This window comes from Haliotis rubra, unplaced genomic scaffold, assembly GCF_003918875.1.
Source record: "Haliotis rubra isolate DU_JTF1 unplaced genomic scaffold, ASM391887v1 Scf55, whole genome shotgun sequence".
NCBI lineage: Eukaryota > Metazoa > Mollusca > Gastropoda > Lepetellida > Haliotidae > Haliotis > Haliotis rubra.
Genome location: NW_025767246.1, coordinates 2,008,036 through 2,139,714, shown reverse-complemented (window position 1 = coordinate 2,139,714; position 131,679 = coordinate 2,008,036). Strand labels below are relative to the sequence as shown.

The 131,679-nt window shown below is 41.9% G+C and overlaps 6 protein-coding genes and 1 long non-coding RNA gene across 9 annotated transcripts; 4 read left to right on the top strand and 3 right to left on the bottom strand.

Moving 5' to 3' along the window:
* Positions 1 to 15,338: 15,338 nt before the first annotated feature.
* LOC124253683 (DNA ligase 4-like) lies at positions 15,339 to 40,550 on the bottom strand. Its single transcript, XM_046687497.1, is given in 18 exon segments — positions 15,339 to 15,805; positions 18,169 to 18,321; positions 21,432 to 21,526; positions 22,247 to 22,382; positions 24,228 to 24,360; positions 25,497 to 25,614; positions 26,702 to 26,752; positions 26,755 to 26,844; positions 27,293 to 27,430; positions 29,178 to 29,345; positions 29,926 to 30,208; positions 33,943 to 34,153; positions 34,439 to 34,584; positions 34,737 to 34,843; positions 36,858 to 37,271; positions 39,006 to 39,107; positions 39,422 to 39,499; positions 40,199 to 40,550. Coding segments are annotated over 18 exon segments (2,769 nt in total). The 5' UTR covers positions 40,397 to 40,550; the 3' UTR covers positions 15,339 to 15,657.
* A 50-nt stretch (positions 40,551 to 40,600) lies between these two features.
* Positions 40,601 to 47,955, top strand: LOC124253684 (coiled-coil domain-containing protein 152-like). Its single transcript, XM_046687498.1, has 8 exons — positions 40,601 to 40,727; positions 41,187 to 41,292; positions 42,950 to 43,018; positions 44,219 to 44,283; positions 44,769 to 44,871; positions 45,335 to 45,462; positions 47,391 to 47,480; positions 47,624 to 47,955. Exons 1-8 carry the CDS (start codon positions 40,635 to 40,637, stop codon positions 47,798 to 47,800), a joined length of 831 nt encoding a protein of 276 aa, XP_046543454.1. The 5' UTR covers positions 40,601 to 40,634; the 3' UTR covers positions 47,801 to 47,955.
* Positions 47,956 to 49,454: 1,499 nt separating this feature from the next.
* On the bottom strand, positions 49,455 to 52,029 carry LOC124253682 (DNA polymerase epsilon subunit 4-like). The gene is made up of 4 exons (XM_046687496.1): positions 51,837 to 52,029; positions 51,018 to 51,102; positions 50,155 to 50,196; positions 49,455 to 49,695 (listed from the first exon to the last, which is right to left on the bottom strand). The coding sequence occupies exons 1-4, from the start codon at positions 52,017 to 52,019 to the stop codon at positions 49,679 to 49,681; spliced, it is 327 nt and encodes a 108-aa protein (XP_046543452.1). The 5' UTR covers positions 52,020 to 52,029; the 3' UTR covers positions 49,455 to 49,678.
* Positions 52,030 to 52,237: 208 nt separating this feature from the next.
* LOC124253713 (mitochondrial carnitine carrier-like) lies at positions 52,238 to 62,425 on the top strand. Its single transcript, XM_046687524.1, is given in 8 exon segments — positions 52,238 to 52,387; positions 54,076 to 54,229; positions 55,152 to 55,225; positions 55,583 to 55,646; positions 57,539 to 57,611; positions 59,486 to 59,533; positions 59,712 to 59,917; positions 61,740 to 62,425. Coding segments are annotated over 8 exon segments (852 nt in total). The 5' UTR covers positions 52,238 to 52,329; the 3' UTR covers positions 61,915 to 62,425.
* Positions 62,426 to 70,949: 8,524 nt separating this feature from the next.
* LOC124253708 (mediator of DNA damage checkpoint protein 1-like) lies at positions 70,950 to 116,876 on the bottom strand. Its single transcript, XM_046687518.1, is given in 35 exon segments — positions 70,950 to 71,899; positions 72,413 to 72,573; positions 72,895 to 72,920; positions 73,200 to 73,355; positions 73,964 to 74,063; positions 74,825 to 74,869; positions 75,227 to 75,403; positions 76,105 to 76,620; positions 76,721 to 77,555; positions 77,639 to 78,003; positions 78,197 to 78,337; positions 78,551 to 78,642; positions 81,529 to 81,598; positions 88,936 to 90,607; positions 90,610 to 91,115; positions 91,555 to 91,847; positions 93,052 to 93,135; positions 94,301 to 94,335; positions 96,173 to 96,320; positions 96,610 to 96,742; positions 97,479 to 97,556; positions 97,945 to 98,006; positions 99,228 to 99,287; positions 100,701 to 100,776; positions 101,890 to 102,045; positions 106,298 to 106,422; positions 106,747 to 106,882; positions 107,606 to 107,701; positions 113,046 to 113,117; positions 113,119 to 113,139; positions 113,838 to 113,930; positions 114,928 to 114,980; positions 116,144 to 116,207; positions 116,399 to 116,490; positions 116,818 to 116,876. Coding segments are annotated over 34 exon segments (6,831 nt in total). The 5' UTR covers positions 116,486 to 116,490; positions 116,818 to 116,876; the 3' UTR covers positions 70,950 to 71,802.
* LOC124253745 lies at positions 94,463 to 95,900 on the top strand. Of its 2 annotated transcripts, none has more exons than XR_006892277.1 (3): positions 94,463 to 94,840; positions 95,199 to 95,379; positions 95,791 to 95,900. It is a non-coding gene; the product is annotated as an uncharacterized LOC124253745 (long non-coding RNA). The 2 variants fall into 2 exon arrangements; XR_006892276.1 differs by having other exon boundaries at positions 94,467 to 94,840; positions 95,812 to 95,900.
* Positions 116,877 to 116,885: 9 nt separating the features above from the next.
* On the top strand, positions 116,886 to 127,794 carry LOC124253743. Of its 2 annotated transcripts, XR_006892275.1 has the most exons (7): positions 116,886 to 117,014; positions 119,027 to 119,074; positions 119,260 to 119,355; positions 122,595 to 122,617; positions 124,360 to 124,440; positions 125,210 to 125,708; positions 125,779 to 127,794. XR_006892275.1 is itself a non-coding variant. In XM_046687570.1 (6 exons), exons 1-6 carry the CDS (start codon positions 116,975 to 116,977, stop codon positions 125,501 to 125,503), a joined length of 582 nt encoding a protein of 193 aa, XP_046543526.1. In that variant the 5' UTR covers positions 116,886 to 116,974; the 3' UTR covers positions 125,504 to 127,794. The 2 variants fall into 2 exon arrangements, 1 of the variants encoding a protein (XP_046543526.1); XM_046687570.1 differs by having other exon boundaries at positions 125,210 to 127,794.
* Positions 127,795 to 131,679: the final 3,885 nt, after the last annotated feature.

Sequence of the window (131,679 nt, the reverse complement as noted above, 5' to 3'; positions counted from 1 at the left end):
GGAAGACCGTTACGGCTTACAGAGGCCTCAGAGCCACAGGCCCCAGAGCCCACCCCATACTAAGTCATACAGGGCCCCAGAGCCCGCCTTGACTTCAGCGTAGGGACCCCTGAGCCCATAGGCGGCGCCTCCGCGAAGGGCAACCCTGCCGGGTGAGCTCTTTGCATAAGGTATCCCAGGCGCCTCGAGGAAGGAGCTAGAGTCTGACCCTTTGCAAGAGGCCAGCGGAGAAGGAGTGCTTCGCCTATGCGCACCTTGTCATAATACGAAGAGGCGTTAGCAAAGCAAGCACTCATATGTCGGATCGGACACTGACTCCAGACATTGGCGCAAGGCAGCGAAGGCTAAGTGGTTCTACAGCGCCTAGAAGGCGTTCGCGCAGCCCTCAACGTTCGAGAAGCCCAGAGCGTCGGCGAAGCCATCACCGTTCTCGAAGCCCACAGTTTCCGCGAAGGATGTCTTCTCCAAGGTCTACATACACTAGCCAATCGTCAGTCCGTTCTCCTCAGTCCTCACATAGATCTTCTTACAGATCGAGGTCTCCGACATCACGACCATCGTCAGAGGAAGGCGATGGTATCATTAAGATCGACTCTAGACACCCGCTAAGGAAGTCCCAGGCCGCCTCCGCGAAGGAGCTACAGCCTCACCAGTTGAGAGGGACATCGCGGAGAAGGAGCGCTTCGCCGAGCCCACACCCTGTAGAACACAGAGGTCGTTCGCGAAGCAAGCGCTCATATATTGATCGGACTCTGACTCGATACTTTCGCGAAGGTCGCGAAGGCTAAGTGGCTCAAGTCTACTTCACCCAGAAGATCTAGAAGCGTTGCCGAGATCTTAGCGAAGAATCCAGCGTTAGCCGAGGAAGTCTCCTCAAGGTCTCCATATACTAGCCACTTTCGTCATATATAGCCACTTTCGTCAGTCCGTTCAAGACATCACATGAGTTGTTTATCAACTGTAAGCCATATGCGTCTACAAGCCTCGCGAAGACAATTGCACAGGCTATTTACAACACACAAGCGTCGCTGTATTAATTTATCAGCGGATGAAGAGCCTAATTAGGGATCTTCAAGCCGACTACCTACTACGATACGATTATCTACATGCGTGACCATTACGCGAGATCTGCAGACAATTCAAAGCGAAATTGAACAGCAGTCTTGTTACGGCGAGTAAAACTCATAATCGTCAAGCGATTTCCTCAGAAGTAATATGTACAACAAGTTCAGCTTTAACAGTCTACAAGCTGACAACTTGCAAGGTTATTGAACCTTATATAAGGAAGTCGGAATTATCTTCAAGACTGAAGTTACTTTCCACGACAGCCTGGAAAATAACTTATCCAGCATTAATATTACAGAGCGAGGTATTTGGGCGGAGGAGGTTTTTGTAGCGTTTACCATCAACCCTCGAAACCGTGGTCACTTTCGGGTAACCGGGGAAGTTACGGTGAAGACCGGCGATTGTTCTAATATCAGCGATTGGCACTATATTATACAAGGTTCCTTTCCTGATACACCGGTGGCGTCACAGCGGGTACTCTACAGAATCAAAATGCCTTGTTCTGATTGGACAGAGATGGACAGCGCCCTACGCAGAAGGTCGATCATAGTTCACAGTTCAACACATAGGTTGCAAGTGACAACAATATATCAGTGAGCGAGCAAGCCTCCTTACAGTCCAGCTAATCTAAACCTTCATGATTGGGCTGCCTTCTTGAGGTTAGAGACCTCCCCTGTCAAGTAAGGGCGAGGACCACGGCAGTCAGGCGATTTTTTACATAAGTTCAGCGATGGCAGTCACCCTGGTTATGCATCTACATCGTCAAGCGCCGCATGGCGAATTTACCTCGGCGGACGGGATACAAATGGATCCAAATCCATAGCGTCTCAGACTACACTTGAATTCATCATCAAGCTACTAACACAACTAGATGGTTAGTAAACCTACTTAAGTTGGACCTAGAACAGCAAGATCTGCTATTCTAGGTTTTTGATTTGTAGCGGCAGAATCTTATAATTGTACGGAGGACCATGGATCAAGATCAACAGTCATTTCCACAAGCCTTACTATCTCCGCTACCACTACGACAGTGACAGAGTCTGTTGGGGTTCGCACTTCAGCTCAGCTCAAGACATGACAGACAGAGGCAGACTACAATTACATCCGTTACAAGTCATCAACAATTAGCATCTAGGCGAATCTCTACCGTTCAATCATCGGTTCAGGTCAAACCTCATCTACTATGATGCACCAAGAGATCGAATGTTTGAATAAGTCTCGTTAATAGAGCTGGAATCGATAACACTTCTCTCGTAGATGTGTCACTATAAGGTTAGGGAGCCCATCTTGCCAACAGGGCGGCATCAGGGCTATGAGCAATCAAGAGAGCAATTACACATAAATCTGCTAGAGATGCAAGCAGTAATAAACGCCTTAATACACTGGAGCAACTTACTACAGTATACCCAGTGGATGATTCACACAGTCAATTCGACAGTGGCGTTTTATGTGAACAAACTAAGCTCAACCAGGTCCCGAACATATCGACTCTGTTTTCAATTGTTCGATTTAATCAACAATCTCAACATACATGTCAGAGCATATCACATTCCAGGAGCAAAGAATGTGATAGCAGACGCTCTCTCTCGGCCACACATACCATCGCCGACAGAATGAATGCTCCATACAGAGATATTCACTCAAATTATCAAGGAAATAGGAACTACACTAATAGACCTATTTACCATTCGATTCAACAAACAACTGACAACATTAAGTATCGCCAGTTCCAGACCCACTAGCATTGGCAACAGGCGCACTAAGCATATCGTGGGAAGGTCTCATGGCGTGCGCTTTTCGCCACCAGCGTTAATCTCACAAGTTTACTCTAAATCAGTCTAAAGCAGAGCCTCCATCTGATTTTGGTCACGGCCTACTGACCAGCGAGGAAGTGGTTTCCAACTCTTATTCAAGAAATCGGACAACCAATACTACACCTTACAGAGTGCTCGAATCTGTTAATACATCCGCACACCAAACAAAGCGCCGCGGAAAGCCAGATATATTCCAACTTCGCGTATGGATTGTATCAAGGCGTGTCTGAATAACAAGTTTTTCAGCCAGGCGGCAAAGCAGTCTAACTTGCCCTGCGTAACTCAACTGGCAACTTATCACGATGACAAATGGCACAGTGTTGTCAATTATGCTGCAAAGGAAGGATTTACAGCTAGATATGCTACTCATCCTCAAGTGGCGGACTACTTATGTTATCTCGTCAGACTAAGATTTTATAAGGCTCAACTTGTCCACCTATCTTGCAGCAATAGCTCTATCATAACTGAGAGCGCGCGTCAAGTTCTAACCCAGTTACTGCGCCTTGCTCACGAGCTTTCGATTGGAGGATTAAAGCGGAAGTTTCAGCTCCAACTTGGGATCTGAATATAGTGCTCCAACACCTCACAAGTGAGGTTTATGAACAACGCTTTGATGATATACTTGGACCCCATGATACGATGAATCTATCACGATGGCCAGTAAGAGCACTGAAAATATATCTCCACCGAGCCAAACAGGAGGGAAAAATGCAAGAGATTATTTCCTCTATCAAGCTCACATGAGCGGAAGTCTCGCGTACTATCTCCTTTTGGATCAGAACTGTCATACTACGTGCCTACAAGACTGCAGGATCGACCCTCCATGAGCTTCTAATCCTCATGATATTAGAGAGCTAACATATACAATGCTATTGAAATATGGAGGGTTATTTCTGGAGATCGATATGGTGTTTGCCAACCACTATCTGAGAGATATCACCACCGAGGACGTCTCAGGTAGCCACCAATTCGGTCCCATGGTCCTCGCACAACAGTTGACAGTTCCTCGGAGAAGATAAGTCAATCTTACAGATTTTTACTTATCTTATAACAGTACTAAATAGCTACATGCTATATATATTTTGCTTAAGTTCTTTTATTATCTTAAGCTCAGTACTATGGTTATTATATCATACAATATATAAGCTAACAACTCTACGGAGTTTGTTATTATATATTTAGCTTAAGTTAATCATATCTTAAGCTCAGTACTATGGTTACATTATAAATGTATTAGCTAACAAACTCTACAGAGTTTGTTTTTGCTATTATATATGTAGCTTAAGTTCATTATATCTTAAACACAGTACTATACTCATATCATAAAAATATATTAGCTAACAAACTCTACGGAGTTTTTTGCTATTATATATGTAGCTTAAGTTTCATCATATCTTAAGCATTATGGTTACATTATAACATGTATTAGCTAACAAACTCTCACGGAGTTTTGCTATTATATATGTAGCTTAAGTTTATTCATATCTTAAAGCTCAGTACGTGTTTATATCATATAAGTATATTAGCTAACAAACTCTAAAGAGTTTTTTACTATCATATACTTAGCTTAAGTTTCATCATATTTTAAGCATTATGGTTACATTATAAAATGTAATAGCTAACAAACTCTACGGAGTTGTTTTGGCTATTTAGGTTGCTTAAGTTAATTATATCTTAAGCACAGTTCTATAATCATACTATATATATGCCTACAACTCTTAGGAGTTCTACTATTATATATATGTTCAGCTTAAGTTTCAATCCTTAAGCTCAGTCATATGTTCATTTCATAACATGTATTAGTTAACAAACTCTCAGTAGTTGGTTACTATTATACAGCTTAAAGTATCATTATACCTTAAGCACAATTCTGTTATAACTTACATATATGCATATTGTAAGCTTACTACTTTGGTTCTATAAAAGTATTCATTATAAACTATCAACAGTTTATACTATCACATTAATAGCTTTAGCTTAATTAATGTTCTATATACTTTTATTATATTCAGTAAATTGTAATAACCCTTCTATGGCAACTGATAAGTTAACAGCAGGAATTCAGTTCAGTGCCTTCATGAAGTTCCCTTAGGGTTATTACAATTATCTCAGTTCAAATCACTAATTAGTAAAATCCAAAGTATATATAATCCCACCTCCTATTCCGTAGGATTCTACAAGCAAATAAACATGAGTCAGGATAAGGAAAAATATGAAATTTTTAGAGTAAAATTAATATTTTTATACTTATCCTGACTCATCCCGTCCTCCCCATAACACTTTCCCTCCGTCCTCCCCACTTAACACTTTGGATTTCCCTGGAAATTCAGGTGTCAGAGCTCAGTATATGAGGGAGAGTGAGGCACATGGGTTCAGGTGAAGCCCTGAAGAAGACAAGCAGCTTGTGGAAGGGAGGTAACTTCGTGGTCAGTACTAATGAGTGATTTTTTATTGAAGGGAACTTCAATTGGGAGATACAAGTGTTCCACTAGGTTAAGCCAGAAGAAGAAGACAAACAAATAAACATGAGTCAGGATAAGTATAAAAATATTAATTTTCATGACCCGGCAGTTTTGTTGCATCTGCAAGGTGCAGAAGTCTGCCAAGGACCCACACCCTGGTGCCCAGACTCAGCGACTGTTGCCTGTTCCATTGATCAGCTGTCACTTTTGTACTTCGCTGTCCGTCGCAGATTTCAAGGCCTACCTCAGCTAAGAAGAAACGCTTGTCACAACGGAAGAGGAAAATGTCTTCCCCTGTTTCTTCTGTGGACTCCCGGTCTTCTCCCCTCAAATGCGCCCGTCGGACGCTCTTCTCCTGTGATAGATCAGCCGTCCACCCCTGCGCCTCGTTTGCTGACGCTGAAGCAAAGCTTCGTCTGACGCCTTTGTTGACCTATCCCACCCGGACGCTTTGTGCATCCGGAGGTTCAGAAGTTGCCCGGACGCCTTTTGCCGGCAGCTGCGGAGCCTAAACTAGCACCGTTCCAGCGCCGTTGCCTAGCTTTGTCCCTGCGCCGACGCCTGTGGCACTTGATTCTCCAGTTGCTGACTTGTTGCTTCAACCAACGTCGATGCCTACGCCGACGCCCATGCGGACGCCGGCGCCTATGCCGACGCCGACGCCGACGCCCATGCTGACGCCGACGCCTGTACCGACGCCAGCGCCAACGCCAACTCCGACGCCTTTGGCAGACTACCGTATCCCCAGGAAGGCTACAGTGTCTAGAGAGGAGAACCTACAACGTCAGTTAATGGAAGAGCGTTCCCGACGTCAGGACGCCGAGCGTTCCCATCGTTCTCGACGATCTCGTTCCAGGTCTCCTCGGCAGCATCATCGGTCTAGGAGTCCTCGTCTTAGTTCGGATACTTCTCTTCGCCGTCGTCGGTCTGACTCAAGGTCTCGCTCTCCCGTACGTTCCAAGGATAGGGAGAGGCGCCACGGTCACCGATGCGTGGTAGGCGATACCGTCGGTCCGTTCAAGGTCACCTCCTGTTCGCCCATTTCGCCCGCTGGCGCCCACGTTCCCGACAGTTACTTTGAGTGCTGCTTCTCAGTTGTCATCGGTGCGCCCACGAAGCCTGCTGCTTCGGTCAACGATTTACTGCTCCTACCGTGTCCTGGGAGGACACTGAGGAGCTTATTTTTCTCCGATTATAATGAGGAAATGTTGCAAGAGGATGATGATGATGGGGGCACCTACCTCCCTCTCTCTGCTGTGTTCGACTGGATTGCCGACAGACTGCGGATTGTCCTTCTCCCTCTTCAGGTTCGGGCCGACCGAAGGCTATTCGGTCTTCTCGAGTTACTCCTCCCGCCTCACCCGATGGTGGCGATGCTGTGGCTTCTTTGGGCGCTGATTTTGCTACTTTGTCTCTCAATACCACGATAAAGGCTCCTAAGTCACGCCATAAAGGGGACTACAAGATTCATAGTTTGGATTTTGCCGATGGATGGCTGCTCATGACGAGTCCCTCAAAGCTTATCGGCTTCCCCACAGGCATCCTACCGAGTGCAGGACTCCAAGATGTTGGCCATTGATGCAGAACTCAAGCGGATGTTGAAGCCGGTATCAGCGTTGGCCTCGGCAACCGGCTGCTGCTTGGGATCTGGACGGAAGACAACACGTCAAGGTTAGAACATCTTACCACCCTGTTTCAATGGCAGGGCAAGGTGTTGCATGATTTGCTGGCGCACCTCCGGGCGGCTCTGGCCATGACAACGGTTGTTCGGGCGGATGGGTTTCCTGGAGCCCTGTTCTTGGCAGGAAGAGTTTAAAGGAAACTGTTAAGAGCCCCCTTTGCGCCTCGTTTCCTCTTTAATGACGGCATTCGGAGGTGTATAAGGAACACGCAGAGCTTACCAATACGGAGGTTTCTTTGTCTCGTTCGAAGCTTTGAGTTCGCCTTTCGTGGCAGATCATCTGCAAGGGGTAGGGAAGCGCCGTTACGCCCCGAAGAGACTCCGTCCGCGGCACGCCTCTGGCAGAAGGGCGTGGCGTGGCAGATCGAACCTGTTTTTCAGCCGTCCAGCAGGATCGTCCCGGGACCCCTTCGACGCCCGGCAGGTAGGGGTAGCCTTACCGCCGATTCGCTGAAGTTGCGACCCAACACGACTGGGACCTCCGCCCCAGTCAGTGCGGTTCGTCCTACTCCAGTAGGCGGAGACTGGGGATCTTCTGGCCCAATTGGACAATCCTGGAAGACCCGTTTATCACCAACATTCTCAGGACCGGTTACAAGCTGCCAATCGCCGCGGTCGCCGCCTCTGACTTCAACGCCCCAGTCACGCGTGTATGCTCCAGACCAACAGTTACTGCTAGCAGACAGCATCCACACTCTGTTACGCCAAACAAGCTATAGAGACAGTGCTAGACCCCGACAGTCCCCGGGTTCTACTCACCAATCTTCCTGGTTCCCAAGAAGGACTCAGGGAAACTACGCGATGATTCACAACATGGCAGTTTTCAACCACCTTTATCTTCTCGAACCGCCTCACTTCCGCATGGTGTCCCTGGAACAGCTAATTGAGCCAAGCTTGCGCCCAGGGTCTGGTTGGCCAGCCTCGACCTTCAGGATGCCTACCTGCATGTGCCCATTTACCACCGTCACAGAAAGTACCTGAGGTTCTTTTTCAACGGGTCCCACTACCAGTGGAAAGTGCTTCCATTTGGAATTTCCACGGCCCCGTGGCTTTTTACTCGGATTACCTCGCCGATCAACCGGTTCCTCCATCTCAGGGGCATCGACTTCGACCCTTATATAGACGACTGTCTCATGAACCACCTCGACCCTCAGTTGCCCAGCAAACAGATGCACTTTTGCCATTCATCTCTTGCAGCAACTGGGATGGATTATCAACATAGACAAATCCCACCTGGAGCCGCCCCAGGAACTGGCGTTTATAGGAGGCCTCTTCCTGACACATTGCGACTTTGTCAGGATTCCGCTAGATCGCTGGAGAAAGATTGTCAGTTTAAGCCAACCGAGGGTCTATCCCAGCCGCTTTCGTGCTCAGGGAGTGGCAGTCCCTCTTAGGTCTCCCCTCACCTCAGCCCAGGACTTGACGCTCAGAGGTCGCTTGATGCTTCGGCCGTTACAGCGCTTCCTGTTGCCTTACATCCAGGCGGACGACCTTCAGATGAGGTTCCTTTTGCCCCTGCATCTCCACGCTTACCTCCGCTGGTGGACTGTCGAAGTCGAACGCCTGCAGGGAGTCTCCTTGACAGAGTTTGTTCACGATCACGAACTGTTCGTAGATGCGTCTCTTCAAGGTTGGGGTGCTCACCTCAGCGACCAGACCACCTCGGGGCTGTGGTCAGGCACCGAGCTAGGATGGCACATCAACAACTTGGAGCTGCAAGCAGTCATTTTTAGCGGTTCGACACTGGGTGCCTCTGTTGCGGAACACCAGGCTCCTGATAGCGTCGGACAATTCCACGGTGGTGTGGTTGATTCACAATCAGGGAGCGACCAGGTCCAAACAGTTGTTGGAGCAGACGTTCCAGCTGGCCAGTCTCCTGGGCGACAATGGCATCAGCGCCAGAGCCCGACACATCCCAGGGTGCAAGAACGTTTTGGCAGACGGCTCTCTCAAGGCCGGGCAAACCGTCTCCAACAGAGTGGATGCTACATCCAGAAGCGTTCAAACTTCTTTGTCACAGTCACGGCCGCCCTCTGATCGACCTGTTTGCGACTTCGCTTCAACACACAGCTGCCGTTATGCGTGTCTCCGATTCCAGATCCAGCGGCATGGGCGGTCGACGCCATGTCCTTGTCGTGGGAGGGTCTGGGCGATGTGCGCCTTTCCACCACCAGTTCTGTTGCCAGCGGTAATAGCAAAGGTCAGCGGACAGAGACGATTCGTCTGCTTTTGGTCGCGCCTTGGTGGCCAGCCAGAACCTGGTTCCCAGATCTGCGCCGTCTCGCCGAAAGAAGTCCGCAACAGTTACCAGACTGGCCTCACCTGCTCAGGCATCCCCACAGTCGACAGTGGCATCCCGATCCGACTCGGTTTCATCTGTGCGGTTGGATCATCTGCAAAAGGCGCTGAAGGCCAAGGGCTTCTCCACGGGTGTCGCCAAGGTTATTGCTCGTGCTCATCGAGTCTCCACAAGATCACTCTATGATGATAAGTGGGTTTCTTTTGAGAAGTTTTGTGCACAGAAGTCCAAGGACCCGTTGAAGGCTTCTCCTCAGTTTATAGCAGAGTTCCTTCTCTTTCTTCGGAAGTCCCGGCGTCTCAAGGGCAACACTATAGGAACTTATTTATCGGCTCTTAACTCCGTTCTGGCGGTCAAGTGCGACAAAAAGATTTCCAAGGTGCCAGAACTCATCGCCGTCCTCAAAGCGTTTAAGCTGGAGGACCAGAAGGCAAAGCTCCGTCCTCCGGCTTGGGACCTTAACGTCGTTCTTCGTCATCTGAGAGGTCCCCCTTATGAGCCCTTGGACACGGCTTCTTTTGAGAACCTCTCCAGGAAGACAGCCTTTCTCTTGGCCCTGGCCACAGCAGCTAGGGTTAGTGAGATCCACGCATTGGATGTCACCAGGGTGCGTTTTGAGCAGTCACGGCATGGTCTTGTTCATCTCGGACTGCTTTGGGATTTCGTGGCCAAGAACCAGCTGCCGGGACAACGGATAGGATCTTCTCCATCCCTCCTTTGTCTTCCATTCTAGGACCTCACGCACGCCTAAGGAACAGCTGCTTTGTCCCGTGAGGGCACTTAAGATTTATATTGCCAAGTCATCTTCCAGGAGGCAGTCTAAGTAAGAGACTGTTCATCCCGTTGTCTTCTGTGGCCAAAGGTGAAGTTAATAAGAATACGCTTGCGCTCTGGCTCCGTACTACCATCCTGACCGCCCCACGATCGCAAGATCTGCCTCATCCTACAGCCAATAATCGCGCATGAGATTAGGGCTCTGGCATCCACCATGGCTCTCCACAGAAACTGCACCGTTCCAGCCATCATGGAGGGTTGTTTTGGAAGTCCTCTACTGTCTTCGCTAGTCATTACCTGCGGGATTTGGCCGTCGAGGACGTGGAAGGTCTTCAATCGTTTGGTCCACTGGTGGTTGCTCAGCAACTCACCCGTCCTACCGCCCATTAGGTAACTACTTCTTCTTACCTTCTGGTCTTCAGGTTAACTTACACTTTGGGTGTATTTGTTTTCCTAAGGGTTGCCTTTAGTTACTATCTGTCTCCTGTTCCAGGCGCCTCCTGCGACAGTCTGGCGATTCAGTAGTTTCTTCTGGTTTTCCCTTGGCATGTGGGTTTTTCGTGGGACGGTCCTCTGGAGCCCGACACCGCCGTCCTACTGTCGAATCCATATGCATAAGACCTATGGTAAGGTAAGTTAAAAATTTATTAAAATCTAAATATTTTAGATATTTAAATACTTACCTTACCATAGGGCGGTAACTCCCTCCCAACGCTGGATGCTCCTCCCCTCTCTGGGCTCTTCGGACCTGGTCAGTAAAAGTGATTTTGGATGGACCGCGCTTGCGCGCGAGGGGAGATCACGTCATTTCCGTTGCCTGTACACTCGTCGATACACGAGGTGGCCGTTCTATAGAATGGCGAATCAACGACTGTCTGATCTCTTTAAGCGGAGCTTGAGGTAATATGCATAAGACCTATGGTAAGGTAAGTATTTAAATATCTAAAATATTTAGATTTTAATAAATTTTACTCTAAAAATTTCATATTTGAAAACGAAAAACTGTGATGCAAAATTAAACGTCAGTAATTTGTACTTGATAGACTGTATTTGGTTTATGGCCCATCTTCTGACCGCCTCCTTGGTGTAGTGGTTAGAGCGTCCGCCCGAAGAGGGGAAGGTCACGGGTTCGATCCCCGACCGCGTCATACCAAAAGACGTTAAAATATGGTACTTGTTGGTCCCTGCCTGGCGCTCAGCATTAATGGGTACAACAAGGACTGGTCGGCTCGGAGCCAGTATAATGTGTCTGAGTGGGGTATTCATGCTTCACTGTGGCATGGTATCTCAGTGGGCTAGCACTATAAAACCAGCTTAAGTCTGGGCTAGTACAAGCAGCCGCACATACATATACGCACGCACGTCATCATATGAGCGAAATATTCTCAAGCACGACGTTAAACCCAATTTCACCTCACCTCACCTCCATCTTCTGATATGTGATAGTGCAGCTCTGATCACACACAGGAGGGAGACAGTCGTGATGTTTCCAAGATAAACTCACCTTGTCTACTCTGCTAAGAAATGGATCTATTGCTGGGGGCAGTAGGATAGCCTGGTGTTCGGTAGTTAGATCCAGGTTTATTTCCAACACATGGATGAAGCCATTTCTGGTGCCTCCCTGCCATGATATTACCACAATATTGCTAAAAGCTGCGTAAAACCCACTCACTCACTCTCCTGCTAGGGGTGGTGGGGTAGCCTAGTTGGTAAAGCGTTCGCTCGTCACACTAAAGGTCCAGGTTCCATTTCCTACATGGGCACAATGTGTGAAGCCTATTTCTGGTGTGCCCCGCCATGACATTCCCAGAATATTGATAAAAGCAGCGTAAAACCATATTCACTCACTCACTCTCCTGCTAGGTGCTGGTGTCCAAGGATGACAACCTGATGGGCAAGATGGTTGATGTTCAAATCGTGGAGACTGGTAAACACTTCCTCAAGGGGAGACAACTGAAGGGCAAGGATGCAGTACGCCCTGCAGTTCCTCCACCAAAGAAGAAGGGCGAGGTTTCAGGTGTTGAGGTGGCTGAGCAACAGGTAAACTGGTCTTGCCTTGTCAGTGCTTGTGTGTAGCAGTAGTGAAAGTCCCTATAATGGAGGCGGTGGGTAAGCCTAGTGGTTGAAGCGTTCGCTCGTCACGCCGAAGACCCGGGTTCGATTCCCCACATGGGTAAAATGTGTGAAGCCCATTTCAGGTGTCCCCCACCGTGATATTGCTGGAATATTGCTAAAAGTGGTGTAAAACTAAAATTCACTCACTCACCCTATACTGTGTATACTAGACAGCACACTGAGCTGATAGAGCATATGAGCTGGGAAAGCAAACGAGCTTGGATAGTGTAGTGGCTGGGATAGCATTGTAACTTGGTACTGTTCCACAAAGCCATCTAAGATCAAGGTACTACAAAAGTGTATGATAACGTTAGTGGTGTTCCAATTAATTGAAATAATCGAAGATTGGTTGCAGTGACCAAACGACCAAGCAATCGATCACATTTTCTCATAATCGAACATAAACGATTTTGGAACTACTGTTTTAGTCTTTGAAATACTTGACAATGGAACATATCTTAGAAGTTGTCAGGGCCTGGAAACATGTTTATTTCTTAGAAAACTCACTTCACTAACTGAAAAGTCATGACTGAATATTTCTCTAAGACTCCAGGAAGTTTATGTTCATGATATATAAGTCATCACTTTAAAGTAACAAGTTGCATCATGTTATACTTTTCTGCAGTAACAACGGTAGGAAAATCTGAAAAATGACGCTAACCAATTTTTTTTCGATGATTGATCGTTGGTAATGAAGCAATCATCGATTGTGAGATTTCAACCAATTCCCAACACTAGATAACGTATGGGAGTTTCAACCACCTTGACACCAAGATAGTTTCATGGTACAGGGCCCATGCTTTTGTTTCAATTAGTTCATACAACAAACATAATGTCTACTGATAAAGCTGTTTCGTTCAGTTTAGTAATTATGTAACATCAATAACATAATTGAACCTGCAGTATTTCTAGATCTCCGGGCTAGTTACTAAAGTGTTACCATCTGTCAGTTATGTTCCACTGATTTCACTTCCAGGGTTCCCACTCAGTGTTGATGTGGCTTGCTGTGGGTGCTATTGCCGTGGGTATGGCCTGGAGGTTGGGTAACATCCTTCTGACATGGGCTCAGCTACCTGACTAAGTGGGAGGTTCAGTGACCTGCTGACCAGTTTGGGAGGCTCAGTGACCTGCTGACCTGGCCAATAAGCTCAGTGACCTAAGAGGGGAGGCCCAGTGACCTGCTGACCTGGCCAGTAGGCTCAGTGACCTAAGAGGGGAGGCCCAGTGACCTGCTGACCTGGCCAGTAGGCTCAGTGACCTAAGAGGGGAGGCCTAGTGACCTGCTGACCTGGCCAGTAGGCTCAGTGACCTAAGAGGGGAGGCCTAGTGACCTGCTGACCTGGCCAGTAGGCTCAGTGACCTAAGAGGGGAGGCCCAGTGACCTGCTGACCAGTTTTAAAGGCCCATTGACCTGCTGACCTGGCCAATAAGCTCAGTGACCTCAGTAACAGGGGAGGGTCAGTGACATGCCGACCAGGATGGGAGGCTCATTGACCTGATTCGTTTGGAGGCTCGATGACTGATTCACTGGAATTCGCAGTGTCTGAGTCAGTGTGAGACACTTTTTGGCTGGTTTGTGGTACAATGTATAGACACTCCTAACTGGTACAGCAACATTATGTTGTTTTATTGTCATGTGAGAATGCTGTATGTGTGACCCATGGACTGCTGGAAGACTACCCTATTGTGTATATACAACAGAAAAAATAAACTGACACAGTATGTGTAAAATAAACATCTTTATGTCGTGTTTTTACCATATGCTACTTAATAAAACATGTCTATTGTAAACAAGAATTTAAGGACAGATTCTGAGTTTGAAATGATCGGATTTACATGCATATGAAAATATAAACAAATAAATAATAAACACTATGGATAATGAAAGAAATGGACGCTTCAGTCAGTAGTACAGAAACATAATCTGGCGAATATGACGCTAAAGTTCGTGTCCTACAACGGCAACACTCATAGATTCAAATTTGTGTTACCAAACATTTTCTAGATGAACAGCAGGGTAATAACATTGCTGCCTCGACCTGGTAATGATCACATCTGTGTGATACTGCTCACATGATTTACTGTGATGATTGTATCTTATCATCATTAACGTTATGGGTTGTTGATTGATGTCTATGAGAAAAACAAAGAAGATTATCATTTTCATTAGCATCTACTATGGAAACATTTGAAAATGAACACTTGATACTATCATGCCTACATAACATGATATAACTCAAATATAACAAATCACAATAAATCAAGTTGATCTTCTCACTTGAGAAGATACAGATTGCTAACAAGTGCTCAACTTTACCAGCTGCCGACATACCCCTGAGACAATATATCAGGCATCATCAATACTTCATGGTTTGTACACACTAGGCGTCTCCATTAACCATGAATGCATTAAGCTGTTGGTGCAGTTGTGATTTTTTAACCAATGACATCAAGACAGAGGAGGAGATGAAACCAGTGTGCTCAGACTATAAGTAAACTCATCCCAGCAGTATTTAACATGAAACATGTTCCATAACCTCACAGACTTTACACCTTGCTTTTCTCAAAAAGAGAGAAGGTTAGAATATAAGATATATAGAATTAATCTTCAGCAGCCCATGCTACTCGAAAGACAATATAGGAGCAGGTGGTCATGCTCACTAGCTTGGTTGACGGTTGTCATTGTATCAGAGTTAATTCGATAACAGCTGGAATATTGTTGAGCACAGCATGAAGAAATCAAAACAAATTGCTCAAATAAAACAAGAGGACAGTGGTAAGGTTCACAGACATGGGGCTCATTTAACTTCTGAGCAACACCCCACCTAAACTGATTAAGTAACTTAAATATACTATTCACACTTTGCTAAGGATCAAATCATTTATTCAACAGAAAACAATGATGTGGGGTCAAACTTGGTTTAAATATCTAAGCCTATTGTAGGCATGGATCCAAGCTTTCGGTATGTCACAGCATCGTTTGGAACCCACACCTGCTATTGACAGGTGTTGTGTACTGGTCAATGACCCGTGCCATGATTTGCAAAATGGTTGATTGGTGCCATGAAAACCATTTTTATGGTTACTCATGTATCAAGTGCATACGGTTTGCTTACAGTGGCTGTTTTCCTAAAGATGTGTTACCATATCATTATTTATCCAGTTTTAAATGGATGGAAGTTCATATTATATATCTACGTTTAAGTAAAGTTGTGAATTGTTGTGATCCTTAGCAAAGTATGAGTAGTATAGATGCACACCATCTGGACTGCAACACCACAGAGCAGGCATGTGTTTTCACAGGTGATATAAAAACAGTATGACCCGACCCTGAAGTAACGTTTTCATGTTAAAAACAAAATTATGCACTTGATACAGTTCGTCTCATCTTCATCTTGAGGTACGGGACAGTTCTAGGTTGGTGCCTTGTGTTGCTGAAGGCAGTATTCATGATGGGACTTTTGGCTCAAAGCTGCGTTCATTGACCAGGCTGCCTTCCTCCATGCATGCACGTACCCAGTCTGCTGTGACAATGTGGAACTTCCGAGTGCGGCGCTTCCTCACCTCTCGCAGCTGTGTGAGACGACTCAAATCTCTGTGAAATAAGACCATATGATAAATAAAATGTCAGCTAAGACAAATGTAACATACCTGTCATCACATACCAGTCTAGCTTACCCGTATTTATATACCTGTCTTCACATAACGGTCTAGTTTATATTATTAGTTACACAATGTTTTGAAAGGGTGTACGGGACTGTAAGACCCTTGACTCTAAAATTTCGAAGCGATCAGCCGTTTGGCAGCCACATTCCATGTTAGCTCAAGGTTATTTGTACAACCCATGTAGTGTGTCACATGACATATTTGACTAAGTGTACGGTTCTACACCCAGGCAAATCTACCTGCATGGTTTGGTATGCTTTGACTATTGACCAATCAGAATTCGACAAATCTATCTTAAGGGTAATAAATCTTCATACACCTGTCTAGCTTACCCGTATTTACATACCTGTCTTCACATACCAGTCTAGCTTACCCATATTTCCGGGCGAATTCAACAATACTCACTGTATTTGTCCCATTTAAAGTATGCACACATTTCAAGCCAATAGATTTACCTACAAAATGAGACATACAGCACAAAAATCGATGCAGTACTTTGGGAGCTAGGGTCTTCAGAAGCTTGAAAAATCGTGATTTCTCGATTCCGAGCCAAAATCCCTGCTCAGAATTTGTAACAGTAACTCACCCAGTTTCTTGTTTATTTCACAGTATACACAAATGACATGCACCAAAACATGTTGAACTGATGGCGCCTGTCATCGCGTTAGTCACCATTCTTTCGGAGACACTTACATCTCACTGTCATAATGAGTTTACGTACATTTATTCATCGCAAACAGAATTGTGTCGTGTCCGTTTGCCATTGACGACCTTGGCCTTAACCTGCCCCGCACTGAAAAGAGCCAGCGATTTGATGGGACATAATTTATTTTTAGCCAATGAGCTTCCTTTTATATAGTACTAAGACCCCGTCAGTGACAGTATATGCCTTGATTGCAGTTTTTTAGCGTTACAAGCCCCTGTGGTTTCATCATTCTCCTTTTAACATACCTGAACGTACTTGTTGTATCATTCTTGTCATAGCATGTTTGTTTCAGCATCTCGTATAACAATAGGGGCGGTGGGGTAGCCCAGTGGTTACAGCGTTCGCTCATCACGCCGAAGACCTGAGTTTGATTCCCCACATGGGTACAATGTGTGAAGCCCATTTCTGGTGTCACCCCGCCATGATATTGCTGGGATATTGCTAAAAGCAGCGTTATGCCATACTCACTCACTCACTCATGTAACAATATCTTCCATATCATTCTTGGCTTACCTGACTAAACATTAACTCAACTGTCTTATTATTCTTGTCATACCTTACATTTGTTATACATAATATATAAAATGTCAACCATGATATGTATTGAGAATTGTAAATTTGACAACAGTTACTTCCTGTTACAGAACAGTTTTTGATAATTTCAAAAAAGCTTACATTTGTAACATATGAACTAAAAATGTTAAGGTCATCAGGCCCCGATTTCTCTTTCTCGAAACAAACTTAAGTCTGAGTTTTCACTTAAGTTAGAATTTTTACTCAAATCTGAGAAAAACTCATTTCCCAGAATGAATTGAAATCAATATTAAACTCAAAAATAGTAGACAATTTGAGTTTGGAGAATAGAACACTTAAGTTGTTTGGGCTTTTTATTTTAAAAATACAGCTGAGTAAAACAAATTCAGCTGTTTCAATTTGTCAATTTAGATTGAAATTTGAGTAAAAACTTAAGTTTCTTTAGAGAAACAGGGGCCAGTATCACAGAAGTTAAGCATAATGTACGGACCAAAGTTTATGCATTAAAATACATAACAATGCTTGCAAGTGAAATGCATTTAATGCTGCTTTGAAACAGTTTATAAAATATTTGAATGTCTGGGTAACAAACTTTGACAGGATTAGATTCTGACACTTATCTATAAAGTACAACTTAGCACTCTGCTGAAAAATAAATGGTGGTTTCTTTTTCATGCACACCTCTTATGTAAAAAGGTATATTTCTGCAGATCAACACAACCGATAAAACTAAAGTAACATCCATAGAGCATTTCAGATTGCGAGTTCCACGGTTCCACCCCCCCCCCCCCAAGGCTTGTAAGTTTCAAGGCTGGCTAGCCCACCTTGTACCTGGCAAGCAATATTTTAAAACAAATTTCACAAATTGCTTTGACAAATATATCAGTTATAGCACAGCGTGTCAGTTTAATGTTGTATGAAATCTTGAAGGGATGCAAGTCCAAGTTTTCGAGATCCAAGAATCCTAAATAGGGCAAATCTATCCATGGCTTCGTTGCAATACAAACATGTTTTTATATGTTATGCACAGTAATAATCAAAAAGTGCCTCACTTCTTATCTACGATGACGTGAGAGACCTCTGGATCAAGCTTCGAGTCCAGGGTGGCTCCAAAGAATCGAGGTTCCAGAGCGAGGAGATCCAGGCTACAGTTGGGGATGAGGGTGGAGCTGTCTCCAAACACCAGGCAGTTGTCTAGGTACATCCTGCAACAGTCACTCACTAACATCATCGTAGTACAATAATCTCTCATGTCCAGCAAAAGTCCAAGTGAATTAATATTATTTATGCTACTATCAGTTATAGGTCCGTCTCCTATTCTCGCGGGTTTCCTATTCTCGCGGTAAACACATTTTCTGCCGAAATCACCGATGCGTGACACTTACCGGTTGTTTACATCACCGAGTGGTAACTAGGAAGTGGACCAAGTCTGTAAGTTATCAAAATCTTGCAGTGTCACGAATATTGGGGACTTTATACCAACTTGGACATATCATTACTTTTTCCCACCCTTTCCGGCAGGATTGCTCTTACATACACTTATTAACGTTAATTCCTGGTAATACCGCGAGAATGGGAGAAGCCTCGTTTCGTCAATGGCGGATCGTATTGTTTATCAACGGGCTCAAGAGTGGTAATTCACCTGATGGATCTGGCAGCTGATAAATGTAGATGACAGAGGAGAAGGCCCTTCATTTAAAAACAACAAGCATTCATACGATAAGAATTGTTTGTGTTATTTTTTCAGCCGATATCCGTAAGTACCGAGAGAATAGGAAACGCCTTCCTACCTTGCACCATGACAGTTCCTTGGGAGCCTAGTGGTTAAAGTGTCACACTAAAGACCCGGGTTCAGTTCCCCACATGGGTACAATGTGTTAAGTGTTTTAGGATTTCCCATGCCATGATATTGCTGGAATATTGGTAAAAGTGGTGCAAAACCATACTCACTCCTTGCAGCAATCTCACGTTTCAACAACACTCTTTGACTGACTGAATGAATATAATTTTGAGCAACAATATAACGGTAATGCTATTTTTGAGGGCATTATCATTTGCAGAAGCCCTAGGTCTTCCATTAACTGCCCGACGGAAGGATGGAATTTGTGTTGAAAAGAGAAAGGAAACAATGAAGGAATTTGACTGTAAGTTTACTCAAAACCAACTTCTGACAGGATGCAATTTCATCAAACAATTCAAGTGACGTCACAACAGAACATGACGATATTCAACCTTGGCCTTTGACAAGACCATAGCCTGCAAACTATGTCAGACTCGACGTCAGTTTTCCGTGTTTGGTTTTGGTCCAACAACAACGTTAATACTAATAGTGCAATTGTTAAGGTTAGCACCAGCAAGAAAGCCAATATTACCGCTATTTAAAGCGGGAATTCGGGTTGCTTTGACTTGTTTGCCCAAGAATATCTGCCAGTCCAAAGCCAATGTCGAATGAACCGTAAGCCCACGCACCCACTATGACGTCACTTGACAACAGAACTGATAGTGGCCCGTCGTTAAGGTTGAGCGGTCCAATATCATTTGCAACAGCCCGCAAATTTCTGATAATAGGAGGGCCGTTTCATGATAATTCCATGTATTTTAGCTATAATCCAGCTTTATTTGACAGCCTGTAAATAATCACATCTGGGAGGACAAACATCAGTTGACATTATGAACAACATCCCATGATGTTCTGGCCCCATCAACCAAGTCATTAAATCTAACACCCAATCCAACTGGGTCGACTCCTGTGACAGGTAGGTCATACTGGGGACCTACTCTAATCTTACCAAAGTCCCAATATGGTGCTTTGTTGTGAACAGACTTTCATATCACTTGTCCTCTAGTGTCCTCTAGTGTTGAAGCACTCCACATCACATAGATAATTAGTAGAAATAATAGTGGAAGTCGCGGTGGCTGAGCGGGTTAGGCGGCTGACTTTGCGTGCTGGCGATTAGGCGTTTCACTCTGAGGGTGTGGGTTCCAATCCCGGATGGGACTCAACCCAACAAAAGTACTAGAATCTGTACTTTACTAAGAAAGTGTAATCCCAAATATAACATGTTATAGAAATATCAATGTACAAAGCCAGTATGCAGCATGCTTCACGTGTAGCACCTATCTTCCTTTCTGGCATATTTCTGGAAACAATCACACTATCTAAGTCAGTATTCATATCATGTGAATGACAATATAAAACAAGTGTTTGCCACTGATATGGCAATGTCCCCCGCCGCTAAAGAATGGAATATCTATATTTACTACTTTTTATTTTGGGGTCACATACAAGATGCCTGAAATGACTGGTGTCTGCATAATCACCCAATGTAGGCTGTCAACATACTTGAAAACATTGGGTGCAATGTTTTATGAGATATCACGTTTAAATAAGTTTGAAAAGCGGTCAAAGTGCCGTGGCGACCTTGAAGATAAGGTGTCTGCATAATACCCCAATGTAGGCTGTCACCAAATTTGAAGACATTGGGTACAACAGTCCATGAGATATCGCGTTAACAAGAGTTAAAAGTGTGAAAAGTGTCGTGGTGACCTTGAAGATAAGGTCAAGGTCACCCAAATCAACTGGTGTCTGCGTAATATATGCTGTCACTAAATTTGAAGACATTGAGTACAACAGTCCATGAGATGTCACGTTAAGAAGAGTTTGAAAAGTGTTCAAAGTGTCATGGTGACCTTGAAGATAAGGTCAAGGTCACCCAAATAAACTGGTGTCTGTGTAATCCCCTAATGTAGGCTGTCACCAACTTTGAAGACATTGGGTACAACAGTCCATGAGATATCGCGTTAACAAGAGTTTGAAATGGGGGACAAAATGTCATGGTGACCTTGAAAATAAAGTCAAGGTCACCCAAATCAACTGGTGTCTGGGTAATCCCTCAATGTAGGCTGTCACCAAATTTGAAGACATTGGGTTCATGAGATATCGCGTACGGACGGACGTTTGGATGGACACCGCTGAATACATAGACAATAATCAAAGTATAAAACTACAACAATTTTAACTGTTTGATCAGCATTGTAGAAGTTGGTAGTCAAAAATGCAGCATGGGACTTTATGAATAACAATTCCTTTTCTATTGCATAGAGCGATGTTTTGTTGTAGAATTATTCTTACACTGTTATCAAGTTTTAAAGTTTTTAGCCGAAACATCACTCTGTGCAATAAACAAGAAGTTGTTATCCATGAAGTCCTATGCTTCATTATTTACAACAATTTAGACTGCTCTTCCAACAAGTGTGGGGCACCAAGGACCTATCACACACCAGAATCCCCCATAAGGGAAGACGGAACACCTACCGGCAAATCCTGAAGAGGCCATAGGGTGACTCATCAGGGAAGTACTTCTCCTCAAGTTCGGCTATCTCAGTGGCTCCGATGTGGCTGTCATTCGCCTAAACATCCATACAGTCATTCATCAGAAACTTTTCACAGTGTAGCCATCAGTTACATCTATTTTGAAACACCACACATTGTTTCTTGAGTGTCAGCATACCATGAAAATCCCTGTTAAGATCCCATAGTTAAAAGTGAAAGATTGAGAGGGTCCATAGATTCAAATACTTCAAAGAAAACCTAAAGGAACCCAGCGCCAACATTTAGTGTCAAACACTGCCCTATATTCCGTTTTAACAATAGAAATGACTATACACTGATCATGTTAATGAAAATGTTCATGTTGTAATCATCAATCATTATTTATTAATCCTTTTGACCTCCCCTTTAGGAAGATGCATTGATCACATATACTGTCTAAGAAAGACCACAAATGTGAAATGACATCAACAATCTTCTGCTATGACGTTTCTTGTGTGAAGTCTTTCTGTGATTATAGCTTGTGGCATGCAACAGTGAATTGCTGCAAGTTAGACAACTATCATGAGTGAGTGAGTGAGTGAGTGAGGTTTTGTGCTGGATTTAGCAATATTCCAGCAATATCATGGCGGGGGACATGACAAATGGGCTTCACACATTGTGCCCATGTGGGGAATCAAACCCGGGTCTTCAGCATGACAACCGAATGAACCCTTTAACCATTACTCTATGCCAGCGCCCCAAATACCTATGATAACAAGCATGTGCTTTAAGGGCAGGAGTGCCCAGCTGTATGCTACCTGTTCCATCTTGTCAAACACAGTGTTGAGTTGCTCCACGGTGGTGTCGGTCGTGTAGCTGTCCCCAAACTCATCATAGTCCAGCTGAAACTGCTTCTGTGTCCGCGGAGACGTGTGGATCATGTCGGCAGGGGTCCTACACAGAGAATGCACGGAAGTGAATATTATATAAACAGCAGTCAGCAATATTGCAGATTAATGTACATGAATCTGGACTGAACCAGTGACTGATATTATGAGCATCAATCCACAACACCGTGACTCAATGACATAGAGTTGGCCAAATCACAGAGTACAACACATCGCAATTGGCTCTGACTACAATCACTGCAAGAGTCTTCCCACAGGGTATAGAATTCAGGGAAGAAGCAATTTTATATGTTAAGAGGTCATTTGGATATCAGTAGATGAAATCTTTTATGTCATTTACGAAAGAGCCATTTAGCATAAACTATCACAAACAATTATCTAAATAACACAACTACTACAGTAATTTGATGGATGTATTTAGTTAAAACCCCTATTGTCTTATCCAAGATGCAAACACTCTTATTATTGTGATGCTATGAACAAAATCCAGATTTTACTTATCATCCTTTCACTGTGACAATATGGAATCATCTCTGAAGTTACTGACACCCTTTCCAATATCGACCCAACCAAGATTTTTCTAATAGCCCTTTTACCCTGACAACATTCACCATGGGAATCAATTGTGGTGACACCCTTGTGAGAACATGGACCCATCCAAAATGTTGCTAACACCCCTAATATTGTGACAATATGGACCCATCCCACAGGTGGCTAACACCCCTAATATTGTGATAATATGGACCCACCCCACATGTTGCTTATACCACTACTATTGTGACAACATGGACCCATCCAAAATGTTGCTAACACCCCTAATATTGTGACAATATGGTCCCACCCCACATGTTGCTTACGCCACTACTATTGTGACAAAATGGACCCATCCAAAATGTTGCTAACACCCCTAATATTGTGACAATATGAACCCATCCCACATGTTGCTTACACCACTACTATTGTGACAACATGGACCCATCCAAAATGTTGCTAACACCCCTAATATTGTGACAATATGGACCCACCCCACATGTTGCTTACGCCACTACTATTGTGACAATATGGACCCATCCAAAATGTTGCTAACACCCCTACTATTGTGACAATATGAACCCATCCCACATGTTGCTTACACCACTACTATTGTGACAACATGGACCCATCCAAAATGTTGCTAACACCCCTAATATTGTGACAATATGGACCCACCCCACATGTTGCTTACGCCACTACTATTGTGACAATATGGACCCATCCAAAATGTTGCTAACACCCCTAATATTGTGACAATATGAACCCATCCCACATGTTGCTTACACCACTACTATTGTGACAACATGGACCCATCCAAAATGTTGCTAACACCCCTAATATTGTGACAATATGAACCCATCCCACCGAACTCATCAAAGAATACATTCCATCAAGATCACTTCGGTCCCAGAATCAGCACCTACTACAAGTTCCCAAATTCCACCTTGTTTCGTATGGGAAAAGGGCTTTCTCCTATGTCGCACCAACTCTTTGGAACTCTTTACCTTTAGAAATCAAACTATGTGAATCTCTCTCAACCTTCAAGTCAAAAGTTAAAACTCACCTGTTTCAAAGTGCCTATGTCTGACTCTTTTACTCAATTCTTTTCAGCGCATTGAGCATTCATAAGTGTGTGGACATTTGCGCTTTATAAGTGACATTATTATTATTATTATTATTATGTTGCTTACACCACTACTATTGTGACAACATGGACCCATCCAAAATGTTGCTAACACCCCTAATATTGTGACAATATGGACCCACCCCACATGTTGCTTACACCCCTACTATATTGTGACAACATGGACCTATCACAGACGTTGCTAACACCCCTATGGTTGTAACATGAACTCACCAGTCCAGCCACCTCTGTGCATCTGCCAGTCTGCGGAACCAGTCAACTTTAACAATGTCGTACATGTCTCTCCTGATGAGGTTGTTCACTCGGACGGCTACCTTGTCGGCCAGTACACAGAACGTTCTGCTACCTGGAATTACATGCCTGCCCTTTATCAGTGTATGAAATAAGCCAAATACCCAGCCAGACATCAGGGCTGGTAACTTCAAAATGTTACCAGCCCAAAATGGATTTAACCAGACCAGACAAATAATTTAATGGCAAGAGTAATTTAAGGTGTCTCCAAGCAGAGCTCCGCGCATCAATAGGTGTAGCTGTTTTAGTGATACTATATGTCAACACAGTGCTTTGAGCTTGCGATACACTAGTTCAATGTTCAAACAGTTATTGTCAAGTCTAAATGTAACTCTCAATTTGAAAAATAGATGTTAAAATATATGGTGAATTTACTCAGATGTATGGGACATGTTAGCTAAATTTTTTACCAAACCACAGGTCTCGGGCAGGCCTTATTTCATACACTGCCTTTATACATTGCTTTTGTCCAATAGGTGTTTGTCTTTGGGGTCAGGTGGGGTAGTAAGGTACCCAGAAACAGTACTCTAATCACTACACTTGATACGACACTGATCCTCAAGCTGCATCTATATCAAGATACAAATCTAAAACAGAACGTAAACAGTGTGTTTGAGTGAGTGAGTGAATATGGTTTTACGCCGCTTTTAGCAATATTCCGGCAATATCACGGCGGGGGACACCAGAAATGGGCTTCACACTTTGTACCGATGTGGGGAATTGAACCCGGGTCTTCAGCGTGACGAGCGAACGCTTTAACCACTAGGCTACCCCACCGCCCAGTGTGTTTGAGCAAACTGTTCATTTTATGCCTAGATGAAGTACATGCATTCATGGAACATGAGTATTTGGCTGTGCTCTGAGACAGATAGAAGTCCTGTTATTTCAGGGGTGGTAGGGTAGCCTAGTGGTTAAAGTGTTAGCTTGCACAACGAAGACCAGGGTTCGATTCCTCACAATGTGTGAAGCCCGTTTCTGGTGTCCCTCGCTGTGATATTGCTGGAATATTGCTAAAACCGGCGTAAAACCATACTCACTCAGTCACCTGTTATTTTACTTCACAATGGTCAAATGGAACAGTTACAAGAACAAGAGGACTTGTCCCATGCTACACTGTGCATCGTCTAAAACAGCTCTACAGATGTACCTGTGTTCTGTACAATCAGATAACTATGATGTTGTGCACTTTACCTGGATTCTGTACAATCGTCCCTCCAAATTCAACAATTTTCTTCTCCATGTCATGTTTGGTGAAGTCCGAGGGGCCATTGATGACACAGAACTCTTTCCCCTCCAACAGGTGAGATACCTGCAAGGAAGGAAGGAGTGAGTGAGTGAATATTGCTTAATGCCGCATCAGCAACGTTGCAGATATTCGCAGCAAGGAAGGAAGGAAGAAAGTAATAGGAGAGGGATTGAATGTTGAATGTTGATTTTTGCCACAGTCAGCACAACGATCATGCCACACTATTGTAAACAACAAATACTCAATCTGGACCTGATAAACCAGTGGTTGATAACATGAAGCCCACATTGCCACCAGACAATTAGGGATGTCACGATACATAAGTTTCATGAACTGATACGTATTACGATACCCATGTCATGATTCAATACATATCATGATACCTATTTTCGCGGAATTATTGCGTAAATTTAGTTACATTTTGAACATTAATATTTCATATTTTATAATTGTCCATGATAAGATCAACATTTTTTATTCTTAGAGATTGAAAAGTTCTAATTTCCCATCTTTGTGCATGAAAAATAATCATTTATAACTCTCACAACATCAAAAAACATGATACAATTGCAACATGTAAACAATACATTAACATATCTAAACAGATACTTCCAAAACTAAATACTGATACAGTTTTGAATGTATCAATAATTGTATCATCTTAGAAAAAGTATCGATGCATCGATGTATCAATGTATCCTGGCATCCCCACAGACAAGCCTCATGTTAGCTGGCCATTATGAAGGTAACTATTAAATTTCTAACTAAACAATCTCAGTACAGATGCTGCTATGTTGTTAAAAATTACAAAAAGAGAATTTTTGATATAGCTGACCTCTGTTTAATTTCCCTTTGCTCTGCACGAAATCTACCATTGTTTTTTTTAATTTCGCTATAGTTCTCTTTAATTACCTTCTGTTCTGTGTAATATCTATCAAGATTCTGTTCAATTTTGATGCTCTGTACTATCATCTATCACAATTCTGTTTAATTTCCCTCTGAACAATAACATAAACATGATACAGCTTAATACAACAGTTATACTGGAACACAGAAGTCAACACCTTCCATGACAATGTAATACCTAAACAATCCCAGTACATGCAAATCCTAGTGTTTCATATACACAATATACAACACTACAACCCACCTGTGTAATGGAGGACACGTCCACTCCTCGGAACTGGGCTGCCAACTTGGGCTTCTCTCGTACCTGGTCACAACCTTCCTCTTCTTCTTCACCGGACCCTCACCCAGCTCGAACCTCGCACCTGTCAGCTTCCCACCAGATTTCTGTACAAGATTGCAGTGAGGTGTGACGAAATTGGGTTACGGATCTTTACAAATTATTCGACTTATGCAGGTGTGGACATATGCATAACTTGTTTTTGAATGGCATTTTAGAAGTTGAGACGTACAATATAGGACAAGTTTTTTATGGATAACAACTTCTTTATTTTATGAGTGTGCGACTTTTCGATACAGATTCTTGTGCCATTGTCAAGTAAGACTGAAGTGGAGGAGATGTATATATACTGAATGTAACAATGAGACAACATAATTGACAAAGAAAACAACATAATTGCCATAATTGGGAAAGCAGTAAGCTGATGAAGCCAGTGAGTACACAAAGGGTAGGGCATCATACATTGTATCACAATGTCACATCAGTTGAAATAAAATCCCCTTGTGTTGAATTCTCATTAATACAAGCAAATTTGAAAACATATGATCCACCAACCTCTTTGATGTCCTCTATATCAGCTATTGTCATACTCTCAAACCAGGGCTTGTCGTCTCGGATCATCTCGACACGAGGAAACCGAAGCGTGGTGCCGGTTTTGAAGCGGTCACTAGTGATGATCTCGGCAGCCTTGATCTGCAGGTCCACAAGATGTCACTACACTCCAGATGTCACTACATGCCAGATGTCACTACATTCCAGATGTCAAGGATGGAACATCTCAAGGATGGGAGATCTCAGGGATGGGAGATGTCAAGGATGGGAGGTGTCAAGGATGAGAGATGTCAAGGATGGGAGGTGTCAAGGATGAGAGATGTCAAGGATGGGAGGTGTCAAGGATGGGAGATGTCAAGGATGGGAGGTGTCAAGGATGGGAGGTGTCAAGGATGAGAGATGTCAAGGATGGGAGGTGTCAAGGATGAGAGATGTCAACGACGGTAGATGTGAAGGATGGGAGGTGTCAAGGATGGAAGATGTCAAGGATGGGAGGTGTCAAGGATGGGAGATGTCAAGGATGGGAGATGTCAAGGATGGGAGGTGTCAAGGATGGGAGATGTCAAGGATGAGAGATGTCAACGAAGGTAGATGTGAAGGATCAGAAATGTCAAGGATGAGAGATGTCAAGGATGGGAGGTGTCAAGGATGAGAGATGTCAAGGATGGGAGGTGTCAAGGATGGAAGATGTCAAGGATGAGAGATGTCAAGCATGTCAGATGTCAAGGATGGAAGATGTCAAGGATGGGAGATGTCAAGGATGAGAGATGTCAAGCATGTCAGATATCAAGCATGTCAGATGTCAAGGATGGAAGATGTCAAGGATGGGAGGTGTCAAGCATGTCAGATGTCAAGGATGGAAGATGTCAAGGATGGGAGATGTAAAGGATGGGAGGTGTCAAGCATGTCAGATGTCAAGGATGGGAGATGTCAAGCATGTCAGATGTCAAGGATGGAAGATGTCAAGGATGGAAGATGTATTTAGGAATCAAACATGTAATATTCTTATGTAGATCTTGTTCTAATCAGCAGTATTTTCACCATGCAGATATATACACACATGGTGTTATTGTATGTTCATTCCTTGTGTAACAATGCATTGAACAATATTCCCACACCAGCCTCTACAGGTGTGAAAGGGTTATTCAAACTTATGATGGGCCACAATAAAAGATTATTTGTTCCATTCAGTGGTCACAAGCAAAAGACACGCTAAAGGATCCTGTCAAATTCATCATCAGGTCTATCATGTTGACATCTTGACAAGTACACATATAAGGGAGGTGTAAAGGAGGTTGCTAGATGTCCCGCATGGTAGATGTTCAGGATGGTAGATATGCTTAGGTTTCAAACATCAGATATTCTGTTGTAAGTGTGGGTTTCATATTATAGACACAATGTGTTTTCTGTCAATGTTCAAGACATAAGGGACCGTTTATAATTTATGGCCAGGGGAGTGATGATGATTTTTATGGAGAAACGTACATTGTGAATGACCCCCCCCTAAAATTTATGTACAAAGCAAGTGACCCCCCCTGCATGTCATGTACAAAATCAATGACACCCTCCCCTTCCAATAATTTCTAAGCATAATTTTAAACATATTTTTATGTACAAAATTGCTGACCCCTATAGTAATGCGTGTGTACAAAATTGCTGACCCCTAGCTCCCCAGAACAAATTGGGTGACCCCTTAATATTATCATGACCCCCCCTAGCCATAAATTATGAACGGTCCCTAAGCTCACTTTCCCTGAAACAATGTAATGTATTTTCTCAACACTTTTCAAAGACACAGCCGTCTCCTCCAGACGTGCCATTATCAATCGTCTGGTCAATACCTCACCAATAACTCTGGTCAAGAAATAAATAGAATAGAAATACACACCTGTACTATACAGGACTTCTCTGGACTGATCCAGGCATCGGGCTTCTCCTTGAACCCTGATGCAAGAACAATACAAGATGGCGGGTTCTTCTTGTCAAACACCTGCCAGTGGTCGGCCATCTTTTTGTTGAACTCACTCAGTTCTTTCTTGGAGTAGCCAGAACCAACCTAGGTCAACACAGGAACACAATCACAAGCCTGGGTGTCTAAAACATCAATAACCAATATGTTAAGGATAAGATACAATTATGAGGTTTGCTAAAAACATGATTGGGAGATAAAGCAAATAGAGCAATGCCGACAGACTGGCAGGTTGGGCAGTTTTTGGCCAGGGCCCAGTTCCACGAAGTGATTATAGCACTAAGACCATCATAACTTGCATACATAGGCTAACAACTATCATAATGCTGAAATCACTTTGTTTATTGTTTAGAGCTGCAATAAGCAATATTCCAGCTGTATGGTAGTACTGTAAATAATTGAGTTTGGACCAGACAATCCAGTGATCAACATCATGAGCATCAATCTATGCAACTGGCATATGAAGGCATGTGTCAAGCAAGTCAGCAAGCCGGACCACGCGATCCCATTAGTCGCCTCTTATGACAAGCAGTGGTTGCTGAAGACATCTAACCCGGGTCTTTGCAGGTATATTAATTTTTGGAACAGCACCAAGAACTGCAACTGTATCTGACTTTCAAACATTCGACTTTCCTTAAACATAATACGACGGAGGCTTATTGAATACCTTGCAGAAGGAGTGAAATATCTCAGGTTCGCCTCCATCCTCGGAAGGCACTGCCACCCCGCACAGGAAGTGTGACATCATTCCCCCACGATGCCCCACACCGAAGAAGCCTCCGATGATGAGGACGTCCAGCTCATCCATCAGTCCCCCGATGTACTCAGGCTTAATCTTGAACCAGCCTCCCTTCCTGGTGCTGGGCCGATATACCGACTCCATGTTCTTTACCATGATGCCCTCCTCTTGGTTGTCGATGGCTTCGTTCAGCGCGTCAGCACAGTCCTGGCTGGGGACGAGTAGGAGAGAGGTATGATTGAGTGTCACTGCAGTTATCTATGTCAGTGTGTAATGGCCATAAAATCTCTGAGTCCCTGTTGGGATTCAAACCAAACACATATTGATCCGGGTGAGTGAGTATGGTTTTACACCGCTTTTACCAATATTCAGGCAATATCATGGAAGGGGACACCAGAAATGAGCTTCACACATTGAAGTGGGGAATCGAACCGAGGCCTTCGGTGTGACAAGAGAACACTATAACCACAGGGCTACCCTTTTGATTGGATGCCTTGTCCACATAACTACAGAGGTTAACCCCTTAGGCTAAGACTGACTGAGTTTGGTTTTACGCCGCTTTTAGCAATATTCCAGCAACATCACGGCGGGGGACACCAGAAATGGGCTTCACACATTGTACCCCTGTGGGGATTCGAACCCGGGATCTTCGGCGTGACGAGACAACGCTTTAACCACTGGGCTTTCCCACCGGCCCCTTAGGCTAAGAAGCTGACAAGGTAAGGATGTCACTTATGGGATGATTCCATGCTCTCCCACCACTGCATGAATTGTAATGTGACCGATCCTCTACTGACCTTCAATTACACCCTTCACATACTCTGGTTGCCCCTCACGGTATACTAAAAGAAATTACTCTCGACAGAGTCAAAATGCGTAATCAAGGCACAAGGTCCAACACTGAAGGAGTTGTTTTTCCCCCAAACAAAATCCACTTTAAAGTTTATGAAGCCTTAAACTGCCCTTGGTGTCAGTAACTGAATCAGATGCTTTCTTGTTGAGCAACTATTTGAGGTCAGTCATATAATTTGTGGTCTACATTAAAATGTATTGTTTTGTCACAGGGTTTGGATTAACCAATAGAATAGCTGTATTCTTCAAAGAAGTAAAACAACAACAGGTCATGTCTTTCTCTATTACTCTATCAATTATTCGCCCTCTTCAGTTGGTGATGATGGGCTGCCTTATAATGACCCATAAACTCACAAGCATATAGATTCATCTCTTGAACTGTATAAGGACAAAGCTACACCACACTACCCCACAACTCCAAAAGTAACTCTTATGCTTTTGTGAGACCCTAGGTATTTGGTGACATCACACTGTGTGGTTACTATGGTGACCAGTGACAACACGACCCTCCATCTTAATGAATCCACACACAAGGAGCGATATACTACATCCAAGGACAAGTTCCAACACCCCAGACACTCACTCAGTGACTGATGACGACCTCATCCCACCTCACACTCACTCAGTGACTGATGACGACCTCATTCCACCTCACACACTCACTCACTCAGTGACTGATGACGACCTCATTTCACCTCACACTCACTCAGTGACTGATGACGACCTCATTCCACCTCACACTCACTCAGTGACTGATGAAGACCTCATTCCACCTCACACTCACTCAGTGACTGATGACGACCTCATTCCACCTCACACACACTCACTCAGTGACTGACGAGGACCTCATTCCACCTCACACACAGTCACTCAGTGACTGATGACGACCTCATTCCACCTCACACACTCACTCAGTGACTGATGACCTCATTCCACCTCACACGCACTCACTCAGTGACTGATGACGACCTCATTCCACCTCACACACACTCACTCAGTGACTGATGACTACCTCATCCCACCTCACACACACTCACTCAATGACTGATGACGACCTCATTCCACTTCACACACTCACTTACTGACTGATGACGACCTTATCCCACCTCAGGCACTCACTCAGTGACTGATGACAACCTCATTCCACCTCACACACACTCACTCAGTGACTGATGACGACCTCATTCCACCTCACACACACTCACTCAGTGACTGATGACGACCTCATTCCACCTCACACACACTCACTTGGTGAGCCCCTCCTTATGACGACTGATGACGACCTCATCCCACCTCACACACTCACTCAGTGACTGATGATGACCTCATTCCACCTCACACACACTCACTCAGTGACTGATGATCTCATTCCACCTCACACACTCACTCAGTGACTGATGATGACCTCATTCCACCTCACACACACTCACTTGGTGAGCCCCTCCTTATGACGACTGATGACGACCTCATCCCACCTCACACACACTCACTCAGTGACTGATGACGACCTCATTCCACCTCACACACACTCACTCAGTGACTGATGATGACCTCATTCCACCTCACACACACACTCACTTGGTGAGCCCCTCCTTATGACTGACTGATGGCTGACCTCTCATCCCACCTCACACACACTCACTCAGTGACTGATGATGACCTCATTCCACCTCACACACACTCACTTGGTGAGCCCCTCCTTATGACGACTGATGACGACCTCATCCCACCTCACACACACTCACTCAGTGACTGATGATGACCTCATCCCACCCCACACACACTCACTCAGTGACTGATGACCTCATTCCACCTCACACACTCACTCAGTGACTGATGATGATCTCATTCCACCTCACACACACTCACTTGGTGAGCCCCTCCTTATGACGACTGATGACGACCTCATCCCACCTCACACACACTCACTCAGTGACTGATGACGACCTCATTCCACCTCACACACTCACTCAGTGACTGATGACGACCTTATCCCACCTCACACACTCACTCAGTGACTGATGACAACCTCATTCCACCTCACACACACTCACTCAGTGACTGATGACGACCTTATCCCACCTCACACACACTCACTCAATGACTGATGATGACCTCATTCCACCTCACACACTGACTGATGACGACCTTATCCCACCTCACGCACTCACTCAGTGACTGATGACCTCATTCCACCTCACACACACTCACTCAGTGACTGATGACGACCTCATTCCACCTCACACACACTCACTCAGTGACTGATGACGACCTCATCCCACCTCACACACACTCACTCAGTGACTGATGACGACCTCATTCCACCTCACACACACTCACTCAGTGACTGATGGCCGACCTCATTCCACCTCACACACACTCACTCAGTGACTGATGACGACCTCATTCCGCCTCACACACACTCACTTGGTGAGCCCCTCCTTATGACGACTGATGACGACCTCATCCCACCTCACACACACTCACTCAGCGACTGATGACGACCTCATCCCACCTCACACACACTCACTCAGTGACTGATGACGACCTCATCCCACCTCACACACACTCACTCAGTGACTGATGACGACCTCATTCCACCTCACACACACTCACTCAGTGACTGATGACGACCTCATTCCACCTCACACACACTCACTTGGTGAGCCCCTCCTTATGACTGATGACGACCTCATCCCACCTCACACACACTCACTCAGTGACTGATGACGACCTCATCCCACCTCACACACACTCACTCAGTGACTGATGATGACCTCATCCCACCTCACACACACTCACTTGGTGAGCCCCTCCTTATGACGATTGATGACGACCTCATCCCACCTCACACACACTCACTCAGTGACTGATGATGACCTCATCCCACCTCACACACACTCACTCAGTGACTGATGACGACCTCATCCCACCTCACACACACTCACTCAGTGACTGATGACGACCTCATTCCACCTCACACACACTCACTTGGTGAGCCCCTCCTATATGACGACTGATGACGACCTCATCCCACCTCACACACACTCACTCAGTGACTGATGACAACCTCATCCCACCCCACACACTCACTTGGTGAGCCCCTCCTTATGACGACTGATGACGATACGGCCCTCCACTTCGATGACCACCTTGTCTATGTACTGCAGCCTCTCCTTGAGAGGCAGGTTGGTCAACACCTTGTTGTTGTACAGCAGGATGTCAAATACATGTAAACATGGCTGGTAGCCCTTCGTCTCCTCCAAGTCCTTTGACTTTATGTCAAACTTCTCAGCTTTAGTACCTGTAGCCAGAAATATATATATTAGTATAATATAAGCACACACTCTGAGGTACACATTTCTATTCATCGTACAATTTTAGGTTTAAAAAAGTGTTATTTTGGATTATACAGAAGGGATTCTTAAACACTCCAATGATCAAGGTCATCTCCACACTAGTTAATAATATTCAAAATTAAATGACATTGGGAAAATTTTCTCTGCTGTGTTTGTCAAAAATGAGGCAGAATGGTGTCCCAACATCTTTCCCTTATTCATTAACAATGAGTAGCTGTAAGTTGTCTCACCAAATGTCTTGGAGGCAGAATGGTACCCCATCATTTCCCCATCCAGGATGCAGGTTGTGACGTCTGCCTTGAAACAGTTCGAAATGTATGGCGTCAGACTGCCATCAAACGGCGTTGCTCCAAACACATTTGTATACTCATTGCCACTGGAACAAAGAACATTCAATAAAAAAACAATGTTATTTGTTAGGATGACATCCTGATTCCTTACAAAACAACATCATAAAAAAATGTCAAGGGTATTTATCACAGCAGAATCGATGCCAGTCAAATGTCAGCATCCCAACAATAACTGTACCTGCGAGAGAAGTATTTGTATTCGTCCTCGTTCTTGTGCAGCAGCATTCGCTCCCCATCAAACTTTGTTTCAATGAAATATGGTTTGTTCTCAAATAACTTCTCCACCTAAAACAGACATTATCGCTAAAATGTAACAAATGTCTTTTCTGGCAAAAACACAATTTTTCAATCACTTGTTTACTGTGTTAGAGTCCAAAAATGAATTCTATCAACCTGATAGAACCAGACTTCTGTATGTCAATTTATTGCAATATTTATTCAAATACATACCAAAACATATCACGTCTGCTTGATTCCATTTTCGAAGGATACTGTAGCCATATCTGTGTCAATTAGCTCAATTAAGTCCAAAATGGATACATATTTCGTTCTTTCCCATTACAGTTTTGACCTCGTATTTTTTGGAACCCGTGAAGATCCGGGTTAGAATAGGTCTTCAGCAACCCATGCTTGCCACAAAAGGCGACTATGCTTGTCGTAAGAGGTGATCTAAGAGGTGATTGTCAGGCTCGCTGACTTGGTTTACACATGTCATCGGTTTCCAATTGCGCGGATCGATGCTCATGCTGTTGATCACTGAATTGTCTGGTCCAGACTTGATTATATACAGACCGCCGCCATGGAATATTGCTGACTGCGGCGTAAATCTAAACTCACTCACTCACTCATTTTTTTGGATGTTGTTAATGTACAAGAAGCTCGTCATAAAACGTTTCATCTTTTCAATCATAGGAATCAGTTGCTTATTATACTACATATAAGCTTTCATTTGACTGACAGTAGGGGAAAGTAGGAAATGAACTTTCACGTTGGTCAATTTGACATTGGCAAATTTATGACTTGCAGCGTTTCACAAAGTAAGATCACGTGTCAACCACGTGATCACATCTGTCTGTCAAAAGATCTCAGCCAGTCACATAACATGTCTGATGTCATCCACGCTTTGTTGTTGAACCGATGTCAGGATTTGGCAATGGCAAATGGCTTAATTGATTAAAATCACAAACTAACGACATGTTCAACTTAAAAGTGTCACCTCACTTATCAATTACCATTGAAGTTTACCGATGAAGATCAGCGCTAATCAATGGTGTTCACAAGGTAAGGGGATTATCCGAACCTTTTTGATATACCGCCGGATTAATGAAGCAAAACCAAGTGTAATTAGCTAATCCTTTACCGCTAATTAACATCCTGATCTGTAGATTGAAGCAGCAGATTAATGAATCAACAGTTTATGAGTTTACATAGTAAACAAGATTCATTACAGCTAGCTATATCGCAGGAATCAGATTATTGGAGTCCGGACTAACGCGGCCTGACTGTACACACCTCTACTAACGCGGCCTGACTGTACACACCTCTACCAATGAACCAAGTGATGTAGGACTAGTCATCATTATGAGTCTTGTCATAAGAGGCAACTAACGGGGTCGGGATGTCAGTAGTGGTGTTCCGATTAATTGAAATAATCGAAGATTGGTCGCAGTGACCAAACGACCAAGCAATCGATCACATTTTCTCATAATCGAACATTAACGATTTTTGAACTACTTTTTTAGTCTTTGAAATACTTGACAATGGAACATATCGTTGAAGTTGTCAGTGCCTGAAAACGTGTTTAATTCATAGAAAACTCACTTCACTAACTGAAAAGCCATGACTGAATGTTTCTCTAAGACTCCAGAAAGTTTATGATCATGATATATAAGTCATCACTTGAAAGTAGCAAGTTGCATCATGTTATACATATCTGCAATAACAACCTGGATAGGAAAATCTGAAAAATGACGCTAACCAATTTTTCTCGATGATTGTTCGTTGGTAATGGAGCAATCATCAGTTGTGAGATTTCAACCCATTCCCAACACTAGATGCCAGGCTTGCTGACTTGGTTGACAGTCATCGAACCTTGGTTGTGCAGATGAATGTTCATTATGTCAATCACTGGATTGTCTGGCCCATACTCAACTATTTACAACACCGCCGCCACAGAGCTGAAATATTGCTGAGTGCAGCGTCAATCAGCAAACATACAAAACAAATATGATTTAAATTTAATTCTGGACTAACCATAATGGATACGACCAGTTATAGTTATTTCTTAAGTGCACCATACCTTATCTGGGGAAGCTCTCTCACCCAGCATGGGGGTGAACGGTGAGAAGACAGTGACACCAATCTCATGAACCCGGACCGAAGTGTCGCGGAGGAGCCGACACACCTTCTCCAGGTTGTTGTTGACGTTGTAGAACTCCTCAGCATCAGGATGATAGATGGAGAAGACAGACGCCTGACTCAGCCCGACCTTCAGCTCCTTCACGATCATCCTGATTAACCACTTCTGTTCCAGGGCAGACAGGTTCTTCAGTAGGTGCAGGATGTTCTTACGTACAAGCTCCTTCTTCTTAGCTGCGTTGTTTGTGGCGATTGCATCAAGGCATACGTTGACCTCCTGTATGGTCAGTGTCCCACGTTCTGGACAGCGGCTCTTTAACACATAGTATGCAACGCTGGCGAAGTCTCCGGCATCCTGGAAAAAATACTGACTGAGTTTGGTTTTACGCCGCTTTTAGCAATATTCCAGCAACATCACGGGCTGGGGACACCAGAAATGGGCTTCACACATTGTGCCCATGTGGGGATTCGAACCCGGGGTTTTCAACGAGACGAGCCAACGCTTTAACCATTAGGCTACCCCACCGCCCCCTGGAAAAAAGAACTGCAGGTATTCTATCTGGTGCCATACTAAGTTGTCACTAAATGTCATAGACATACCAGAATTCTATGATCGTGATTAGAATCACAGATTTGCCCTGATTTTGAATTTTGGTTTGTAAAACGTAGAATGACAGTTCTAGCTTTTTTATGATATTACAGAAGAAAAGTTCAAAACAGCTTAAGTCATGATGCTGACTGACGTCACATAATCGGTGAATACATGGTCATAGGGTTCTGGCACGTCCAGGGGACACAACTCTGTACAGCAAATGGCAGTGCTTGACAGTAATGAGACTACTGTGCCAATTGGGCCTCATATTTCCCCCAACAGAGCAATAAGAAATCCTGACCGTTTCATTGAACATGTTTAAGCTATGGACTATTCATCACATTCGTTTTATATGGCTACCATGACTTATTGATATCAAAGACAGAACTTAAATATCAGCGCCTTGAGCAAGCACTAGTTGCCTGGATATGTGCGCTATATAAATATCATATAATAATAATAATAACTTTGATTAGAAACAATTATTAAAAACCTATAATTTGGTCTTCAGTGTTGGTTTCGATCTTTTAGAAAAACTTCTATATACAACAAACACTGTTGACCTACTTCATGTTATCCAAGATTCCACACAAATGAAAAAGGATAGCTAATGAAGTAATATTCAGGGTCAAAGTTTAACTTTGAGACATCCATAAGTGTCACATCAAAGTCTGACACAGTAGTGTTTGACTGTACCTGATAATACCTGACACCAAGAAACTATCAATCAGTGAAATGAATATACATCAAAATGGATTCAGTTTACACGTAAAACTTCACTTTCAGACATGCACACAGATATTCTACATATCACAGAGGCCCAGATAAGCTGCGTATCCGGGTAAAATACGCATAGAAAATTTCCAATTACGCATTGAAAAATAATTGTTGCGTACCATTTACGCAATTAAAATGTTAGATACGCAAAAAGTTTAAAACAAATGCATACAGAGTATTATGATAAAAATCGCTTGCGTAATGAAAAAGACATCGATTGCTATCAAGTTGTACTGTTAGTATAGGACAAGTGTTGTACTGTCAGTATAGGATGAGTGATTTTTTATGAAATCATTTCCATTATATTTAAGTTGGTTTTGATTAGGTATGACATGAGGCAGAACATACCTGCTTAGTAAACTTACTCAATGATGTAATACTTAGGCGAGTGAAATGACTGAAATACGCACATATTTGAAAGCAGTGGGTAACGGAAAATGAAATACCCACTCAACATTCATAATACCCACTCCAAAAAAATGCAGTGGGTACAGTACCCACATGAGCTAAATCTTATCTGGAGCTCTGATATCAGACTGCTGAAACTTCATTTAACAACATATCTTTGCCTCAAGCAACAAGAAGTTAACTTGGAACAGTTTAGTGACAGATATAGGTTATTTTACTCTAATAGAAAATATTTTTGTGCATGCAGTGATAAAAGTATATTCTTTGGGTTGGGGATTCCTATAACTAAAATATAAAAATGTCTTAACGAACCGCTCGTGCTGTTTTTGGAGCCTTGTAGTTGAGCAGCCTGGTGGCGTCTGTGCTGTCCTTGCCCAGACAAAGAACCTCAATCATCAACTTGGCGAGCATGTGCTGAAACAAACAAAGAGATTACAACAACAGCATAACATGAACTATGTGCTTAATTATTACTGATCTCTTTGGCCTGAGATACACTGGATACAGTATTCATTTAAGATTGCCATCAAGCAATGTCAAGGATTGAAAAACATGTAATAAATCAATCAATTACAGATGAATGGTTTAATTTGTCATCATAAATATTACATTCACTATTGTAAGTGCTAGGTTTCCAGTGTAAACATGGCAAAGAGGGATCTCAGGTCAGGAAACATTTGTTCAGTTTAATGCCAATTTAAATTTCAGTCATATCAGGAGTTACAAACCTCTTTTATTCCATAGGCAATACGTTCCTTCTCAAGATGAGGCAGAAGAAGTCTCATTGCAGGATAGAAAGAGTCCGTCTGAAAGGGGCAGAGGATATGTTTCTAAATTATTATCACATGGGCATAATGTCTGTTCTATGTCAGAACTACACAAGTTTGTAGATTGCATCATTTATTCAATATTGTTTGTTTGAAAAAAATAGCAGATCGTGTAATTGTTTGTGAGTTTGTTTGTTATTCAAGCTATCTGATGGTGGCCAGTAAAGAATTGAGTTGCAATCGGAAGATTAATGCAGTGACTGATATTGAGAGTCTCGAACTACACTGTCTGGGTATCAAACAATTCACCAAGCCTGATCGCACAATATATGTGGTCTCTTCTTACAACAAGCATAGGAACCTTTTTTTAATACGGAAATATTTCCACCCGTAACCCCCGTTTCTTTTCAGCATTCCATGCCTTAGACTTATAAAAAGAATATATGTGTTTTTATAGAATGTCTACCCTAACCCTAAACCTAACATAATGCTAAATCTAAACCCTAAAACTTTACCCTTTGAAATAATCATAATAAATAGAATACATTTCAAGCGGGGGTTACGGGCGAAACTCTTACCCCTGTACTTATTTAAGAACTTTTTAATCATTTGACTAATTTAGTTTCGCATCCTGTGGACCCTGAAATACAAACTACTACTACTATCTCCCTGAAAGCTGTGATAATGATGATAATTTAAGGTAAATATATAGTTTATGTTTTCCAGCTATTTTCTTACTGTATCTTTATTTTCTCCATGTGTCTCTTTGTGAAAGTCACGCCATTTCTCAACAAAGTCCCGTAGTACTCTTTTCTTTTTATCATTTCCCTGGGTTCTTGAGATCTTTTCCAAGAGACCGCAAAGTTCTGTAAATGACACTTTGGCTGCCACTGAAACTCCGGTTTTAACATCTCCGTCGCTATTTGCATCTGCCATCGTGTCGAAACGTTGGCGTTGCAACGCTACCGTGCCGTATCACTCTGGAAATGTCAAGTTATTAGTAGCTAAAGGAACATAAAGACTGTCAAACCGCTGATCACTGCAGATATCTCCAGACCAAGCCGGCGATTGCGACATGTAAACACTACCATAAAGTACTACTTCCGGTTTAGAGTTACGCCCCTTTGAGGAAGTATTTGGCTAGCAGACGACGCATTTCAGGTGCCCTAACATAATGTCCATGAACCAAGGCCTGTTGAAGGACAGCAGTCAGATCAAACACTTGAACACAGAAACACTCTTGCATTCGTTTGATCGATGGCATACAGTGAGTTGAAAGAAATCTTGATGTTTAAATGGCATTCTGTCACGACAATATCATGACGAACCCTTTATTAGTTAAATACATTCAATGCGCTCAATACGTTCTGGGTTTTTTTTCGGTGGACTCCATTTCTGGATTTCCCACCATATTCGTTGGGCGGGAGATGATTAAGATTTTAATATCTAACACAAACGAAGATACATGGTTTTCAAATCTTCTTCTTGTGTACAACTTAATTCCAGCTAGAATTTCTCCAGCAACTAGTGCATATCGTAAGAGGTGACTAACGGGATCGTGTGTCAGGCACGTTGACGTCTTTGATGCATGGCATCCTATCCCAACTGTTAGTAACATGTTCATGATGTTAACCACTAGGATTGCTGGTCCAGACTCGGTTATTTACAGACCGCTTTCATATAGCTGAATAAACAAATCTCGAGTAACACTATTTACATATTTCAGAGCTTCCAAAGTGTCCTGAAGGAACACAATGAGCTGAGAGAAGACATTGGGGCAGCTGCTCTGGAGAGACATCGATTGACTGACGCAAATCAGAAAATGAAAAATGGTATAAAGATTCAAAAAGCACAACATATACTCTTTAAAAAAGTAGTGGAACCTGAACTTTCAATTTGGATAGGGAGTATAAGCGTTCAAAGGCAGACATCTTATGAACGCACCACAATTTCTCTTTATCACTATTTCTCTTTTGCACAACGCAGTAGCCATATGGGGTGTCATTCTTGATTTTGACGGTTTTCAAGAAGTTCGATAAATCACTGTAGAACATTAATTGTGACAATCATCTTGCATCACACAGTTGTGCGTGTTTATTTCTAGCCGGATTCCTTTTGTTTTAAAATGAAAATCGTACACATGTAAATTTCAAGTCATACACTAATCATCTTTCAAGAGCGATTACTGCCCAAACAACTATGGTCAAAAGGAAGTGCAAGTGGTAATACACTCTCAAAACATTCATTATTATCATATCAACATTGATTGACTCCGATATATCTCCCATTTTTTCAATCGTAAATTATAAATGAAGTTCCCCTACTTTTTTAAAGAGTTTATTAGACATTATCTGGAGGTGTCACCACATTAGTCATACGACCCATTAGTCATACGCCTTAAATAAACACGTCATGAGTGATTGCTCTTACATTATGAACCCTTAGTACCTCTAGGTAAATGGAATGACCCATATGAAACGAAACAAAAAGAATTTAGCAAGATATTATTTATTATAATAACAAGAAAAGCGGGCGAGTCTATTATAGGGTAGGGAGCATGGCCTTTGTTGTTTTAATTAATCCGGTCCGTTCCGTATGACTAGTGGCCGTATGAGAAATGGGCGTATGACTAATGGGCTATAACCTATCTGGATAATTACAATATACTATAATATAAAATGAATCCATACTGGGCAATTACATAGACAAAGTTAAGGACGTATCTTTTCATTATCAAAATAGATAAGGTATGAATGAAACTAACTTGACGTTCAAGAGAACGTACACATCTATGGCATCACACACACTGATTGGAACTTATAAGTCACATTCCAAACACTTTTTACAAAAGTCATCGTTTTGGGAAAATAATCCCAAAACTCCAGGTGTGTACTTTCTTGTGTATGTCATTTATATATATACTACTCACACTTTGATAAGGATCACAAAAATTGACAACTTTACTTAAACATAGATTTATAATTTGAAATTATATCATTTAAAACTGGATAAATAGTGATATGGTAACACATCTTTGGGCAAACATACACTTTAATCTAACCTTATGAACTTGATGCATGAGTAACCATAAAAATGGTTTTCATTGCACCAATCAACCATTTTGCAAATCATAGAACCAGTCATTGACAAATAAACATCACCTGTCAATAGCAGGTATGGGATCAACAAGATGCAATGACATACTGAAACCAGGCTAACAATAAGCCTAGATATCTAAACCAAATTTGACCCCACATCATAGTTTTCTGTTGAATCCACGATTTGATCCTTAGCAGAATGTGAATAGTATATGATTCTGCTAACTGTTATTAGACAGTTGCATGTTTTTCTCAGATGTGACCTTAGCCAAACTTGGAAACAAGATCGACCTATTTCCTCAAGCAGTGAATAAACCTTAAAAACAGCAAAAATATTAATTCCTGTTCTAATTGTTAACATTTGCTTCCTTGTGCGTTGCCCATATTTTAGAACTCGATGCTGTTCACGAAATGGTCAAGAGCTCCAGCAATCATCTGGAAAGAATTTGTACTTTGGAAGGTACTTCAGTCATATCATAATTATAATTATAGCAGTGACGAAATGTGTTTGGAAGAACCACAGGAATCAGATATACTACCGACAAAAAATATCGGCACTGTTGATTTGAATGTAGCAATCGTTGCGTGCATTATGTTCAATACCATGGCATTGCGTTTCTAATCACAGTGAAATTTCACACCTTGCATCAACACCACTTTATACAGGTGTACCGAAAAGCCAACGTGTTTGCGACATTAGAGGAACTCACAATCACTAACGATTCAAGGCTGTGCCTCCGATTCACAGGTGGCAAATGCATTGTTGCGGACGTGGTGGACAGGTACACCAGTTACGTCATGACAGGCGAACTGATCCGATTATTGTCAACAGACGTTAACAGTGTGTTGACGAAATCTTGTGTCCTGTCGTTATTCCATTCGCCTGGAATATCAGCAAAATCTTTAACTGAGTGAGTGAGTGGGTTTTAGCAATATTCCAGCAATATCACGGCGGGGGACACCAAAAATGGAATTCACACTTTGTATCCGTGTGGGGAATCGAACCCGGGTGTTCGGCGTAACGAGCCAATGCTTTAACCACTAGGCTACCCTTCCGGCCCAAACCTTTAACTAGATAACAATGTTAGACTACAAGGTGCCGATTATACCGATTATCTACAACAAGAAATCAAAAAAGACACTGGACAGTCCTGTAAGGCCCCACGAATGTCCCCAGTGGTGTATCTCTGGTAAGGTGTCGTCCAAAGAGTGTATGCCAGAGACCCCAGGCCCCAACGTGCCCTAGCTTGAGGTAACTCTTCAGGCGGTAACTAATTCGGATCGTAATCAACAGGATACCATCAAGGTGTACATTACTGCCCAACATGATGAAAGCAATATTGATCTTCCCCCGAGAAAATAATGTTTCAAACATGTAAGTCATTATTCCTTCACTATCATTTCCTGATGTTTTATCAGTTCCCCTATTTTATGTCGGTAGTATATATTTTCAACTGTTTTATTGTAAACCGCTCGCTCTCTCTCTTAAAAATGTTTAAAACATAAAGAGGGGTGTTTGATAGTGTGTGATATATTGAGAGATATAATATATTCCTGACAAAATAAACAAAACAAAAAAGGAATACTTAATCATTAATTTTATACTTTTAAACTCTTATGGTTGCACTGCTTATGTAATCACCTCTCTGGTGGTTTCCAGACGAGAACAGAGAACTCAGCCTACAATCAACAGAGATGGAGGTGGCACTAGAAACTCTACAGAAGGTAAGGCATACGATCATCATAGTTTATGATCGCCTTGTCTGCCGTGGCCCTGGTCCTGGTATGTACAGACATACCAGCTTCTGAATGCCACTTCAAGAAGTTCTGGACAATGTGTCAGCGAGCCTGACCAAAGAAATCCGTAAGTTACCTGGTTTGATGAAGATCAGTTCTAACCCGGTTCTTCACGGGTATCACAACATATGAGGGTCTTGGTACTGTTGTAGTCACGAATCCACAGCGGAAATGATATAAGCATCAATCACATAATTAATCCAGTTTGGATTCTGGTTTAGACTTGGCCCCCAAAGTAAGAGGCGACTGGATCGGGACGTCTGGCTCGGTGACTTATGGTGTGGATGGTTGATCGTTATATCAATAATTGAATTGACTTGTCAGACTCGATTTTTGCAGGCAGCGTCATGAAGCTCGTACTTTATGTAACATGATTATCTGAAAATTATACACTTTCTGCGTCACCCTTGCAGCAACTATCAGAGGAGAAGCAGACCCACATCCAGGCTCTGCAGCAAACGAAGGAAGATGTGGAAGAAAGGATGGCCAAGATTAACGAAAGGCTCAAGACAGAAGGTTGGCTTTGTTTCCGAAACAGACGTATGTGTATGAATTTGAACTGTAAGTATAGTAAAATCACTAAAGGACTAATGACTAAAGGGTCACAAAGGGTCTGCCTTAGATAGACAACCGAAGTTCAATTTCAGTGTAGATAGCTAAATAGATTGTAATAGATGTGATGCGTTTGTCCTAAGAGCGGCGACTCGGTGAATCTGGTGGTCAGGCGTGCCATCGTACCGTCCCTTTGTAGTTGGTCACAATAAGAATCAGTGGTTTATCTGTCGCTATTGACGGAGTATTTCTGAGTGCAACATTTAAAGAACACACACACACGCATAGGATATATACCTAATTAAATGTAAAACCTTGGAGGTATGAGCTCCGTGCAGTATGGTCTTATATTATTCAATTAGGTCGTTTTCCACAATGCAATAAACTGTCAGAGTATCTATTATACTGGATGACAACTGTTCCTCAGCCTCAATTGAACGTGAGTTGCTGCAGCGTCAGGTGTCCGACCGCGAGAGGGACTTAGAGGAGGCGGAGGACAACCTGAAGCAACTCCAGAACAGCAAAGATGCAGAACTGTCCAGGGTCTCTTTGGAGGTAGTCATTGTAATCAGTCTTCCGTGCTATTTTGTATAGTTTTGTAGACAATGATTTTTCCATAACAACGTGCAAATTTATAATGTCATTGGAAAGGGTAGAATATGTTTGATATGACATTTTAGTCCGGTTCTGAAAGAAGTCCGTATTAGACAGGAGACATATTGTAGCAAAAACGTATGTCTTAACAACAGGATGGTTTTGATTTTCAGTGAGAGCTTTAAATTGATCTTGACAAAAATGTTGAATATTTTTACCAATGTACCAGTTGCTTCCCTGGTTTTAATCTAAACTATTCTTGACGACTTAAAGTTAATTGTATCAGGGATAATCTTTATATATACTGAGTCAAAAAAGAAACTTCACATTCTTTCTTCAGGGCACTATAAAAGAACAAGAGATGGTAAGGTGGTGAAATTGTTATTATTTCATTGCTGAGATCTGTGTGATGTACGCGATACACTGACAGTGCCATAATCAGTTCCATTAGGCTACACCGCCGTTCCAAAACATGGGTATACAGAATGTCAAGTCACAAGAATAAAAATGCGAAATTTCTCAGTTCAATGTCGTGTATGGCCGCCCCGCGCATTCACCACTGCCAAATTCCGTCTCCTCATCGACTGCCTGGTGCTTGTGAACACGTGGTTGGGGATTCTGCGCCATTGCTCTTGCAAGGCAGCGCCAAGTTCCTGCAAATTCTGAGGTTGGTTCCTAAGACCATGAAGCCTTCTCCCAAGTGCATCCCAAACGTGTTCTATTGGATTAAGGTCAGGGGACCTCGATGGCCAGTCCATGGCGTTGATTCCAGCGTTTTGAAGGAAATTTCGTGTCAACATCGCGGTATCGCGGCCGAGCATTATCATGCTGGAACTGTAGACCTGGGCCATGAGCCGCCATGAAAGGCGAGTTCAGGGGTGAGCACCTGGTCGCTGGTAAGCAGCAGCTGTGAGGTTTCCACGGATGACCAGAAGTCAGGAACGGTTGTTCCCACAGAAAGCACCCACACCATGCAACTTCCGCCCCGAATCTGTCGGCTTCCTGTACACAACATTGGGCATACCGTTCACGGCGTCGTCTCCAGACTCTATGCCTGCCGTCCGCGAATCTGAGGGTAAACCTGGATTCATCGCTAAAGACGACTTCGATTCCAGTCTCTCTGGGTCCATCGGAGGTGGCGTTGGACCCACATCAGGCGTTGGCGTTGTTGAAAGCGGCGTCAATATTATTACGATATGGGCGTCGAGAATAGAGATTGGCAGCCCATAACCGATTTCGAATGGTCTGTGAGGACAGACGACCTCTAAACATCTCAGCCCTTGTTCGTGTAGCGGCAGAAGTCTGTCACGTAGGTGGCGTAGGGACGATTTGGCGGTCTTCTGCTCGTGGCGTCACACGTGGGCGACCCGACCTTGAGGCGATCAGAAGTGGTGCCAGTTTGTTGTAGGCGACCTCGCAAGTCATACACAGTACGGCGGCTGCATCCCATTGCTCTGCTGGCGTCAATAACTGATCTTCCCGCTTGCAACATGCCAACGGCACGTTCACGTTGCACATTTGACAATCGTGGCATTTAAAGTACCGTTAGAACTGTGGTTTAAAAGTGGTTTTTCAATTCTTGAGGCCAATGCAAACACGTGCATATGAAGAAAACTTCGATGCGAAGATCAAGTGATCGACTGCACGTGCAAAACCTGATTTGGCACTAACGTCATTTGCACGACGAATGGATGGGTTTGAGTGGGTTTTGCTAACGTTTTTCTAGAGTCGAAAGATAGGGATCCCGTTTCGGATACATGCACATAGATGTATCATCAGAGAAAAATTATTCATTATTTTTCAAATTACATTTTGTGAAGTTTCTTTCTTGACTCAGTATAGTCTCCCTGATTGTATGCAGTGTTCTAGCGGGACATTTTGCTTCTCAGTATGAAGGAAAGCTGGCCCGACTGCAGCGTCAAAAGGCATTGAGCAACCAGAACCAGACGTCTTCCGCCAACAGTGACATCTTCAGAAAGGTCAGATATGGTTGTTAAGATAAAGTGCCTGTATAGTCCCTCTACATAAGCCAGATACTCACCTTTACCGTACAAGTGTTTACCGTATGAACAGAACTAGTTTGCAATCTTTCATTGTTCAATTTACGAACATATGTCGACAGAAACTTCAAAACATGAAGAACGAGTACGAGACAGAGTTGTCCCGCCTGAGACAGACGATTGCAGGGTTGGAACAGAGGCTTGCAGAGACCACCAATCTGCAGACGGGGAGTGTCTTCCAACAGACCCAATGGCAGAGGCAGACAATGTCCATGGGAAAGAGGAAACGAACAGCATAGCACATTGTATATATAGCTACGTTTGTAATTGCACTTCAAATAGGTCAGTTCAACTGATGTGGAGCTGGATATAGAAACTAAACAGGCGAATGAATGACAATCAGTGTTGGGAAAAGAAAATTACTCTGATGGGGAATTCAACATCTGTACCAACAGTGTCTGAATAAACTATAAAATTACATTCTGGAGGTTAACAGGATACTCTCCTCCTTGTCAGAAGGGTTAAGTAGGCTCGTTCTGGGGTCAGTTGGCTACACTTTTAATAATTTCTTTGCCTCATCCAAAGGAGACAGCCAAGTTTTATTGTCAACACCTGGGGTCAATTCTCATGGGTATCACACACCCACAAACTTGGCCTGTAATTCTTTCATAAACTGACTGCCAGACTGAGTTTGGTTTTATGCCGCTTTTAGCAATATTCCAGCAACATCACGGCGGGGGACACCAGAAATGGGCTTCACACATTGTACCCATGTGGGGATTCGAACACGGGTCTTCGGCGTGACGAGCCAACGCTTTAACCACTAGGCTACCCCACCGCCCCTTTCATAAACTGAGAAAGGTAAAGTACAGGAAGTGATTCCTTTGCAAATTGTACGGGCACCATTTACAAGTATTGATCAGGTGGATAGCATCCAGCTATGGCTGAGTTTCATGTATTTATCAGCCTTCTGCGTCCTTGCAAACAGCTACCGATTGGTGTACCTTTGAAAAATCTGCCAATATCGCCAGTGTAGAAGTTAATAGCACACGTTTTCCTCTCCGTTTAACAAGATGGGTGCAATGTGAAATATGTGAATTGGGTGACCTGGAGGTTCAGGGAACGATGGGTTCCATGGAAGCACCAACCAAAGTAGATCAAGCAGTCACTCCTTGACTAAGCTATGTCAATGTTTCCTGACAGTTTGCAACTTTCAACTTTGCTAATACTTTCAGTCATGAGTTTGTTTTGACCATCTTACTGGCTGCCATGATAGTTGAAAACAGGGTTTTGCAGAACCAAATGACTCACACATTAGATCACCATTACATTCCACGTTTGTGTTGCATTCAGTACAATCAATGAAGAATTCAGACTATGGCTGGTTACATTTGTGTTAAAAGTGTGAACAAGGTAAGATGTATTTTTGCTGCTTTGGTGAGGGAGTGTGGTATTGTGCCACATTAAGCAATATTCCAGCAATATCACAGGATACCAGAAATGGGCTTCATACATTGGACCCTAGATTAATGCTTAGTCCCTGAATATATATAATTTTAATAACAAATAAACCCATTTAAATTGAAACGGAGCCCCATGGAGACCAGAGATTCAGAACCTGGGGAAATCTAGACTTGCTTCATTTAGGGCTTTAGCATTGCAGGGAGGGCTTGGCATTAGGGAAAATAATGTGGTTCAGGGACTGTGAGACAGACTACTTCGACCCATGGTTTGGAACCATCAAACCCAGGACCTAGGCATGAAGAGTGAAGGCTTTAACCACTTGGCTACCCCACCTTCCGCCGGTTTGGTGAAACCCACTCCCATGGATAGGTCAACAAGAAGAAGAAAAATGGTTAGCAGAAACCCAGAATCAAGCTCATGACCAGTGGAGTTATGCAGCCAATGGACCTCAGTACAAACGGACACTGTACACATTAACAAAACATTATGAAAAAGTTGATAAATATATTTAATGACTAAAAAGTCATCTAAATAATATTTACAATGTATGACCTATTTATAAGTCAGTTTTTCAGAACTCAGTGACATGAACTTCTGACTTAGAAACATTTCTTCATTTGCACACACTGTGCCACCCAAGCTTTCGTCAGTTGTTTCTCAACCGTACACACAGGATTCCATGACATCTACAGCAACTTCTCTCAGCCATCTCCTCAAGAGTCAAGGACACCTGGAACACAGAATCATATTAGGCTACAAAAACATGATAATAAATTAAACCTAACACCTTATATTGGGAATCTCATCTCAGAGTTTGGCCTTTTAGCAAACTCACCTAGATACAACTGATCACAAGAAGCAACGGGAGAGATATTCATCAGCCAAAAGAAAACAATGTCTTGCCCTTGCACTTCAGTAATTGGGAGGCTAACAATTTTGGAAATGGGAAATTCAAATTCAGAAATGCTTTCATAATTTGCATTCAAAACTATCATGGGGTGAGACTTTAAACACATTATTCACTAAAATGTCCAGTAATGACAGTCATTAACTTAAGTACGGTCTGATGCAGCCATACATAGGTATGATCAATAGTCCAGTACAACATGTACAATGGAATAGACAAATGTTTTTCACATAGTCTCACTTTAACTGTCAAAATGAGCCATAAATTACAAAATGTTCATACCTTCTAAGAACGCATAGCAATCTCTCGTGTCCAAAATGACATCTGTAACAAAAATCATGGTTGAGTAAAAACATCAGATCTGATTCTCATTTAGGCATTTTGGTTTAAATATATCTTCAGACAGATCATTACCTCAAGTTACCAACAGCTGTATATCTTTTTCTATTACTATTACATTGTGAAATGTCCAGTCAAGTAAATAATGTACGCATTTACAACCTGTTAAATCCACACTCAAAAACATGATGTTAGCACAATATAATTGTATTGGTCAGTGGTTAAATAAACCCCAAGCAGCCCGATAAGGTTTACAGTCATAATACCATGTCCTACCAGGTACCCATTTGCAACTGGCTGAACATAGGAACATTTCATACAAATAATCATAAGACTATCATGAAACTGAATATAAAATTCACAATAAATCTTTATTTGATTATAGATGATTATGATGATGATTGTTTTTCTTTGGAGTACTGGCATACCTAAAGAAAGTATTCTCTCATCGGAGACTATCACACACATACTGTAATGAAACTACAGGATTTGAAACCTCAATAACATGCTCCTGTCAATGTCATGCCCAAGGGAGGTAAAACAACAGAGTTTTAGGTGATTGGACTATCTGTGCACTTTATTTCTGAAGAACTATTACAATTCAATTTTCAAGGGTCTTGCAAAGCCAAAAGAACCAGGAACAGACACTTTGCTGTTTATACTGCTAGCTATGTTGCATTCCTGTACTCTGACAATGGTTAAGTGAGTTGTATTTCTGTGATAACTGTGCTGAAAAACACAAACAGCCTCAGCTGAATTTACAACTGGCTGACAATGAGATTGAGAACCCTTTTGAGATGACGCACCTAAATCTTTCCTCTGCAGTGTTTTCCTTTTCCCCTGTAGTGTCTTTGTTGCAGCATCCTTGGCCAACATCTGTATGAAAAGTTCCTGGAACAATAACAATTTCAAGGCTTACATTGTGTACATGTATATTGGTCTGTATGTTGCCCCAATATTCTCCAATGTTACAGTTAGTTGTGAGAAAACCTATTTGTACTGCTATGATTCCCTTCTGCCACGTTATATAAAAACATGATTGGTGGCAGTGAACAGGCTAGACACATCGGTGAATAGATAATTAAGTATCATAATTAATTCTGTTTCATCAATTTAACGAACAGTGGAGTAATTTTGTAAATACGCCATAAAATATGGCAAAAACTGTTCGACAGCCAGTATGTCATGTCTGGATCAATCTTAGCCAGGATCCGCGATGTGGTCCTATACAGACAAGAAATGACTGCGGCTCTCTGCTTGATCAAACTATACAATGGGTGATACAATGAGAAACGACCATGTCATTGGTAAGCTACCTTCATGCACCAATTATTTGTGATACCTAACTCGTGGGAAGCTGTTGGCTAATTCAGTAACTCATTACTAATCATTTAATTAGATTAACTTAGACATGTTAGAAGCCTTGTCCAGCTTCAATACTGCAACTTGAGTTTGATCCTCTATGTGGCAGTAATTGGAATCAGAACAAATGTGAGCAAAGTAAAGTGTTTTACTCCCAAACAAATCAAAATATGAACAATACGTTTCCAATAAGTTCACATTGTTCATTTGTTATCCCGCCTCTGTTTACTAATCAATGATCGAAAACTGAAAGCAAAACATACCGCTGCTTTCGCCAAAGACACCACAGCTTCCTGGCTTGCTAGTGAAACATCTGGGTCCGATTTAATAATGTGCTTGATTCTAGTTAATGGAAGCTTAAATAGACGGTCAGACCCAGATTGTTCAGTTGTCTGAGTCTGGATTTCCTCCTCGACAGCTTGAGAAACTTCGTCTTCTCCCGCCATATTTATGACGGTACAACGAAAAGCAAACTCACAACAAATATACGAAATTAGATATTGAATATTTATGTATTAAAAATAAAAAAACAAGCAATATATTATTGTCTGTGTAGTTAGCCTCTTTGCAAGAAAAAACAGTAGTAATTTATAAAATGTGTACTGATATTTTTCTATTTGGATGACCTTGCTCCCGTTTCGTTTTAAACATCCCAATTTCAGTATTTGGGCAAAGTGGGAGGGGTTATTGGTGGACATCCGCTGGCGTTGAGAACGGTCAGCACATGTGTACAGCCTGACCTCTGCTGATAACAGCATGACGCACAACGAAGAGAGAGCTGGCTGGATAAAAGAAGGGGCCATAGGACTTGGAGGTAAAATTCAAACCACACATATCGGTTGACATTGCATTGATTTAATGACATGTATGCATGTCTGGGCAACAGGCCGCTGTAACGGATACACATTATGACTATCATACAGACGAACTATAGTGACATATGCAACACTGTATCTAAATATACAGAATAATTACCAATGTGGGTTTGGTGTTTCAGTAATATTACCATGCTGCCTCAGAGGTTTATATAAAATGGGGGCGGTGGGGTAGCCTAATGGTTAAAGCGTTGGCTCGTCACGCCGAAGATCCGGGTTCGAATCCCCACATGGGTACAATGTGTGAAGCCCATTTCTGGTATCCCCCCGCCGTGATGTTGCTGGAATATTGCTAAAAGCGGCGTAAAACCAAACTCAGTCAGTCAGTCAGTCAGTTCTATAAAATGCAGAGGCCTGCCCAACCGGTCACTGACCAGTGACCTCAGCCTCCGGAATTTTTTGTAACCTTATTTCCTACAAGTGAACAAGTGAATGCTCTGATTAACAAATGAATAGTCAACTCTAATTAGTCATTCAAATGCAACAATTATGCATGATTTATCATATTCTTTTGTGTCAGTATTCAGATTGCCATAGCAATATTCCAGCTATATGGCTACCCTACAGGAAAATATGATTATGTACATGTTGTAGTCAAAATATATATTTTAGTGTAGGCAACATATGAAGGGCCATTAAGAATAGTATCACAAAGTGTGGAGAGAACTTTTGAGAAAACAATGAAAGCCTTGGTTTATGATTTGTATCCAGGGGCGGATACAGCTTTTTGAGAAAGGAGGGGTGCGCAGTTCAGAAGAGGGCTATGGTCATTTAATAACTTTCAGGACAAAATGTGTGTGTGTGTGCACACACACGCGCGCGCGTACACACACACACACACACACACCTCTGGATTCGCCTAAGATATCCTGTTTTATGACAAGAGAGTTAGTTTACTTCACCTAATCCACATTTATGATATTACTGAATATAGGTGAGCTTTTGTACCATGTGTACCTGTGGTGTTTTCTTTATCACAAAAGTGCTGAGCTATCTGTGTTATATTCTTTTTTAAATAAGTATTTAGATAAGAACAGACTTTAGTATTTTTCATTTATGCTGGTATAAAATAATATGATAATAAGATAAATGTGAAACAAACATTTTATTAAATGTCTGTCTGTCATAAATATTCATGAGTAATATTTTGACTCCCTAGTAGTACCATAAAGTTGAATTGCATATAAAATATCAAGGTATATTTTAGAAGTAGGTTAGTTAGAATAAAGGCAATATACTGAATGGATGAGGGGCCTAGTGGTTAAAGTGTTAGTTCTTCACGCCGAAAACCCGGGTTCGATTCCCCACATGGGTACAATGTGTGAAGCCCATTTCTGGTGTCACCCGCAGTGAAATTGCTGGAAGATTGCTAAAAGTGGTGTAAAACTATACTCACTCACTCACTCACTCACTTAATGGATGACAGCACTCATGATGGCATGGTATAAGAATCTATACCAAACTGTTGGATCATAATATAATAAAGATTTGTAGACCGTAAAGTATCTTGCCTTTACAGGTACATCTTCACCTGTTCATGAGCGTTGACTTGCTTTAGAATATCTATGATGGAGTTTCTGGCTTAATCAAGCTGCTAATGTTGTGTATTTTGTTATGCTCTTCTCAGTGGGAGTCCTATATGGCATCACCAATGTCTGTGTGGGCCATCCATTCGACACTCTCAAGACAAAGATGCAGGCCCAGGTGGGCTTTGAAAAAACAAACATGATACAGACATTTGTACAGACACTCAAGACACAGGGAGTCCGAGGGCTGTACAGGTAGGCAGACTGTCCTAATTCTACAGACACTCAGGAATAGGGAGTCCAAGGGCTGTACAGGGTTGGGTGGTTTGTTGTTTAATGCCACACTCCGCAGTATTCCAGCTATATGGCTGCAGTCTGTAAATAATTGAGTCTGGACCAGACAATCCAGTGATCAACAGCATGAGCATCGTTCTACACAATTGGGATACAATGGCATGTGTCAACCAAGTCAGCGAGCCTGACCACCCGATGCCATTAGTTGCCTCTAACAACAAGCATGGGTTACTGAAGACCAATCTTAACCCGTATCTTCACGTGTACTTGCAATACATGTACACTGTACACAATATATCACAGTATTTATTAATATAGCCTGTTTGCGAAATTTGTCATTGTGTTGTGTTTTCAAATATCTCATGGATCGTATGGATCTGTAATACTGTTTTTTGTTCTGCCCGGATATCCATGCCTTGCTTTCTTGCATGTCAGCGGCGGTGGGGTAGCCCAGTGGTTAAAGCATTGGCTTATCATGCCGAAGACCCAGGTTCGATTCCCCACATGGGTACAATATGTGAAGCCCATTTCTGGTGTTCCCTGCCGTGATATTGCTGCAAAATTGCTAAAAGCGGCGTAAAACCATGCTCTCCCACTCATTCTTGCATGTCAGAATATCTTCAAGCCTCACTATAGTCCTGCTAGGTTCCTGCCGATGTGACTTAAAATCTTAACTCACTCACTCACTCCTGCTAGGTTCCAGATAATGAGGTTCCAGATAATGAGGTTCCAGATAATGAGGTTGGGTAGGTGGGTACGAAAAACTATGATATGTGTGTACCAGCTAATTTGTGAGACAGGTTGTATAGACCTGTGGACCAGTAACCGTGGTTACTACTATAAAATCATTGCCGTGGTAACTGATACTGTGTTTTTTCTGCAGGGGCTGTATCCCTCCTCTATGGGGTTCTGGGATCTTCCGGTCAACACAGTTTGCTGTTTTTTGAAGGCATGTAAGTGTATCGATATTTAGTTTTGAAAATATCGGTTTAAATATGTTTGTGTATCATTTACAGTTTGCAATTGTATCATGTTTTGGGATGTTATGAGAGTAATAAATGCTTATTTTTCATGTAGAAAGATAGGAAATTGGAACTTTTTAATCTCTGAAAATAAAAATATTGATCTTTTCATGGACGATTATAAAATATGAAATATTAATGTTCAAAATGTTACTAAATTTATTGAAATAATGATGCGAAACTAAGTATCGTGATACGTATCGAATCGTGACATGGGTATGGTGATACGTATCGATTCATGAAACTTATGTATCGTGACATCCCTACCAATCAACATGGTTTTTGGATCCAGGTACACGTTACTGGACACACCCGGGATGGCGGAACGAGGTGCCCGGATCAAGCGGTGTGCAGCTGTCAGTATTTTCTTCACTTGTACAGTATTGTCTTCACTTGTAGCAGGGGAACAAAGTCTTATTTTCACTCATTGTCTGAAGAAATAAATTAAAAATAAAATCACAATTATTATTTATTTTTTTACAAATCTTAGGTACAGTAAAATACCTTTATAACGAACTCCAAGGGACCACTGAAATTAGTTCGTTATATCCGTAGTTCGCTATTCACTGTTTTATATGATAATGTAAGGTTTATAGGACTTTTTAAACAGTTCGCTATAGCTGTCAGTTCGTTACATCCGTGTTCGTTATAAAAGTATTCTCTGTATTTATAAACTATTTGATTTAAGTTGTATACTGTAAACGTATTATATTTCGCGCAGGTTTTATTTTCGCGCTTTTCGCGCAAAACATTTTAGCGCGAAAATTTATACACCGCGAATAAACCTGTCATTCATTCAGTCTAGCCACTCTCGCCCCTGAGTTGTTACCATAACACATCAAGTTTGAAGACAGAAATCTACGGGAATCTTAAAATGACGACTGATAGTAGCATGAAGAATCATACTTAACTGTCGCTATAATGGATTTCCCAAAACATAATTAAATAATGAGCCAAATCCCATCGCCGAATTAGCGAAAACAGCAATGTGTAGTGTGGCCGCCATGGAAATTGGTCACATGATAGATGGTTTGATACAAAACAGATTACCGCTTAAGCGACTTCGGAAAGAAATAATACAGCAGTATTTTATTTATTCATTAAGATTTTATTTACCAGTCATGAAGCGAATAGTCACTTAACACTCAATCATCTCATTCACAACAACCCGGCTTGTTTGAAATCACAAAGAGCTTCATATACAGTAGAAGTTAATTCGTCAGATCGTCAGAATTCGGAACATAAGACTGATGTGTTTTTCATCTCTTCCGTGAGTAAACGGATTACTGTGTACTAGTATATTGCACAGATAGGGATTTCCGGTGAGTAAGCAATAAACGCCGCCTGACAGGTTAAGCCACTCTGTTTGTTTTCACTGCTATTAGTGGCGGCCAAAGAGACAGCTGGCAGTTCCGGCAATTACTGATTGCGCGAATAATTGACCGTGCGATGTAGTCTAAACTGTCAATTCCGCGAAAATTGCACCACGCGAAAATAAGTACGTTTACAGTATTACATAAGACTTTGCTTTAACCTCAAATTAGATACATATTATCTTCTGTGGTCAGACCAGTTTCATATGTATTTTTTTGCTATTAAATTTGAAAGTTATGGTGCATCTCCCAATATTGTTTCTGTTATTGACCCCTAAAAAGAAAGAACGTTATACAGATATTCCTACCTTATGGGGGGGGTGGGGTAGCCTAGTGGTTAAAGCGTTGGCTCGTCACGCCGAAGACCCGGGTTCGAATCCCCACATGGGTACAATGTGTGAAGCCCGTTTCTGGTGTCCCCCCGCCGTGATGTTGCTGGAATATTGCTGGAATAAAACGAAACTCAGTCAGTCAGTCAGTCAGTATATTATATGTCATGAATAAGTGATAATTGTGTTTTAATTATGTTTGATTTTTTTGGTTGCATGTGACCTTTAACACAATCGTTATGAATATAGCTGAATATAGTCAGTCAGTCAGTCAGTCCTACCTGATTATCAGTGCATTAGCTATTGATGGTTCCTGTGTTTGTTGTGAATGAATCGTCTTGCGGTGACAAGTAGTGTTTGTTTGAAATCATCCACAGAACATTCTCTTTGAATTTACGTGGTGAACAACAGCAACTTGGCACTGCATAGTTTGTTAATTAATATAAAGAAGTAATGAAATTGGTCGGACCTTTTTCCAAATGATGTTTCTATGTCTGTGTTTTGTGCTACATGAGTCTGTATGATGCATGGGTTGTGTGTTGACAGCCGTGTGCTTGGGGCCGGTGCCATCGCATCCACATCCAGAGCAATCATAGAAACACCGCTAGAATATGCCAAGGTTTGTCCTGATTTCCACCCTGCATGCTGCTTTTTAGTCTTGACTTGTTCACTGACTCTAGTAGTTTGGATGATTGATTGCTATAATGTGTTGTGTTGTCATCTGGTTCCGCCTATGATTGGTTCAAATCACTTTTTGCTCAATGTGTTCTAGGTTTGTTAGGTCCATATCCTTTTGGGGGCGGTGGGCTAGCCCAGTGCTTAAAGCGTTTGTTCATCACGCAGAGGATCCGGGTTCGATTCCCCATGTGGGTACAATGTGTGAAGCCCATTTCTGGTGTCCCCAGCCGTGATATTGCTGGAATATTGCTAAAAGAGGCGTAAAACTAAACTCACTCACTCCATATCCTTTGCCGTAGGTTTCACCAAACTGTGTACTGTCTGAGTGCTGCATCTCTTCTGGGCATAGATTTACACAACAGTAGGAAAATTTAAAAAAACCTTTTTATTCTGTTCTGTTGGAATGAAAATTCAGATTGGGTTGGAGAAGGGAAATGCAGAAATAAATACAGAGAGCTACATGTCAGAAAGGATCTGGAGTTGTTTCTGCTAACCAAGATCCTGACAGGCTTGATATGAGCTTTATATTATTATCATTTCATATGTTTTGAAAACATTGAGTAAGAGTTGCAATGTTTTCACGTAAAGGTCTCTGAGCCATTTGTCCACAGTAGATATAGTTCATGCTTCCATGTTTGTCTGTTCTGTTTCAAATCGTTGTTGCTGCAAACATCACATTTTCAAAAGATGCCCATAACCTTGACCTTGACCTCCATGGTACCTCAACAATAAACTTTGATCCCAAAATGTACTTGTCACGTCACTTCAGTACACAGGGGTGGAAATAACTTTAAAATTGCTAGTGTACTCCGGTACAGTGGCACATGTAAAATCACTTGCCCTGATAATTTTTCCACTATACCGGCCGTTTTCTTGTTGATTTTTTAAAATAAACAACATAATTAACATTGGAATATCAACTGGACGACGGTACAGTGTGATATACAAATTTGCTTGCCCGACAGAAAAAAACACTGGACTCGGGCGTCGGGCAATGGGTTATTTCCACCCCTGGTACACATGCCATTGAAGAGTCTGGCCATTTATCCTTGACAACACAATATCACTATGCAGAGTGGTGACCCACAGATGTGACATGAATTTATGGTCATGCGTCTGAATTCCAGATTCTCTCATAATATTTCTAGATATATCGGCACAATATTCGTACAAAGTAGTGTGTAATGTCAAGGTGACATGCTGGGATATAACTGGGACACTGTTCAAAGCAGCAACTTACTAATGAATATCATTTTAAGATGCTGACTAAGCAATAAATTGCTCCTGTGGGTAATCACATTGTACTAGTCCGTAATTTACTCATGCATGGCTGATATGTGGCTAAGCAGGGTGGTAGGGTAGCCTAATGGTTAAAACATCCCTTCGTCATGCTGAAGACCTGGGTTCGATTCCCCACACGGGTACAATGTGTGAAGCCCTTTCCTGGTGTCCCCTGCTGTGATATTGCTGGAATATTGCTAAAATCAGCGTAAAACCATACTCACTCACTCACTGCAGCTAAACTATGTTCATCTGAGGTTTCTTGAAATCATTGTAGAAAAGATTTTTATATAACTTGTCAGTTTTTCCTCGTTTGTTAGGCGGGGCGGTGGGGTAGCCTAGTGGTTAAAGCGTTCGCTCGTCACGCCGAAGGCCCTGGTTCGATTCCCCACATGGGTACAATGTGTGAAGCCCATTTCTGGTGTCCCCCGCCTTGATATTGCTGGAATATTGCTAAAAACTGCGTAAAACCAAACTCAGTCAGTCAGTCTTGTTTGTTAGGCAATATTTTAGAAAATGATGTTGTGTTTTAAGGTACGAGGACAGACGAACCAGAAGTGGAAGCTCAGCAAGGTGTACACGGTAGGTTAACATATTCATCAAATTGTGCTGTCACTCACTCACTCACTCACTCACTCACTCACTCACTCACTCACTCACTCACTCTTTCATGAACTCAAAGAAAAAAACTCATCTTGCTCTTTTTCTTTGATTGAATCACTCGCTCTCTGATTGAACCACCATGTTCCTCCATATCCAGGGATTCGGTGTGACCTGGTGTCGGACGATGGGGCTGATGTGTACCTACTTTATTTTGGTGGATTCGGGGAGGCGGCACTTCCCAGAACATTTTAAGAAGCCACTGATTGGACCATTCCTGACTTCTGGCATTGCAGCCACACTGGCGTGGTGGATTGTGTGGCCACTGGAGTACATGAAGTGCCAAGTGCAGTGTGACTACGGAAGGTCAGTTGGACTTACGTTGTGATAAACCATCGTTAGACGTTCAGTAATTTTTGTAACTTCTCTGAAATGTCCTAGGGGCTCCAGTTGAAATTTTGTACATGTTTGATTATTATAAGCCTAGGTTAATTATCCAATGCATTAACATGGCAAATTCAGCATGGCAGCTAAATGGTGATCTTTGTGTTTAGAAAGTTTAGTCAAAGATTGAAATTTGGTGCGTAAAAGTAACAGAATATGATGATCAATATGGCTGCCACAACAGCCATATTGAAAACTATATACTATGGTTTTTAGTCTTCATACAGTATACCTTCAAAAAACATTTCTTCATAGTAACAAAAACTTTCATTAATTCTGAATAACTGCTCTTCTAGACAAATGGACTCTTATAGAACAAGAAGAAGAAAGAGAAGAAAAAACTTTATTACCCTGAATGGGAATTTGTTGTACATCATCACAGAGCGCACATATGAATATAGGATAAATGAGATAAATATAAGAGCGTTTCTCACAGGTAAATGTACTGTAAAATAAATTATTGAACACAGGTTAAAATATGTGGGTAAAATAGTTATGATTAATATAACAACAACAATGTACATTTACAGGTACGGATAAGATTTGTATGTAAAGATATATCATTTATTGTTTAAAAAGCCGATGCTGGACGGGATGAACGATTTCAGGGCTCAGTCTGATTTAAATTTTGGATTTGGAAACATCTGCCAGATGGTAAAAGTTTATATTCTGTGTTTAAAATGTGTGAGGAGTCATGTAAAATGTTACCTGCCAAAGTTAAAACTCTTTCCTCGTACACGTAAGCCAAAGGGTCGAAATCCACATTTGCGATTTTACTGCTTAACTTTATGATTTTGTTATGTTTATTTCGGTTTTGAACTGATAGGGATCCATACCAGCAGTGAATTGAGAAGGTTAAGACGCTTTGAATAAAACCATGATAAAACAGTGAAAGAATAGATTTGTCAACATTAAAAGAACGAAGTTTCCACAAGAAATATAAACGTTGTGACTGACGCTGCAGGATTTGCTTGATGACTTGGTTAAAAGTACATCATCATGACTTGTCTGGACCATTCTTTACATCCTTTTGGGACCGTTCATATTTTTTATTTATTTTTTATTTATTTATCTTTTTATTTTTTTTATTTTAATATTTATTTATTTAAATTTTTATTATTATTATTTATTTTATTTTATTTATTTATTTTTGGGTGTGTGTGTTGATGATGATTTTAATGGGGGTTTCACCCATTTTCTTCTGGGGAGGTAGGAGTAGGGGGTCAGCAATTTCGTATATAAAATTATTTTATAATTATGCTTACAAAATATTGGAAGAGGGGGGTCATTGATTTTGTACATGACATGCTGGGGGACATACTTTGTACATTAATTTGGGGGTGGGGTGTCATTCACATTGTACATGTTTCTCCATAAAAATCATCATCACCCCCTGGCCATAAATTATGAACGGTCCCTTATAGAGATGGAATATAGTTAAACAACAATCCAAAAATATTAACTGGTGTTTGAACTGTCTTTACAGTCCAAGATATTTTTATGGATTAAATGTCTTTTTAATTTCTCTCACGACGTTTCAAGACCATTCCAGGTACCTGATGAAGGGACCTGGAATGGTCTCGAAACGTCGTGAGAGAAATTAAAAAGAAGTTTAATCCATAAAAATATCTTGGACATCAATGTACAACTTCTAAATGCCACTGAAAGACATGTATTTACAGTGTTTGGCATATAATGAAGTTCAAAATGTTTGCATGTCACTGTAATGTACGTCTGTGTACAGGCATGTGTCGGTGATGGAGCGGATGAGAATCATCGTACGAGAGCGAGGTGGAGTGCTGGCTCTGTATCGCGGACTTATGCCTGGCACCATCAGAAGCTTCCTAGCCAACGGAACCAGCATGATTGTGATGTCCTTTGCCCAGAGGAAAGTCTCCGAGTGGGGTCTGAGGGGTTGACTGAAGGATATATCAGGACTGAATATACTATCCCTTGGACTCTCATACACCTCTCCATACATACCACCCTGTTCTCCATATGCTGTAACCTGTAGACACTTATCTGTATACATCCTCCTCTTCTCCATATACTCTACCCTTTATACACCACCATTATGTCTACATACTCTGCTGTGTATACACGTCTGTATACACCAGACTCTCACCAGAAACTCCACCCTGTTTACATTTATACAGTTATCTGTAAATACTGCCATGTGCATTTATTCTTATACATAACCCTGTTCTCCATATACACTTCTGTGTATTCATCAGCCCATGAAAACTTACCTGTACACAATCCAATTTATACAACTCTGTATGTATACATAACTATGCATTTTCTCTTGCACACTGCCATGTATACATGCATCACACTATTCTCTTCAACTCGTACAGCTTGGATAGTCATGACATGTTTTGAATGCTAAACATGTATACAGTGTATATGCTATACTGTAACATACTACATGTATACTGTGTATATGCTATGCTGTAACACACTACCATGTATACAGCTCCAAATATATTAGCACATGTACAACAGTATACAGTGACGTATACACTATGCAAGTTCACACTACCATGTATACAGATGCAAATATTGACCAGTATATGAGTTGTTAGCGAAGGGCCCCAGGTTGTCCACGATCAAGTGTTATGCGACTTGCTACACCAACGTGAGAGTCTTAGGAGCAAGGCCTGTGCAGCTACGCGCAGAATCAATTTCATTGTCATGCAAGGCACATGCACTAGCCTACATCTGCTCTACCTTTCACTTCTCGTAAGTGTGTTATCTGTGCCGGTCCAACGTATCCTTGTTTGCCAGTACATTACCTCAGAATCTATGTAAACTGTGCTATATACACTGCAGTGTAAACACGTTACACTATATCATGTACAGTACTACCTTCTGTACACTTCTCTGTAAACAGATCCTTAACTATGGAAGCTGCGAGCACACTGCCCTGTATACAGCAACAAAAACACTACAGGGTGTACGATGCCCGTATACAGTGGTGTATACACTACTCTGTAAATATTATGCACTACCTTGTATACAATGGCCTCAAAATGTACATACACACAGCCCTGTATACAGCTCTTATGTTACCTCAGAACCTGTGTATACACTTACCTGTAAGTGTACACAGTGATGTATACACGATACACTATCCTATGTACAGTACTACACTGTAAACAGCATCATATTTATTGCCTCTGAAGCTGCATATACACTATACTTAGTGTATAATGCCTGTATACAGTGATGTATACACATGATATACTATATAACAGGGATGGTAACAGGGAAATCAATTTTCAGCTGAAAACTTAATATTATGTCATCAAATTGGGGGGTTGATGGGGATTCAACAGATTTAGAGGATTCACAGAATTGATCAGTTTCAAACAAAATCGGCGGAACTCCACGGATCCACGGAAAATTCCCATCCCTGTATATAATGTACAGTTCTACCTTCTGTACTCTTCACTGTCAACAGATTCGTCACTATGGAAGCTGTATACACACTACGTATACAGCACCATTAACACTGCTGGGTGTATAATGCCCATATACAGTGATGTATACACTACCTTACTAACAATGCATCTCTGTATACACTAATTCATATACAGCACACACAAGCCTTAGTATGATGCCATTTATGTAGTTCTGTAGTTTCTTTTTGACATAATGCACTACCTTGTCTTCAGCCCCGTATACATTTCCACAGAATATACGTACACACTAGCCCTGTAAACTTTGCTCAATACACTACCATTGTATGATGCCCCATATACAGTGATGTATACACTACCTGTGTGCAGAAGAACCCTGTATACACTACTCTGTAAACATTATGCACTACCCTGTATACAGCTCCGTATTACCCAGGAAGCAATCTCAGCATCATAGTTAAGGCAGCATAATACTCAGAGCTCAATTTATGGGGATCACCCTGACCTTGTCGATGGAATCTTGTTGTGTTATTTGTTCTGTTCCATATTCTTCCAGGCATTTAGTTTGCAAATTGGAGACCTTTACCAGATGTCAGTCTGCGCGAGCCCACGGGTCTTAAAATAAGGAATCTCACTCAGCAATCTTCTCATAACATGTCCACATTGTTCAGTGTGAAGGAAACGTTTGTTTTCAATGATCTGCATAGAGGTGTACTGTGGGGGCTATAATATGATACATATCCCGCCAAGATCGGGTACGTTTTTATTTCATAAGTGGATATTCTTTCCCTTTGCAGGTTTCTCGCACACCTCAGTCATGTGTTCTTAAATTTCCAGGAGCAATGATTGGATATTGTAGGGCATAAACAAAGTCTGAGGCCACTGTGGAGATTCTGCTATAAATTGCCTCTGTTCACCCATCAGTAAAAGGGTACCCAGTGGGATAAGTCATGTGACTATTAACCTTCTAGCAGCTTTGGTTATCCGGGGTAATAATATGTATGTTAGCGCTATGAGCATTCACCTATAGTCTGTTTGCAGTGAAATCGTACCGATGAATTTCACTTTAAACAAAAAAGTAAATCAAATTAAGTGAAATTAAAATTGCGAATCCTCATAATTTTACCTTGCCAAGTGAACATTTAAATCTCAGAATTTTATTCAACTTTGGATAAAAGTTGTTTAACAAACGATCATTGATTCAAATCGCTATTATTGGGTATTTACAAGGGTAGATGAAACAGTGAAACAAATGCACGTGCGGTACGTGCTGAGCGTTAATTCAGACCAACCCTACTTGTTCTCGGTGTTTCATCTAATGTGCTTACCCCCCTTGTAAAACAAACCAATAAAAGCGATTTGAAACCATGATCGTTTGTTAAACAACTTTTATCCTAAGTTGCATAAAATTCTGAGATTTGAATGTTCAATTGGCAAGGTAAAATTATGAGGAATCGCAATCTTAATTTTGCTTTAATCGATTTACCTTTTTTTGTTTAGAGTGAAATTCATCGGTACATTTTCACTGCAAACAGACTATAGGTGAATGGAGTTTAGCACATTATAAAAGCACTTATTATTAATAGCCAAAGGGGAAAATCTGCATAATTGGGTTCTCAAACAGGTTCAGTCATTAATCATGTTTTTACACCTGGACTGTAATGTATTGTATATACTGCGATACAGGGGTTGTAAATCTATGTACAATCGTAATGCAATACTGTATCATAACACTACGACCCATGCTTACTGACAATCAATTTTAGACCAAATGTCGATTATCTCCAAAATCTTTGGACATACCATTTTTGAGTCTGTAATTGAATATGGTTAAACCATGTGGGTTCAAGCTCTCAGTATTTTTTACTCTGTAAAGGTGTGAATGTCTTATACTGTATGTTGGTGTGGGTGTTAAATATATACTACTCAGAGAAGTTAAGGAACTCCACATTTCTTCATAAGACAGTTACTGTCAAAGCTGATTGTATTGAAACACAACTCTCCAACTGTGGACGTTCTTGAACTTGTTTTGAGTACTATATGTTACTTATAAAGTTGTTATTTGTGTATATATAACATAATTATGTATTTTAATCAGAATGCATCCAATACTCATTTTACTTGAATGTATTAAGTTTTCTTTAAATCACAGAGGAACAAACCTCTCTTCAATCATGGTGGGGCCTGGTATTTCTTTAGTGAAGGAATACATTTCCGACCAATGTTGCCTTTCAAGACATTTTTAGTTTGATAGGAAGTGATAAGGTCAGGGCTCGATTTAGTGCTTTGTTACTTGCACTGGTGCAACTCAATATCACAAAGTGCAACCTAGTTATTAGTCAAAAGTGCACCATGTGCAAGTCAATTTTTGAGAAATAAATCAATAACAAATCTAAGTATGTCAGTTCATTTTTCTTCTAAACTTTGAATAGCTATGGCACCAAAACATTGCCATTTATAGACACTTCTCGGCTATGACAGCTCTTGTAAACAGGGATCAGCTGCGTTTCTGTGATTTCATGGGTACTACGTCACGGAAATATGTTTATGTGCACCAAAACCTCTGACATTTTAGCACACTACATTGCAACTGGAATTTGGCTTGTGCAACTAGGTTTTTATCTTAGGTTGCACCTGGTGCAAGTAGGTTAACATCCCCTAAATCTAGCCCTGAAGGTTGTTTGTTTGTTTGTTGTTGTTTACAGGACATTCATCATGTCCAACAAACTATTTGTGTGAAAATAAAAAATGTTTTATAATTTTCAGCATCCCCAAACAAACTGGTCAGCTCCCCTCTGTAACTGTGTTGCTGAATAAGTTGCTGAATAAGCTTGTATGCTATATTGCAAATCGAGTAATACAAAACAGAACATTTACTGAATGTTCATCATGAAAGCAGATCCGGGTTGGAATTGGTGCCATGTCTGTCATAAGAGGCGACTAACAGGATCTGGTGGTCAGGCTCACTGACACATGACTGCTCAGATCTGGGTTGGTATTGGTGCCATGTCTGTGAAAAGAGGTAACTAACAGGATCTGGTGGTCAGGCTCACTGACACATGACTGCTCAGGTGCTCCTGATGTTGATCACTGGATTGCCTGGTCCAGAAAGTTATTTACAGACTGTTGCCATGTACTTGCCAACAAGAACTTAGAATATGTGCACTCCATGATAAACAAGGATCAACATCTTGGGCATCGACACGCGCAACTGAGATACAATGACATGTGTCAGCCAAGTCTGTGAGCCTTACAACCTGATCGAGTTAGTCACCTCTTCCAACTAGGATCTTCACTGGTGGGTTTGAAATGTGATGAAGTTTTTATATTTGTTTTAAGCAAATTTATTTTATCCTGAATTTTCTGAAAAATATTGTATCTTTAGTCATTTAAACTTACCCATGTTGGGATATTGGTAATAAAGTATTTCTGTGGTACTTATTCTGGTAAAGTATTTACAGAGAGTTTGAATATTTTTTTAATGAGTGGGAAATATCTCACATCTTATGTTAATGTATTTTCAATGTGATATTTTTAACCAAGTTTTGCAGTTTTCTTGTCAGCATTTAATCTGATAACTAACTCAATATTTTATATTTGATATGTTTATTAACACGACCACTTCATCTATTTTGGAATAAAATGTTTTTACTATTTGTCTGTTGTTTTCAATTAAGAAATTAACCAAATGTTTATGCTGCCTTCTGAACAGGTCAACAAGCTCATCACGAATTTACACATGCTTTTGGCAAAGCGTTTTTCCAAACACGGAAATTTGGTTATTTCATTTTATTCCCAAATAAAGATTTACAGCTTGTCACATCCACTTCAACTACAGTGACAAAGTAAAAAAATTTAATCAATACATCCTAAAGTGAATCCATCCATCGTACTGTTATAAAGATGACCCTACACAAGGACAACCAGACACCAGTCTTACAAAGACTACATAGCATGACGTAACACATTTGTTTCATGCAAGGCAGGACAGAAGACAACTGTTAGATGAGATGAATGTTGTTTAATGCCAGTCTACTGTGGCAGCTGTTACATGGTTAGGTAGACAAACCTGTGGTTGATATTATGAATGACATAACCAACCCCGACTACAAAATCTGTATTAGCCACAATTTACAAGCAACAGCTACTGCTGCCAAATTGCATCATGGATTCCGCAGAGCGACAAACCCCTGTCAGCATGTGTGGAGGTGGCCGATGTACGAATGGGTCGTTGTGTGTGTGTACCAAGATAAGATATATATTTTGCAGTCATTAAAATATCTTGCAGAGTATTCTTTCCATTTTACACAAAAAGGCAACCGATGAGGTCATGAACATCAATCTAATCATTCTGTTTTATGTATATATGTTACAGGACTGACTGACTGAGTTTGGTTTTACGCCGCTTTTAGCAATATTCCAGCAATATCACGGCGGGGGACACCAGAAAGGGGCTTCACTCATTGGAATATGTTACAGGAAATATGTATAATCAGTAAATATGTATAATTACTGAAATTTTCAGTAATTATGTATAATGTCTGATTCACTCAGGAAATAAGTATATTTACTGAAATTTTCAGTAATTATACATAATTCCTAAAATTTAAGAAACAAATTATACATATTTACTGAAATTCAGATGGTCATAGATATGTCTTCTCATTAGGAGATAAACATCATGTGTTGACCAATTTCCGGGTGTTATTGAGTATTTGAAGCATGGGAATTCATTTGGAACCGACGGCGTCAGCCGGAGGTTTCAAATGAATATTCCCGTGCTTCAAATACTCAATACAACCCGGAAATTGGCCAACACATGATGTTTATCGACATTGTAAACACAAGAGTAAACCAAAAGGTCCACACACGTTTTTGTGTCTGCACTCATTGACATCGAGTACGGGTACAGCAATGGGATAATTTATTCAATAAGTGCATACCAGAGACCCATTATACTAAACCATCATAGCGCTAAGATGATCATATAACCCACTCTGTAGCAGTCTTATGAGAATCGTACAGCTTAATCACTTAGTCCATCAAGTTTCATGACTCAACACTCAGAATACAAACATATTATTCAGGTATGGTCCATATAAGCAGAACTGAACCCAGTTAAGATCCAGATTCCTACTGTAACACATTCAGTATTTGCGAGAATGGTGTTAAGGAAGTTTCTTATGTTCTGATAGGCATCTGCAGTTGGAAATGATTAAAGCACTAAGATTGTCATGTCTGTTTATGATTGTCATGTCTTTGTTTATGAGTGAGTGAGTTAAGATTTAAAGTCACATCGGCAATATTTCAGCCATATCGTGACTATCTTTGTTTATGAGGTATGGGTGTTTCTATAATATGGGGTAGCCTAGTGGTTAAAGCGTTCGCTCGTCACACCAAAGACCTGGGTTCGATACCCCACATGGGTACAATGTGAGAAGACCATTTCTGGTGTCCCTGTGATATTGCTGGAATATTGCTAAAAGAGGCATAAAACTAAATTCACTCACTCATTCTATAATGGTAACTTGGAGCAGAAGACACATTGGCAAGGACATCAAGCCACGTTATCAGCTGAAAGTTGATCTTTCCTGGCAGTGTTCCATCAAGTGCTGCCACAACAACCAATCTACACTCCCATTGCCAATCCTGATGAGCATGATCAAGAGAAGAGGAGGCTCGAAATGCTCAAAGGATGTGTGCATATTATCCCACAACATGACCAGCTTGATGCTAGTAAATATCTGCACATGTGCTCATTCACTAAAGAAAGTTCATTTTTGACAATATTATACCAAGTATGCCTTATATATGTCTGTAGATATTGCATGTCAAAGTAGACCTAAAAAGTTTAGAACTCCACAAACATGGACATGCAAGACATCAGTTTAAATACATCGTCAGTACTTCACATTTATTTATTTCATCGAGTATGTATCATGCAAACCTCAATTTTAACCCAATGAATCAATCCTAGATCTGCTAGAGCTAAGACCAATGATTACATCGGCAGTATATCTCTGGCAATGTTCCACACCCTTGCAACGATGCCTCAATGTTAGGCAGCAGTAGGATTCATACAGTCCCTGCATGAGTACAGCTCATTTGACTTCAAATGTCATACATCTACAACACATTCATTTCAAGACATAAAGTTTGTGTTCATCATCTCGATAGTCCTGATTGTCGAAGAGCAGGAGAACCGTATGCAACAAAAGGTTTTTATGTAAATCATGTGAGGACAGGTGCTATCCTTTATGCGAACACCTGGTGTCTCCACTGATTTTCAGTGAGTAAGTTTGGTTTTTCGCCGCTTTTAGCAATATTTCAGCAATATTAAGGCGGGGGACACCAGAATATTTTCAGTGACCCACTATTATAATTTGCACAGTTGTTCTGCCTTAATGCCCTCTCTAATCTGTTTCAATGGATTTTGGTTTGGTTTGTTTAATGCCGCAGTATTCCAGCTATATGGCAGTGGTCTAAATAATCGGGTCTGGACCAGACAGTCCTGTGATCAACAGCATGAGCAATTGGGATACAATGACATGTGTCAACCAAGTCAGCGAGCCTGACTTTCCAATCCCATTAGTCGCCTCTTACGACAAGCATGGGTTACTGAAGACCAATTTGGACCCAGATCTTCACGGGTTTGTCCAATGGATAATCCAGCTGGTCATTATCTTGAAATGACATTTGGTAATTAATATACACACATGGTAATTAAGACACAAGCATGGCACTATTACACAAACCTGTAACGATGGAATTATCAAGGTGAATAATTCATGAAAGACACTAACACTACTATACAGGATTATGATCAGGAGATATTATTTCATTCATCATCAAATAATCAGGGCCCAGATGCATAAAGCCATCTACGACCATCTTAAGTCTTAGTAAGTCTATGTTAGAGTATGTGAGTTACATCATCTTTGTGCAGGTGGGTCCTGAAATGCGAAAGTCCGCTCATGAAAACAAAGTTTTCTCATCACAATAACCAACATTAAGTCTAAACACATACTGTCATTAAAACCTAGTGCTAAAACTGTAACTAAATAAAAGCAATGGAATGAAAATAATACTGTCATTAACATCGTACACAACAGACTGATTGATGTTGGACCTGATGATTGTATACTACTTGAGTGAGGTGAGGTGAGGTGAGGTGAGGTGAGGTGAAATTGGGTTTTACGTCGTGCTTGAGAATATTTCGCTCATATGACGACGTGCATGCGTGTGTATGTGTATGTGCGGCTGCTTGTACTAGCCCAGACTTAAGCTGGATTTATAGTGCTAGCCCACTGAGATACCATGCCGCAGTGAAGCATGAATACCCCACTCAGACACATTATCGGACTCCGAGCCGACCAGTCCTTGTTGTACTCATTAATGCCGAGCGCCAGGCAGGGACCAACAAGTAGCATATTGTAACGTCTTTTGGTATGACGCGGTCGGGGATCGAACCCACGACCTTCCGCTCTCCGGGCGGACGCTCTAACCACTACACCACGGAGGCGGTCACTACTTGAGTAGTTATACTAATATGAGTAATATGTAAGTAATAAAAAGAATTGGTTGTTCCTTAATTTCTTTTAAGCAGTATATGTTCCATACCAAACCAGATTTTTGCTGCAGTTCAAAAGGTTTACTGCGGACAATTTTATGAGATGACTCAAATATTGATGTAACAGAACTGAACCCACATTCACCAAATTTCCATCTTGATTCATTTTTTGTTTGTTTGTTTGTTTGTTTGTTGTTTAACACCGCACTCAGCAATGTTCCAGCTATACGGCGGTGGACTGTAAAATCTTGATGAATTCCTACAAGCTCATCAGTATTCCTACATGTTGAAGAATGAATAGTAGAACATAAGATTTGTTTCCGTCCTGTAAATAATTTAGTCTGGACCAGACAATCCAGTGATTAATAGTGTGAGAAACAATCCACAACTTTGGGGTGTATTGACAAACAATCAACCCCATCACTGAGCCTAACCATCTACTTGCTCAGCACCTATAGCTGACCGGAGACCAATTCCATCTCCGGAACTACATGGGGTAAAAAACAGCCTCATGGAGCTGCTGGCACCAAGGCAACCATTATCACTAATATTATTTCATGAAAGTCAATGAATAAAGTCATATGTTTAAAAATGGGAATTAAAAATCAAGTACAAGACCTAGATATAAAATGTGAGGAAGGTTTCAACATATAGCAACAATATCATTGAAATTCGTTCCATTCAGGTAGATAACAAACAGCTCTGTAACCAACTCACATACATACTTATGTACAAAATGCACAGGTCGTAAAACAAGTTGGCCAGATAAAATATATGGATCACAGCTGGACCTTTGATTTGAGATTGAGAGTCTTTCACTTCTTCGACTTGGACCTTGCCCCACCCCGTCCACCTCCGACATCTGACCTTGACCCTCGTCCATCTCCTACCTCGCTGGAGAATAACCTGAAAGTAACCTGGTTAAGGAAAACACTCATAGTCTTGGTATTGAAAGAAAACTGTACTGGCAAAATATTGTCATGATTCTGTCAAAATCATAATTGTCTTTGAACACAAGATGGTAAAATATCCAATATGTCCCTTTACGTTCGACAAACTGACATAGATGGTACACAAACCATGTTCCCTCCAGACTGCCGACATTTCATCATACCTTGGTTGAGATAGTGAGTGAGTGAGTTTAGTTTTACGCTGCACTAAGCAATATTCCAGCTATATGGCGGCGGTCTGTATATAATCGAGTCTGGACCAGACAATCCAGTGATCAACAGCATGAGCATCGATCTGCGCAATTGGGAACCAATGACATGTGTCAACCAAGTCAGCGAGCCTAACCACCAGATCCTGTTAGTCGCCTCTTACGACAAGCATGGGTTACTGAAGACCAATATTCTAACCAGGACCTTCAAGGGTCTGGTAGAGATAGACCCAACAAGGCCATGCTAAGATAAAAGCAAAGGATATCTGTCTACATCCACTTCCTGTCTCAGGATGCCGGTGAGGACGAACTCGGCGGACACGATGGGAATCCCGGCCTTGATGGCAGCCTGGCACTGAGACTTATCCTCCTCGCATGACATCACCAACAGGTTGGCTTCTACTTTTTTTGGCATGGTGGACAAATACTGAAAAATACGAAATGCACCAAATTGATGGGTTTTTTTCAATTTGACAACACAAATATCTTCCAATGATTGGGGATTGGGGTAGCCTAGTGGTTCAAACCTGGATTATCCCACATGGGTACAATGTGTGAAGCCAATTTCTGGTGTTATGATGTTTAATATTTCACCAAACTGAAGTCATTCTTCAAATGATTAACAATAAATATTTATATGTTAAATTCATAGCATAGCTTATTCATCTGTCATATTTTTTTAATTATTTACTTTCTTATTGATTATCCACAATTTTTAGATTAATACAAATTTGATAGTTATTCCTACCTCAGCACCAGCACACGTGAGGACATCTGAAACACGAAAATGAAACATATAATGCTCTGAAATTTACATACTTTCCAAATTTCATGTATCTGACGACACGTCAGGTTAATGTGGTACAAAAACTCATGTAAAGCAGGTCTAAGATGTATACCCTCTGGAAAACATAGACATGGGAATGGTCCCAACAAACAAATATTGGATTCAAACTCAGAATTTTGGCACACCCAAAGGGCTGCAACTCTGGACAGCGAATTGAGGCACCTTCGACAGCTGGGCCACCTAGGCCTAATGAGTGAGTGTCTTACCTTTCATCTGTGGGGGCTCTGGCCTGACGGATTTTGTGACGTGTATTTTGTATCCCTGGAGCAAGTTTTCCTCTGCGGCTTTAGCCAAGGACTTCCTCAGAGAGAACTTGTACTGCTTCTCTGTCGCTGTGTCCGACACCAGGAACTTGGAGCAATCTGGTCAACACACAGGATCAGATATATAAATCACTTATTCATGACAATCAACCTTTGTGTTGTACAATATAACTTGGAGTTACCAAAAGGTTTACATTTAGTTTCATTTAGATCTATTTAATCGGCCTCTGGGAACCTGAGGTAGCTGGGCAGCCCACTGGTCCAGCTTTACTTTGATCCATTTAGTAGCCTCTTGTGACAACAGCGGTGGAGTAGCCTAGTGGTTAAAGCTTTCGCTTGTCACACAGAACACCCACATGAGTACAATATGTGAACCCCATTTCTGGTGCACCCGACCCAAATATTGCTAAAAGTGGAGTAAAACCAACAAAACACTCGCACAGACCGATCTCTGTCGCTCTATCTGTTCAATAGCACCATTTATTGAAAATATCTGACTGAATGGTACAACATAACTTGAAATTACCAAATGACTTATATGTATTTTCATTTAGATCTACTGAATTTGTCCCTTCAGATCTGAGGTAGCTGGGCACACCTTTGAACTGGCATTGATCCCAGCTTAATCCATTTAGCTGCCTCTTGTGACCAACAAGTACTTAGCACCTATCCTACACCAGAATCCCTATAATGTATTCCTCTCTCACCCAGGAATGTTCCGGCACTCTTGCTGCTGTTGAGCCAGTGAGGGGTGACGATGGGCACTCCACGAGCAACACCACCCAGGAACTTCACCGTCCGACGCACCTGACCAGACATACAATCAGTTGCAGGGATAGAAATTACACATGGCACTCATGATAAATTTAAGTATAGAGAATCATACCCTCGTGTCTTGTGATATCAATTATATCAACATGTAAAATTCAAGAACTGCTGAGCGTTGAGAACAAGTGTTGATATATTGTAAATCAAAAGACACAACAGTGAGATCCTCCTTATTATCGAAAATCATTCTCCCAGCTGTTACAGATTTTAAACAGTCATAAGAACGTCTTATGAGTGAGTTCTGTTTTACGCTGCTTTTAGCAATATTGCAGCAATATCACGGCAGGGGACATCAGAAATAGGCTTCATACTATGACCCATGTTGTCTGTCGGGTCTTTGGCCTGGTGGGTGCAGCGTCATTTAACCAATGGCTACCCCACCTCCCAACGACATGAGTGAAAGGTTAATCTGAAACATTGGCACACACATGATAGGTTATTGGATCAGCACTACTTTACATCTGAAACATTTACACACATGTAGTAGGTCCCTCAGATGACTTCACAATCTGAAACATTTTACACACATGTAGGTTCCTCAAATGACTTCACAATGGGAAACATTTACACACATGTAGTAGGTCCCTCAGATGACCGTGATGCTGCTGGATTTGCACACAGCTAGGTAAACCAGACTCACTTTACAATCTGAATCTCCCCACACATGTAGCAGGTTCCTCAGATGACTTCACAATCTGAAACATTTACACACATGCAGTAGGTCCCTCAGATGACTTCACAATCTGAAACATTTGGCTGTAGGTTCCTCCAGATTCCTTCACAATCTGAAACATTTACACACATGTAGGTTCCTCAGATGACTTCACAATCTGAAACATTTACACACGTTGGTTCCTCAGATGACTGCACAATCTGAAACATTTACACACATGTAGTAGGTCCCTCAGATGACTTCGCAATCTGAAACATTTACACACATGTAGTAGGTCCCTCAGACGACTTCACAATCTGAAACATTTACACACATGTAGTAGGTCCCTCAGATGACTTCACAATCTGAAACATTTACACACTTGTAGGTCCTCAGACGACTTCACAATCTGAAACATTCAATGTCAACCATAGCTTGACAGCATAATGTCAATGCTGAAAGTTTTTAATGTCTTAGTAGCTTTGCTTACCTTTTGACCCTGTTCATCAACCACGCCAGTAAAAAGGACTTGAGGTTTTGGCTCTGTGGACTTGCGACGCAGCGATGGTGACGACATCTCTTCCATCACCTGCTTCTGCTTACCCTGTGGTGGGGAGGAATCGGATGACCGTGACTTCTTGGCTGGGGTTGGAGCTGCCTCTTGTTCCTGCTCAGTGAATTTATCAACTCTTACATAACGCTGCTTATCGGTCAGCCATCTTGCAGGATTTAAGTACTTTGGCTTCAAGTTAACATTTATTTAACATTAGTCCTTGTACCACATATCTGTGTTTCAGATCAGTTCATTTTGTTTGTGACAGATTGTCATCAACAATTTCCTGAAATTATTTGCGCCAATAAGGATTGATACAGAAAAATGTCCGATTGATAAGAGTTTCAGTCGTGGAAACTGGCTCAGTGAAACCACTCTTGATACAACAGAGACCTCATTTTTAATGTTTTCTTCTGATTAAACTTTGCTGGGACTATCCATGAAACTGTCAGCTTTACAACTGTATAGCAGATGTTATAGCCGATGTTTTAGCTGACATTTTATCCTGACATGACCTTCACCTTGACCTACAGATCAGGGAACAAAAAAGTTTTTGACATTTTAGCAGAATAATCAGGCTCTAAGACACCTCATATATATCTCGCTTAGAATTGGTCTTCTGAAATATATACTTGTTGTATGAAGTAAAATATGGGATTGTTGGTGAGGCTCTGACTTAATACATGCCATCATATGCTAATTGTGTGAATCATGGGACAGTCTTGTAAAGACTTGATTACTTACACACAGACATCACATTGCTGGAATATCACTGTGTGCAGCATAAATACAAACACACAAACTCTTACACTGACCTGACTGGCATCGACTTTGCGTCCTTTCTTCCTCTTCACATCACTCTCAGGAGCCTGAGCATTAGCAGGAGCCTTGGAACGTCGACTTGTTCGTGATGCTTCACCATCTGTACTCTCAACAGAGCTGGGTGTACCCTGACTGCTGTCTGTTGGATCTTCCACTGAATTCTTGCCTCTACCAGCCGACAATGTTCTCCTGGTCACACCCTTCCTACCTTTCTTAGCACTAGACACTTCAGTTTCAACTTTCTCAACTGTTCCTTTAGCACTGTCTTCTTCCTTAGAACCAGGTGCTTCTTCTGCACTAGAAGAATCTTTTCCTCTTTTCCTTCTGGAAGGAAGCAGTTCTGGGACATCACTGTCGGGAGGTTCTATGCTGCCTTTAGCCCCTCTCCTGCCTCTCTTGGCAACAGGAAGGTCTACACTTTCTTCTGAAGCTCTTTTTCTAACAGATGTTCTTGTTTCTTGTTCAGTGTCATCAGATTTGGTTGGACTTTCTTCCAGTTCTATCAAACCCTTTTTTAGATGTCTTTGAAAGTGTCTTACTCTTTCCCTTAGGAACAGTTATCTCCCCTGATTGTCTGTCTGACCGTCTGCTTCTGCCACTATCACTGACACCTGAAATATTCAGATCCTGTGATTCATTAACTGCTGCATGTTTTGTTTGAGAAACACTTTTAGATGTAGACTCCAACTCTTCTGTTTGTTTTTTCCCACGACCAGCTCTTTTAGTCGACTTAGATTCATCAACAGAACTCTCAAGCGATGACTTAATGCTGTCTTCTGATCCAGCCCGAACCATGCGACTCTCAGTTTCACATTTCTCAGTAGATCGACCCCTTCTTGTGGAGTTCGGTTCAACTTGGCTGACAAGAGCTGCAGGTAGACTCTTCCGCCCAGAGGTATTTCTTTTCAACTCAGCAGGACCAGGTGGTGGAGGTTCTAGTGTCATCCTCGTCCTTCCTCTTCTCGTGCTTGTCGTCACATCAGATTCATTTGTCTCCTCTTTAACAGGATCCTCCTTCACTTCTTGAGACGTCTTCCTCCCTCTTCCCTTGCTACCCTTTTTACTTATATCTTCAGAGGATTTCTCCTCGACCTCAACACTTTCCTGTTCTTCTTTTACACTATCAGTTGTTTTTCCTGCCTCTGCAGCTGTGTGGCTGGTCTTCCCCTTGTTCTTCCTGCCACCAGCTGTCTTGCCAGGAACAACGGACACCTCGATGCTCCTTCGACTGCGTCCAGCTAATGGTGTCTCTTCTTTTGCTTCCACCACAACCTCCTTCCTTAGTCTCTTCGTAGTTTCCTCTTCCTTCTTTTCCACAACTTCTTTTCTTCCTCTCTTAGTAGTCTCCTCTTTCTTGTCCTCCAACACAACTTCCTTCCTTCCTCTCTTCAGAGTGTGATCTTCCTTTTTCTCCACCTCATCCTCTATCCTTCCTCTACCTCTCCTAACAGTCTCCACTTCCTTGCCCTCTACCACAACTTTTTTCTTCCTCTACCTCCTAACAGTCTCCACTTCCTTGCCCTCTACCACAACCTCCTTCCTCCCTCTCTTCGTCGTCTCCTCTTTCTTCTCCTCCAGCACCACAGCCTCCTTTCCTCTTCCTCTCCCAGCACGGTCTGCTCTTTCGTGTCCACTTCTGCACCATCTTCTGCAGCTGGTTCCTCCTTCACTGCGACCTGTTCTCTAGCACCTCTTCTCCTCCCTCTTCCTCGTCCGAGTCCGGTCTCCAATCTCTCCACGACCGCTACTCTGCCAGGGGTACTCCTCCTCCGACCACCATCACCACCTGCCACAGCAACATCAGCCAACGCAACATCCAGACTTCTCCTTCCTCTCCCACGGCCTCGAGCCAGACCAGTCACCTTCTTGGTCTTGTGCTCATTGTCAGCAACCTGAAAACAGACTCGACATCAATTTCAGACAACTATGTTCCTCTGTTAATGAGGGTCGAGAAGCAACTTCCAGAATGGTTCAGTTGTGGTTAGTGATCTTTTTAGTTAACACAACTGATTCCTTTCCTTCATTTTGGTTTACCTTGATGTCACATAACAACAGACTTGTTTCCTATGAGAGATAAAAACTTACCCCAGCAGCAAACGCAACTCGTTTTGGGGAGGGTGAGGGACTTCTCCTTGGACTGGCCAGGGCTGACTTGTGAGGGGAGCGCTTAGGCAAGGGGATCATGGGAGAAGGCACCTTCTCATGGGAGTGGCTGTCTGGGACCATCTGCATCACATACATCAATAGGCACATCGAAACTATGCATCGCACAAATAGTTCTGTCAAATCTACATTTCAGAATACATTAAACAATTGTACACCAAAAAGTAGTGCTATTGCACACTTTCTGCGAAGATGGTAAAAAGTGATTTGAATCTGTTAAATGTATTGAAGTCTTGTATCCAAAATAACATCTTGTTGTACAACTGAAGTACACACCTCCTCTGTGGAATCAAGTCCATACTGCTGTGTGGCTTCTGGTCCATCAGCACCATACAGCTGGGTAGGTTCAAGATCGGAAACATCCGTGCCTGCACAGAATAGGCATATCATATACACAGAATAGGTATATCATATATACAACAGGTACATCATATACATCAACAACAGGTACATCATATACACAGGGTACATCATATACACAACATGGTACATCATATACACACACATAACAGGTACATCATATACACAACATGGTACATCATATACACAAGGGTACATCATATACACAACATGGTACATCATATACACAACATGGTACATCATATACACAACAGGTACATCATATACACAGCATGGTACATCATATACACAACATGGTACATCATATACACAACAGGTACATCATACACAACAGGGTACATCATATACACAACAGGTACATCATATACACAACATGGTACATCATATACACAACATGGTACATCATATACACAACATGGTACATCATATACACAACAGGTACATCATATACACAACAGGTACATCATCATATACACATGGTACATCATATACACAACATCATATACACAACATGGTACATCATATACACAACAGGTACATCATATACACAACATGGTACATCATATACACAACATGGTACATCATATACACAACATGGTACATCATATACAACATGTACATCATATACACAACATGGTACATCATATACACAACATGGTACATCATATACACAACAGGTACATCATATATAGGTACAACAGGGTACATCATATACACAACAGGTACATCATATACACAACAGGGTACACACAACATGGTACATCATATACACAACAGGTACATCATATACACAACATGGTACATCATATACATATACACAACAACATGGTATACACAACATCATCATATACACAACATGGTACATCATATACACAACATGGTACATCATATACACAACAGGTACATCATATACACAAGGGTACATCATATACACAACATGGTACATCATATACACAACAGGTACATCACACAACATACACATACACAGGTACATCATATACATATACACGGGGTACATCATATACACAACATGGTACATCATATACACAACATGGTACATCATATACATATGGTACATCATATACACAGGGTACATCATATACACAACATGGTACATCATATACAACAGGTACACATCACAGGTACATATACACAACAGGTACATCATATACACAACATGGTACATCATATACACAACATGGTACATCATATACACAACATGGTACATCATATACACAACATGGTACATCATATACACAGGGTACATCATATACACAACAGGTACATCATATACACAACAAGGTACATCATATACACAACAGGTACATCATATACACAACAGGTACATCATATACACAACATGGTACATCATATACACAACATGGTACATCATATACACAACATGGTACATCATATACACAACATGGTACATCATATATACACATCATAACATGGTACATCATATACACAACATGGTACATCATACATCATATACACATGGTACATCATATACAGGGTACACATCATATACACAACATGGTACATCACAGGTACATCATATACACAACAGGGTACATCATATACACAACAGGTACATCATATACATCATATACACAACAGGGTACATATACACAGGGTACATCATATACACATGGTACATCATATACACAACAGGTACATCATATACACAACATGGTACATCATATACACAGGTACATCATATACACAACAGGTACATCATATACACAACAGGTACATCATATACACAGGGTACATCATATACAACAGGGTACATCATATACACAACAGGTACATCATACACACAACAGGTACATCATATACACAGGGTACATCATATACATCATATACACAACAGGTACATCATACACAACAGGTACATCATATACACAACAGGTACATCATATATACACAACAGGGTACATCATATACAACAGGGTACATCATATACACAACAGGTACATCATACACATACACAACAGGGTACATCATATACACAACAGGTACATATATAACAGGTACATCATATACACAGGGTACATCATATACAACAGGGTACATCATATACACAACATCATACATGTACATCATATACACACAGGTACCAACAGGTACAACATATACACAACAGGTACATCATATACACAGGGTACATCATATACACAAACAGGTACATCATATACACATATACACAGGGTACATCATATATGCACAGGGTACATATACACAGGGTACATCATATACACAACAGGGTACATCATATACACACATCATATCATAGGGTACACACACACAGGGTACATCATATACACAGGGTACATCATATACACAGGGTACATCATATACACAGGGTACATCACATACACAACAGGTACATCATATACACAACAGGTACATCATATACACAACATGGTACAAAAAACCAAAAAGAATATACAAGGCTCCCAAACAAAGTAAGATGTTTGATCCCAAAAGAGGGGTTTGCTTGTTACCATGCCTCAGTTTGACAACAGCTGAAAATTATTCAAGAAGGATTATATCCATGTAAATGTCACACATGGATTGAAAGGGTTTGTTTCTTTCTTTGTTGCTTACCACAGCACTCAGCAATATTCCAGCTATATGGCGACGGTCTTTAAATAATGGAGTCTGACCAGACAATCCAGTGATCAACAACATGAACATCGATCGACGCAACTGGGATACAATGACATGCGCCAACTGAGTCAGCGAGCCTGACCACCTGATCCCATTAGTCGTCTCTTACGACAAGCATGGGTTAATGAAGACCCGGATCTTCGTGGGTCAGATTGAAGGTAAAATATGATGAAACCCAGTTTAGCACACATCTATAGAGGTTAGGAGTTCCATCTTACCTTCTCCAGAGCTTGTGGTCCTTGTAGATTGCCTTCCTCTACTCCTGGGACTGGCTGCAGGGGATGGTTTCTGACAAGACATGGAACAAACACAGTGAGACTTGCAACAGTAAATCTTGAGAAATGTGTTGAAGGCAAAATTATTTCACTTGAGTGTCTGTGGCTGCTAGTACTTGTCTGAATTTACATACTAGTGCTAGACCACTGAGACACCCTGTCTCAGTTTAACTTGGATACGCAACCGGCCCGTCTTAGTTTTATCTCCTGAGACACCCTTCCTCAACATGGATACCCGACTCAGACAAATATACGGACTCTGAACTGGTCCGTCTTAGTTTTATCTCCTGAGACACCCTTCCTCAACATGGATACCCAACTCAGACAAATATACGGACTCTGAACTGGTCCGTCTTAGTTTTATCTCCTGAGACACCCTTCCTCAACATGGATACACAACTCAGACAAATATACGGACTCTGAACTGGCCTGTCTTAGTTTTATCTCCTGAGACACCCTTCCTCAACATGGATACCCAACTCAGACAAATATACGGACTCTGAACTGGTCCGTCTTAGTTTTATCTCCTGAGACACCCTTCCTCAACATGGATACCCAACTCAGACAATATCACGGACTCTGAACTGGTCCGTCTTAGTTTTATCTCCTGAGACACCCTTCCTCAACATGGATACACAACTCAGACAAATATACGGACTCTGAACTGGCCCGTCTTAGTTTTATCTCCTGAGAGTGAGACACCCTTCCTCAACATGGATACCCAACTCAGACAAATATACGGACTCTGAACTGGCCTGTCTTAGTTTTATCTCCTGAGACACCCTTCCTCAACATGGATACCCGACTCAGACAAATATACGGACTCTGAACTGGCCCGTCTTAGTTTTATCTCCTGAGACACCCTTCCTCAACATGGATACCCAACTCAGACAAATATACAGACTCTGAACTGGCCCCTGTCTTAGTTTTATCTCCTGAGACACCCTTCCTCAACATGGATACCCGACTCAGACAAATATACGGACTCTGAACTGGTCCGTCTTAGTTTTATCTCCTGAGACACCCTTCCTCAACATGGATACACAACTCAGACAATATACAGACTCTGAACTGGTCCATCTTAGTTTTATCTCCTGAGACACCCTTCCTCAACATGGATACACAACTCAGACAAATACACGGACTCTGAACTGGCCCGTCTTAGTTTTATCTCCTGAGACACACCTTCCTCAACATGGATACCCAACTCAGACAAATATACGGATGCTGAACTGGCCCGTCTTAGTTTATCTCCTGAGACACCCTTCCTCAACATGGATACCCGACTCAGACAAATATACGGACGCTGAACTGGCCCGCCTTAGTTTATCTCCTGAGACACCCTTCCTCAACATGGATAACAACTCTGACAAATATACAGACTCTGAACTGGCCCTCGTCTTAGTTTTATCTCCTGAGACACCCTTCCTCAACATGGATACCCAACTCAGACAAATATACGGACTCTGAACTGGTCCGTCTTAGTTTTATCTCCTGAGACACCCTTCCTCAACATGGATACACAACTCAGACAAATATACGGACTCTGAACTGGTCCATCTTAGTTTTATCTCCTGAGACACCCTTCCTCAACATGGATACACAACTCAGGCAAATATACACGGACTCTGAACTGGCCTGTCTTAGTTTTATCTCCTGAGAGTGAGACACCCTTCCTCAACATGGATACCCAACTCAGACAAATATATGGATGCTGACTCTGCAAATACAACTCTAACTGTCCTGCCTTGGTTTTATCTCCTGAGAGAGGAGACACCTTCCTCAACATGGATACCCAACTCAGACAAATATACGGATGCTGAACTGGCCCGTCTTAGTTTATCTCCTGAGACACCCTTCCTCAACATGGATACCCGACTCAGACAAATATACGGACGCTGAACTGGCCCGTCTTAGTTTTATCTCCTGAGACACCCTTCCTCAACATGGATACACAACTCAGACAAATATACAGACTCTGAACTGGCCCGTCTTAGTTTTATCTCCTGAGACACCCTTCCTCAACATGGATACCCAACTCAGACAAATATACACGGACTCTGAACTGGTCCGTCTTAGTTTTATCTCCTGAGACATCCTTCCTCAACATGGATACACAACTCAGACAATATACGGACTCTGAACTGGTCCATCTTAGTTTTATCTCCTGAGACACCCTTCCTCAACATGGATACACAACTCAGACAAATATACGGACTCTGAACTGGTCTGTCTTGGTTTTATCTCCTGAGAGTGAGACACCCCTTCCTCAACATGGATACCCAACTCAGACAAATATACGGATGCTGAACTGGCCCTGTCTTAGTTTTATCTCCTGAGACACCCTTCCTCAACATGGATACCCGACTCAGACAAATATACGGACGCTGAACTGGCCCGTCTTAGTTTATCTCCTGAGACACCCTTCCTCAACATGGATACACAACTCTGACAAATATACAGACTCTGAACTGGTCCCGTCTTAGTTTTATCTCCTGAGACACCCTTCCTCAACATGGATACCCGACTCAGACAAATATACGGACTCTGAACTGGTCCGTCTTAGTTTTATCTCCTGAGACATCCTTCCTCAACATGGAAACACAACTCAGACAATATATACGGACTCTGAACTGGTCCATCTTAGTTTTATCTCCTGAGACACCCTTCCTCAACATGGATACACAACTCAGGCAAATACACGGACTCTGAACTGGCCCGTCTTGGTTTTATCTCCTGAGAGTGAGACACCCTTCCTCAACATGGATACCCAACTCAGACAAATATACGGATGCTGAACTCAGGCAAATACACGGACTCTCTAACTGTCCTTAGTTTTTTATCTCCTGAGAGTGAGACACCCTTCCTCAACATGGATACCCAACTCAGACAAATATATACGGATGCTGAACTGGCCTGTCTTAGTTTATCTCCTGAGACACCCTTCCTCAACATGGATACCCGACTCAGACAAATATACGGACGCTGAACTGGCCCTGCCTTAGTTTATCTCCTGAGACACCCTTCCTCAACATGGATACACAACTCTGACAAATATACAGACTCTGAACTGGCCCGTCTTAGTTTTATCTCCTGAGACACCCTTCCTCAACATGGATACCCAACTCAGACAAATATACGGACTCTGAACTGGTCCGTCTTAGTTTTATCTCCTGAGACACCCTTCCTCAACATGGATACACAACTCAGACAAATATACGGACTCTGAACTGGCCCGTCTTAGTTTTATCTCCTGAGACACCCTTCCTCAACATGGATACCCAACTCAGACAAATATACGGACTCTGAACTGGCCCGTCTTAGTTTTATCTCCTGAGACATCCTTCCTCAACATGGATACACAACTCAGACAAATATACGGACTCTGAACTGGTCCATCTTAGTTTTATCTCCTGAGACACCCTTCCTCAACATGGATACACAACTCAGACAAATACACGGACTCTGAACTGGCCTTGTCTTGGTTTTATCTCCTGAGAGTGAGACACCCTTCCTCAACATGGATACCCAACTCAGACAAATATACGGATGCTGAACTGGCCCGTCTTAGTTTATCTCCTGAGACACCCTTCCTCAACATGGATACCCGACTCAGACAAATATACTGGACGCTGAACTGGCCCTGTCTTAGTTTATCTCCTGAGACACCCTTCCTCAACATGGATACACAACTCAGACAAATATACAGACTCTGAACTGGCCCGTCTTAGTTTTATCTCCTGAGACACCCTTCCTCAACATGGATACCCAACTCAGACAAATATACGGACTCTGAACTGGCCCGTCTTAGTTTTATCTCCTGAGACACCCTTCCTCAACATGGATACACAACTCAGACAAATATACGGACTCTGAACTGGCCTGTCTTAGTTTTATCTCCTGAGACACCCTTCCTCAACATGGATACCCAACTCAGACAAATATACGGACTCTGAACTGGTCCGTCTTAGTTTTATCTCCTGAGACACCCTTCCTCAACATGGATACACAACTCAGACAAATATACGGACTCTGAACTGGTCCGTCTTAGTTTTATCTCCTGAGACACCCTTCCTCAACATGGATACACAACTCAGACAAATATACGGACTCTGAACTGGCCTGTCTTAGTTTTATCTCCTGAGACACCCTTCCTCAACATGGATACCCAACTCAGACAAATATACGGACTCTGAACTGGCCTGTCTTAGTTTTATCTCCTGAGACACCCTTCCTCAACATGGATACCCAACTCAGACAAATATACGGACTCTGAACTGGCCCGTCTTAGTTTTTTATCTCCTGAGACACCCTTCCTCAACATGGATACACAACTCAGACAAATATACAGACTCTGAACTGGCCTGTCTTAGTTTTATCTCCTGAGACACCCTTCCTCAACATGGATACCCAACTCAGACAAATATACAGACTCTGAACTGGCCTGTCTTAGTTTTATCTCCTGAGACACCCTTCCTCAACATGGATACCCAACTCAGACAAATATACAGACTCTGAACTGGTCCGTCTTAGTTTTATCTCCTGAGACACCCTTCCTCAACATGGATACCCAACTCAGACAAATATACAGACTCTGAACTGGTCCTGTCTTAGTTTTATCTCCTGAGACACCCTTCCTCAACATGGATACCCAACTCAGACAAATATACGGACTCTGAACTGGTCCGTCTTAGTTTTATCTCCTGAGACACCCTTCCTCAACATGGATACCCAACTCAGACAAATATATACGGACTCTGAACTGGTCCATCTTAGTTTTTATCTCCTGAGACACCCTTCCTCAACATGGATACCCAACTCAGACAAATATACGGACTCTGAACTGTCCCGTCTTAGTTTTATCTCCTGAGACACCCTTCCTCAACATGGATACCCAACTCAGACAAATATACTGGGACTGCTGAACTGGCCCGTCTTAGTTTTATCTCCTGAGACACCCTTCCTCAACATGGATACCCAACTCAGACAAATATACGGACTCTGAACTGGCCTGTCTTAGTTTTATCTCCTGAGACACCCACCTTCCTCAACATGGATACCCAACTCAGACAAATATACGGACTCTGAACTGGCCTGTCTTAGTTTTATCTCCTGAGACACCCTTCCTCAACATGGATACCCAACTCAGACAAATATACGGACTCTGAACTGGCCTGTCTTAGTTTTATCTCCTGAGACACCCTTCCTCAACATGGATACACAACTCAGACAAATATACAGACTCTGAACTGGCCTGTCTTAGTTTTATCTCCTGAGACACCCTTCCTCAACATGGATACCCAACTCAGACAAATATACAGACTCTGAACTGGCCTGTCTTAGTTTTATCTCCTGAGACACCCTTCCTCAACATGGATACCCAACTCAGACAAATATACGGACTCTGAACTGGCCCGTCTTAGTTTTATCTCCTGAGACACCCTTCCTCAACATGGATACACAACTCAGACAATATAATGGACTCTGAACTGGTCCATCTCTTTTTTTATCTCCTGAGACACCCTTCCTCAACATGGATACACAACTCAGACAAATATACGGACTCTGAACTGGCCCGTCTTAGTTTTATCTCTCCTGAGACACCCTTCCTCAACATGGATACCCAACTCAGACAAATATACGGATGCTGAACTGGCCTGTCTTAGTTTTATCTCCTGAGACACCCTTCCTCAACATGGATACCCAACTCAGACAAATATAATGGACTCTGAACTGGCGTCTGCCTTAGTTTATCTCCTGAGACACCCTTCCTCAACATGGATACCCAACTCAGACAAATATACGGACTCTGAACTGGCCCGTCTTAGTTTTATCTCCTGAGACACCCTTCCTCAACATGGATACCCAACTCAGACAAATATATGGACTCTGAACTGGGCCTGTCTTAGTTTTATCTCCTGAGACACCCTTCCTCAACATGGATACCCAACTCAGACAAATATACAGACTCTGAACTGGTCCTGCTCTCTTAGTTTTATCTCCTGAGACACCCTTCCTCAACATGGATACCCAACTCAGACAAATATACGGACTCTGAACTGGCCCGTCTTAGTTTTATCTCCCCGAGACACCCTTCCTCAACATGGATACCCAACTCAGACAAATATACAGACTCTGAACTGGCCTGTCTTAGTTTTATCTCCTGAGACACCCTTCCTCAACATGGATACCCAACTCAGACAATATACAGACTCTGAACTGGTCCGTCTTAGTTTTATCTCCAGAGACACCCTTCCTCAACATGGATACCCAACTCAGGCAAATATACAGACTCTAACTGGTCCGAATTCTTACTCTTGGTTTTATCTTAGCACCACCTTATAATGTCTTTAGTTAAGAGGCAGCTCAGGATCAAATCACCAACCTACTGCTCTCTGGGCATAAACAGGTTATTTCCCCAAACATGGTACATGTATAACCATAACTACAAATGTTTGCTGGTACTTATGAAAACAGTAGTAGCCCTTTCCCCACCATTATATTGAAAAGTCCTTGAGTACTACCATGCACTTCAGTACAGAGTCTCTGAAACGTGCTGCAGTAACTGACAGTAAACGATCCAACCATCTTTTACAACCTCAAAGATGACCTTGACCTTTGACAGGGAACGTCACTAGATATGCTCAGTCAGACATGTAAAGATACTTGCAAATATACAGTTTCAAGGCTGTACATATAATACCTGAATGCTGACCTTGACCTTTTGGGCTCCCTGCATGAGCAAAGAGAATTCGCCAGGTCAATGTGGAATAAGTATGTCGTGGAGCACAAAGTGAGGTGAGGTGAGGTGAGGTGAAATTGGGTTTTACGTCGTGCTTGAGAATATTTCGTTTATATGACGACGTGCATGTGTGTGTATGTGTATGTGCGGCTGCTTGTACTAGCCCAGACTTAAGCTGGTTTTATAGTGCTAGCCCACTGAGATACCATGCCGCAGTGAAGCATGAATACCCCACTCAGACACATTATACTGACTTCCGAGCCGACCAGTCCTTGTTGTACCCATTAATGCCGAGCGCCAGGCAGGGACCAACAAGTACCATATTTTAACGTCTTTTGGTATGACGCGGTCGGGGATCGAACCCGCGACCTTCCGCTCTCCGGGCGGACGTTCTAACCACTACACCGTGGAGGCGGTCTGGAGCACAAAGTATTTAGATAGAATGGATAATTGAGGGTAGCTTAGAAACCCCCAAGGGCTTTGCAATGTATATATATAGATGTAATACTTACATACAGGGTGGAAATTCAATGAAACATAGTTAATTATGGAGTATATCTCCCATATGTTTTTACACACATATCTACATGATACACACTTCCTAGTACCTCAGTGTTTTTGCGTCTTACAGATGTCCTGGTCCCTCGGTCTTCCACCTCAGCCATGTTGATCACTTCCTCCACTGGCAAAGTCGAATCTTCAGAGTCAGAGTCATCACCCGCTGTACCACCAGGGATGGGTGCTGCAGTTGTATCAACATCATCAACAGGGACGGTTGCGTCCTGACCACTCTCTACAGGCACAGTAGCACCGTCAACATCGGCAGCTGGGAGAGTTGCGTCCTGACCAACATCGTCTACAGCCATGGTAGCATCTTCCACATCAGCAGCTGGGAGAGTGGCACCCTCACCAACATCGTCTACAGGCATAGTAGCATCTCCAGCATCCTTGCTTCTTCGTCCTCTCTTCACCCCTCCTCTCACACTGTGTGACTCTTTCTCAATGGCTTCTACAGTAGTCTTCTTCCCCCTGCCCCTTCCTCTACCTCTTCCTCTACCTCGTCTTGCAGGTTCAGGTTCCATCACAGCCATAGTGGCATCATCCACATCAACAGGAACAGTTGGAGCATCCTGATCAATAGAAGACTGGGCCTTCTTCCCACGACCTCTCTTCCTTGCAGGCATCTCTGCCTCTTCCTCTATGGCAACTGTAGCCTCAGTTTCTGTCATCTTTATATTGTCATGTCCAGATTTCTTCCCACGACCTCTCTTCCTTGCAGGCATCTCTGCCTCTTTCTCTATGGCAACTGTAGCCTCAGTTTCTGTCATCTTTATATTGTCATGTCCAGATTTCTTCCCACGACCTCTTTTCCGTGAAGGCATTTCCTCTTCCTCTATGGCAACTGTAGCATCTCCAAACACCTGCGTACTGTCGTCTGTGGGTTCGTCAAGATCCTGCTTCTCCTCCACCATCAAAGTAGCACAATCAAAGACCTGAGTTGCATCTGTATCTGCGTCCCTGTTGGTAGCATCCGATACCAACAGAGTTGCATCTTCAATACCAAACACCTGTGTAGCATCTTCCCCTGACTTGTCCTCAACTTCCGACACTGCCACAGTGGCTTCGTCAAACACCTGCGTAGCACCTTCCCCTGACTTGTCCTCAACTTCTGACACTGCAACAGTGGCCTCTTCAAACACCTGTGTGGCATCCTCACAGGTCACCACTGCATCGTTGTCAGACACCATCAGTGTAGCATCATCTGCCTTTGCTTGTTTGGATTTCCTCCCTCTGGGTGACCTGGAAGTAAGCTTACTCCCTCCACGGACTGCATCCTCGTCAAACACTTGAGTTGCATCTTCATTCAACACTTGTGTCTCATCATTATCTGGTAGTTTCTTGGACTTTTTCTGTTTAGGTGATGGTTCTGTAACAGCTAGAGTTGCATCATCACCAAACACTTGAGTCTCATCGCTTACCACTTGCGTAGCATCACTTTCTGGCTGTTTCTTGGACTTCTTCTTTTTAGGCGATGGTTCATTAATAGCTAGGGTTGCATCATCACCAAACACTTGAGTAGCCTCATTACATTTTTCATTGGACTTTTCCTGTTCAGAAGGTTCACAAATAGCTACAGTAGCATCATCTCCAAACACCTGTGTAGCATCCTCATTCTGATTCTTGTCCGTTTTCTTCTTTCTTCCAGTTTGGGGTGCTGCTACTTGCTCTTCTTCAAACACTTGAGTAGCATCCGCGTCCCCAGCTGGCTGTACTACCTCCTTTTCAACCCCAGATCCCTCGGAGACATCCGGTCCTCCTCCTCCATGTCACACGCCAGCGTCGACGTCATTAACAGATGACTCACATCTTCGTCCTCCTCCTCGTCCTCTTCCTCCTCCACCTCAAACACCTGCGTTGGAACCAATCCAGCATCGTCAGGATCCTGTGTTTCAACAGACTTCTCGTCCTGAACTACGAAGCTTTGAGTTGAGCCAGACCCGCCAGAGTTATCTTTCTTGGTTTCTTTGAGTTCCTCCTCCAAGTCGTACGCAACTGTCGGGTCACTGCCACGACCTCTCCTCGAAGACTTCTTGGGTTCCCCATCTGTGTCCATATCATATTCAACAGTGGCACCACTCCCAGGAGCCTTCGGAGGCTTTTTGGATTCTCCTATGTCTATGTCATAGGCAAGGGTTGGAGCACACACCTGTCCTGAAGATTTTGTTTTCCCTGACTTTCTTCCTTTCTTCAGTCTCTCCTTTTCAACATCCATTTCATAAGCCATCGTCTGAAACCCAGTAATGGGTACAATTATCTCAACAACAAAAAATACAGCACAATGAGCCACACAGTCATGAGCAAGTAAATTAACAGAATATATGAATTGAACACCATTGGCTAACAGGACGATATGGCAAAGAACAACAATTATGCTAATGCATGGGTTTTACTTTTTCCATTTTGTATATCCCACTTTCATAAATAGCTGATGATTTCCAAGTAAAAAACACTCTTTCTTTAAATTATTGATGAACATACGATTCTAATGACCATGAAGAGCAAACTGAATTCATGTAGGGATACAATCTGATTCACCAAACACACAATTCAAGTTATCATAACCGCCCTAGTTCTTATGCAGGCTAATGTTGTAACTGGGACTGACCTGTCGAAAAGAACTGTTGGTAAAAACGTTAATCTCAAAAAGCATTGGCACAGTCTGGTACCTTGTATACTGGCAAGTGATTGGCGAGTCCTAGAATGAGCAACACCGACCTTGACGTCTCGATCTCCATCCTCTTCTTCTTCTCCCATTCCTCATCATTTTGAAGCACTGCCTGTGTTGGAGCATTCAGGTCAATGATACACGACCCGTCTGAGTCTGACTCGCTGTCCTGCACCACGGCCAGTGTCGGGGCAAACAGGTCGACCTTGGGGTCCTCCTCAGTGTCGCTGTCCAACAACCCACACGCCTGGGTGGCAGCACACATCAGGTCCTTCTTGTCAGCAGGATCCTCATCTGTACACACAAACACACAATCTCCATAAAATCTGATGATCTTTTGCCAATACAACATAAATACTACAAAATCCCTCCACACCCACGGGGGTACATTTCTGCATATGTATGTGGGATGTCATTAGACAAAGTTATCCATGACTCTGTATTGAGAAATTTCAAGATTGTTTGGTGCAGATTTGGTTTCCAGTCTTCAAATAGTTCATCTTACCTGTATTGGAAGTTAGAAACAGTAACTGAGCTCATACTAGTAACCAATAGTGTATGGTTGACAAGTCACAACAATTAGACATGACCCACAATATTTACAAAACAGCCCACATAAATGAGGACAGGTGGCCATAGGCCCACTTTTGAGAATGCCAGGAATGAATACTGTTCCAGCCTTATTGCACCTCACCCAAACACACCCCATTCAAAATGAACCTTCCACAAGTATGCAGCATGCTCTGGGTTTTAACCCCCCACCCCTATCGCTTTCTTATTCTTATTGTTAGTTCCTCTGGGGTGTTCTTTACACTTGAATTTACACTGATTGGGTTTCCTTTGGTTGTGTTTGGGGGTGGGGGTGGGTGGGTGGGGGTGTGTGTGTGTGTTATGAGGCCTGTAACATGACTGACTGACTGACTGACTGAGTTTGGTTTTACGCCGCTTTTAGCAATATTCCAGCAACATCACGGGAGGGGACACCAGAAATGGGCTTTACACATTGTACCAATGTGGGGATTCGAACCCGGGTCTTCGGCGTGACGAGCCAACGCTTTAACCATTAGGCTAAACCCCCCCCCCCGTAACATGAAGGAAACATGTTCTAAATTCAGTTTCCACTCAGCATTGAGAACAATCAGCAGAAGTGCAATATGTGAGAAGGAATATATATGATCAACCAGCAGAAATATGTAACAGGAGCACTTTGCTCACACTTCTGTAGAAACACAAATTATCAATCTTTACAAAGAGCACCTACCCTCATGAAAAGTGAGGTACGAGGTAGACGGCAAGAGTTACCTGCTCTTGGCTGTAGGGGGCCCTGTAGGGGTGGTCTCACAAGACAAAAACGAGTTTTTTGTTTCGAAAATATTTTTTATTAGAATAATGTTACAACTGTCGTAGGATTTTAATATCGACATTTTAATGCTTATATGTACCCCAAGGTGGACTTCTTCTGAAAAAGAATGAATCAATCTTTACAAAGAGCACCTACCCTCTTCTCCGTCTGTGTCGGTGTGTGACATGAAGGCCTGGGTCGGCGCACCCAACAGATCCTGATTGCCTGATGTGTCTTTCTCTGAAAATATTCAGACATGGCTCATCTTGAGAAAACCAAACTGAATCATCACAAGGTTTATATTCTGTTCCTTCAGGTGGACTTTTCCCTTAATTTGTTTGATGAAAACCAAAAAGACCACAAGGCTCTGTAGCTCACCTGATTTATATAATATTTCAAGACATTATGTTTAGTTTTGTTTCTTCTGAATATGTCTCCCTGTAAACAGTGTTAGCTAAGCTTGTCTCATCAGTCTCACAGGTAAGCATTTGAGTGAGAGAGTGAGTTTAGTTTTAGGCGGTATTCATAAAAGAACTTAAGTCTGAAATATGACTTAAGTTTTGAAAAACTAAGTTTTTCACTTTTTCTGACTTAAGTTTTCAGATTTTACTCAAGTCATATTCATAAAGCAACTTAGGCTTAAGTTTTGGTGATTTCCGACTTAAATCTTAAGACTGGGCAGGGGTAGGCTTAACTGGAAGGTGTTTGACTTAAGTCAGTAAACAATATGGCTGCCGAGCGCTGAGGCGCCGCTCATTTCACCAAAGAAGACAAAGTCTCGCTGAATACAGCGATGAAGAATTAATTCGGCGATACCGCCTAGATGGGAATGGCATTAGATTCGCCGCCAGTCTAATAGCCAGACGCTGAGCCCACAACCAGCTGTAACCACGCACTGGATGCCCCCAAAAAGACGCCATCACATTGAGGTGCTTTGCCACCGAAAATTTCAATAGTGCAATGCGGACGATCAAGGTGTCAGCCAGCCAACCATTTCCAGAGCTGTGAATGACTGCATACGAAGTTTGTCATCTGACAGGATTGTCAAACAGTTCGTTCGCTTCCCCTTCAACTTCGTGACATCAGGCGCCACCAGACCAACTTTTATCAGGTTGCAAACTTTCCGGAGTTGTGGGGTGATCGACGGAACGACATTCAGATTCAAGCCCCAACAGTAAATGAAAATGAATTTGTAAACCGCATCACTACCACAGCATCAATACACAGATCGCTTTCGATAGCTTAAGACAGGATAATTGACGTTGTCGCCGGTGGCCTGGATCGACACACGATTCACGATATTGACCAACAGCGGTCTCTACCAGTTGTTCGACCGTAATATTGTCCCCATTGGATGCCACCTTCTCGGTGACAGTGGTTACCCCTGTAAGAAGTGGCTACTAACCCTTTCCTAAGGCCATTGGCAGGACCACAAACAAACTACAACAGGTATGTAAACTCGCGGTAAAGTTGCCGATTGTGATCAGCAACGAGAGGGTGTCCCTTGTATTTACCTCGAATAAACATCGAGCAATCGTACTCATTACACATTATAGATCACAAACGTTATTACATTAGGCTGGATAACCGAAGCAAAATACAGTTTTCATAAAATACGAATTCTGTAATCAGGTTGTAGACATTTTATGAGTATGCTGAATATGACTAGAAATTATTTTCTTAAAACATCATAAACCACCTAAATAATCTATGTAAGTGTTACTGTATTATTAGGTTTTTTTCAGAGTTATTTACTGAATAAATGACAGTTTACAATGACAACACAAACAGTTTTTACTGTGCTGGAGGTTTATGATATTTTATTTCATAACCCAGATCGCATAAAAGAACTAGGAGCAGTGTTGAAAGGGCCATTGGCCAATTCAAGCGCAGATTTCCTGTTCTTCATGGGGAAATCAGGTTAAAACCTCAGAAGGCTTGCAAGGTAAGAAAAATATAATCAACAACAGTTATTTCTTTAGCACTGTTTACTTGCCACATAAATAATACAAATAAACTGACAAGGTAACAAAGCTAAATGGCAATATGATTAATAAATTACAATTTTGCAAGATGTATGAATCACTGAAAATATGAAACTATATACATATATATATATTACTATATATCACGAATATGATATGGGTTGTCATGAATTTCTGTTTACTGATGCTATTGAAAATATGTAAAAGGCAATACAGTAGTTCATCATCTCAAAATGTATACTGCATGGCCATGTCTATACTGACTTTTGTATCTAAATTTATTATTTTCCATTTATCACTAATTATTCCATATTTCAGGTAATCATAGCATGTGCTGTCCTTCACAACATATGCAAGGACAGAAACATTCCATTACCACCCACAGATGGGCATGATGGATTTGGAAGGCATGATGGGCAGAATGGAGGTCTACCAGGAATCACTACACCAGTGGCTGCACTGAGATATAGAGAGCACTTCGCCAATACAAACTTTCCATGTAAGATGATTTTAGGATCTTCTATCATAGTGTCAGAGTTAGAACTATAAATGGTAGATTCTGTTATTACATTTGATACAGACAATCCTCTCCAAAACAAAATTAAGTTTTATCACTCATACTATTAATACATTCTACACGATAGCTTTATTTATTTGTAATATTGTATATTCCCTTAGCTTCATGTGTACTATTGACAATTTAATTTCTGTTTGGCTAAAGGCCCCACAATAGTTTTTCTAACAGAATCTGTTTTATCCTTATATTAGACAGAGAATGATACACCTAATACCCAAATATGTAAATATTTCTGATTTTCAGCAAGTACATTTATGGCAGTTTAAGCTAATTCAGTTTCATGATTTTATGTTTTAGGTATTCCTTTTTCAATGTGAGGCATTCTATTTCCAGCTGCAATTTCTGTTTTAACAGAGCTTCCACTGTGTGGCATCTTGGAGCATCTGGATGGACTGCTGGCTCCTCAGGACCCATTCTGGCTCCCTCTGGCTGTGGATGGGGGTCACACATGGCTTCATAAATCTGTCTAAAAATAAAATGATAGAAATGTGCATGTAATTTTCATATAAATGTTCTTTCAATTTTAACAAGCCTGTTGTTTTGTGTTATTACAATTAGATATAAAAAACCAATAACAGTTGTTCATTACATATATTTATCATAACAGACAGTGCAGTTAAAGCATACCAAAAATACATGTATGTATGAACACATTTATGCACAAGTGAGGTGATGATATTCTAACCAAAAGGTACCTCATATCATTCATATTTACCTGTCATCGGTTGGTACCAAGTCAAGTACCTGCAGCATTGTTGAGTCGACTGACCCAGGCACACCTGTCAGTGCCACATTGTTCTGGCCTAAAGTGTCAATGACAGCATCGGTCACTGGGCTGATTGGTGTTGGTGCTGGTCCACCTCCTGCATTAAAATTTAATCACAATTATTAATTTGATTTCTTTTATTTAAAATAACTTCATATATTTATGTTCATTGGAATAGGACAATCACTATTCCATTCAGGATCACATTTTTTAAATATTACCCTTCATACAAGAAATACAACAACAAAAACACAGGGACGATTGTTACTGATTATTGATCCATCAGTAATAACTTATTTGTTAAGACAATTGACAGAAGACTGATAGATATCATTTAATACCCGTGACTCATATACAGGATATATTAACTGAAGAAAAGTACTTGCCTGTTCCTCTAGTCATTCTGCTGAACTCAGAATACTTCCGTTTTGATTGACTCTTTATGTTCTTCCACTTTTTCTCTACCTCTTCTTTAGATCTGGGATGCAGACCAGCGGAGTTGATGGTTGCTGTAATAACCTGTTGAGTTGAATGAAAACTGTCAACCTTTATTATGATATACATATGTTACTATCTGCTTATGAATTACTATGTCATGACCATAACTTGTTAGAAATCAACTATATGTATTATGATTGTGGACAAATAAGAGGCAGAGCATTTGGGAGAAAGGATATTTTTATAAAATAGGATTTCCTAATTATTTTTATAAAATGTAGGATTTCCTATTTTTTTAATTTTCCATATATTCTTGAAATCAATTGTTCTAAAGTTGATTACACTTATGATGATAATACTTTTAATAGATATCACTCAAAGCTTTCATATTTAGTCATATATTTATAAACAAGGATTTCCTAAAAAAAATTTATAAAGTAGGATTTCCTATTTTTTTAAATTTTCCATTGTTAGTAAACAAAACACAGGAAATTTTACAAATATTCCTGACACTACATGCTGTAGCCTCATCAAACTATTTATTTGTATGAGGTCATGTTCTCTTAAAGAAACTTTTTCGTTCATACATGTTTCTTTCCCTCGTCGTGTGACCTCGGCTAATCATCACCTACACTCACTACATTTTTCCAGTGTTTAATGCATTTTGGGCTGTTTCATAGGAGTACCAATGTAATTCAGAAAAGAGAACAGAAAATCGTACTAATTCAAAACAAATAAAATTATGTGTTGCACGTAGTCTAAGACATTTCTGTATTCTTGACTACACCTTGACAGTCGGACCCAATATCTACATTACCTGCCACGCTTCTTGCCGCTTCGCCACGACGCCACCAAACTTCCTTTCCAACACTCTGGCGTTTGTTTTCACGAAGTTCTGTCAAAAGCAGGACCTCGCCTTTAGTCCAATGAGGTTTTCTTCTTTATCTCAGACTCAGACATATTTTTCACAATGTATTACCGCTGGTATCTCAATGTGTCGATCTCGTCAGAATAGCAAAAGGGAGATCCCAACGAAAGCCATTTTCACACCTTTTATAAAAGAGTTCACCGGAAGTCTAAAAATAACTCAGATTCACCCTAGTGATCACGCTGGTATGCACTTCTTAAAAAACTTAGTTTGTCTTTGGAAACTTAGCTAAGTTTCTGACTTAGTAGCTTTATGAATAGCATCTTAAGTCTCAGACTTAGCTAAGTCAGTTGTAAAAACTGAAGTTTGGACTTAGGAAAATCTTAGTTTCTTTATGAATACCGCCCCGGTTCGCCTTAGACCCATCACTGTCATCTTCTGCATCGGAATCTGGCAGCACCAGGGTTGAAAGGTCGGCTAAGGAAGCAAAGAATTATATTTATCTGAGGATTGATGTCATACAACACTTCACAGACAGGCAAGATACTGTTGCCACTTATGGATGTGTAGTGAATATACAGTGAAACCTGCCTATACCGGCACCTGTCTAATCCGGCACACTGTCAAACCGGACTAAAAGTTTGGTCCCATCATTTTACAACGATATTATGACCATTAAAAAGATTTCTAATCCTGTACCAGCCTATTCCGTATTCCAGCACGACATTCTGGTCCCAACAAGCAATTTTAACTTTAATTAACACTGTCTAAACCGGCATGGGTATGAGCAGTCCAATCAAGGTCCCTTAATCCAATACACTCCTCTCGGCACGCTAGATAATCAGGAAGTAGTGATTGCCTGCTGAATCAAACGCTCGTAGGATTACCGCGGTTATGCTTTATAAACACTGGGGGATCATCAACATTGTTTTAATTTGTTGCACAATTACAAAAGATCAAAGGCATTATCGAGATAAAGAGATTGACGAGTGTAAATGGCAGCCATGTTGGAAAATGATCGTCACTGTCTAATCCGTCACCCTGTCGAAACTGGCATTATATTTCGGTCCCGTGGGGGCTGGTTTAGAAAGGTTTCACTGTAGCTACATTACAGATTCTACATGCTGGAGATCTGTGCTTCTTTGTTGTTCAATGCCACACTCGGGCTATACAATAGCGGCCTTTAAATAACTGAAACTGGACATGGTAATCCAGTATATCCAGGTATTGTGAGCAGTGATGTTTGACATGGGGTACGATCACATGCATCCATCACCAACCCCAACAAGCCAGTCCATTGGTTGCTTCTGACAATCATCATAGATTTGGTTGGTTGGTTTGTTGTTTAACGCCACACTTAGCAATGTTCCAGCTATATGGCGACGGTCTGTAAATAATCGAGTCTGGACCAGACAATCCAGTGATCAACAGCATGAGCATCAATCTACACAATTGGGATACAATGACATGAGTCAACCAGGTAAGGGAGCCTGACAAACCGATCCCGCTAGTACCCTCTTACAAGCATGGGTTGCTGAAGACCAATTCTAGCCTGGATCTTCACGGGTCTAATTAACATGGACTGTTGGGGACCAATGATTTCCCAGTCAACCTGTGCTTGTCATAAGAGGAAATTACATCCCATTCTGACACTTTAAGCATGCAGAGAAGTGATTGAGAGGGATGTCTGTCACCTACCTGACTGATTATTCTTTGGCAACGGCGTCTCCCCGACTGTCAGATCACCTGCAACATGGCCTACAACACAGATTCTCTTATATAGAGGTGTGCACCAGCAAATGATCTTGTCTTGTTTCAATCTCATTATAACAAGAAGACAAAGTCATCAATATCCCCTGCAATGACAAAATACTCTTCATGATTATGTCTACGAGTTATGATTATGTCAAATATTTAGGTGTGTATATAGAAAAGTGGAAGGAGAGCATTGAAAGGAGCACTATCACCAATTTCAGGCTCAGTCAAACTTGTTGCCATGGAAACGCCCAAAAATATTTTATTCAGAATTCCAAAACTACCAAAAGGCACCAGTACACCACCAGACCAATCTATGTGCCAAGTTTGGTGAAGAAATAGTGAACGGTTTTAGAGTTCTGCTCCGGAAAAGAGCACAACCACCAATTTCAGTCTATGTCAAACTTGTTGCCATAGAAACGCCAAAAATATTTTATTCAGAATTCCAAAACTACCAAAAGGCACCAGTACACCACCAGATCTATGTATGTGCCAAGTTTGGTGAAGAAATATTGAATGCTTTTAGAGTTCTGTCTCCGGAAAAGAGCACTACCACCAATTTCAGTCTAAGTCGAACTTGTTCCCATGGAAACGCCAAAAATATTTTATTCAGAATTCCAAAACTGCCAAAAGGCACCAGTACACCACCAGATCAATTTATGTGCCAAGTTTGGTGAAGAAATATTGAATGCTTTTAGAGTTCTGCTCCGGAAAAGACAAATGTGCACGGACGGACGGACGGACGGAGTCCATTTTAATACCCCCCGCAAAACGCGTTGAGGGGGATAACAATAACTTACCATGGGTATCAAATATTCATAAAACATACAGAGCGGCCTTTTAAGTTTCCATTCAGAACTGCCAGTTTGTGTTCATTTTCGAAAATCAGAAATCAGGTTTGGGGCTCACATTTCAGCATTTCAAAAGCCAAGAAGATGATTGGCTTGTTAAAAAATTCACCTGTCATATACAGGGATTTACAGGACATGAATTCCTGCGTCCTATACGCATAAAAACCGATAACTGACGCAACAAAATTGATTAGCACGTCCACAGACACACAGAAAAAGTCCAAATATTTTTTGTACTGCTACTAGCCGGGTCATGGTATCTTTTGCAATTTAATCACTGTAACAATGTGCTGACCATGATACACAATACAATAACAGTAACTGAATTACAACAATATTACAACATAGCATTAATAATGATAATTAAGTGTCTGGGACCCAAATTTTGTAGTCCAGGACCGCTGAAAATTAAGAGTATGAGTGCCAGGGACCCTCAAAGACAGGACTTGAGGTAAACCCCTGCATTTAAATGTTTCAATATGGACTAGCATAGAGTGATCGTGACCAGACAACATGTTACTGGACTTGGGCATCAGACAAGAGTGTTTGAGGGTTCGTGGCTCACCTGGACTGTCTGTCACACACCTCTGTGTGGGCTCCAGCATTCGGCTGCTGGTCCAGGAGGGTATAGTACTGGAAGGCTGTGGATGACAGTATCAATACTAAGTACTTCTCACACTACCTCATTAACCCAAGGGGGTGGTGGGTAGCCTAATGGTTAAAGTATTTGCTCGTCACGCCGAAGACCAGGGTTCAATTCCTTACATGGGTACAATGTGTGAAGCCAATTTCTTGTGTCCCCCGCCGTGATATTGCTGGAATATTGCTTAAAACTTGCGTAAAACTAAACTCACACTGTGTCACTCTCTATTCAGCAGAGATTCTTAGATGGTATTAGAAAACATGAAAGTAAATACATAAACTTATCTACGTTTCTTCAAAAGACAACATACTTTAGCCCAAGTCTGCTGAAAATTGGCTTATCTCCCAAACTAGAATGACAGATGTTCATGTTATAAGCTTTAACTGAAGAGTCTTACACTACAGATATACAAATCATATCATATATGTGGCTTGCTTGAGTGCAGTATAAGTTAAATGTCACTTTGAACAATATTCCAGTTACATCAGTGGAAAGACCTAAGCAATGGAAGTGTTGGTTGGTTGTTGGTTGGTTGGTTGGCTGACTGTTTAACATTGCACTCGGCAATATCCCAGCTATATGGCAGCAGCCTGCAAATAATTGAGCCTGGACCAGACAATCCAGTGATCAACAGCATGAGCATCGATCTACGAATTGGGATATGATGACATGTGTCAACCAAGTCAGCGAGCCTGACCACCCATTCCCGTTAGTCACCTCTTACGACAAACATGGGTTCCTGAAGACCAATTCAAACCTGGTTCTTCATAGGTAGATGCAAGTGTGGGACATTTATCACTTTGATGAAACCCACAAGCACTGACAGGTCCCTGACAAACCTAGAAACACATTTAGGGACCTATCAAGCACAGTTCCATTTAAGGGCTTTCCTGCAAATGTTTTATATTATTCCAATTGTCTGTCAGTTCAGAAAACATTGATAAATTAGTCATAAAGGCTCTAATTTGTGAAAAAAAGGTACAAGCATCTGCACAATATGTTTCTGCAGAATTCATGAAACTTAGTTGAAGAATTTAACAAAAATTACTGTAGAATTTGGGTAGATTGGGCTGGGGAATTCAGTGACCTATATTTGGAGGCTATGACATACCTGTGTAGGCTGAAGGATGTCGCTGCTGGCGTCACTCATGTCATCATTTCCTGTCTCGTCCAACACTGGGTTGACATCCGCACTGCCGGTTGCCATGACAGTCTGCAGCATTGACTCTGACCCAGTGTCAGAGCCAGAGTCGTCAACATGAGACACCTTCAAAACAGTTACCATGGTTACATGTACACAAACACTCTGATTTACATGCTTAACTCACGTACATATATAACAAAACTAACAGTACATCTAGCTGCGATAGTTCAAAGGAGCAAGTGAGTGAGTGAGTGAGTGAGTTTTGCCAAACTCATAAATATTCCAGCTATATGGCAGCGGTCTGTAAATAATCGAGTCTGGACCAGACAATCCCGTGATCTATAGCATTAATTGGGAAACGATGACATGCGTCAACCAAGTCAGCGAGCCTGAACACCCATTGCCGTTAGTGGTCTCTTACGACAAGCATGGGTTACTGAAGATCAATTCTAACCCGGATCTTCATGGGTTTAGTACCCCCTGGGACTGATAAAACTTAACCAAACCTGCAGAGGTTTTCAATTCTTTGAAGAGAGTCGTCCTTGGGGTACATATTATGCATTTTCCGGCTGAAAAATGTCCTGTGACAGTTGTATCAATGTTTTTTGAATAAAAAGATTGAACAATAAATAAACTCTTTTATTTATTATACGGCCCCTACCTCACGGAGTTACCTCCCTTAGCGCATGCGCATCAACTGGGTAGGCTCCTAGACCCGTATCATCATTCCTTCTGCTGAATATATCAGTGAACAGAATTGCGGGGAGGCGGGAGGCCCTACCCCAAGGACGACTCTCTTCAAAGAATTGAAAACCTCTGCAGGTTTGGTTAATTCTTTTTCAGAGAGATCGTCCTTGGGGTACATATTATGCATAAACACAGACTCCCAAAGACCGGAGGCCAGGGAGGAGGGAATTCTGTCCAAGCACACACAAATATAGCGATCGTATCATGGAAAAAAATTGAACAGACGCCTTTATAACACTCACCTGTCACTTGTCCCAGTTTCGCTTCGCCAGAGGCATTATGGGAGGGAACTGACAGGGAGGAATTGTGCTCAAAGACGCACCTCTCTAGCATAATGAGACATTGCACGTAGTGCTTAATGTCAATGAATCCCCACCCACTAAGTGGCTACATGAGAGCAACCGTGAGGGGAATGCAAAATACCACTTACACTAACGATATAGTAACCCGTGAGAGAATCGAAGGGGTACAGGTTCTCTGAGTGAGCTCACAGTAGCAGACATGTCAATAATGGAATTATTGTACAGTAGCGCCAAAACAAACCAATAAACCAAGACTCACTCGGTCAGGGTGGCAGGACACTGTCCACTGGAAAGAACAGTACGTTAAAGCTCGCACGACACGTGGAATGCGTGACGAGCTGATAATGGCGTATAAACGTGCTTGGCCGGCTCCAAATAGCGGCGGAGCAGATCTCTTCAATGGGGAGTGCCGATGCAAAAGCTTTTGAGGCGGCTACTGCCCTGACCGAGTGAGCCTTCAACCCCTCAGGGGAAGGCTTGCCCTTAGCCTGATAAGCGGCACAAATACACGAGACTAGCCAGCGAGACAAAGTCTGCTTGCTCGCTGGCAGACCAGCCTTCCCGCCACCGTAACAACAGAACAGCTGGGTACCCGTACGGATCCCCTGCGTTCGTTTGATATAGACTTTGAGCGTCTTACGGACATCCAACGGGTGAGTGCTCGTAGGAAGTTCGATAGGAGCTGTCACATGGAAAGCGTGATCGACCTTCGGTCGGTAAGTATCTGGGAGGCGAATACTGACACGATCCGTGTGAAACACAGTCAGCCCGGTCGGACGACATAGCATGTAAATCGCCGACCCTTACGACCAGACGTTACCGCCACCAGAAAAACAGCTTTCCAGGTCAACAACTGAATGGAAATAGCCGATAGGTGTGAGAAAGTGGGACCGGACAGCCAATCGAGCACGATCGACAAATCCCAAGGTGGACTGGTTCGCCTGAGAGCAGGTCGAATCCATTCCGCGCCAGCGAAAGCGCCTGTACGAGAGGGTGCTGCCCCAGAAGAGCACCATCGACAGGGGTGTGAAAAGTGGAAATAGCGGTGGAGTAGCCGCGAATGGTCGGCCGCCAGGCCTTCTTCCAAACGAGCTTGCAAAAACTCCAATACTCGGACTAAATCCGCAGAAAAGGGATCTGCAATCCCCTTATCTGAACACCAGCGCCAAGCATAGCGGGACCACCTATCCTCGTACTGAACGCTTATTCGAATCCAGCCTCGGCCAGAATTGTGTCTGCAACTGCTGCAGGAATTCAGCGTGCCTCGAGGTTAGACCTGACAGAGGCCAAGCCACCCACTGAATCCGTGGATTTGGGTGGGCCCGCTCCGAGTAGTGAGAATGTCCGTCGCAAAGGTAATAGAACAGGAGGCTGAGCCAGAAACCTGAGAATTACCGAAACCAGCTCTGTGACGGCCAAAGCGGTGCCAGTAGCACAAGTAGCCGAAGCTGGCTGGGTGGACAGCTGTGAAAGGACACGGGAATGAGTGGTAACGGCGGAACGCTTCCAGAGCACTTTTGCCCGTCCAATCCAGCAGGAAGGCGCCGGCAGCCAACGCCCCTGGGTCCGTATCCGAGCAGAACACGGTGTCTGATGCGCCCCGCCGGACGCAAACAGATCCACCTCGAACGACTCGGCACAACTGGGAGATTACTGTGAATATCTGCCTGTTGAGCATCCACTTGTCAGGGCCAGGATCCGCCGAGAGAGCGATCTGCTCGCAAGACGCTCTCCAGCCCCGGAGATAAACAGGGAGTACCTGACAATCGCATTCGTTCGCACCAGAGGAGAAAGTCCCACGCTCCAGAGGAGCTGGGGACACCGTGCCTCCACGCTTCAGGATGTACGACATGGCCGCCTGGTTGTCTAACTGAAGACGGACACACGACATGCTCTCTGAAGCGCTTGAATACCAACCGCGACAGCTCTCAGTTCCAACACGCTGATGTGAAGGTGGTCTTCGACCAGAGTCCGGAAGCCGACAGACTGCCCAGAACACCCCCAGCCCGTGAGGGACGATCGGGTCTGAACTGTGAGAGCTGGCGCCGGATTTCCAAGGGGAACCCCTGGTGAGATTCCCGACATTTGTCCACCACTGAAGGTGAGGTGTCAACCACTGGGACTGTGAGACTGGCGCCCAGATCCTCCGGTGAGTCCACAGCCGAGCCAAAGCTTGCTGTATGGGGACGATCTCAACCAGCTACCGCCACACTACAGAGAGATCGCCGCCATATGGCCCAGTAGACGGAGCCAAGTCCGAAGCTGGTGCCTGGGGCTGGGAGAGGAATGAAGATACCATCTCCGAACTCTGGTGACCTCGGTCGGGCGACAAGGAAACGAGATCCTTGTTCGCTTTGAATCGCGCCCAAGAAAAACCAAGTCCTGGGTGGGTACCAGGTCGGATTTCTTGAGGTTGATGATCCACCCCAGTCGAGTTAGAATGTCTATCACTGTGTGAGTAGCATCTTGACTCGCTGGCTGTGTTAGTGCTCCGGAAAGCAACCAGTCGCTCTAGGTAAGGGTAACAACGCCTTTCTTCGCGAGCTGCAGCTAGGGTAGCTGGGACTAACATGAGCTTGGTGAACACCCTTGGGGCAGTCGATATGCCGAAGGGGAGCACCCTGAATTGGTAATACATCCCGTCGTGAAGAGAACCCGAAGGTACTGCTTGAACGATGGATGTATGGGTACATGCAGATACGCGATCCTTTAGGTCGCATTGACGGAGCCAATCGCCGGGCTGAACAGATGAGATCACCGAAGCAGTGTCTCCATCTTGAAGGATGGTACTCGAGCATGCGATTCAACACCTTGAGGTTGAGAATCGGACGGAACCCGCCGCCTTTCTTCGGGACGAGGAAGTACGTGGAATAAAATCCCGCCAGTTCCTTCCCCGTGGAATGCGCCGATTGCGGACTTGTCCAGCAGAGCCTGAACTTCGTCGTTTGTAGCAATATGTCCGCCTCTGGCTTGACATGACGGCACCGGAGTGCGAATGATGCCGGTAAAGTCGGGCGGACCTCGCCTCCACAGTGGGGAGATGGCCTATGCTGACCGTGGCCAGCACCTGCTGTTGTTGGTAGCCTTCTCCCATTCCGGCAGGAATAGAGAGAGGCGCCTCCCACTGGGATATGGGGTAGGAGCCGGTGTGTAGACCCGAGTAGCGGAGCTGACTGGGCGTGACACACGGCTTGAGCCGCAGCCTGATGGGTTAACGGGAGGTCGGGCAGACCTCCCGCTCGCCAAAAGGCTGGGAGCTAGTCGAGGACTGCTCCTTGCCCCTACCCTTGGCGGACCTGTGCCTCCCGCCTCGGCACTACCCCTACCAAGCGGCCGGCCAGCCGCCAGACTCGGGTGTAGGCTGCACCCCGGCGGAGGAAGGTGGCACCGGAGCCGGGGGCAGACACCCGCTGGTGCTCCAACAAGGCCTTAGAGTCCTTGAAGGAGGTCGCTGCAGCGCAGCCTCCCCGTGATGACCTGCTGGGCCCCGGAAAGAGGGTCGCCCAAGACGGAAAGGGAGGGCCAGCAAGGTCTGCTGTGTTGCTGCCGAAGTACCTAGACGCCGACAGCCACAGCCTGCACATCCCCATGACTGCGCATTATCACCGCCGACGCAGCAGACCGCAAAGAGTCGCGCAGGTGAGCCTGAACTTCCAAAGCTGACGGAGCAGCATTCGACATTACGCGCGGCGACACGCCGCCAGCATGCCTCCTCCGCTTCCAGGGCCGACCTCTGAACCGAGGAGAGGTAGGCCTCATGGACCACCACCCGCACCTGCTGCATCGCTGTTCCGTAGACCCCTCGTAGGTCCGCACGCTGCGTCGCAGGGGATTCCGCCGAGGGCAAAGGTGGAGTAAGGCGCCTTGCCGAAAGCAGCCGAGCTGCCCGAGGAAGCCGCCTTCCCCCAGGGCTTACGGAAGTGAACACACATTCGCCTACAATTGGCACAACTAACAGGAATCCTCCCAAGTTGGTAGCGCCGAGACGGAGATCCGTAAGTCAAACCGCATCGGGCACCAGACAAGAGGGATCGACCACGCCCGGAGACCAACGAAGGCAGAATGCGGAGCTGCGCTCTGGCGAGGGTTGCCTAGGGCAAACGCCCGCCTGGCAAGCTGAACTCAGTCGAAGTCCACGCAACCAGCAGGCACCGCGCCTGGGTAGGCCTCGGCAATTCTCTGCCGGACCTCCCGCAGCGACGGCAAAACGGAAGCCGCCCGCCAGGGTCCTCAACCTCCCTAAGCTCCATTGACTGGCGCTCGAGCCCGAAGTCCGAGGCTGGTCTCCTCCGTAAGAGGACCCTAACCCCGACCCGGTGGACTGCCTAGCTTAGGAACCACAGGAAGGGAAGAACAGACAGACGGCTCCATCGCCAGCGCCAGCCGGCGCGCGTGGACCCCCGTCTCAGACGCTGGAGGCAGGCCAGGCAGAACTGGTGCCTCTCGGCTCATGGGGCGCGGTGTGCGCAAGGACCGGAATACCAGGAATACTCAACAGTCCCTGCGCTTAACTCCGAGGGGACTGGGAGCACCTCCTCTCCGAGCAGCCGAAGGCGCCCGGATCCGAAGCCAGAGGCAACGGATCTACAGACGCCTCAAGGCTGAGGGATCGAGCCGAGCCCGGGCGATCCCACCCCTCGACTCTCGCCCCGCCCGGAGTGGGTGAGGAACTCCTGCCGGAGACCTCCAACCGACTCCCGAACGAAGGACTTCACGGAGGCCATATGCTGCTGAAACATAGATTCCATTACCGACATGTCAAAACCACTCGAAGTGGTAGGAGAGGGGGAAGGGCCTCGGGATTTTTTCCCTTTTTACGCTCGCTTTGTTTTAGACGGGGACCTGCGCCAGGTCCCCTAAAACAACGATCTCAACGATAAAACAACGATCGACCGCCTCTTCTGGGCCCGGGGAAAAGGCCAGACAAATAGGGCAGGAATCAGCGTCGTGTCCCGTCTTCTCGAGACAGGCAACGCATAGCTCATGCCTGTCGGCCCGTGGAATTTCTCTCTGTCCACAGACCGAACAGGATGAAAAGGCCTGAAAGCAAACACGCAAGCATGTAGCTAACAGCGGCCAGCAGCATATAAACACGTAGAAAACATTGAAAAATACGTGAAGGTTACCACGGAAAGTAATAGTTGGTTTTAATACGCAATATTACGACCACATGGCACGCTAATCTTCCCGCCATGGCAGAGCAACACGTGCGTAAACCACGGGAAAGTTCGCGTATTTTGTATTAATACAAAGTCACAAATATAGCTGCGAGCAGCGATGTAGGGCTCCTTGGCTTTACTTCTTTGGAGCCTTTTGCATCTCTCACATATCTCATGAATGTAGTAATGGTAGTAGTTAATATGAATCATATCACTGCTAGTCGAATGCTCTTCGACTGGAAGTACTGGGAGGTCATTAAGTTTCGATAAACTCATCACAAAACCTATTTTCGTACATTAAATAATATCACTTAGGTATCATGAATATCAAAACAGAAGAACCCTTTGTTCAAACAGTCAGAGAAACAGAAAATTTTGTGGCCTCAACTATATAATTTGAAAGGTTCACTGTGACTGACATTATGTGAATCTAAATGTACGCCACATGTAGCTGACAAGTCGTGATGACTCGATTATTTACAGACCGCTGACATACAGCTTGAATATTGCTGAGTGTGGCGAAAACTAAACTCACTCACACTCACGCCACGCTAAGTGAACTTGTGATTACACAGCAGTTAAGGCACTTCAGTAGTTTTGCATCAGTATCCATTACACTGTTACACTCGATCTGTTGCAACTGAATTCGCTAATCGAGAGCAGGTATATATACTGGAAATACACCTAAACTCGATACAGGTCACCTATGAAGTTTTAAAATCCATGCAAACAGCAATCAATTGTTAGCAAAAGCGTGATACTCTTCGGCATTGCAAAGTCGGCTTCTGGTCGTTGTTGAACGATTTTACTAGCTTACTTCAGCTAGACCAGAGTTTCCCCTTAGACCACAGCTACAACTTTTACCCTGACCCGAACGCTTCAATCATTGACAATCTTTAAATACTGCCTAAAGACATAACCCTTACAAAAGATTGAATTACAATGAAGGAATAGCACCTGTACTGCAGTGTATTTTAATTTTGTGTAGCTAGCTCTCGCCATTGTCAATTGAAATTTACATCGCCTCCCATATCTGCACGGACCACGCTTTGCAGTGGTAGTCTCTTTATAGGAGATATCGCCCTTATGCCTTCCTTCAGACTGTCGATGCTTTGCACGGGTAATCTGCCGCGGCCGTGAAATGTCGATGAAACTTATGACACATTCGGCAATGTATCCCTGGGCCGCCGGTGATATAAAGAAGTCCCTATTTCGTTAAATCTGCCCAAACTTTGGGTTTTGAATGTAAGCATTATTTATGATGACTGGTACGTTGTTGGAAGACTTTTGCGTGACGTTTCGCTGTTCTGCCTGGAGTTGAGGGTCAGTTTGTTTGGCACTCTTTTCTTTCATTTGGGGCACGCCTCAAACAGTTTTTTCCCTTTAGCTCCCATACGTTTTATCCACATGGATAATGTTGAACAGATGTTTTGATCAGTAAATTTTATGGCTTCTTCAAAGTTTGAAAGCCGTAGCTTTGCAGGGTCTTTTGACATAGGACCAAGAACAGAAAATGTTCAACAACCAAAGGCAACTTCAGAACAAGCGCTTAAAGTGTTGTATGTGGTAAGTTTCGCTTTGGCACAAAATAGCAAAGTAGCCCGTGTAAGTTTTGAAGACAACTTTTGCCCAAAAGTAGCGTCCAATATGGCGGCCATCATATAAACATAGGCACATTTGACGATGCTACTGTGTAGAAACATGCATAGAAACAAAGTATGCAACGCTTGAAAGCCGTAGCCCTTGTAGTTTTAGTGCAGCACATTTTGGGAGGTATGCAGTCAGGATTTTGCTGAAAACATCAACAAAAACTTCAATCCCAAATAGCGCCCAAACGGTGCATTTTAGCTTAATTTGAGCCGGCCCAGGCTAAATTGTAGGCATTTTGATTGGCGATCTGCTCAAGAACTTTGGCACACATTGGAGCATTAGTTTTGGAGATATTTGAATTTGAAATTGAAATTTTTGAATTAATTTTGAATTATCTGCCCTTTGCTATTGGGCCTACAGCCTAGAGATTTTAAAGCGCGATATCTACACCTCGGTGGGCATCTGGGTGATTTTTGTCAAGGCATTCTGTCCAGCGGTGCTCTCTGTAGCTCTGTTACAAAATACGGTGGAAGAATAAATAATAATAATAATAATAATAAAAACACGAACGATTACAATAGGTCTCCTGCCTAAAGGCAAAGGAGCCCTAATTAAAAATCGTTATTTTTGAGTTTTTCGGGGTTTTGACCCCGGAACTTGATAGTATGTCAAAAATGCTTTCTAATGGTCAAGGTCACCAAGGTCACGGGGGTCAAGGTCATTTGACTGGTCCGTCACAAGACAAAAACACGTTTTTTGGCGAGCTAAGACGCCGTTGTTATTACCTCTAGGGTGACAGGAATTAGTGTTTCTGTTTTGCCCAGACCCGATGTATCATATGCGCCGGTCAGATTTAGTGACAAATATGTCCGCCTACTGTCCGCATGTCTGTCCGCCAAAATACTGTATAGTTAGTATCTCCGAACTATGAAACGCACAGATTTGAGCTTTTGCACACAGCATTCCCTTGACTGTGCCTAACGATGATGTAAAAATCAAGTCATTTGAATTTCAACTTTTGTTGCTATGGCAACCTGATAAATGAAAAACTTCAATCCAAGATGGCGGCCAAACGGCTAGAGATATCGCTCTGGGACAACAGACAAAAATGATCGGCATCTCATGACCAAGTCACATACCAAATATGGAAGCGATTGGGGCAATAGTGGTGGAGCTATATGCTGTTTTATGCCGTTTTGGACTCGTGAATGCATTTCTGCAATTTTCAATGCCATATGGCCGACAAACGATCAAACTTTTGATATGCATGTAAGAACACGAAATGTTAAGCATCTTATGTTGATGCATACTGCCAAGTTTTACTGCCTTCTGTGCAGAACTTGAGAAGCTATGCTGTTTATAATGTAGTATCATCAGAATCTGACTTAATTCCAATATGGCCGCCAAGCAATACATATTTTGACATACACCCAAGAACGAAAAATGTTCAACACACTTAGTTACTATGTACTGCCAGATTCTAGCTGCATAGTTGAAATAGTTATGACGCCGCGCATTTTTGAAAATACATTTTAGTACAAAATAAACAACAGAAGCAAACATCTAGATATCCGTAACTAATCAAGATATCGCAACATAGCTTATGGGCATTAATATTTGAGGTATATATTGTATATCTGCACATTTACAGCGCTCTGCAGTTCATACATTCACAGTTATGGATTGCGTAAAAATGCCTACCCAACAAAATCTGCAAATTTCCGATAAACATCTTCAATCCAATATGGTCGCCGATCACGTGATTCTTTGACATAGGACCAAGAACAGAAAATGTTCAACAACCAAAGGCAACTTCAGAACAAGCGTTTAAAGTGTTGTATGTGGTAAGTTTCGTTTGGCACAAAATAGCAAAGTAGCCCGTGAAAGTTTTTGAAGACAACTTTTGCCCAAAAGTAGCGTCCAATATGGCGGCCATCATATAAACATAGGCACATTTGACGATGCTACTGTGTAGAAACATGCATAGAAACAAAGTATGCAACGTTTGAAAGCCGTAGCCCTTGTAGTTTTAGTGCAGCACATTTTGGGAGGTATGCAGTCAGGATTTTGCTGAAAAACATCAACAAAAACTTCAATCCCAAATAGCGTCCAAACGGTGCATTTTAGCGACTGTTCCTTGTTTAAGGCAAATAAAGACCATACATACAGGTGGTGTCTCAGACATAGCTTTCTTATTAGCTTTCAGCGCTGTCCGGCTCATGAAGTGCGTTCTATTACAAAACACGTCTGTTCACGGCAGTGACAGCAGAAGGAATGATGATACGGGTCTAGGAGCCTACCCAGTTGGTGCGCATGCGCTAAGGGAGGTAACTCCGTGAGGTAGGGGCCGTATAATAAATAAAAGAGTTTATTTATTGTTCAATCTTTTTATTCAAAAAACATTGATACAACTGTCACAGGACATTTTTCAGCCGGAAAATGCATAATATGTACCCCAAGGACGATCTCTCTGAAAAAGAATGGTAGGGCTGCTTACTGCTTGGAATTTTGTATTCTATATTGTCACACATACTGCAATGTATTGCCATTAACATTATGTTTTCTTCCACTCTAAAAATGCCTTTCATTTCACTCAACAAATTTATAGTCTTCTCTCCTTTTGATGGATTCATTGTTTAGTCAACAGGCTAGGGTTGACCTTTTATTTATGTGGCTTTTCAATTTCCATACCTTTCTGTATGTATTTTATCATTATTCCACATGTTAAAGGGCAGGAACAAGGTGATTATCCAGCAGTGCATACAAAACATACAGGTTAATGAGATTAGCTGTACTGTGGTGATTTGATTGTATATTAATATCACAAAATAAAAGGAATACATCTGTAAACTATCAATACATCAACCAATTTTGTTTGACACAATATGTATTTGTGAGTGAGTGCGTGAGTTAATATTTATCATCACATCGGCAATATTTCAGTGAGTGAGTGAGTGAGTTTAGTTTTACGCCGCACTCAGCAATATTCCAGCTATATGGTGGCGGTCTGTAAATAATCGAGTCTGGACCAGACAATCCAGTGATCAACAGCATGAGCATCGATCTGCACAATTGGGAACCGATGACATGTGTCAACCAAGTCAGCGAGCCTGACCACCCGATCTCGTTAGTCGCCTTTTACGGCAAGCATAGTCACCTTTTGTGGCAAGCATGGGTTGCTGAAGACCTATTCTACCCCGGATCTTCACGGGTCGGCAATATTTCAGCCATATCGTGACTGCAATACATATTAACAAAGGCTATGGATTGTAAATACATTCCATGCAAACAAAATGAAGCATTGTTCAAAATTTTCTTCACTTACATCACTGCTGGTGAGGTAGGAAGCATGGACATCAGCAAACACAAGAGCATCATTATGTTTTAGCTCATAGCGGGACGTTGGGTGTCAGAAACAGCTGAAATCACACAATGAAAAACAAGTTATCACTGTGGAATGAGGCTAAAATCAGGAAAGTATTCACCATGAAAACAGGATGCAATCTATACACATACTCCACAAACATCAAATCAAGTGACAGTACGATGCAGACGACGATTCAATGGGCTCAGCCCTCAAGAAGACGTCATCCTGCTTGCACCATTTTCCCAAAACGTACCGTCCAAAATAACATCACAATCTCGTAGAATATATACATATAATAACACAATGCTTGGAATCTAAGGGATCTAACCAACTGTAAACATCAAAACATACTGAAGGTAATATTTTACAGAAGCAAAGGGAGATAACTCAATACTCATAGGCTAACCACTTAGAAATCTGGTTAAAAATAACTTTCAACATAAATTATTATGCAAATGCAGACACTGACTAATTAGAAGCAGTGGCCATTAGGAGTGTCAGGATACAAGTATCAAGTATCACTTAATATATATGAATCACGATAAAGTACTTAGGGACCGTTCATAATTTATGGCTATGGGTTGTCATCCACTTGGTTCTGGAGAGGTGGGGTCATCAATTTTGTACATAAATATTACAAAAAATTATGGGAATTATCATCATCCCACGACCCCTAGCCATAAATCATAAATTATGAACGGCCCCTTATTGTGATTCCTATATTCACAATGATGATGAATGCAGATTTACCTTGCCACGTCGTGTCTTGTTCCTGCTGCCACTGTCGTAGATCAAGTGACTATCCCCACGGATCTCAACACAAGCATGCTGCTTCGACAAAGCCTGGGTCCAAACATATCACAAGTTTAACATAGTCCACCTCATCAACAATCATCATGTATGGGAACAAATGAATTGAGTTGAGTTGAGATGGGTTGATGTTTTATGTTGCATCGGCATTGTTTCAGCCATATAGCGATGACACCATGTCTGCACACACACACATTTTAATTACAAAGTTAAAAAGGGGGCGCGGTGGGCGAGCTGGCTAAGGCGCCGGGCTAGTGATCCAGCGAGGTTGAGGTGTCGGGATCGACCCCACCTGTGACCGGGTGTAATAACCTTGGAGTCAACTTTGTGTACAGACTCTTTCAGTGTTGTCACAACCCCTAGTGTACAGTACACAACCCTGTGCACTTAAGAACCCACAAATCCGTTGGTATATGACCAGATGGTGGCCACATGAATGTACGTGCAAACACCTAGTTGCGGGTACAGCAACGTGCAGTGAACTTGAACAAAGTACTGTGACTATGTGTCCCAGTCCACCCTGCTGTGAATGGGTACCTCGTTAAGATGAGAAAGCCACAATAACTCAGTGTGCCTAGTGGCTGCAAGAGTTGTATACTCCCCCAGGGAGTTGAAATTGATAATATGATATGCCATTGAGATTGAGATCCAGTGATCGAGGGGAAAAATACCAGCGCCTTGAGCAAGCACTAGTTGCTTGGATATGTGCGCTATATAAATATCCTAGAATAATTAATAATAATAATAAAAGAGTTTCATACAAATGAATGTAGTTTTACACCACAAAAGCATTATTCCTGGTACTGTCATGTCTTTAAACAGACAAACCACTGGATTTGGACCCCTGTTCACATTAGCAAAGAGATGAATCATTCCCAAATTTATGAAAATAGAAAAAAGAACATGACTAAAGAATCATGATAACCTCAGATACATCTGATCCACGCTTGCATTTGCCATCTTAGATCATTGTTAGATAGGGACTAGACATTTTCCCGAACCATGATGACAAATATAAAGTTATAATTACCTTACTTGGAATGTAGACATTGCAATCCTCATGTCGACCAACAATATTGTTTCCTGAAAAAGTGAAATGTTTAACACAATGACAAAAAGTGACAACACATGTACTTGTTTTCAGAGGGATCAATAAATTCTGGATAGAGTTACTTCCTTTGGCAGTCAGGATCAGCTGATTGTGGGTTTGAATCCAAGATTTATACAATTGGTGAGTCTTAACCATACCCGTTTCTATGGATTTCATGAAAATTGTCTAGGCAAGTTTTCATCAACATTAGACCAACAATTCATAACAAACTAGAAATACAAAAAATTGTGACAGAAACAACTCCCTTGCCAATGTCAAAATACAGAGCCATCAGCATGATCAGGGTTCCACTCTTTTCTCAGCTGGGCAAACAACCACCAAAAGATATTTCATTCTCAAGAAAATTAGCTAGACAACACTTAATAATACATACTATTGTGTCACTGTCAACAATCAAGGCTAACAAACAAGGTCAACAAACATAAATGTGGTTCACAGCAATACAAACGACAGATTACAATTTGATAATTTTCATGTATATCAGTATTATGACAATATATAGGCTATGGCTTCGTGTACATGTTAAAAACATGGCACCAAAATTGCCTGTTGATAATGGCATATTTGCTAATGGCATGTATTTTGGACATGACTGGCTATATATTTTTTATTCAAACTGAGGTAACAACAGTTATGCATTTGCTTTGCTGTTATTTTAACACCACAATCAGCAATTTTCAAGCTACATGACGCCTGACTCTAAATAAGTGAGTCTGGACAAAACGAGCTGTCGTATGCGAATTTGGTTTTAATCAGCTGACAGTATTCCAGCTATATAATGGCATGTCAGCTTAATATGGAAGAAAATCCGAAAATAATAGGCATATTGGATAGTTTGTGAAACCCATGAATGTATGAAGGAGACAAACCCAGAAAGATAATTGAAAGGAACTTGGTTTCAACCCAACATAATCAGATTCTGGCATGCTCAAGGGACACAACTCTGCAAGCAAATTACAGTTCATTTGATGACTGGGCCACCCATGTTCCATCATAGCCGTAGACCCATACATGTATACAGCCGTAGACCCATATATGTATACAGCCGTAGACCCATATATGTATATAGCCGTAGACCCATATATGTATACAGCATTGTACAGAGACACCATGTAGTAATCATAGTGTACCTCACCTTCAAATAGAGGGTACAACTTCTCAGGAACCCCTTTCTGGCAACCAACTTTCAAATGAGCCACCTGCAGTGAAGTTACTTTAATCAGGTTCTGTCTTTATCTGCACTTGATACATAAAAGCATGACAGTTTCATGAAATATTTTAAAAGATCATATTCATTACTTTTTATGAAAATTATGAATGTGTTGAAATCATTTAGATAAACACATTCCTGTGAAACGTATTATCTGGCATTGACTGGATATGTACTTACTGGAGTTTTCTGGGACTGAGAAATATTCTCATCCGTGTCATCTTCAAATTCTTCCAACGCTATGACTTGAGTTTGATCAAAATCCATGGCAACTGAAAATTTAACAATTCTAAATTGACAGGCCAACAACACTAAATATCACGATTAATCACCATAGGTATAGATGTTTTATCCACTAGTTGTCACCAGAAACCAGACAGACTTGTCCAATGGTTCAATCGAAAAAATATTATTCATAACACATCCTGGGCAATATCTTGTCTAGATTAATATTTAGAAGGCTGTCTTGTTGCAAATGAAACAAGAAAAGTTACGTTACACTTTTGCATGACAACAGCAGACAAAGTAAAACTGCCTATGACCATTCATTATTTCGAAACAGGAATATAATAAACGATCATCAAGTATGTTAATGTTACATTTCTGTATCACTTTTCGCTTCTTCCCACTTCGTACATTGCTCTTTCCCGCACTGGCTTTGCGCATGCGTCATTTGCATCTCGCACCTTGCGAGACCAAGCGAGACTGAGAAACTCAGGTGTGCAAAATTGCTTTCTTCTGTCTGCTTGGCCGCTCATGATGGGCGTGACAGTGGAGACAATTAAGGAAGGAGACGGTAAGAGAGTTTGTTTTTGATAGCAGAAATGTTTTGCGTACCGTTAATTGCTAAATAAATCTCTATTGGCAGCAATTAAAGCGCCAGACACTCCCTGTCTGTGACAGTCTGTCAACATTGATGATGTCATGTCTGCTTCTTGTGATCAACATCATATCATGATAAGAGTTCCTGTTGATAGTGTTTATCGTTAAAGTAAAGTGCATTTATATAGGAAACCCAGCTTGACCATTCACAGTTTTAGCAAACTCTAATTAACAACATGAACACCTAATAATTATGATTCGCCATATTCTAAATAGTGCAGAGTACTATGTCTCCACAGAGGTTGAATCTGCTGTCTACTCTGTCCAGGACACATAGATAATAGGATTATTAAGTGTAAAAAATAGTTTATTGCCAATTATTAGACCAGTACACACATCAAGGACAGGCCCCCAAGAATATACTGATACAAAGTTCTAAATTATCCCGAACCAACAATATTGTTTCAGAGTGAATCAGAGTGGAAAAATGTGATATATTAATCCTTAGAGCCAAGTCTTCATCATAGTTGAGTTTGTTGACCCCATTGAGCAATATCATCATCATCATCATACTCATGGCAAGTCATACAATTTAATTTGAGTAAATTCAACAGTTTACGAAACTATGTTGTTAATCATTTCACCTTGGCTTGACACTGACATGAAATGCTGTTAGTTTTATTCTTTTTCTGTCTGTTTGTGCTAACTAGCCATGTTGTTAAGGTTTGAGTACAACTATTCGAATCCCAGATGGGGCTCAACTAAAAACAGTACTAGAAGTACTTTACTAAGAAAGTGTAATCCCAAATATAACATATGTTACATTTGACCACTTTCTAAATGTCATTGTGTAATCATAACTATTCTCTCTCAAAACATGCAACAGGCATATAAAAATTGCTGTTACTGGGGTAAGGTAGATAACTTATGTATAGGATGAACATCAGTATATATTTTTTTATGACTTCATCTATTTTTGTGTGACTCATATTCATATGATACATGCATAGCTGTTTACTTCAGTTTTGTTTTTTTTTGATTGTGATGTCAGTATAAAAATATGTGATCGAAAACCCAGGGGTCCATGTCAGGACCACAGTCTTGAATGTTGCCTGACTGGGAATGTTGAGGATTCCTTGATACAAACAGTACACAAGCAAATCTCAGGACTGAGGAAATAACCAGGATACCTCTTAATTTCAAACTACATTATAGTGCGTTTGGCTCAAAGCGGACCGATGAATTGCACTCTAACTCAAAAACTAATAAACATATAATACTCAATGAAACGCTGATCATGATCAAAATATCAGACCAACTCTGTGATTTGTTTGCAGAATTTATGTCCTAAAATTAAAAAAGTTGTTTAACAAACTATCATTAAAATATTGACACAGTTCACTATTTGTTACGAGGGAGGAGTGCAGAGAAAGGGACAGCCAGGTGTTAGAGAAGCACGTGCACAAGTGCCGACAAAGTTATTGATTCATTAACCTGTGCTGTGCCGTCTCCATCCTTTCTCGCACACCCGGCTGTCCCTTTCTCTGCACTCCTCCCTCGTAACAAATAGTGAACTGTGTCGATATTTTAATGATAGTTTGTTAAACAACTTTTTATTATGATCAGTGTTTCATTGAGTATTTTATGTTTATAAGTTTTCGGTTAGATTGCAATTCATTGGTCCGCTTTTGAGCCTAACGGACTATAGTTACCTATTTGAACTATGGTTACATTTTCACCTTTAAAACACTACTGAACATGCTGAATATTACTCACAGTGTATTATGTAGGAGTCAGTCTTACTCAATGACAGAAACATTTTGTGGTTGTGTTCCAATGTAATTCATTTTGATATATTTTTTGCTGTTTTTGATATTGCTGTAAACAGGTGAAAAAGTGACTTAGTGATTCCATTTAATCCTGTCAGTGAGAATCATGCTAAAAGTACAGTATGTAACTAAAAATATTTTGCATTTTTTTTCTCAGGTCAGACATACCCAAAGCCTGGGCAGTATGTGACTCTCCATTATGTAGGTGAGTATTGCCAATATGTGTAACCTTGGTTACAAACTCAACATTGATGTACAGGTGGAACACTCCATTAAGATAACAGAAATATTAGAAATATTCAGATATCACACTGGTAAGTACGAATCAATATTCTGATATTTTCTTGCATATGGTGAATTGAAAATGGATTTGTTTTTTGTATTGTGCAGGTACACTGTTCACAGAGAATGGCAAGAAAATAGATTCCTCTCGAGACAGGGGTGTTCCATTTACATTCCAGCTTGGTAAGGGAGAAGTGATCAAAGGTGAGACCTGATTTCCAGTTATTGTATTTAATAGTTTCACATCAGTTATCAGTCTCTGATCATCATGATCATGCAGATACAGTCAGCTCTCGTTAATCCGACACTCATTAATCCGACAATCACGTTAATCCGACGAAAAATTACGGAACCATTTAAAACAGTGATAATTACTCTCGCCAATCCGACATTCTCGCATTCCGACTCCGACACACCAATCTAGCAACTGATTATTGTAAATACATTGTAAAAACATTCGTTAATCCGACAATCAACACACACGGTCGGATGATCCGACCGTATACAAACAATCACACGTGAGTGGTAATTAGCGTGTGCCTTACTGGCTGCTTGACACAGACGTCGGTGAACATCACACTTGTTAATTTGGAACACAGGATAATTAATTGAGACGATTTAATCAAGAAATAACAGTAGAGCGAGCTGTATAAAATGTTTACAACCGACATGAGTTTTCATCACAAGATGTCTGTCACGGGTACACCAGCCACCTGCTAAGCGTGCGCGAGTAGAAGTTACGCCATTGATCAAGAAAGAAATCTCCTTTTGAAGAAAGACAACCCCAGACAACACAACAACAAGAAGTTAGATGTGAAGATTGGTTGATCAACCGTATCTGACATCCTGAAGCAGTCTGCTTAGTGGTTGGGCGTCTCTACGACTGATTCCAATGCTTCAAGCTATCTGAAACCTCCGTGGTGTAGTGGTTAGAGCGTCCGATCCCCGACCGCGTCATACCAAAAGACGTTAAAATATGGTACTTGTTTGTCCCTGCCTGGCACTCGGCATTAATGGGTACAACAAGGACTGGTCGGCTCGGAGTCAGTATAATGTGTCTGAGTGGGGTATTCAGGCTTCACTGCGGCATGGTATCTCAGTGGGCTAGCACCATAAAACCATCTTAAGTCTGGGCTAGTACAAGCAGCCACACACACATACACACGCATGCACGTCGTCATATGAGCGAAATATTCTCAAGCCCGACGTGTAACCCAATTCACTTCACCTCACCTCACCTCACCTCACCTTCAAGCTATCTGAGGCCAAAACATCGTTGAACACTTCTGACACAAACATTTCTGAAACACCACTTAGACGTGTTTGATGTTAATGACCATCAAAGACTTTTTCAAGTTATAAATTATAAATGTTATGATAAATGCCTGATTTTTATTAGACGTCCACATGTTAGTATGGAATTAGTTGTATGGAAACTGTAACATATTCAACATCCGGGTCATAATGGCTACTGATATGCGGTAAAAACAAACGTGAGTTTTGTGCCAATGTGGTTATGAAATAGATATGAAGCTGATTGATTATGTGATTATATATGTATGTTCTGCCATCTATGAATGTTAATAAATTATAGCAAGGATGTATTGTTATTAATTTTTATTTCTGTGAATATTTTTACGTACGATGAAGATAACTAGATCTACCATTTCTGATGTGCATGCATGATGCAACAGTATAACGATCATGACATTTAGTAAACATTGACAAATACATTTATCCGACATTTTCGTTAATCCGACATATTTCTCTGCAACCACGAGTGTTGGATTAACGAGAGTTGACTGTATTTAACAAGTTTTTCAATCTATCAGTCTAAGTAAACTTAGGCTCAGTATTATTCGTTACACTGCTATACTGAGTCTAACAAGCCCTAGTAGAAGGTCGCATCAGCTAACCTTTTGGACTGACCAATCAGAACACAGCTTACCAAATCGCGAAAAGTTGACATTCACACATACCTTTTGAACTTTTATCTCGAAAACGTTTTGTACCCAAACGATTCCGAATGCTATTTTCTGTACGATCGTTTCCGAGTGATGCACATGGAGCACGCCACAACAGTGAGTAAACAGTCGGTGAAAATAGCATTTTGTCAGTATTCAAGGATGTCAGCTTGCGGAAATATTACCTAATGATAACCGTGTCAACAGAAACCCAAAAGCGTATATTCTGCAGGTCATATATCTGTGTTTTATGCAGGTTTTCATTTGTTGTGAGATCAGTGTTGGTGATCGGGGAAGAGAAAATCCATTTTATAAGTCCCGCCGAACCCTAAATAGTAGCTGTTGTCTGATTGGTTAAATCCGTTCGGTCGTCTCGTGTTTGATTGGACGGTTATAGGTCGCTCAAAGGTTACCTGATGCGACCTTCCAAGGTTTTGTTAGACTCAGTATAGCAGTGTAATGCATAATGCTGAGCCTAAGTTTACTTAGACTGTTCAATTTATTAAAAGCAAATGGAAATATAATGCCAATTTGTGACTGCAGCAACAAGTCTGACACCCAGAGTGTTCAGTTCGGGAATCCCAGCATTCCTTACATTCATGGTCACAACGCTCCCAATCTACTGAACACAATGCTCAGAACACTGGTAGTGAAGTGGACAGTGGTTCCGGGGGTGGAACTAACTTTAATATTGCTAGTGTACTCAGGTACAGTGGCACATGTAAAATTACTTGCCCTGATAATTTTTCCACTATACCGGCCGTTTTCTTGTTGATTTTTTAAAAAAAACAACATAATTAACATTGGAATATCTACTGGACACCACTACAGTGTGATATACAAATTTGCTTGCCCGACAGAGAAAAACACTGGACTCGGGCGTCGGGCAATGGGTTATTTCCACCCCTGTGGTTTTGGTTGGCTTATCATCATGTTTATTGTGTTTTAGGCCCCATTTTTTTCATTTTTCTGTTTTTACAAATTCATTTATTCATATATTAATGTAAGAATTCTATGTTTATTCTATTCATTCAGTGTATATTTTCTTCTTATTGGAAAAGGGGCGGTCGGGTAGCCTAGTGGTTAAAGCGTTGGCTCGTCACGCCGAAGACCCGGGTTCGAATCCCCACATGGGTACAATGTGTGAAGCATTTTTTGTGTCCCCCGCCGTGATATTGCTGGAATATTGCTAAAAGCGGCGTAAAACTAAACTCAGTCAGTCTTATTGGAACACATCATCTAACATATGTTATTCTTGTTCATGGCAGGTTAAAGAAATATGATTTTAACAGATCGTATGATATATGATTCTGTGGTCAGAAGAGTGTTATTATCAGTATTATTTAAGGATAGGAGAAGATGTTAAGGTTCATACCCTCAACCAAAATGGCAGTTCTTTCTTTATCTATGGTATGCCCTATGGTTATTGTGTTATTTCTGTGTGTAATGTTTGACAAAGAAACCTTCCTTCTGTTTCAGGATGGGAGGAAGGTGTGAAAAGAGTGAGTACATATAACTTTGTTCTGTTCCTATGTCATTTTTAAAGATTTCTTTAAAATAACGACTGTTACTTTTCAATGTTGAGCTGCTTTTGGGCTGTAAGAGTTTTCCGTCACCCATGAACTTTTACGTCATCAAATTCTTTAATGCGTCAAAACAAGTTTGATAATAAACTGCAGTCTTAACTTAGACTGTTATCAGTGTATAAAATATAGCCCCTCCCACCGTCCTTGATGATCTATTATTGTGAAAGACGGTCTATCAAAAATGTAAGGCTGTTCCTTTAGTCTCAGGAAATATTTGAAAAAAATCATCTTAACTAGTTGATTTTTTTATTGTTTAAGTATTTTGGACTGGCTGTGTTTGTTCAGGACTGGTCACTTGTTTGGGCGGCCAGTCCATGGACAGGCCACATTTCGAAACTATTTTATACACTGCTGTTATATTGAGTGAGTTTAGTTTTGTGCCCCACTCAGCAATATTCCAGCTATATGTCCAGACCATTATTTACAGACCACTGCCATATAGCTGGAATATAGCTGATTGGATAGTCATACTCGCTGAACCTGGTTGACACATGTCAACATATCCCAACTACGTAGATCGATGCTCATGATGTTGATCACTGGATTATCTGGTCAAGACTCCATTATTTACAGACCGCCTCCATATAGCTGGAATATTGCTTGGATAGAGATAAACTGAACCTGGTTGCATACATGTCAGACATATCCAAACTTTTGAGACGCGATGAAATGATGAACAAAGCAACATGTATGTGCGAAATGTTTGCAGTAAATGCTTACATGATGTTGATCACTGGATTATCACAATAATGGACATGGGATTATATCCTTTCCCAGGCTGAAGTGTTTCCATTATTTACCTTTCTTCTTTAAGGTCTAGACATGGTGGTCTCCATATAGCTGGAAGAGTATAGCTGTGTACCAGGATCCCGATGGACTCGCAGTCATGGAAATTTGCTCGCTGAACCTGGTTTCGAATACATGTCACTCACTCAACATATCCTCCCACATCAACCTGTTACGGTTTGTTATTAATATCTTACTGCGTTATAGATCGTGAGAAGTATTTGAATGCTCATGATGTTGATCACTGGATTATCTCACATGGTGGACCAGACTCCATTATTTACATCTGGTCCAGACCATTACCTCCATATAGCTGGAATATAGCTGATTGGATAGTCATTATCAACCAATCAGATTAAAGAACACAGTGACTTTTGGTCGCTGAACCTGGTTTGACACATGTCAACATATCCCAAGAAAGTCTGAACCTGGTGACACATGTCAACATATCCAAACTCGATGCTCATGATGTTGATCACTGGATTATCTGGTCCAGACTCCATTATTTACAGACCGCCTCCATATAGCTGGAATATACCTGATTGGATAGTCATAATATCGCTGAACCTTGTTGACACATGTCAACATATCCCAACTTCAATATGAGATCGATGCTCATGATGTTGATCACTGGATTATAAGCGTCAGACTCCATTATTTACAGACCACCTCCATATTTTGGAATATTGCAGTTGGGCCTGCGTGAGTTTTGTTTCTTTGACAAACAAACCAAGCATGCATATTGAGATTAAAAGACAGACCACCACAAACATTTGAGACAGAACGATGAAATGATGAACAAAGCAACATGCATGTGATATTTATTGTTTGTAAAGGAAATGTTTGCAATAAATGCTTACTTGTGTTTTCAGATGAGTATAAAGGGAGAGCTTGAAAAGCGAGAGTTACATGTCCTCCCAAGCTGGCCTATGGACATAGGGGCATCCTGGATTATATCCTTTCCTCAGGCTAAAGTGTTTGGTGAACATTTAGAGCTTGTTTCCCTTTCTTCTTTTGTCTAGACATGACGTGCTATTCCTTTAGTTGCTACTGCGCCCTTGTAACAAACTGGGAAATTGCACAAACAAATGATGACAGTTTCTGAAACAACTTTTTTATTTTTGTGACAAATATTATGCAATTTTTTTCTAGAGTTGGTCTGTTGAATTATTGCAGTCCGCGTTGGTTTGATTCTTTTTTGTGTATTTGTTTTTGTGTTAGATTGCAATTCATCGGTATCATTTAGTCTCAAACGGACTGTAGGTTAATTAGAAGCATATCACTGTCATGGATTTTACCAAAGTGGTAAAGTTCCAAGACTTGCTTCACATTCGGCCTTCTTATTAGATCACACCTGTGAAGATCCAGGTTGGAATTGATTTTCAGTAACCCATGTTTGTCGTAAGAGGCGACTAACGGGATCGGGTGGTCAGGCTCGCTGACTTGGTTGACACATGTCATCGGTTCCCAATTGTGTAGGTCGATGCTGATGCTGTTGATATCTGGATTGTCTGGTCCAGACTCAATTATTTATAGACCGCCGCTTTATAGCTGGAATAGTGCTGAGTGCGGCGTAAAACTAAACTCACTCACTCACTCTTATTAGATCAAGTTGACACACTGTTTGAAATATTGGTTGGCTGAGCGTAGTTGTCTGCATTTTATTGCCTCCTTGACTATTTCTGTCACTGTTTTCACTGTATGACCTTGACTTTGATCCACGATACCCTCCAATGCCACTCTAGTGTTCGACATCGAACTGCTGAAGCTGAGCTGAAGATGTTACCAACATCTCCTAGCCATCTCCTCAGCATCGGGAGAGGGCTTCAGGGGGAGAAAACTCCAGTACCATGGAACGTGAAGATGACAACAACTGACTGGACACTTTATAAGATTATGATTACATGTGCCAGTGTAGATTTTGTACATATGCAACCCATGTATTGTCTGATGTACATGCTTTGTCATGCTTTGTTGGGCGAGCCCGGTTATGTAGTACCTTTTGTGACTATGTAGGACTGGTGCTAACCCTACTGCCTTGTGCAGGCTGTCAAACACTTTGCTTCTCAGTTGTCTTCAACACTGCTTTGTATGATTTCTACAGTCTGCCTGTTATATGCTTATTGAGTCCTCTTTCTCAGCTGTCATATTTATTGATTGAGGTATCTGAAGATTTGCAGAGAGGACTGATGAACCATTACTTTCATGGAAGACTTGGTAGGTCATTTAGTCAAAACTGTTAGCCGATTGCAGCGAGGACATAGCTATTACTTTCATGGAAGACTTGGTAGGTCATTTAGTCAAAGCTGTTAGCCGATTGCAAAAGGCATCATACACGAATCTCTCATTGTAGTCATTTATATCATGTTTATATTTGTTTATTTGGAACTACACAGATGGGCAGAATTTTTGTGCAGTTGATGAAATTTGGAGTTTTCTGGGGATGGATATGCATATCTTCCAGTGTTACATAATATCTTCTTGTTAGTGATGAATGAAGACGAAGATCATTATTGATGTGATCAGTAATGCTCTGTAATTAATTACAGTTGTCACATGCTTGCGGAGAAAGTCTTGTTTGTAAATACATAACATTGACAAGCCAGAGAAAGTCGCCAGCATGGTTATAAAACAAAGCTTTTTTCCAACTTTGTGAAGTGATTATACATATTTGTCATTTGGTGTTGAAATATCCTCCTGGTGTGTTTTTCATTCATGTAAAAGCTAAGTAATATGTATGGGAGAGCTGAAGATTAAGGTGAAAGGTGATAATTGTGACACTGAATAGTCCTCTGTAATAGATGGGCGGATTTGTGAGTTATATTACAGATTCATGGAATACAAAATTATTGTCACAATGTTTTAATCCAACTGGGTTTTGAGGAAGCTGTGTAGGTGAAATACTGCTAGATGATTCTAGTGGTGCAGTTCCTCTACTACTTACTTGCAATGCCATCAATGCACTTTGTGAAACTGAAAGGAAAGGAACCTTTTCATGGCTGGATTGAAGTTAACCAGCTGTCAACACTCGTTTGTTCTTTCACCCTTTTTTTATGTGTGCAATTGTCAGATGTAATCCTTATTAATAGCCGTTTCTTTCTTTTTTTATTGACCCATTTCAATGCTTTGAAATATTTCTCGAATGTGTTATGCTTTTCTTTGACACCATGTTCATAGTGATTTCCTGTTTCTTTTGCCTTTATCCAGAGTTATCTCCCTTATGGGGAAATTCAAAATATTAATGCTGAATTAAATATAGTACATTATGTTATGAGATGCATGCCTAACTTTGAAAAATGTTTATATCAACAAAGAGATTCTGTTGTTAAAGAGTTATTTTAATTGACTGATTTTTAAACTTCCTGTCACAGTGGTAAATATTTCATTATTTTTTAGTTTGGTTTTTGTGATTATGGTGATGAGAATTGAAGCTGATGCTTTCATGCAAGTTTGTCAAGTGAACAGCTTTTACACCTTTTAAAACTAGAATGTTATTTATGTTGATTATAAAACTAAGCGAAATGAGCTGTTCTTTTAGTGAAATATTGACTTTGTCTGATGGGCAACTTGCAGACAATTTATGTCACCCGAACCCCAAAACACAAAACGTAAGATTTTATATCCCATGTCAAACTATTAACTGACTACAATCTTACAAATCCCCCTTTCCATGTGACAGACTTGCAGTGACTGTCAAAGTCTGTCAATTCCTATTTAAAAATTTTATTTCACTGATTTGAACTCTGTGAATTAGTATATGTATGATATGGTTCAAGTGATCGGTGAGTGATAACTACTTCCTGCCTTGTAGCGGCTTCACAAACTACCAATTTCTTTCTGTTTACATGTGATAAGCTTGGATTCCAGTCAGATGCAAGCAATACCATGATATTTACAGAACAAAATTACACAGCACTTGTTGATTTTATTTTGTTAACACGACTAAGGACATGTTTTGTTATGGAATAAGGCTTGTTATAGAGTTACCAAGAAGAATTGTGCTAGGAAAGATTTGTGCCGTAGGAAATTATGACATTGCAATGAAGAGGACAAGTCGGTGATGATGGGTGTAAATTCCTGTGTACCTGTGATGCGATGATGGCGGTGTTACTATGCCTTGAGATGCCACCTAGCTTTGTGAAAGTCTAGGATATAGAGTCTGGTATATTTGTACAATATTAAGCTGTGCACACTGTACGGCAATGATGATGCTGTCACAGGATGAGCTTGGAGGCCATACCATGGATATAATTATAGAATTTTGTATAGCATCAATGATTGCATTAAAAACCTTTATCTGCTATTTATGAGGGTGTTCTGTCTCATTTTGAAAATTGGTTGATGTGACTACAGACTGGGCTCATCCTGGTGTTGTAGCTGATTAATGAACACCTTATTCCCATCAGTGTAACACACCCATGAAGTTCCAGGTTAGAATTGGTCTTCAGCAACCCATGTTTGTCGTAAGAGGCGTCCAACTGGATTGGGTGGTCAGACTCGCTGACTTGGTTGACACATCATCGTATTGTAGGGATAAGCTGCTTCCAGGTTTCCGATATGTAAGACGAGGTCCAGCTTCGCGAAGGGAATGGTACCAAACGATGATACCCACGGCAAGCGGTTTATAGAATTATTTGAAAATTACCAATATCTTCAATTGTAACATATGTTATATTTGGGATTACCCTTTCTCGGTAAGGTACACATACGAGTACTTTTGTACAAACTTTGTGTGCTGGCCAGTAGGTGCCTGACTCTGAGGGTGTGGGTACAAATCCTGCATGGGACTCGATCCAACAAAAGTACTATTAATATGTACCTTACTGACAAAGTGTAATCCAAAAATATAACATGTTACATTTGACCACTATCTAAATGGCATTGTGGAATAATATCTTCAATTGTTTTAAAGATATCTGGAATTAAATTACATATGTCCTGAATTAAAGCTATCTTTAATTGAAGCTATCTTTAATTATAGATATCTACATTTAAAGTCAAATCACGAAATGAATTAAGGGCATGATGATATCTTGAAAAGAATTGCTATTATCTTAATCTGGGTTAATTTTATTAGAAAAGGAATTAAAGATTAAACAAATTCATGTCTTTAATGATATCAGTAAGTCAATTCCTGACATTGTGCAATTATAATACAGATATATACTGAACTGCAAAAGAAACGCCACACAGATGGAGGTTTCTTAAACCACACAGTTTAATTCGCTCTAATTAACAATCAAAACGGAGGATTGCATTCAAACTTGACAATTATGGTTAAGACATTTTCGTGAATCGCGTATATAGTTCACACAAACAAATTCACCAAAAATGGTACCACTAAGATACCTCAAATTCAGTATCGTGTGTGGCCTCCATGGGCATCAATGACGGCGCTACGTCTACACATGGAATTAATTAGCCGGTTGATGAAGGCCATGGGCACTTGGGTCCATACTCTGCGAAATGCCTGAGGTTGGAAGTCATTCAGTGTTCTATTGGACTTAATTCCGGACTGGGTGCCGGCCACTGTAGGGTTTGGATGCCTTGTTGTCTTAGGAAGTCCAGTGTTGCTCTGGCATTGTGGGCACGAGCGTTGTCTTCCTGGAAGATGTGATTTCTGTGACGTTCAAAATGTGGTACAACGTGTTTTCTTATGACTTGGTCAGTATAGCGAGCAGCTGTCATGCCATTTCTTCGTCCTGGATCGTGATTCCGGAACACCACGGGGACAACTCTCATGATCCTTGGACAACCCCACGAGTCTCTTTCAACAATACACTCATTGGAAAACCGTTCCCCACACCTTCGCCATACTCTCACTCTGACAGAAGAGGTTTCTTTCGCGCAAACTTCGACGCACTGTATCGGCACTAATGGGTCTCTTGTGAGTTCCAATGGTCGGGCCAGCTGTTTCCGTGGCTCTGGTGAAGCGATCCTGCAGATGGTTGCGCACAATCTGTCGGTCTTGACATTGTGATGTTACTGCAGGTAGTCCACTGCGTGGACGGTCTTGGATGCAGTTAGTGGCCTGATACCGTTCCTGCAGCTGGTAGATTGTCCTAACATTAACATTAAAATGATTGGAGACCCTCCGTGCAGTCTGGCCAACTTGCCTTTGCCCCAAGGCTTGATTCCTCTGATCTCTCGTAAGACGTGGTATGGCGATTGTGTCAACACAAGAATTATTTTCGTTTTCACAAATGTCATACGGAACTTTTTACCACGTCTGTCTTTTTAGGTACGTTTGGCGGATATGCTTTTTCATGAAAAAAACACTGATGTTTGTAATAACTGAAAAAACATGGTAACAAAACGGTACAATCATAATAAAAACACCACATTGTAAGAACAAAATTTTGCATTTGGTTTTGAAATATCACGTTATTTTTGCGGTTCAGTATATTTATCTATTGATAGCGTGAAAGGGCAAATCCATTCCAAAACGATTTTCGTTTCAGCTGTTTCTCTTCCGTAAATAGTAAAGACAGAGCCAAGCCCTCTTTTGCAACCTGAAGAATTTAGGACTTGTACCCAGACGTATTTGAAGATATATTCCTCAGGCAAATCAACTTTCCTGATCTTTCCTGGCTGTTTCCACACCGGTGGAAGATTCCGTATTAAACGTCTGACGTCAACTTGGTTCATCTCATTCCATTCTTCCTGCAGAACAGCGCCAAGTTCATTGAGTGTGGTCGATGGTTGTTGACGGTGATGTACGCGACAGAAATGTTCGATGGGTGACAAGACCGGTCTGAGTGCCGGGAAGGCGGTTTTGTCCTGTTGGAGGTACCTACTCAATACGAACCCTGTGCGCTCTTGTGTTGTCAACTTCAGCACAAAACAGATCTTTCTTACAAAACTCCATCTCCTAAAATCATATATGCATTCAATATCATTTACGACGACAAATACATGCTCCTTCCTGAAAACTATGGTCGAGGGCCACCCAAGCAAAATTTTCGGAGGATGTTCCCTTACAATGAAGGCTTTGACTACGAGGACATGTCAGGGCACTTGTTAGGGATTTGATGCCGATACTCAGCTTAATATTCAGTGACGTCAACGCTGTTTAAAATTCAATGTCGTCAACGCTATTGACATGGGACTTGCGAGAGTAACACCAATATAAAAGTTGAACATTCATTCATAGCTATGGTTCACTTTGAAGGTGAAGGTCGCCAACGTCACAATGCCCGTGTAGGACACGTAATTCTTTTAGTCGAATCTTATAATCTTGCATCTTGTTGACATATTAACCCGGATTCCTGTCTCTTGCAACACGAAGATCAAGCGAGATGTGATATGATCATGTGGAAAATCTAGACTTGCTTCATTTGGGACAAAAGCTTAACAATAAGGACTGGACGGGGAATGATGTTGTTCAGCGACTGATTACCAATAAGAAAATGGAGCAGAGCGCCTTTAATAAGTTAAAGACAGTATGTCTACCTCTAGTGTTGATATAGAGGGCCTAAAACGATCATATCAAAAGATATGGTCAAAACGATATGGGCTGGCTTGCTGTAAATTTAGACTGTCTGTCAGAACTCTAAGGCGGTCGGACGGGACTTATTTCATGCACTGTCATAAAAAAATACGTGTTTTGTGATCATGTGACTTAAACATTGTTAGGTTGCGCCATTTGGTAACGTCACTTACGAGTCATCGGGAATGACATTTAAATATCGGGTATGGCCTCCATTATTAGCCACCTCGGTATCATGAAAACACTATCTGAACATCGAACACACACTACTTCACCTCGATATGTGTAATATCTTATATATGCATATGGAACTTAATTAAGCAACATCCGTATTTTCTCAGACTGAGCAACTTTAATGAATATGTATAAAATGTGTCAAAGGTTTCCATACAATATGACTTCCCATCATTATCTTGTGTAACTGATTCAAGACGCCCCCTCATTCCTCGGATCAATCTCAGGATTGGATTCTGAGGAATCCTGTTCCATTCCTCATGCAAAGCCGCAGTCAGTTCATTGAAAGTCTTGACTGATGGGTCTCTCTGTCGTACACGCCGGCCTAAAATGTCACAGCTGCTCAATGGGGTAGAGATATGGACTCATGGCTGGCCATGGGATGGTCTCAACAGCATTCTGTCGCAAGAACTGTGTGGCAGCCATCACGTTCTCTGTGAGGCATTTCATTGTCATCCATAAAGATGGG

What these genes read in the sequence shown, in the direction of transcription:
- LOC124253743 (XM_046687570.1), top strand. Translation starts at nt 116,975, where the DNA reads ATGATGGGCGTGACAGTGGAGACAATTAAGGAAGGAGACG. An exon ending in TAAGGGAGAAGTGATCAAAG is followed by an intron (nt 119,356 to 122,594) that starts GTGAGACCTGAT and finishes CTTCTGTTTCAG; the next exon opens with GATGGGAGGAAGGTGTGAAA. An exon ending in GGGAGGAAGGTGTGAAAAGA is followed by an intron (nt 122,618 to 124,359) that starts GTGAGTACATAT and finishes TTGTGTTTTCAG; the next exon opens with ATGAGTATAAAGGGAGAGCT.
- LOC124253684 (XM_046687498.1), top strand. Translation starts at nt 40,635, where the DNA reads ATGTCCATGAACCAAGGCCTGTTGAAGGACAGCAGTCAGATCAAACAC. An exon ending in CGTTTGATCGATGGCATACA is followed by an intron (nt 40,728 to 41,186) that starts GTGAGTTGAAAG and finishes TACATATTTCAG; the next exon opens with AGCTTCCAAAGTGTCCTGAA. An exon ending in ACAGTGACATCTTCAGAAAG is followed by an intron (nt 47,481 to 47,623) that starts GTCAGATATGGT and finishes ATATGTCGACAG; the next exon opens with AAACTTCAAAACATGAAGAA.
- LOC124253682 (XM_046687496.1), bottom strand. Translation starts at nt 52,019, where the DNA reads ATGGCGGGAGAAGACGAAGTTTCTCAAGCTGTCGAGGAGGAAATCCAG. An exon ending in TGTCTTTGGCGAAAGCAGCG is followed by an intron (nt 51,103 to 51,836) that starts GTATGTTTTGCT and finishes TTATTGTTCCAG; the next exon opens with GAACTTTTCATACAGATGTT. An exon ending in ACTGCAGAGGAAAGATTTAG is followed by an intron (nt 50,197 to 51,017) that starts GTGCGTCATCTC and finishes TTTTTGTTACAG; the next exon opens with ATGTCATTTTGGACACGAGA.